Consider the following 136041-nt stretch of genomic DNA (forward strand, 5'->3'; position numbering starts at 1 on the left):
CGCGGAGAATTTAGGCACGAGGAATCCCCTTGGGGGCTTGTAATGAATAATATGAGAGCAGAAAGGTATGGAGAGCATGTCGTCCAACCTTTTGCTGATGGAGCCAATGGGTGGCTCGTTTGGGAGGTTTCTCCCAGCTTGTCGTACCGCTAGGTACGATTGAACGTTCTGCACCATAGGGGTGACCATAGGGTCACGGTGCGGGAGAACGTTATGCACTGTAGGGGTGACCATAGGGTTAGGGTGCGCTCCCCAGGTTGTGGCTACTGGCGGCCTTGGCCTCCCAGGCTCCTGTGGGCCTAGTCTCGCGCACATTGGGTCTGACAACTGGGGTTTTTTATCGCGTTGTCTTTTTGCTGAGAAATGAGTAGAGTCTGAGCTTTCCTCATGGGGAGCTCGGTGCATGGGCGTGTGTGGCTCATGTGACCTAACGTTGCATGTTTCAGGGATTGCTCCTACTGCCCCAGGGTATATTGACTCTGGGTCAGGCCTTGAGTTTGCTACCTGGCCTCTTGAATGCTGATGACGGGGAGGTCCCGTCGATGAAGCTTGTATGCGCAACACAATATTTTCTTCTCTTAATCTTACCGTCTCCTGGAGGAGAGCTTGCAGTTGTTGCTCGCTTGCCAACTGTCTTCTTTCGATGGCTCGACGCCATTCAGAATTATCTTCCTCTTCCCTAGCAAACGAGCGGCTTCTAGAAGGTGTGGTCATCTTTGCCGGTGACTGAATCAGTGAAACTTCCCACAGACGACGCCAATGTTGAGGCCTCGCGTCCCTGGTGATCCACGTAGTTGCCAAATGGATGGACGCACGATCTCAACCAATATAGATTCCTGGTTCAGTCATCACCTGCAAAAGATGCCCGGACGAGGGTCCGGACACACCCTCCGATAGTTTTGTCAGCCATGGATGGAGAGATTAATCAGTTGGCCTTTTACTAGATATAGCAAGCTTACCTTCTTCCTTGTGTGAAGGTCTCCTTTATATAGTGTCAGAAGCTCGTCCTCCCTATTTAATGATGGGAGGACTTTTTGGCTCATCATGATGACTCCAAGGTGGTGGCAGGGTCATCATCACCCTGTAGGCGGCTGACAGAGATCGTGGGAGGTGACTTGCTATCATTCCTGTCCTTTCGCTCTACAGGCGGTGGATCGTGGGAGGTGACCTGCCACCAACCCTGTCCTTTCGCTCTGCAGGCGGCGGATAGTGGGCTGTGGTAGGATGTCGGAATGATGTAGTAAGACTTGCTTACTTTTAGTCAACGATCTGGACAAACATATTCGGATAGGATATGTCGGTCGTCCAGATGTGATGTTTGCTAGTGTCGTGTGCCTCTCCCTGAGGAAGTCCGGATAGGGGAAGCGCGCCACGTGTCCTCTTGGGGGAAATCCGGATGGAGCTAATCCTGATAGAAATGTGTGCCACGTGTCACTAGGGGGAGAAGTCCCTACAGACCAGACTGAGGTTTCGCATCTGTTTGAGTCACTGGAGGTGAAGAAGCTTTGGGATATGATTGCAGGAGGAGATTCTGAGGATGATCACGAGGGTCCAAGGACTGTGGATGATTTAACTTCATAGAGGATAGTGGTGTTGACCCTACTGACCAATTTGGAAGTGACCGTGAAGCACGTTCCCTTGGTGATGCTCCTCAGGCGGAGGAGGATAATGAGAATGCAATTGAATATATAGATGATGAGGATGTCAGTTGGAAAGTTCGAAGAGCAGCAGTTAAATGTTTAACAGCTTTGACTGTTCTTGACCTGAAATGCCCTCGAAGTTGTATGAGGAAGCTTATCCACAAGGTCCTTGATATGACCCGTAAGGTTGCTGATGAGAATTCCTACCAGTTTCTTCAGTGAGAATGATGATACAAATGAAACAAACTATTGGAGGTGGTTCCAATCTCCTCATCTAATTCTTGTAATTGATAGGATCCAGGACCCAGATAGCCTGGGTGCATTGCTTTGATCAGCTATGGCCTTTAGATGGGGTGGTGCTTTTCTGCTAAGTGGAGGTTGTGATCCATTCAATGAGAAGTCCCTTCGAGCTAGCTGGAGAGCCTCTTTTCAGCTCCCTATAGTTTCTGGTAGTTGGATTCATCTAGAAACCCTCAAAAATGAATTCCAAATGAAGATGATAGTTGGCCATCCTGACAGTAACTAGAAAAGGAAGCCAATGTCTCCTCTTTCTCAAGGGCTGGTAGTTTCTTTAGTAGATGTACCATTGTGTTTGGTTCTAGGCAGCGAAGGGAGTGGCCTTTCAGAGAAATCCTCGCAGTCATATGAGCTTAGAACAGGAAGGAAGCACAGTTTACTCCGTCTTGGCAGGAAGCTAGAGGGGATCGATGAAAATGTGAAAAGACATAATGATGGAAGCGATAAAGAGGAATGACACCAGTTGACATCAGTACAGTGGTTGCCAGACATCAGAACAAATTCTGCTTCTAGGGCTTCTGGTTAAAAGAAGGCAGTGCACAATCAATCAATAAATCTGTTGGCCTTGATGGAAATGTTGAAAATCAGAACGAAATATTGTCAGGTCTTTCATGGATCGGTTGAGTCATAAAATTGAAGCTGGAAGGAATATGTCGTCTCAGAGACAAATGAAACTCCTTGAAATGGCCCGAAACCCAAGGCTCTGCAAGTGAAGATCTAGTGACAGCACCCACACACCAGTAATGCAGTCTCTATCATACCTACAAGCCCCACTCCTACATGGTCACTTCCCCTCATTATGGCACATTTCCCATTTCTTTGTGATTTTCCGTTCTAAATTGGTTTCCTAAAATCTGTTTTCCCTCAAAGCTATCAGAATTTTTTTTAACTTCATTCTTAGAGTTTCTAGGTTCCAAAATCCCATTCTCCGTGAAACAAATTGCCATTTTCTCTTCGGCAATTCTTTTCCACATCTTCCTTATTTTTTAAATGTTTTAAAAATAAGCAAGAATCAAATTTTATAATTCTGAATAATGGAATTTACGGAATTGATTCATGTAAAAGTAAAACGGGCTTTGGTGGGGGCCTCACATACATGATTTTGATGATTGATTGATTGATTTGATTATCATACGTGATTGATTTATTCTGCTTTATGACATGCATGAGATTATTCCTTAATTGTGTATTAACCCTCTCTCTTGATAGCGCATGGTGGCTCCTTGCCCAAGTACGTACCCACTTTCACTCTAATAAGTGTCTATGCATTTTTTGATTCTCACGTGTGCATGATTTATTCTAGGTATTCATTGATTCACTCATCCATTGTCATGATTACTTCATCTCATTAGTAGAGACCCGTTTCTAGGGACTTAGAGGGGTGCTACGGTATTTACCGCACCTTCCTGATAAGTAACCTGACCCCCGAACCCAATCCGGTTTTTTACAGACCACCTTTTCCAAATAAGGAGTCACACTTAGGGTTTTCTTTCTTATTTTGTTTACCCTTTAAAAATAAAACAAAAATAAGTGGCAATTTCAAGTCCTTTTCTAATAAATAAAACCATTTTCAAAATAAAAATCGAGTTCACCATCGAGTGGAAAACGCATGAGCCGAAATACGGGGTCCACAAAAATATTTTCTATTTCATTAAGATGCCTTATAAAATCCAAAATGTTAAATACATCATTTTAAGATACCATATCCCATTTAAAATAATATCTTAAAATATATATACTTTACATAGGAAGTTGTATTTTTATTAGCCATAATATTTATATTATTTTTAGAAAATGGGTTAATAAAGTAACTATCTTTTCTATAAATAGCTATAATAATTGAATTATTTAAGCCCTTCACCAAACCCAATTCAATTTTAACCCAATGCCTTGCCCAATCCCATTGTGTTATTTATTTATTTTTAAAATTATTTGGTGTATAAAATAAAAGTTTCTTGATAAAAACACAAAATTATTTCAATTCTAATGTGTAGAAAAAAAAATTGATATTATAAAGGAATTATAATTATTCTATGTACACTAGGAATATTATTTACTTTAGAGTAAGAGTTCGTTTAATAGTGATTTTAAGAAACGTTTTTAGTTTAAAAAATATTTTTAAAAAAAATTAAGTGTTTTATAAAATTTAGAAAACACTTTTAAAAATAAAAAATCACTTGTAGAGTTAAAAAATCACTTGTAGTGTTTTATAAAGAAACATGTAATTATTCTAAAAATATTTTTAGAGAAAACACTTTTATTAAAAAACACTTTAAGTAAAAAAATTGTCAAACATACTATAAATATAATTAAATATTATATATATATATATATATATATATATATATATATATTATTTTGAACAATTTTTTAGACTATGTAATATGATTTGATATTTGAATTTTAAGGTTGTTCAATAAACATTTAAAAATTCAAAAGATGGGTCCTAGATAGCATCACTAATTTAAAAAATAAAGTGTTCTTTCCATTTTTATTTTTAAATAAATAAATAAATTCAACTGCCACAACAAACCTAATATATATAAAACAAAAAATAATTTTTGGTTGTCAAACATATTTTTTTATTTTAAAGAAGAGAAATTTTTTCTCGAAAATAACTACCAAACAAGCCCTTAGATTTCTTTTTAATTTTTTCTCATTTTTTCTTAGTATTTTTTGTTAACGAAAAAAACACAAAGCTTAAACATTCTACTCAATGATTTATGGAATATAAATACGCTATAACATGGTTGATTTATTTCTTGTTTCATATCTAAATATATATTTTTTTAAGGATAAAATTAGCTAATAAAATGAGCCAAAGAAGAGGGCCCACTGCTTCCCACCAAATGGGCCCAAAACTGAGGGATAAATGAGACTGTCTAGTCGTCATGGGGCTATACTGCTATACGTGATATGGGCCTAGCCCAACATAAAAGACCCCCTTCCTATGAATCTCATACATATTTGGGCCAAAAGGATAATTTTTTTATTAATTATAATTTTATTTATTTATTTTTATATTTTTCACAAAAAACCAAACATGAAAATATAATTTTTCATAATATATTTTTGTCTTTCCTTAATACTTGTTGAAACATATCCTAAATGTAAATTTTAAACGCATTCCATTTGACCAAAATACCCTCCATCTATTTTTTTTTCCTTCTAATATTCACTTCTTTCCTCTATTTTTTATTCTCTCTTTTATTTTTCTTCTTAACTCCTGCCTTTGAGAAAGGGGATCATTGACCGGCCGTCTTTCTGGTCCGGTTCATTGAGTTGGACCGCTAATGGGTTGGACCGGTCATAAACCGTTTGAATGGATGGTTGGACTGTCAACTTGGACGAACCGTCCGATTTTTAAGGAACAGGTCAAGGTAAAAGGCTAAGGGCTCCAGACCTCTTTCCAACTTGGGCCACCACAATTGGACGTCAAGCCCATTAATAAGCTTGTCTATGTGACTTTCGATGTGGGTTTGAAATTTATTCAACCAAGATGATATGTATCAATTTCTATATTATTTTTGTACAATAATATATATAAAACAATAATAATAATAATAATAATAATAATAATAATATTGATGGTTTTTTTTCTTCAAATTTTATTATATAAATCATTAAAAAGATATAAATATTTATATTCACGTTTATCTTTATTATAATTATATAATGATAATTATGAAAATAATATAAATTAATTAATATAATCATTTTTAAAATTTTAAAATAATAAAATAAGTAGACATAGAGATAAAATTAAATACTATAAATTTTATCTTAAATATATATATTAAAACTTAAATATTATACATCTTCTATTTAATAAAATTTAAAATATGAATATATTTACATTTATCTTTTATAATTTAATTAAAATATTATTAAAAAATTTAATTTTATATATATATATATATATATATATATATATATATATATATATATAATATAAATTATATATTTATTACGTTGTTGGTTTGACCGTAATTCAATTATTGGTTCGATCATTAAATCGTGATATGATAATTTTTTGAATTTAATGATCAATTTGATTATAAAAACATTAGTTAAGATATCTAATAAATTTATTGGATGAATATCAGAAGTGAAGACTAAGGACATGGTAGGCTTCTAGATCAAATTCATAGCTCCACCATTAGTGGATGCATGACTTTTCCCATAAATCCCAACAAATCACATACCTTTTTTCATTAAGCCTATCATCAAGACTTAAAGTTTGAATTTGCTTAAGGTTTGTGGTTTTGGTGGGAAATATTGGGCAGTGGGGCCCAACAATGGCTGCAATTCAGTAATGTAAAAAACCAAATTGGAAAACATCTCTAAGTAACATAAAAAACAAAAGGAAAAAGAAAAGAAAACCCAAAAAGAGATCCATGAGAAAGCACTGAGAGGCATAATCATCATTTTGCAAATGGGACATTGAAAAGTGAGAAGTCACATAAGATGTGATGTGTATAAATTATATATATGTATAGATTTGGTATTCAAAAACATGGGGATGAGGGGATGTTTGTGGGTGGTGGGAGGGCCCATAGATAATTGAAGGGAAGTTCATGGTGCTTCTTTGAATTCTAGGGATGGTGCCCTACAAATAGTGGTATCATCACATATACAAAGTTAATGGGTTTAGGTGGGTTATTGAAGCATGGATCATACCACATGTTCCCACTATAAATTGTTCCCATACTAATTGTGCATGCCTGCATGCATGAGCCTTGCAGCAGTAGAGGTTGTTATAGGACCATTTTTTATTATTGGGCTACCTTTGATCATAAAAAAAGTACGAAGAAAAAAAAAAAAAAAAAAGAAAAGTAGTAGGTAATTTAGGACCGATTTGATAATTGGTTTTGAAAATAATTTTTTATTCTCTAAACAAAAAAATGCATTTGACTATTAAAAAATAAAAAAATGATTTTTTATTCTTAAAAACGGAAAATATGATGTTTTTAGAGAACATCATTTAATTGTTTTTAATTATTTTCACTTATTGTTTGAGAGCTATTTAAAAAAATAATTATATAAATATGAAAAATGATTAAAACTCAAGCATTATATATAAAAATTATTTTTAAAACATATTTAGAAGATATAAAAAACAAGTTAAAAACATTTCATATTCTTAATCAGACATTTATTCTAAAAAATATTAAAGAATAACTTTTAAAACTGTTTTAAAAACAGTTGCCAAACATTTGTCAAAGAGGGTCTTTAAGATTTGTTAAAAATCATTTTTAAAAACAGGTTTTAAGAATAAAATTTTATTTGAGAACTCAAATATGAAAAACAGTTTTCTCAATTTATTCTCAATGAAAAAATGACTAATTTATATTTAATACAAAAGTTATCCAACTACTACCCATATTTTCAATTATTTCTTAAAATACCCTAATAAAAAAACCTAAAAATGTTTTAGATTTATTTTAAAATATAGTATATTTTGAGTTTTAATTTGTTTAAAAAATCAACCTTGAATTGGTTTTCGATAAGTCAATTTTATAATGTTAAACAAGTTATGTGACTGTATTAATAAAATAACAGTATGACTTAAATTAATTCAAGCCCCTATAGTAAGGTCCAAATAGTGTGGAAGAAAACAAAGATAACCCATGTTTAAAAAAGAATGGACAGTAACCTTCCAAAAGAATATGCCATCCTGGCTTTCTCATTTTTAATACATTGTCATCAAAAAGTTGAAAAATTATATACCCTAATTGATTATCATATTAAAAAAAAAATGTGGGCACATGGATTCAATAAGTGTGAACTATTGACTTGGAAAGTGCTAAGAAAGAAGAAGAAAAAAAAATTTAAGAAAAATGGTTTTCGTGAAATGAATTTGAAAAAATATATAAAAAATAATTTATTGGCTGTGAATTGATTTTTTATTTTTTTATTTTCTTTTTCTCATATTTTTCTTCAAAATTTTCCTAAAACCAAATATAGCCATAGTGTTTACACATGGGTTTGATTTTTTAACTTTGGTTTTTTCGATTTTCAGGGAAAAAAAATCTTCTAATCATGCATGGATTTTCATTAATTCATTGTATATGCCAATAATTGATCTTTGCATTATTGAGTTTATTGTGATTTGACTTAGATTGGTTAAATTATTAGAATTTTAATAATAGTATTGGTAATTAATTAGTGTTTTTTTTTTAAATTTGATATATTTAATCATTTGGAAGGAGGATGTTACACATGGTCTACACTAGCTATAATGTAGATGAAAATAATTAATTTACTCATAATTGTTAAGTAGGATTAAAATATCTTGAATTGCCTAAAAAAATCATCAAAATAAAAAAGCTGCAAAAAAATTTGACTACTTAATTAACCTATAGTATGATTCATATATTAACTCTATGTCACTCTAAATAAGAAATTCACAATAAAGAAAATGTGACATAGCTCTAAAAATGACAACAACGTTACAAAATTGATGAAAATTACTACTAAGAAAAGCGTGCTTCCAATGATCAGGAAATGACATAGTAGTATGAACTCAATTAATAGATTAATAATAGAAAGTCGTATGTACATAATATTAATGCATGATAATTACTATTAATATAAAGAATTAATGGACTTGCCTTTGATGTCATCTTGCTAAAAACATTTAAAAATATATTATAAGACAGAGAATAAAAAGGAGACGTGCCGTGGTGCCATCTATTGTTAATGTCATACCAGTGCCATGTATTCTTATTGTCATACTTTTGATATCGTCATTTCTTTTTAATAATACGTTGGCTAGTTTATTATTCAAATATTTCTTGTACATACTCACCATAGTTGACCTTATACAAGTTCTTGGCCCTACATGATAAACATCTTCCATGTGAGGGGTGATTCTAAGAAATTTGTTCATGTGATGGATGAGCCTGCACCCTTCACTAGAAAACAAACTTCACTCAATCCAACCTGTGAAACATATATTGTATTGTGGTATATGATAGAAGGAAGCTAGGTGTCTATATGATGTGCTTTTAGGTATATCAAAGTGATTTTCATCTCAAAATCTTTGAAGTAGTTTATCAATTTTTAAAATATACTAACAAAAATAATTTTTTTTTAATGTGGGTTTTCGGGTGGACTGCGCTAAACGCGGTTAAGCAACGAAACGCACCGTATTATTAAATAACTCGAAAAATTAGTAAATTGATTAATGACGGATTACTTTCATGAGGTTGGTGGCTTTTCAAAAGGCCACAAGATAAGATATTGTCTTGAGCTGTCAATAGAATAAGGTCTACCTAGTGCAAGTATATATATAGGGAGTGTTGTCTTTTTGAGTGTCTTCTGTGATTGTTTTTTTCTTCATGGTGTTCACATTCCATCCTGTGACAGTACAAGCAATTAGTACAAGTAGCCATGTACATATAATGAACATATATAGTGGATCATTTGTTGTTCTTTTTACCTTTGCAAATTAAGTAATCAATGGTACATTGATTGATGATATATGTTGCATTATAAACAAATATTAATTCAATAGTATAAAGATAAAACAATCGATACAAAAGTGTATAAGGTTTTAACGTAGTGTGGTCAGTCATGCTTATATCTATGGATAAAAGAGAATCTTTTTATTATATCATAAAAAATATTATAAAGAATAGAATTAGATATAATTATTGGGTTCTCGAAACATTTTATGATTCCTTACTTTTATCCATACCTTGAATCACGAGCCTCTCATTTTATTCGACGTCTCTCATTCTTTCTTATATCTCTATCTAACTTATATAATCTTTACAAACTCATCTTCATTTCATAACATTTTCCTCCCATCACCTAGAAATAGAGATATTTTTAATAATTTAATTTTCTTATTTTATAAAGAAATCTAAAATTACAAAAATATATCAATTTAGAAAATATTCTATACAAAAAGGAATTTTTATTAATTACAAATTTGGAATACTTTCCAACAAGATATTATAGAAAAGTTTGGTTAATCTCTCCAAAATTGTAAGAAAAATTTAAAAGATGAAACCTGTGAATTTGAATTCATTTTTCTCAAGATAGTCATATGAACACTAGCTTGAATTTAAATTATTTTGAATGAAAATCGCTCATTGTTATATTATTTTTATCACTGACTGAAGTGACATGTCGTGATTTATGGTAAAAATAATGATTAAAATACAATCATCATCTATCAACTAGGCCTTATATTAAAAATGCAGTACCATTAACATTTTGAGTCTATAGTGTCAAAACACTAAAGAAAGTATGGAATAATATTTTTTTTCTATTTTGTTTGTTGTCGAAATGAATTAATAGTAAGAATAAATAAATAATAAATATTTTTAAAATTAGAAATATTTAATCACTCTTATATAAAATATAAATTTTTTAAAAGGTTTTCATTGAAAAAATAACTATTTAAAAACATAGTTATCAATTTTTTTTTTTAAATATAAGATGAAATACTAGCAGTGTCATGGATTCTTTTTCAAATATAATATAACATTATTGTAACTTTACCTTGATTCAAGGAGAGAATTCTGGCATTCAAAATTGTCCATTCCACAAGGAATTTGACTGAATTTATCTCAAAATCTTCTTTCTTTTTATAAAAGTATTACACTTTGCCCTATGTTTAATATTAAAAAGGCAAGATGATTCTTGATGTTTGCATTAAGGAGCATTTGAAGAGATACTATTTCACTTTATGATGGGTTAAGCATTTTTTTATAAATGCAATCTTGGAGTTTCTCATGGGAATGTGTTGAATGAATACTTAAGAAGATTTGTTTGAAGGCAAATTGCTAGGTTTTGTTTTACATGGAAAAATAAGGATCAAAGCCTACGGGTAGTAAAGTAGTCCTCGTGAAGCTTTCAAGAAATCCTTTCATTTAATTCCATTAAAATATTACTTTTAATGAAATTTAAAAATCATTTAAGCAAGAACCACTATAAAATTAAAGTAATTGAGAAAATACAACTAGAATTTTTTTTAAAAAAAATCAATAAGAAATTTAATTAAAATAATTTTATTATCTAAAAGGGTTATTAAATTAAAAAAAAAATTCTTATTTTTGACAATTTCACTACCAAACCACATAAGTTTTTTTTGTTTTTTTGTTTGTTTTTTTATTTTGAATATTAAGTCACTCAAAATTGGAAAGATTTTTTATTATCATTCTTGGGAAATAAAGGTAAAAGAAAGGTTGACATCCCATTTTTATTTCATCTTTCTAAGTTAGTCTAACTTTTATAAATGTTATTTGAAGGGTTGTTATGAAAATTGACATCAGTTCCAAGTAATTTATATGGATAACTAAATATTTGAATGAGAATGAAGCTTGTTAGAAATTTCAAATTCCTAAATTTAACTAAATAGTAGAATAAAAATCTCACATCAATTACATTTTAGGATTTTATTTTTGAAAACATGGAGTTCGCTTTAGAAGTTTTTTTCTCAAAACATTTTTATGTTTAAACCATTTTCCATATTAGAAAATAAGTTTGATAAAAAAATATTTTTTAAAAAGCTTATTTTAAGAATAAAATATTTTATGAAAATGTATTTGAATTATTTTCAGTTATTTTCTCTTAATTTTTTAGGATTATTTTAAAAAATAATTATACAAATAAAAAAAATCATTAAAAATAAAGCAATAAAAATTATTTTAAAACATAAAAATCAGATTAAAAACATTCCAATTTCTCAAAAAAATTCTTGAGTTTAAATATCAATAAATCAAACACACCTTAACAAGTTGTGTAAATTCAAACTGATGCATCCTTCAATGAATATGCTATGTTTCCTCCACCTCTTTTAAACACCACATTCTACTTTCTATAGTTTTGGTTGCTTCATTATTTGATCTTTTTTTGACTTGTGGAATACACAAAGTTGATAAAATGTTTGGAGAATTGGTGAACATCAAGTCCTAGTTAGGTATATGAGATTAGACACTAGTTTTTCAATCTATATCTATTTTGCCTAAATTCCACATGCCTTGCCTAGATTTTTTGAAGTGAACTAAAATAGTCAAATTTATACTACAATTAAACACATCACTTGTAAGGGAAATGCAATAGAAGTCATACCTCATTTCTAGTCCACAACCATCTACATCATCAGGATAGACTCTTATTAACTATGTCTGATAAGAGTTTCTCTCAATTCATACATAGCATGTTATCATCCATATAAACCTACTTTTTGGTATATAAATGCACATATGTTAGGTTAGTAGAATCGTGGAATTCTGTAATATGTATGATCTCATCCTTTTGGATGTATCCATCATCTAGCTCTCATTTAGTTGTTTGGTCAAATAATCAACTAAATTCAACTCAAGCCTTGTAGACCAAGGGATGTAATTCGAGTATGATATAGTTACATTATTATCTTAGATTTAATACGTATATGCTTGTTTTACACCTTATATGTTGGACTTCTATATCAAGTTTTGATTGTTTCATTATCATATTACATGAGCATAGACATAACTAATCTCTTCTAAAAAGAAAAATGTTTACTAAAAGATTTTAAAGACATTCAATCTCAGTGTCTACATTTTCCCACTCATCCATAATAAATGGTGTCTCCTAGATACTTTAGTACTCAATAAATAATAGTCTTTTTAAAACACATTACCTTAATATCGGTTTTCTCTTGCCCATAATTAATAATATATCCTAGATGCATAAGAATTTTGTAAATAAAAATTCAATTGTCCATATTGAAATACAATATTTGATTAGCCTTTTAATAGGATAAACATTGTTCGATCACATGCAATTCATTAAGTACATTAGGTTATCAATCATTTAAGCATAATTTGTTTGAGAAATCCTATATAAATATCATTTGTTGTCTGAGTGTCCAAATTTTATCAATATTATCTAAAAAATGTTCTTATGATAATAACCAGACACCAAAATATTCTAGTAATTTTTATTTCAAGAATTATATCTATTGCACATTCAATTTTTTATATATCAAAATCAGTTATCAAAAACCTTTTGGTTATTTCCACTTTCTTTTGCTAAAGTTTCATAGCTATATGCTTGATTTGGAACAGCCTTGGCTAGAGCCCTCCATTTTTCTATTCAAGACCAAAAAAAGTCAACAAAGGAACAGAACATACCTGCTCAAAGACTTCAATTCATACCCAATGTGGAAACTAAATTCATGCAATGCAAGGATGATACCTAGCAACACTAACATCATGTGGACAGCCCTTTCTTCTTTTGATGTTGATTCCTTGCTTTCTCCTTTCTTTAAAAAAACCATAGGTGAAGGATTATAATAAAATCAATGATTTTCGAAGAAATAAGTTTTTCGTATGCTTTTTTCGTTGGTTAAACGTGTACTTCAAATAACGCCGGCCAAGTTTTTCAACTTGAACACTAAAAACAAAACAAAATCATCTTCCTCACATTGTCTCTTAGCAATAATATTTTACTTTCTTTCTTATTATATTGTATTGTCACATCATCATTATTTGTCTCTCTACGTCTATGATGCTTCCTTGTCACACTCTTTTTCATATTTATTCTCCTTCATTCTTTTCTTAATATCATTAATTTAAAACGTAAGAATCTATATATCTTTTGTCACTTTTTGTTTTCTCTCACTTAGTCCTCTATCGTCCGTTTTTCATCCTATTTTCTCTTCTAAAGTCTTTGCCTATTTATTCTTTCTTTTCCTAGTTTTTTTTCTCTTCCTCCCAACATGGTCCCCTCCATACCTAAATATCTTAATGAATTTGTAAGACATATTGTTTAAGTCCGACAACTATTTTTCATGCCAAAAAGAAAAAAAGAATTGTTTTTTATTACAACACCCAAACAGGCCCTTGTACTCTTACGTATACATAGAAAGTCTCTAAGGAGAAAGTAGAAAAAGCCTTCCAATACATTTAATCCCAAGCATTAATATTAAAGGGGACATGGACCATTCCACCTTACTATAAAAATTGCTCATTTCAATAGAGATCACCTTAACTCATCAATAAAGTGAAATATGAAATTTATGAATCAACAAAAGCAACCTGCATGAACCAAAAAAAGCTGAAAAATCATAGATGAATGCATAAAGTGTGTAGTGGTGATTCACTCAATTTTTTCTTATCAAAATAAAAAAAAAATATTTATTTTATATCTTTATTGAGAAAAGTGATCCAAAAAAATCGAAATTATAAATGCTTTCAATTTAAAAAAAAAAAAAAATATGATTAACAACTTTTTATTCGATACAAGAAGAAAAGTAATAACCATTCAAAAAAAAAAATCATATGGTAAAAATAACCTCATTTACTTGTATCTCTTAGATTCTATTTATTTGTAACCAAACCCATTTACTCGAGTCAAATTTTTTTATATTTTGGTGTTATTTTCTTTATATATTTATTTAACAATTTAAATTAAACTACATATATCAATGGATTGGATTGGATTTGAAAGTTTTTATAGAATGTATTCAACACCTTAGTATTTCGATACTCTAATATATTTCTTTTAAACAATTGGATCATATAAACGGCACGCAAATATATTTTTTTAATAAATAAAAATATAAATATTCTTAATTTTATGGAAAAAAAAAAATCATACATTAAGTTTCCGTGAAAGAAATCCGGAAGAATGTATTTAGATAAAAAAAAAATGATTGTTTAAAACTAGGAAGGATCCTGAAAATCTTGGGAAACCTTGAGGAAGAAGCCATGGAAAATGCAGGAGTTGGGGGGCCACATGCGTGCATGGGACCATCCTTAAGATATTCTGATAAAAGCAGCAAGTTCAGAGCTCTCTCTCTCCGAGTCTCTCTACTTTGGACTAGGCTTCGTCTTCTTCCTTGGCACATGCCCCAATAACATGGAAACTACTGCCTTTCAATGTCTCGACCATTTTATTAATTCTCTCCTGTCTCCACATTATTTTCTCCATTATTTATAGGAGCGTGTTAGGTAACTTTTTGAAGTATAATTAATTCATGCGCCGAACTAGGTCGTTCTTCTTAATTGACGGTCAAGCAAACCTCTTTTGATCATATGGGTCGGTCCCTCAACCTTACATTAATTAGATGTCATCTGAAGAAGTTTCAGACGAGTTACTTCCATCTCAACCCCACGTCCATGATAGAAATGTTTGATTTCTATTTGAAAGTTGAAGCGGGATTGAATGCATGGAATCATATTCTCATGCTCACCAACCTTTTCTTGACTTTAAAATTTTCAAATATAACAAATAAATATAATTTATAAATAAGTTAATTAAGTTTTTATAACTTTGATGTTATAACAAATTAAGGGTATGTTTGAAAACTATTTTTTAGAACAGTTTTTTTTATTTTTTAAAACAAAAAATATAGAAAACATATTTGAGAATCGAAAATTATTTTTTATTTTTTATTCTTAAAAATAGAAAATATGGAGATTTCAGAAAACATCTTTTAACTGTTTTTTGAGGACAGTTTTAAGAAATAATTATATCAATATGTAGAATGATTAAAAATAAAATACTAAATATAAAAATTATTTTTAAAACATATTTAAAAATATTAAAAATGAGTTAAAAATATTTTAAATTTCCAAACAGACTTTTGTTCTACAAAATGAGAGAACAATTTTCAAAAACTGTACTTAAAAATTATTTTTCATAATTATCTTTGAAAATAACTACCAAATTGGTAGTGATTTTTGGAAACAGTTTTTGACAACTCTTCTATGATGTTTTGTATAACAAAAATTTTAAATATTTTTAATATTTTAAAATATATTTTAACATTAATTTTTATGTTTAATGCTTTATTTTTAATTATTCTACATGTTTATATAATTATTTTTTAAAACAACCTTTAGAAAGGAAGTAAACGATGTTTTATTTTATAAAAATATCATATTTTGTGTTCTTAAGAACAGAAATGTGAAAACAATTTTATAATTGTTAAACACATTTTTTTTTTTAAGAATATAAAACTGTTTTAAAAAACAATTATCAAACAGATTCAAAACTCTTATTTTATTTTTTATTTGTTGAAATGTTGAAATTTTTTAAAATATAATACTTTTACAATCATCATTTTCCATATATTTCATACCACTTTTCTCTTTCAAACATGAGGCACTTAAAAAAAATTTCTTTCAATTCTTTCATTAGATATGACAACTTTAGCCACACGATGTATAGATAAAAAGATCTAGAAACATTTATTATTTTTGAATATAAAAAATGTAACAAAAAAATTAACTAATATTTCCAATGGAAAATTGTTGTAATATGTGGCTCATATTGAGTGAAAATCATATGGAAAAAACGGGCAAATGTTGGAGTAGAGCGGAGTGGAACGAGGGGAGTGACGACATTTGTCATTCAAGCTTATATTTTTATTGTTAAGGGCGAACAATAGGTTGGTTACCCCTGGTATGGTTAAGGAGTATTTTTGGAAATACTCTTTTATGTAACCCTAATTAGAGATATAGTGAAAGTTTTCTTCCTTGTTCGTGGACGTATACAATCTATCGAACCACATTAAATTTATATCTTTTCTTTTCATTTTTCTCTAATTTTTCACCAGAAATTGTTGCAAGAAAATCAGCAAAAATGATGGGGAGTACTAATGATTTAACAAATACTATTATTGTAAATGAAGTCAAATAAAATAAATTTAAAAAATGGAAAATTCATATAGTTGGTTTATAAATTGAAATTGAAATTATTTTATGTTGAATATTTAGAAAATGGTTGGTGATATATGAACACTTAAACAATACTTAACAATACAAAGTATAGCAAGAAATCGTCAAAATAATACTTTTTTCAATTTTTAATTTTCTTTTTCTCTTTCAAAAAATTAATTATCGCTATGTTTGATTCCTAGAAGGTATGAAGAAAAAAAAATTGTTAAGAAAAATAGAGTTTGTTTGGCATTGTGATTTAAGCATATTTATCTATTTTTAAAAATAGATTGTTGTCTAAAAATAATTTTTAAAATTAAAATGAAATAGAAAATAATTTTTAGAGAATAAGTAGAAGTTGTTTTCATCGATTTTTAAAAACAAAAGAAAAACATGAACCCGTTTGACTATGTTTTTTAAAACTGTTTTTAAGTTAATGAATAAAAATATTTTTTAAAAATAAGTTTAAAAAGACAAGGCCAAATGGGTCCAAGTTTTCTCATATTTGGTTTCATTATGGAAAATATGAAATAAAATCAAATATAATTAAAAATTTATGTATTTTAAAATTATTTAATCTTTATATAATATAAGAAAATAAGTGAAACGAGTTTGAAAAAGTATTTAAAAATAATTTATTGATTTTGAATCTATTTTTTATTTTCATTCTACTTTTCCTCTTCATTTTCTTTTCCTCCTCGATCAAATTTTATGGTAATCAAACATAACCTAAAAGCATAACATCAAATATCATGTTAAAATATTTAAAATTGGTTACTAGTCAAATTTCATTGAATTTTTTGGACATTAGTCCACTTTCTTTATTGAATTTTATTGGTAGAAGAAAATTTCAATAGTAGTTAGTAGAAGGCAAAAAAAAAAAAAAAATTCAACATTTCTAATCCATTTGACATTTGTGTAAATTTTGATTTCAATCAAATCCACATTTTTTTATTATTAGTATTTATTTATTCATCTATTTTTGGTACCACTGGAGTTGAAAAGGACATATGACAAGCAGTGACAATTTCTCAGGGTCATGAGTGAAACTAAAAGGGAATTGATTGAATATTTCATGTTATTTTTATACAATTTACACAATGCATATAACATAATTTAAAACAAAATTTAAAATTAGAAACTAGAAATTTTAAAAAACTTGAAAAGGAAAAGTATATATATATATATATATAAATGAAATAAAAGATATTAGGGTATGCTTAATTGCATTTTTTTTTATAAATTTTTTGAAGTTAGTAATTTTGGTAAAAAAAAAAAAGAATAGAAATTTTGGTAACATATTTTCACTTTTTGTTGTTAAAATTTGTAGCACAAATTAAAAAATAAAAATAAAAATATAAAAAGATTTATTTCCAAAATTTTAAAATAGTTTTGAATAAGAACTTAAGGTTATGTTAGGTAATTATTTTTTAACATAATTTTTTTTTTCGAAAAGATAAAAATATGTTTGTCAACCAAAAAATAAAAAACAAGTTTTTATTCTTAAAAAACAAAAATTATGGTGTTCATATAACATCTTTTTCTAGAGTTATTTTTAAAAAATAATTATATAAATATGGATAATAATTAAGAATAAAGTATGACATATAACTGTTACTTTTAAAATATATTTGAATATATATAAAACAAGTTAAAAATATTTTGAACTTTATAAGTTCCTAAAAAGACTTTTATTTTGTTTTATCAAATATCGGAAAATAATTTTTTTTTTCCTTTTTTAATTTCCTATAATATGATTCTCAAATATTTTTTTTCCTTTCATTTTTAAAATAAGAAACAAAATTAGAAATATACAACTTGTTTCAGCTTTACTTTTATATGTTTAAAAACAATAAAAAATAATCTTGGAAAATAAAATTATTTAGTCAATTCAAGCCATATTTAACTAAAAAGACATGCACAAATCTTACAAAAGACTCACATCAAGAACATTTTATTTTGTCTTACCCCACACCCAAAAAAAAAAAAAAATCTAGTCACAACAAGTTGGACTTGGTCATGGGGCATGATCCTACAACCAAACATTTTTATACAAATAAAAAATAAATAATATTATAAAGTCAATTACTAAGCAAAATATACCATATCTATCATGCTTACTCTAAAAAATTATACATTTGGTTGAATTATTGTTCCATGACTTCATCTTGTGGTATATATAATAAGCCTTGGTTGATGACATGCAATAGAAATTGTACAATTTTAACTCCAAACTATACACCATGACTCTAGACATTGAAGGATTAAAAAATAAATAAATAAATAAAAGAAAAAAAATTGTAATGGGAATTAATCAAAGCTTGTTGGGTTTTCCATGATAGGGATTGGAAGCTACTTTCCAAATTAATAATTAGAATTTCATTGGAAGGAGAGAAGCCCAAATTATAACCTCGAGGAGTGGGTGAATAGTGAGTATTGATTTGAATTAGAGTTGAAAATGCCAAAATGAAGTTTAATGACATGTTTAAATGCATTAAATATAATTTTGTTTTTGAAAAATTGAGTTCCAAAAGTGAAAAAGGGACGTTTAAAGCATGTTTGATAGTGATTTTAGAAAACGTTTTTAACTTAAAACGTGTTTTTGAAAAAAAAAAAAAAAAATCTTGGGCAAATTTAATTACTTATATTGTTTTCTAAAAACACATTTAATAGATGATTTTTTAAAAAATACTTGCAGATAAAACATTTTTATAGGGTGCAAGTTTTTTTTTTTTTTTTTTTTTTTTTTTTTAACTTCTCCAACTAGTTGTAAAAATAAACAATCTTAAAAAATTAGTAGTTGTGAAAATGATGATAAATCTAAAATAAAAAAAATTAAAATATCATTAAAACTAAATATATATAAAAATAAAATATTAATTCCCATCACCAAACAAATTAGATATAAAAAGAATTAGATAGTTAGATATAGAAAAAAAATATACAATATGAAATTAATAAAACAGAAAGAGATTAATTAGAAATGGAAATTAAGATTTTATTTTTATATATTTAGCTTTTAAGTTTTATGATAGAAACTAATAAATTTTTTATTCATTTTTAATGAAAATCAATAAGAAAAAGAAATGTTGGATTAATATAGTAAAAGGTGACAAGTTATTATTAATCATTTAGGTCATGTTTAATTGATAAGATATAATATGAGATATGATAAATATATTTTTTAAATAGGATATATTAATATAAGTTGAGATATAGGATACACATATTTGATGTACCAAATTTTTTTTTTTTATATTACTTATTTTGAAAAATAAAAGTTTTTAACTAAAAAAATTAAATTTGTAGTTAAAAATAAAAAGTAAAAAAAATAGTTACGAAATAGATTGTAAAATATATAAAACCTTTTTATAGTATTATTCAATGTAGAAATATTTTTTCTATATTGAATAATATGTTTTTATTTATAAATTTTAAATATTTTAATCATGAATATTAATAATAAATAAATAATTATTTACTTAATTTTAAATCATTGAACAATTTCTAAATATCATTAAACTTAAAAGAGATTTCATATATATATATATTTTAATAACATGGAATGTAAAGTAATTTTTATTTTAAATAAATATAAAAAATTTGAAAAATAATATTTCATTTTTATATTATTTTACAAATTAAATGTAAGCATCACATAAAATGTCTTATTAGATATATAAATATAATAGGGAAACATAACGGAAAATAATTTGTTTTGAGTGAATATCATCGTCATAGAAGACATTAAATGGAAAGCATTTCTTTTTTATCTTCACACATTTTCGAGGCATGCTTGGCGGATGGGAAAATTTGAGGTGGTTTTCCATGTTCAAAACGTTGAGAAACTCTAGGAAGACCAAACTATATAAAAGGCAAAAGGTTAGAAAATGGATTGAAATTCGATTCGGAAAAAACTCAAGGGGGATTTTTCTAGTTTTCCTTGTGATAGGCCCTCCAATCAAGGAAAATTTGTCTAGATTAAGGAGAATTCATGGAAGATGAGAAAATTATGGTGTTTGGCTATACGATTAGCCCACAACTTAGCCTATGTTTGTTTCTTAAAATACTTGAAAGAAATTATAAAATAAAAATAAAAATAGATTTAAAATTAATAAAATTATTTTTATTTTAAACTCATTTTACTTTTATATATATATATATATATATATATATATATATATATATATATATATATATATATATTTTCATAATAAACCAAATATATATATATATATATATAAAATCATATTTTGAACAATTTTTTTATTTAAAAAATGATAAAAAAGAAAATAGAAGTGTTTAGTATTTTTACTTAAAATAAATTTATTTTATTTTTACATTCATGTATTATAACTTATCACATTTTTTAAAATATATTTTATTTATAAAAAAAATGCATTTGTCAACAAAAAAAAAAAACAATAAAAATTAATGATGCATTACAACTAACTACTCCAAAAAAAAAAAAAAAAAAAAAAAAAGGAATAAGTAAAGAATAAAAAGTTCAAGCTTGGTTCCATCCATGCTTTCGTGCATGCACCGCTCTTTAAACAAGGCGCCACCGTTAATTCATACCTAATTTTTTAATCCAAAAAAAAAATAAAAATAAATAAATAAATAAATAAAGAAGGTCAACATGTTCATTATTTATTCTATTTATAATAGTTAGAGAGAGAGATGGCCAATTGCATTAGTGTTTCTGGGGCGGAGGACCACGCCTCTATTATTGAACAAAAACAATCACTTGTTTAGGCTGTCGAGGTAAGAAGACTTTACTTATTTATTTATTTAATTTTTCATTATTGGTGGGTCCCACCTAAAATTTAAAGTCAATCCATTTTTTCTAATAAAAAATGTTTTATTAATTAATTATAAAGAGTGGCATGTGGTATTGGTTCTATTTTAGGTACCCCACCCCTTCCACAGGTCATCTGCCCCTTTCTTTCTCTCAGTAGTCTCTTATCCTATTCTTTCCTTCTTTTTTTTTTCTTCAAAAATATTAAATTATTATATCCTGATTGCCGTTAGTCTCGTTTATTATCTTATTATTATTATTATTTAAACTTTCCTTTTCTTGAAAAATATCTTTTTATATATTCAAATTTTAAAAAAAATATTTATAAAAACTATTCTCGAAAAAAGATTTTTTAAAATAGTTTCAAAAATTTGTTTGAAAATCTAAAATATGTTTTTTTAAATATTTTTTTGTCTTTAAATATTTATTAAAATAATTTTTATTCTTCGAATTTGTTTTCATATTTTTTTGTTTTAAAAAAATTATTTAGAAAAAGAAAAGTTCCCAAATTTTATAAAAAAGATTTTTTGAAGTAAGTTTTTAATACTTAAAAACACTTTCTTTTAATAAAAATTAGAAATGACAAAATTTTAAAAAACCCTCTATATATATATATATATATATATATTTTTTTATATCATATTTTAATAAAAATATCTTTATTCTTTTTACAATAAAACTAATAATTTCTTTTAAATCATAAATATAAATATTTGAAATAATTAAGATATTTATGTCAAAAATAAATTATTTTTCAAGGAAAAATATGAAAAAATTTAAATTCATAATTACGAGGATTATTTCGTCTTTTTAAGTATACGTGGAAAGTTCATTGTCACGTGACATAAACATTATCATTTATCATATAATTGTAAAACAAAACCTCATCTTCAGGCGTTAAACTTGACGTCCATGGCAAGCCGTTATATTTTGCAACGGTCCAAGACGCGACACGTTTGGGACGGCGTGAAGGTAACAGCACACACAAATTAAAATTTCCTTTCACATTGACGTGCCGTACCCATTATTTCTTGAATTTTCACATAATTAATTTTCACCGTCTAATTTAGTAATTTCCTTTTTATTTTCTTTTCATTTTCTAAAAAAAAAAATCATTAATATATAAAAACTTTTATGCAATAATCCGCTATCTTCACTCGAATTTAAAGTTTAGTATATAATAATATTAAATTATAAAATTTTCAAAAGCTCATTAATTGTTAAATTTATGATTAAAAGTGGGTATTAATTTTACAAAACACTTTTAATCTAAAAAATTATTTTTGAAAAAAGTCAAATGTTTGATAAATTTTAGGAACGCTTTTCAAACAAATATTTATGATTTTACAATTTTTCTAAAAATACTAGAAAAAATAACATTTTTACTAAAAACATTAATGGGCGCAGTCTAATAAATATTATGACACCTACACTAACTTTTTTAAAATTTGTTATTAATTTATGGTATTCAAAGAAAAATTGATAAGTTGGTGTGGAAATAGTGATTTCCTAAAATGAATGATGAAGGGGTGGAGATTATAACTGGAGTGAAGAACATCCGGCGGAATATGGAGCCCACAGGGGAGGGCGGGATTGGAACGGTATAAATGAAGGCATTGAGGGAGAGGGAGAGACGCCTTCCTCATTGTCGACCTTGATTTTCTTGGGAGACTCAATACTCATACATTGAATGAGTGTCTCCACTATTCTCTGATTCTTTTCTGGTTCTTCTTTCATCTCTTCATCTCCTTCATTGTTGTACTGCGTCCCTCTGCTGCCAGATATGGGAGGCGACAAATCCATCAGTCTCGAAGAAATTAAGAATGAAACTGTTGATCTGGTAACTCCCCTTTCGTTTTCGCTGATATTTTCTCTGGAAAATTATGTTTCTAAGGATCTGATTTGTTTCAGTTTTAAAAGAACAGAGTGTTTTCTCTGCTTTGGTGTTCTTCTTCCATGTGGACTGTTTAGCTTCTGTTACTTCAATTTTTTCTTGCTCATTTTGTCCGATTTTGATTTTGTTTCTAATGGAAAACTGGAAAATCATTTCAACTTTCTAAAGATTTTCTTTGGAAAGCCAAAGGCGAAGGTGTTGTTTGGAGAGGAGAGTGTTTTAGGAAGGTAGCTTTTTGTCTCTCATTTTTGCCTTAATGGAATTTTCCGTACTTTCTCAATTTGTGGTACCATGAAATTCAGTGTGTCTTTGGTCGCCTTTGAGAATATTTGTTTCTTTCTTTGTGTGCTTTCATTTAATTCATTGCTTTGACAATATGGGTTTCACATCCTCCAATTACCCAAACAACAAACTCTCAAAAAATTTAATTTAGGGCATTTAAGTGTTTAGTTTAAATATATGGTGATATTTGAAAACTTTGATTCGAATCATATTATAGGATATAGCGATTGATCATATTTTCTCAATTCAAATCATTGATATTAGAAATAAAACAAGTTAAAAAAATTTTGATTGATGATACTTTTTGATTCGAATCATATAAATTATATTTTTTTTAGTGTTTTTTTTTTTCGGCCTTACCCCTCACCCAAAAGGTGAGTTAATTATGATGACGAATTTTAACCTGTAGTTTTTGTCATTTCCTTTAGAATCTAGTATGCAGGGTGGTGACCAAAGCTAATAACAAAATCTCTAAAAATCCCCCCTCTTCAGGATGCCCGTGAACAAAATTGGCCACATGGGCCATAGCAAATGGCACATATATAACCTGTAATTCATTTTATTTTTTAAAAATGATTTGAATCATTTATTGCTGAGAGCTTATAGGGAATAGGAAAGTGGTATGCCAAACATGACTTTATTGTGGCACATGGATGTCACGCTATCATATGGTTGGGCTGCCCCTAACTCACCCTATTTTTTCTCGCCTTTGTCTGCGCCCTTTCCTAAAACCTTGTGCCGCTTCACTAACTAACAATAACCAACTTTCACTGCATTCATTCATTTAATTTTAATCCCATTCATTATTTTATACTTATGATGATCTTATTTATTTGTATTTTTATTCAAGAGCTCAAACTTCATTATAAATTGAAAGTTTGATATGATATGATAAAAACTTTTTTTTTTTTAATTCATCAATCCCCAAAAAATATTATAATAATTGTTAATAATTTTTATTTTTAATGATTTATTCACTAATTTAAACAACAATTAAGTTGTAATTTGTATGAGTATTTATTATTATTATTATTAATATTATTACATACAAAATATTTTTAATTTTACACAAAATAATAAAAAATAATAATAATAATATATAATTATTATTTATAATAACAATACTTCTCTTACTTATCAATTTTTTTTTTTGTATGTATAGAAATTAAAGTTGATTCAAGGGAATATAGTGTTAATCAAATTGGTTTAGTTTTAAAGAACATTAAAATTGTTCATTTTGCTATCACTTTTATTGGAAAAATGTTGTATGTTAAAATTTAATTTTTGTTTTCAGGAGAAAATTCCCATTGAGGAAGTGTTTGAGCAACTGAAATGCACCAAAGAAGGGTTAACCTCCCAGGAGGGAGAGGCCAGGCTGCAGATCTTTGGACCCAACAAACTAGAAGAGAAAAAGGTGCTTTTTCCTTTGTGATCAATGCGCATTTCATTGAATTTGATTCCATATAACCAGAGTTGTCTGATTGTGTGTTTGGTGGGAAATGAACAGGAAAGCAAATTTCTCAAGTTTCTGGGGTTTATGTGGAACCCCTTGTCATGGGTCATGGAAGCTGCAGCTCTAATGGCAATTGTCCTCGCAAATGGAGATGGGCAGCCCCCGGATTGGCAGGACTTTGTTGGTATCGTCTGCCTGCTGGTGATCAACTCAACTATCAGTTTCATTGAAGAAAACAATGCTGGCAATGCAGCTGCTGCCCTCATGGCTGGTCTTGCTCCCAAAACCAAGGTAGAAATTCTATGTGATTGTATGCATACAGAGGCTAAAACTAGGGAGCTGCAGTTTCTTATGGTTTTTTTTTTTTTGGGATAATAGGTGCTTAGGGATGGGCGATGGAGCGAGCAGGATGCTGCAATTCTGGTCCCTGGAGACATTATTAGCATCAAGTTGGGTGACATCATCCCTGCTGATGCTCGTCTTCTTGAGGGTGATCCTCTGAAAGTTGATCAGTCTGCACTCACAGGGGAGTCCCTTCCAGTGACAAAGCATCCTTCTGATGAAGTTTTCTCGGGTTCTACTTGCAAGCAAGGTGAGATTGAAGCTGTGGTCATTGCTACTGGTGTCCATACCTTCTTTGGAAAGGCTGCACATCTTGTGGACAGCACCAACCAAGTTGGGCACTTCCAGAAAGTGCTTACTGCTATTGGTAACTTCTGTATATGCTCCATTGCGGTTGGAATGTTGGTTGAAATTATTGTCATGTACCCGATTCAGCACAGGAAGTACAGGGATGGAATTGACAATCTGTTGGTTCTATTGATTGGAGGCATTCCTATTGCCATGCCCACTGTTTTGTCAGTGACAATGGCTATTGGATCACACAGACTGTCTCAGCAGGGTGCCATCACCAAGAGGATGACTGCTATTGAAGAGATGGCTGGTATGGATGTTCTCTGCAGTGACAAGACTGGGACCCTTACTCTTAACAAGCTGAGCGTGGACAGAAACTTGGTTGAGGTTTTTGCAAAGGGTGTTGATAAGGAACATGTGCTCCTGCTTGCTGCAAGAGCTTCCAGGACTGAAAATCAAGATGCCATTGATGCTGCCATTGTTGGGATGCTTGCTGACCCGAAAGAGGTATGCCATTGCTCTTCTTTCACCAATACTGATTGCAAAGAATGAATTTCTTATGATGGAGTTTTTCAGGCCCGAGCTGGTATCAGAGAAGTGCATTTTCTTCCTTTCAATCCAGTGGACAAGAGGACTGCTTTGACCTACATTGATGCTGATGGCAAGTGGCACCGAGCAAGCAAAGGTGCTCCTGAACAGGTAAAGTTGTCGCTTCAATTGTAACTTGCCAGGGCATTGAATGAAACTTCCACAAGAGGTCTAGTCACTCACTTGTTTCGGTTAACTCATTTCTGGAACAGATCTTAGATCTCTGCAAATGCAAGGAAGACGTCAAGAAAAAGGCCCATTCGATCATTGACAAGTTTGCTGAACGCGGGCTTCGCTCCTTGGCTGTTGGAAGACAGGTTTGTAGTACTATTTGATGCATTTTGGCTATCTTGCCACTTCCTCTTCCTTAATAGTCATTACTTTTGTGCAATGTTTGCAGGAAGTTCCAGAGAAAAGCAAAGAAAGTCTGGGCAGTCCATGGCAGTTTGTTGGTCTGTTGCCCCTGTTTGATCCTCCAAGGCATGACAGTGCAGAAACCATCCGCAGAGCCCTCAATCTTGGAGTCAATGTCAAGATGATTACTGGTAATTCAACTCATTTATTCAGTCACTTGCAAAGCATTCATCATTTTCTTGCTTGTCACTTACCTGAACTCCATTCCAATGTCTAGGTGACCAACTTGCCATTGCCAAGGAGACGGGCCGCAGGCTTGGAATGGGAACAAACATGTACCCTTCTGCTTCTTTGCTTGGTCAGGACAAGGATGCCTCCATAGCCGCACTCCCAGTGGAAGAGTTGATTGAGAAGGCTGATGGATTTGCCGGTGTATTTCCAGGTATATCAGACAAGCATTTTTCCTGAACCCTCTAGAAGTCGTATTGTCTAACTCTGGTTTCTGTGTATAGAACACAAGTATGAAATTGTGAAGAAGTTGCAAGAGAGGAAGCACATCTGTGGAATGACTGGAGATGGTGTCAATGATGCCCCTGCTCTGAAGAAGGCAGATATTGGAATTGCTGTTGCTGATGCTACTGATGCTGCAAGAGGTGCATCTGATATTGTGCTCACAGAGCCTGGGCTTAGTGTCATCATCAGTGCAGTGCTGACCAGCAGAGCCATCTTCCAGAGGATGAAGAATTACACTGTTAGTTACTTGATTTCTTTCGACCACACTCAAACTTTCTAGCTTGATGTGTAGTTAGTTAATGCCTTACTAATGTTTATTTCCTTGCAGATTTATGCAGTCTCCATCACAATTCGTATTGTGGTAAGTAGATGCTGGTGCTTTTAGACCGTACTAATTGTTTTATGGTTGCGTTCATTGATTGATATGCTTTCTTTGCTCCTAGTTCGGGTTCCTGTTCATTGCTCTGATATGGAAATTCGACTTCTCCCCCTTCATGGTTTTGATCATTGCCATTCTAAACGATGGTGAAGTTTCTAGGCTTAAACCTTTCAAGCTTATACCTTACAGCTTGACATGGATTTGATGATTGAGGATTGAAATCGAGTTTTAATCTATCTATAGGAACAATCATGACCATCTCAAAGGATCGTGTGAAGCCATCTCCATTGCCTGATAGCTGGAAACTGAGAGAGATTTTTGCTACTGGGGTTGTGCTTGGAGGATACTTGGCTCTGATGACTGTCATATTCTTCTGGGTGATGAAGGATACTGACTTTTTCCCTGTATGGAGTTTGCTTACCTTCTATTCAACCTAATTCCTTTGAAGGGTTCTTCTGTATTATAGTTTTGATCAGTTCATTTTTTATAATGCAGGACAAGTTTGGCGTGAAATCTATCAGAGATAGTCCTCATGAAATGATGGCTGCTTTATACCTTCAAGTGAGTGTTGTCAGTCAGGCACTGATTTTCGTCACCCGTTCTCGCAGCTGGTCTTTTGTTGAGCGCCCAGGACTGCTGTTAGTCACCGCTTTCATAATTGCGCAACTAGTAAGAATCATTCTGGAAACAAAATTATGTTCAATTTTTCAAGTATAGGCCTATGCTTTACATAGAACTTGAAAAATCAGTTGCTGAACATGTTTGATGCCTTGTTCATCAGGTGGCAACTCTGATTGCTGTGTATGCAAACTGGGGCTTTGCAAGGATCAAAGGAATGGGCTGGGGATGGGCCGGTGTTGTCTGGATTTACAGCGTTGTCTTCTATGTCCCGCTTGACTTCATAAAGTTCTTCATTCGCTACATCCTAAGTGGCAAGGCTTGGCTGAATTTGCTTGAGAACAAGGTATAGTTCATGGTTGCTCTTTCCCTCATGTATCTTTCTGATGTTTGAGCTCTTGCCTCATACTTTTTTCACGAAACAGACTGCATTCACAACAAAGAAAGATTATGGAAAAGAGGAAAGAGAAGCTCAATGGGCTCTTGCTCAGAGGACTCTCCATGGCCTTCAACCACCAGAAACCTCTAATCTCTTCAATGACAAGAACAGCTACAGAGAACTATCTGAAATAGCTGAGCAGGCCAAGAGGCGCGCTGAGGTTGCAAGGTAGGCCACCATTATTCTCCTAGGCTTCCCTTTTCAAATACTAAAAGTTCTGCAAAATAACTAGACTTGCAAACTGATACAATCATCATTGATGTTAGGCTCCGGGAGCTGCATACGCTCAAGGGCCATGTTGAGTCAGTGGTCAAGCTGAAGGGTCTGGACATTGACACAATCCAACAGCATTACACAGTATGAGAACCAGATTAAAGGGGCTGCTGCTATTGAACAAGAAAAACCCGAACCAAGAAGGGAAAGAAAGGCCTAACTAGTTAAGAACTTTGCTAGATGGGGGAAGGAATTTCTGTGCTATAAGTTTCCCTCATTTACTTACCTTTTCATTTTCTATGTATTTCTACTGAGAAGAAGGGGTTGTGTTTAGCTTCTTCTTGCTTTGATGTAAGAGCAAACTATGGTAAAATCACTAGTATACAGTTTTCCTTGTTTCCTCTCCTGTATGTAATCTGAATTCTCTGAGATACCTCACACCTTTGAATGGTGATGATCTAATGATCTCAAACAGAGTATTGGGATGTTTTCATCTGAGAATTTATGAGTTCATGCAATCTTCTGTTGCCTTGGTTCTGATCTTGTAAATGGCTTACCAATCCTGAGGCCCAGGATAGTTGAAAATGGACGTATTCATTTATGTCATATTAGGGTCACAACTTGATTAGGTTGGCTCGATCCAATAACATCGGAGTGGATTGGGCTTAGGTTGAATTTTTTCAATCTAGAACTCGACTAAGGTTGAGCTTCGGACAAATGTAATCCTCTTCACCAGGCCCAAATTTTCTCTCCTCCCAACCTTTTTATTTTTTTTATTTCCCTCTAAATAAAAATCCCCATGTTTGTTCACATTTTTCTTTTTCAAAATTACCCCCTTTTTCAATGTTTTGTATCTGATAATTAATATTATATTTTTTACAATCCAACTACAAGTATTAAGTAAAAATCAGTTTCTAATAGTTAATATTCTATTTAATCTATAATAATTTATATTATATCTATAAAAATTGGGAAAAATAAAAATAAAAATCTAGTTTAAATTCAATAAATTTTTGTTATGAATATAATGGAAAACAAAAATAAGACCCTATTTCATAATTATTTTTTAGAACAGTATTTTGTTTTTCAAAATGAAAAAAAAAACACATTTAATAATTAGAAAATTATTTTTTATTTTATATTCTTAAAAATATGAAATAGAATGTTTTCAAATTTTTTAATTGTTTTCACTTGTTTTTAGAAAGGTGTTTTAAAAAATAATTATACAAACATGAAAAATGATTAAAAATAAAATACTAGATATAAAAATTATTTATAAAACATATTTAAAAATATTGAAAACTCGATAAAAACGTTTCAGATTCCCTAATAGATTTTTGTTTTATAAAACATTAGATATCAATTGAAAACTGATTTTTAAAACTATTTTAAAAAATGGTCACCACACGGGGTTGAAGTATTCTCAAGCTTCTTAAGGACTACGAAGTGCTACAATTCTCAAGCTTTCTATATATTATAAAGGCCTTTTTTTTTCACCAACTCTCTTGGGATTGGATGTCCAAGCTTGAAGGTCTTGGAAATGGCCATCTCTTCCAGCAGATTAATTTCATATACATTGTCATTAATTTTCTTCAAAACTTGAAATAGCTCATACCTTTTAGGCTTTAGCTTGTTATAAGTCCAATCAAGAAATCTTTCCATGCTTAAAAACACCATCACGATAATCTGTACTTTAAACACCTTGTGTCTATGATGCTTGTCTGTTGTTGCTTTATATTTGGCATTTGTTTCTTTGACCCTTTGCTTATCCTCTTTTTGCATTGCTCAAATCTACACAACTATGTGCACTATTGCAATACTTAGACTAGGAGCCTTAAGTAACCATATCATATTTAATGCATGTTTTTGCGGGCTCATATATATATATATATATATATATATACTATCGCAAAAGGAGACTTTCCTATTGCCCTACCAAAAAAATTGTTGTATGCAAACTCAACTTGAGTAAGTGCAAAGTGCCATTATTTTTAGGGTTATCCCGATAAATGCCATGAATCAGATTTCCTAATGTCCTATTTACAGTTTTAGATTGACCATCTTTGTAGATGTATATTATTGTGTATATGGAAACTCTGATACCATTTGTTGTGCCAACAGAAGCTCTAATACCACTTGTTAGTCATTGGAAACTCCACGGATCCAAACATATTAATAAAATAACACAAAAAATAAAGTAATTAAATCACATATAAAGGTATATGAGGTTTCAACATGGTTCGATTAACCATTCTTACTTCTATGGATGAGAAATAACATTTCATTATATGATAAAAATTTAGAAGATAGAAATAAATATAATTATTGGGTTTGAAATATTACACATTTCCTTATTCTTTGTATCTTCATCCTAAACCTTGAGTCATACCTTACTGATGCCATTCACTCTTCCTCAATTTTATGCCTTGAATTGTGAGTCCTCTTACTTCACCAAATGTCTCTCACTCTTTCTCGCATTTTTATCTACCATATATGGTCTTCACAAGAGCATATCTCTCTTATAACTTTTTTTCTCTCATGACTTAGTATATGTATAGAGATATTCCTACCAGCTTTCCTTATTCATATGAACTTGGAAAATATTCTATATAATATTCTTTTTACAAAAAGAAATGTATATCAATTAAGAATTTAAAACACTTTCCAACAATCTCTTATTGGGATTAATTTTCGAAAAGCAAGATGTGATGTCACAAAGTCATGCTCGATTGTCTCCTTACTATCCCTTTTATGCATTGACATTGATTTGGACATTCAATTCATATCTTTTATAATGTACACATGACTTGAGTGCATTAAGAATTGTATAAAATATTCAAATCATGGATTCCTTGTAAGTAAATAAGTTGTCCATAATCAGTTTATGAATTTGAGCACTACCTCCTAATTTGAAGTATAACTTGTCATGACTATTAAGATAAGTTTCCCATGATGAATACACCAATGCATGTGATGTATATTGGATAGAACTTATGGTGAATCATGACATAAAACTATTGATTGTCATGATTCACCAAGTTACTATGCTACATGAACTCTCAACTTTGAGAGGAGGTAGTGCACTATAATCTCTAATGGGTTATGTAGGCTCACGAGCTAGCTTGAATATATCATCTACTTGTAAGGTCCTCATGACTTAAATCTTCCGTACAACTCCTAATACACCAAATTCATGTATAATGCAACCAATTCATGTACAATATAAGTGAAACAGTTAAAACGCTCATAAAGTACAATACATGAAATGAAGATAGATAAAAGTGAAATTGAAACTATATTAAAAAGTAATAAACTCCAATATTTGTTACATTATATCATGTTTTCAAGTGTTTTATCATAACAAGTCGAAAACTTTTTCATATAGAGGTCGCCTACTTGGGCATGGTAGAATAATTTTTCACAAACATTTTTTCCATGAATAGGTTGACCAAATAAGATCATCTAAGGCAACTCCTCTATGGCATAATTCCGATTGTGAATATATTGTTAATCAACATTTAGATTATGTTAGACAAGAAGCTTACAAATCTCATTCAATTACTGTCCTGATATATCAATTATTATTTCGATAAGATCCACCCCACAATCCCATCATTACAGAGAAAGTCTTCAACTACATTGTTAGCTAGCAAGCCAAGCAAATTCTAGCTCTGATACTAATTGATTCTACAAAAAACAAGAATAGGGAAAGAACACGTCAAACCCGGGAAAAAAAAAGAAAGAATAATGGTCCACCAAGAATAATAATAATAATAATAATAAAAGACTTCTATATTATTGAAGTTTTCCAAAATGAAAATGACAAGGAAAAAGCTTCATTCCCTATGCTCTTCACTTCAATTTACCTTCATTGTCCTATTAGTCTCTAGCAACTTCCACCGTTCAGAAAAAACTAAAAACTTACCGAAGTATTTTCAATCATCCAAGGTACTATTAAAGTATCCTAGGTACTAGGATTCTCAAGCTTTCTTGGTACCATAAAGTTAATATTATTTTTTGCACCCCTCGATAACTTGATCACTCACTGGGACTGAATGTCCCTTGTGAGTTACATACATGTCTAAATTTATTTATTTATTATCCTTTATATTATATAAGCAATAAGAAATTTGAAAATATATAATTTGTTGTAATAAATTTCATAATTGTTAAAAAAAAATTACCTTCCTTGATAAAGTAAAGAAAAAAATGAATCTTTCGTCAATTCTTTTAACTTTTTTTAATATTTTCTATAATTTTTATAGAGTTTTATGATCATTTGATTATGTTTTTTGAAATTTATTTTTAAAAAATATTTTTTATTTTTTAATTTAAATACAGTTTTTTTTTAAAAAAAATTTTAAAAACATGGTCAAACAATCATATATATATATATATTTTAAACTGATGAAAATAATTCCTACTTATTTTTAAAAAATTGTTTTTTATTTTATTTTGTTTTTAAAAATTGTTTTTAGAGAATAACAACCAAACTGTATTAGAAAATTTTAAAAATAGTATTTTGTTTTTTAAAAACAAAAAACCATTTTAAATCACACAGTAAAAAAACTCTTATTCTTTATTTAAATTACAAAAAGTATTAATCAAAGTAAAATACAAGTGAAAAAAAATATCCAACAATCTTTTACTTATAAATTATCATGTAAAGTCCCATATTGTTGTCTTTTCAGATTTTTAATTAGTTTGATCTATTTTTCTCCTTCCTTCTACTTCTCTCCCTCATTTTCTTTTCTTGGAACTTTCCCACAAACTTTGAAAGATGGATAAACGTCTTACATTTTTGGAGGCAGCCAAGAAACCGTTAAAAGAGAGAGAGAGAGAGAGAGAGTGAGAGAGAGAGAGGAGAGAAAAAGGAAAAAAAAACATGAACCAAAATAAAGATATGGTTTGATTTTAAGGGACAACAAAAGGGGACCTCACTCACGTGGTCACCCCTTGTCCTATATCAATTTTTGGACACATACAATATAATACACAAGTGCCATGGGGTGCAAGCTTGGGTTGAAACATACTCCATTCAAAATTAAAAAGCCAGCTAAATGTGATATGATATGATATGATATGTTACAACCCACTACTATCACTCCTAGTGACCACCATGATAGGTTTTGATTGCTTCAAGGAGGGCTATTTTGGTTCACAAGCCCTGGTGTCCTACATACACATCTTGGCTCCAATTTTTTCGGTGGAAAAGTTGTATGCTTTTGTCCTTAATCACTCGCTTTCAGATAGTTTTGAATTTTGAAAAAGTCAAACTACTTTTCTAAAATGGATTTTTTATAAGATTTTTTATTTGAAGTAATCAAATTATAGTAGAAACATTTACGTCATATTTGAAAAGTAATTTGATTACATTGAATGAGAAAGCAATTTAGTTTAGGTAGTCAACAATATGATCATTCTAGACCCCACGATTAAGATTTGGTTTTGGCTTCATTTGGTTGAGTGAAAAGAATGAAAGCATTGTGCTTCCATGGTAGTTGTATAACTTTTAAAAATATATGTTGAGAGGATATAATGATGAAATATTTGATTAAAAGGAATTAAATAATCTTCAAATTATTAATCTAACTCTTCTTATATTTTTTTCTTGAAAAGTAATTTTCTTTTTTTACATAAATGTCTTTTACTATTTTGAGTATTTACAAGTAGATTTTAAAAGAAAGAGTTGTTTTTATAAGAAAATAACGAGGACATTCTTATCCAAATAAGGTTGAGAAGGATAGGAGGTTAAGTTTCAAAAATTGAGTTTTCAAAAACCCTTTTAATAAAATAACCCTATAATGATATGATACATAAATGCTTAGTGTTAGGAGCGTTTATTTGAAAATCTTAAAATGGATACGTTAATTGATCCATAGCAAGATAGAAAATAATGTATTTTTATTAGATGTTTTTTGAGGGTAGAAAAAGCAAAAGAAGAAGAAGAAGAAAATAATAATGTTTCAATAAATAAAAATTGATTTTTTTTTTCAATAAGACTATGGGTATGTTTGATAATTGTTTTCAAAAATAGTTTTTTGTTTTCTAGCAAAAAAAATTAAGAAAAGACATTTGATAACTAAAAACCGTTTTTTATTTTTTATTTTTGAAAACATAAAACATGGTGTTTTCAGATAACATATTTTAATTGATTTATGTTGTTTTTACTTATTTCTATTTTAAAAAATAATTACACAAATATGTAGAATGAATAAGAATAAAATACTATATATAAAAATTATTTTTAAAATATATTTAAAATATTAAAAATAGATTAAAACATTTTAAATTTTTAAACAGAGTTAATTTCAAAAACTTTTTTAAATATTATTTTTGAAAACAGTTACCAAACAAGCCTTACATTTTACTTTAAAAGTAATAAGAGTACTTATTGCCCATACATGATTTTATCTCTTTTACTAAATTAGAAATTAAAGGTAGAAGCATATCAGGATTCATTTAACATTTTGAATTTTTATTTTAAAAATAATTTTTATTAAAAATAAAAATAATTTTGAGGAAAACAAAACTTAAAGTCACTTTTTATATTGTAAAGAAGATATAAATGGCTTATAAGTATTTAAGACAATTCATTAAATTGAGAAAAGTTAAAATAAATGGAATTTAGCAAGAAGTTTAGCTATTGGTACTTTAGCTCTCTTCTTTTCATTTTTTAACAACTCTTCTTATTTTTTTAGGACTTTATTTGGATTATGGAGAATAAAAAAAATGAAAGAAAATAAAAAAATATATATCTTAATTTTAATTTGTAATGTCCTCATAGATGAAATAAGTTTAACTTTTCTTCCAAATTTTTAAGTAATTTAATTCGAGATAAATAATATGAAAAAAAAAAAGAGTTTTTGAATAATAGTATTTGGTGGAAAATGTTTTAGAAGTACTAGACATATTCGAATCAAAATTAGTACATGTGACTTTAAATGTTAAATTCCTCTTCTTCCTTTTCCCTCAGTTTTTTTTCCATAACAATTAGTTACAACAAATCTTTTATAATTGCAAATTACTCAAGAATTGAAGAGTGAAAGTCATTCCTGATCTCATCCCATTAATTCTTAGTATTGAGCTCGAAAATATGGTTATTAGCAATTAATGAAGATAAAAATAGAGTATCGTCCATTACTAATTTTTTTTATGGGATGTGACCTTGATTTCTACAAATAAAACACTATTTTATCAAAATACGACCATGATCATCAAACTAAATTTATCACAGTGTCGTAAAATTGTGCTTAGATTTATATGTAAGAGAGTAATTTTTATCATTATTTGAACAAATTTAATCCTGTCCTAAGTTCTTTTGTATTCACATGATTTTATGCTATAAATTATAATATATAGTTGTAATCCATATTCTTTGACATTCATTCAACTTTATATTTTTGGTGAAGGAGATAGTGACAATGGTGGTGGTTATATGGCCACCGTGATCGTGGCGGTGATAGGACCTAGTGCACTGCAAAGAAGAGACAAATAACGTAAAATTGAAGATTTTGTATTTATTAATATTAGTATAAACTGATTTGATTTCTATGGCACATTAATGGTGATTTGGTGGCAGCCATTGTGGGGGTGATGGAACATGTGAATCATGCTAAAGAGACAACTAATTAAACAGATATAATTAGATTTATTTTTGTTATTAATAATATTCAAAGTCTTATTAACAGGAAAAAAGTCGATGAATCAAGTAATGTCACGTGTGTAATTACCTTAATTCTATTTATCTGTAATATGATGTCGAATTTTTACACTTTTATTTATCGGTTCAAATTCAAAGTTCTATGGATACCGATGGTATATTTTAGTGAATTTTTTAATATTTACTCTCACGTTCTATTAGAAATTTAAAGTTACTAATAGAAATATAAGTAGAATGAGACACATTTTCCCAGGATTCCATCATTTCAACCACCAGGGAAGCATGAAAGGTTAGTGGAAGAGTCTAAATGGTCTTTAGTTAAAGAATGGGGAGAGAGATGAAAGTGGTCTATGGTTAATAGAGGGGAAAAGAGAGGAAGGGAGAGAAAAAGCAAAGAGAGGGGAGAGGGAGAGTATGAGAAATGAGATGGTCTATAGGTAGAAAAGAGAGATGAAACGGTCTATAGTTAGGGGGGAGAGAGAGAGAGAGAGAGGGAGGATGTGAGAGCATGAGAGGCATGAGCTGGATGATTTGAAATGAGGGAAAAAGTAGGGAGAGAGAAGCAGAGGAGGAGAGAGAGATATGGAAAAAGAGTTAGTACTAATGTGAAGTCATGTGAGGGCATTTATAGTGGGGTTCTCTTGTCTTGTTTCCTAGCGGTTGCACATGGGAGAGACTCCCTCTTTTGGGTGTTGTGTAAAGCAAATATGCATGTGATGCCATGTGCCTCTCCCAACACACCAACCCCAACTCCCTCCCAAGGTTTATTGCCTCTTCTCTCCGTAATCTCCTCTCCTCTCTCTCCCTCTCTTTCACTCAAACACACGAGAACAATTATTGACTTTCCTTATCACTCCAATTATTTCCCATATCTCATGCCCTCTCTGGTGACCATGAAAAAACTTTGAGCTGTGATGAGATCCACAATTCCTTTGTTTAAAACCCCCCAGGTGCAACCCCAGGTGATTCCATATACAAAAACCTCTTCAACTACTTCTCTTCCATCTCTCAGCTCTCACTAGCTTCTTCAAGGTCCTCCCATGCCCAAACCCCCATCTCTCTCCTGTCCATTATTTAATTCTCACCTTTCTGTCCTCCTCCATTTGTTTTTTCAAATCCTTTGTCCTCTCCATAATCTTCTTGTTCTCGTTGTTTATTAATTTAAGTACTCTTCTTTCTCGCAGAATTGACCTTCATTTGCTTGGATGGATCAGCACAGGATTACTAAAAGGAGGCGTGTTTATTCCCTCCAGCCAAACACATTGCCACGTACGGTATTTGCAAAGAAGTATGTGAATCATTTAGTGCCAGCTCTGATGGATATCGGAAACAAGCCTGATTCAGACCAGATGGAGGATCATGAGTTGGAGAAGCTCGTCCGCTATGAGGTTGATAAGGCATTGGTATCGTCCGCTGAAGGCTTTGCATGGAGCCGTGCCTTAAACGTTAAGCTTCAACGCGGCGGCCTCAATGTAGGTAGACTTCAAAATTCTTCCATTACTCCACAAACTCAAAAGGCATCGCTTCCGACCAAATTCTCTCCAAACCCTAATCCTAAACCTAGTCAGAAGGACTCGAAAAGGTCTAAAAGATTACAGTGTCTACCGAAACCAAAGAGAGGAGCGGGGACGGAAGGCGAAGAGGTGCAATTTAGGCAGCAGTTGACAAACCTAAGAACCCTTATGCCGGGTGGAAATGAGATGGGTGTAAATGAATTGCTGACAGAAGTGGGAAGCTACTTGGTGGCTTTGGAGCTGCAGGTGAATGTCCTAAGATGCCTTGTGGACACACAATGATTCTTTTTTTTTGGTTTCTACCCTAAGTTGATTAATTTCCACTGAGACATATTCTTTGTGGAAAGCAATATTATTGCACAGCATATTATAATCCGATCTTTTTCCATTGTTGTGATATGTAAATATAGCTGGACCTTCTCCTTTTGTGGAGAAAAAAAAAAGGGAAAAAAGGAAAATTTGCTTTTAGTTCAGTATTCATCATTCAGTGATGTGAGAAACCCATGGCTAACAGTTCAGAAAATCATGTAATTCGCCCTAGTGTGAGGCTGCTTTTCGCCTTTGTTGTACCTCAGATAGTATGATATTGTATTAAGATATCAATCTGTTACTCGGCTTCTCCAATGTTCAAAAGACGAAGGTAAATCTTACTCTAGATGCCGCCTCATTACATGTGCTCAAAGGGATATATATATATATATATGCACTCACCCGTTGAAATGATACATGTACATATATGTGGATCAAACACAATATGATATGTATATTGAACTCAAATTTTATAAGATTAAGTTTTTAGAGGGAGGTCGTGAATTTGAGTCCCATTTCCGTAATTTGCATTTTCCCTATTTATTTGTTGGATATGAATCAAATTAAACTCTATCCCTGTCTTTGCCTGTTGGATATGAATTTAAATCCTGCAAATTAAGGTTTTAGGAAAATTGGTAGTTAAACATGGAGTATTGAAAGAAGAAAGGATAGAAGATAATATGGGCAAAGTTTCATGATAGTAAAAGGCTAGCTCTTAAAATTGATGAATGACAACCTTGGATGAGGGAGTATGATCCAAAAGTATTTTTCATAAGTTGGACAGTTTTAAGTATATATGTATATGTTTCATCCAGTTCTGCTTTAAGTTTGGCAGTGCTGTGGTGTACTTAGAATCCAATGAGTTAGAGAGCCCCCTTTTTTTGTGCTTGACAGAAGGTGTGTGGCAAAGAAGGAAGAGTTTTCTGGGGCTCAAAACAGTTGGGTAACTGTGGGAGTGGGCACCAAATAATCAGGTCACCATGAATGGAAAGATTCATCCATTTATGGTCCTTTCAATTATCATTTGAAATTACGTGAAGATTTATTTTCTTTTTGTTTTTTTGGAGGTACTTTTAAGATTGACCTTGTCATATATTAGTAGTAAATTTGGTTAGGTTGGGAAAGTAACATGGTTTAAAGTGCATGGCTTGACTCGCGTCCAGGCCAGTGGCCTAGGGCTCCTCCATAATCCTAAACAACTTGCACAACGGATCCAAGTCTAGCTCCCCACCCTGGATAGGGTAGAACCCCCATGCGTCAAACCTAGTCCTATGCCCTAGACTAAGGTCATATATTAGTGGTAATTGGTTAGGTTGGGAAAGTAACATGAGGTGCATGACTTGGCCAGCATCGACTAGGCCAGTGACCTAGGGCTCCTCCCTAATCCTAAACAACTTGCACAACGGATCTAAGTCTAGCTCCCCACCATGGATAGGGTAGAATCCCCATGCGTCAAACCTAGTCCTAAGCCTTAGAGTAGCCTCTTTGGCTTAGTTAGCTCATCCCAGGAAATGTTGGAATGATCGATTGTGAAGGGTGGCCTTAAGTCTATTAAAGATGGAAAGTGGTTTGAGGTCCTAATTAACCACAATTGTATGATTAATCATGATTACAACCAACCACGATTGATTCATCCAATCTCATCAAATCAACTTGGTTCGAGCAATCACCACTCAATCAAGGCTCTGCCCTTAAACCTTGGTTTCTACCACTCAATCATGGTTGATTGACCAAGGTTTGTGCACTAAGGTGTAAACAATGTTAAAAATATTAGTATCTATGAAAATATCAATTATCTAATTTTGCAAAAATATGGGCAAAACTTTTGATACATATTAGTGGAAATTTATGTAAAATTGGAAAAATGATGGAAATTGATAAATAAAAAAAATTATATATAAATTTTGAATGGATATTTGAATATATATAATTAATTATTATATATATAATAATAATTATTAATTAATTAATGTGAAGATAAAAATTATATTTTATTGTATTTCAATACTTGAAGATACATTAAATTATGTCTAATAACAAAATAATAATCCATACAGTTTGACATTAGAAGAACGATGTCACTTATTTATTCTTTAAAAATAAAACTCATTTTTTACATCATTACTCTTTTTATTTCCTTAAAAAATGACTTTTTCTTCTCATTCCTATATCATTTCCTTCCCATTTCTATAACCCCATCTATAAAGATTAGCCATAATATTCTCATCTTTCTTCCTTCTTCAAGATCCTTCATCTTTTTCTTTAATTTTGAATAGGGTTTTTATAGTTGTTTCTTGTTAGGGTTTTTTTATTATCGTTTTCTATTGCAATCTTTTACAATTGTTTATTGTTTGGGTGCTTTTTAAAAAAAAAATTATTTAAGCTTCAACATTAATGTTTATTGTTAGGGGGTCTTTTATGGTTGTTCTTAGTTGAGGTTTTGTGCAATTGTTTTTTGTTGGGATTTTGATGAAATTTTTTGCGATGGGATTTTGGTTAGGGTTCTTTACCATTATTTTCAGTTGGGTTTTATTTTTCTTTTTTTTTTTTTCTTTTGTGCAGTTGTTTCTTATTAGGATTATTCACAAATGTTTTCTATTAGGATATTGGTTAAGGTTTTTTACAATGGGATTTTAGTTGGTGGTTTTTTGAAGTGGGATTTTGTTTGTGTTTTTTTTCAATTGTTCTTATAGCTTTTTTCTGTTGGGATTTTTTCGGAGTTTCATTTAAACTTCTACAATGTGAAGATGATCTTAGAACTCCACAATCTAACATTTAAGTCCAAATAAAAACTTTAATTTAAAACGTAATTTTAATCACCTTTTTTTTAGATAAAATGGAAACTTAAAGGAAGGCACATAACTCTTTAACAAAAGCTTTATTGTCACATCATTTTAGCTTCCTTTTATATATGGTTTTTGTTCTTGCTAATTTTAGACTTGTAAAAAAATTAAATTTTAAAAGTAAATATTTTATACTATGATTTATCTTTATTGAAATTTGGTTAAATTCCATCAAGCTCTTAGTTTTTTATATCCTTTATATTGTAATAAAGTTCAAGTGAAGCATAAACTTACAAATAAAACTATAAATATACCTAAAAACTTATAAGTTTTGAACCAATTTTATATATATAAATTTTGAGCTAATTTAAAAAAGGGAACCACTATGACTAATCAACATATTTGAAACCCTTTTAAAATGATTTGTAAAATATTTTGAGCTTGGGTTTTGCTTCAAAATTAAAGTCATCCATTTTCTAAGGATTATTGTTAATTTAAAAATGATATGAATGAGTAGGAAATATGTTTAAGTGTAAGTACATAAAATATGACCCCTAGTGTACCAATTTTAATATTATATAAGTTCCCAAGGAGTCTTCAATTGCATCAAAGTCTTGATTGATTTGAATTTATCCATGCTTAGTACTTGAGTTGATTATATTTTTTAGAAATTAAAACCTTAAACTCAAATGAAACCATTAGTTTCTTAACCTTTGTAAAACTATGGTTTGGTTAATCTTGGTTTTGATGATAACAAAACAAGGTTTGGAACTAATGATTATATTTCAAACGTGATTAGGCAAGAAGATTTTTGAAATGACAATTACAAAGACAAAATCAAACCAAAGAGATATCAATAAGAAGAAAAAGACCTCAAAGAGAAGTGTTTTTTTCAAGACCTAAGTTTCATAGGATTTCTTTATAAGGTTGTTGGTGCACTAGGTTTTTCATGCATTACATTATTAATTTATGCATCAAAATCATCCAAAAGTAATTTTGTTTTAAAATCCTTTACAATTGGATGATTTCATGTTTTCAACAAAAACCTTATGTCAAATGTTTTCCAAACTTATTTAAAAGGTTTTAAGTTAAAAATGATGGTTGTTGAGCCAAAAAGGGTTCAACCGATTGAACTGGATGAGGAACCGGTCGACCTATTCAGTTCAACTGATCAAAAGGTGCAAAAATGTTATGCTTATTGTTAACCTGTTGTCGTTAGGGGTTCGATCGGTTGAGCTAAACAAGTCAACCAACTCCTCATCCAGTTCAATCGGTTGAGCCGTTTTTGGCTCAACAACCATTATTTTCAACTTAAAATCTTCTAAACAAGTTTGGAAAACATTTGACACAAGATTTTAGTTGAAAACATGAAATCATCTAATTTTAAAGTATTTTAAAACAAAAGTACTTTTAAATGATTTTGGTGCATAAATTAATACTGAATGCATTAAAAACTCAGTGCACCAGCAACCTTACAAAAAGATCCTATGAAGCTTAGGTCTTGAAAAAAACACTTCTATTTGAGGTCTTTTTCTTCTTATTGATTTCTCTTTGGTTTGATTTTGTCTTTATGATTCCACTTTTCAATTGCACATAAAGTAAGAGAGTAGGGAATAGAGAATGCAAACATAAGATTTTTATAGTGGTTTGGTACAACCCGACCTACGTCCACTCTCATCTAGCTTTAATCCCAAGTTTGAAGTTCCACTAATTCAAGGCTTCCAACCCAAGCCTTCAAGCAATACAATTGGATTATGGTTTTTATCAACCTTTTTGGACTTTTAGTTCCAAACACCCTTTACAATCTCTAAGAGATACCTCACTCTTGAACAACCCCTCAAGTGATACCCCACACATGAGACTCCTTAAGTGATACCTCGCACTTAGATTTTTCTTCTCAAAGATTTACAAATGAAAATAGAAAATATTCTCACAAAATCCTAATACAAAACTTTAGTCTCAAATGTACAAGAAAAACTATGATTAAAAGATGCACTAATGATATGCAAATTTGAGAACAATTGTGCACTCAAAAATGTTCTCCTAAGGCTTAAATATATTCAAAAAAATGTTTAAGAAGGTTAAGCTCTTAAAACAATGAAGATTGGAGCCTTTTTATAAAGGAAAAATGTCAAATTAGTCATTGGGGGTTCAATAAATTGACTAGTCATTAACATTTAGTGTTTGGCAGGTGACTATTGGATATCGATTGCCCTTTGACCAAACCTTAAACAATTGAGGTTCAACATTGACCAGTTGAGGTTTAACCTTGACCAATTAAACAAGCGTTCTAGAAGAGAGAGAAAGTTTTTGCATTCTTCGATTGATTGAGTTGAACATGTTGACCGGTTCCTCATTTGGTTCAACCGGTTGAGCAGTTTTTGGCTCAATAACTACTATTTGGAGGAAAAATACCAAACTAGCCATTGGGGATTCGATCGGTCAAGTTGGGAGTCGACTGGTTGACTAGTCATAGTATTTAATGCTTGGTAGGTAACTGTTGGACCTCGACCGTCCCTTGATTGGACCTTGAGAGGTTGAGGTTCAACCTTGACCAATAAGTGTTTTGGAAGAAAAAAAAGGTTTTTGCACCATTCGATCGGTTGAGCTAAATAAGTCGACCAGTTCCTTATCCAGTTCAATTGATTGAGCCGTTTTTGGCTCAACCTTGATCAGTCAAGGTTGAACCTCAACCCGTAAAGGTTCAATCAAGAGGCGGTTGAGGTCCAACGATCATCTGTCAAGCACTAAATGTTAATGACTATTCAACCAATCGAATCTCAACTCAACTAGTCAAAACCCTAATGACTAGTTTGACATTTTTCCTCTATAAAAAAGGCTTCAATCTTCATTGTTTCAAGAGCTTAACCTTCCTAAACATTTCATAAATATATTTGAACCTTAAAAGAATGTTTTTTAGTGCACCATTGTTCTAAAACTTGCATATCATTAGTGCACCTTTCAATCCTAGTTTTTCTTGTATATTTGAGTTTAAAGTTTTGTACTAAGATTTTGTGAGAATATTTCCTATCTTTTTTTGTAAATCTTTGAGAAGAAAAGTCTAAGTGTAAGGTATCAAAAAAACAGTCTCAAGTGTGGGGTATCACTTGAGAGGTTGTTCAAGAGTGATGTATCTCTTAGAGATGGTAAAGGGAGCTTGGAGCTAAAAGTCGAAGAAGGTTTATTAAAACCATAATCCAATTGTATTGCTTGAAGGCTTGGGTTGGAAGTCTTGAATTAGTGGAACCTCAAACTTGGGATTGAAGTTAGGGAAGAGTAGACGTAGGCCAGGTTGCGCCAAACCACTATAAAAATCTTATGTTTGCATTCTCTCTTCTTTACTCTTTTCCCTACTATATTACTTTATATGCAATTGTATTTATGTTGTTTTATTATATATTTGCATATAATTGTCTCGTGCATTCACATAATTTTAATTTAGAAAAAAAGACCATCACTCTATTCACCACACCCCTCCCTCTCCCCCAAGGTGATTACCTTAGGTTGGATTAGTCTAATTTTTCTAACAACCTTGTTTTATCATTGTCATAACACCATTTGGGGAAATCTTGGGTTAATAATAGGTTTTATACTGACCATGGTCGTGTTAAAGGCTCTACAAATGAGGCTTAAGTAAGTAGACTTTGAGTGTAAATGTTAACAAAGTAATCACATAATAAAATACATATTTTAGTCATAATTAAGCTTGAAAAGTGAGCAATAGGAACTTAATGGCATATAATGTAATTAGATGGACAATTGCGCAAAATTAGAGAAAAATAACATTGGATGCTTGAACATCCAACAAAGGATTCTCAAGCATGTCCTAGGGTGCTCAAGCACTACCTTTGAGAATACTCACTAAGTACGATGTTGTACTTAACCACCACTTTCATATAGCCTACATTAAAAGCCTCTTGAGCCTGAGCCTCTACTTTATCAATATATTGATGTTTCAATTCATCTAGTTGTTTCACTTATTCTCCTTCAACCAATAGAAGTTTTTCCTCCATAAACTTGAATTTTGAATGGGTCATCTTTAACTCTCATTCATAATCTCACTTCTCAGCCAACAAAGTCTTCTCTGTTTTTTTCTCATTCTCTCTATAGGGATACCCTAAATTTCTCTGTTCTCTATCTTAGGCTCAAGTTAGGTGCACAAAACTAATTCTAGGGCTTCTAGATTCTAACAACAAAAGCAAATATATGATTTTTAACAATCAAGGACTAGAAAAACAATGTTATAGATGTTTTTACTTAGATCTAGATGTTCCCAAGTCAATTTCTTATGGTGAATAACATGTTTGAATACTTTAGATGCCTCGTACACCCAAGGTCTTCTATCCAATGACCTTGACACTCAAAATAATGGGTTTTTCAGAGGAATGATGCATTGGTTCTTTCTTTTTAAAGGTGGAAGAATACCAAAGTATCTTAGAAATCCTAACCCCTAAGGGGGTATTCATAGGGTTCCCCTATTAGGCTTTAGTAACTCAAGCCAACATGGGCTTGGGTCACTTAATCTAGCCCAAACTAGGTTCTAATTGATTAATTAACTATACAAGGTCATTTAATTAATAAATTAACTCAATTTAAAAACCTTATTCATTGTCCCTTATGCAATATTGTGTAATTACCTAAATTTCCTTATGCACAAGAGTAAACCTAAAGTCAATCCAACTCTTATAAATAGTGTCATCATGATATATGAACTTAGAGCGAGGACCACTAGGATGCATAAGAGTATTAGCTCCTTTAGAATCCAATTCTGAAGTTGATTCAATATTTTACTAATATGAATCAACTACACTTTAGTACTCTATGTAAATGAGAACGAGACAAAGCTCAGGTTCATGATTTACTATCTACTGCATGAAGATTTCCCATAAACTAATATTCATAATATAATAAAGTAGTACTATCACCTATCGAGATTACATTTCCAATCCTTGAGTTATAGATCTCATTTATTATGTGATCAATTGATATATTGTAGCTCCAAGGAGCATATGTCAAATTTCCACTAAAGGAAATGTTATGGTCATAATCTTCTATATCACATGTCCTTTAGATCACTTAAGAGAACACACTATCACTAGGGATGACAATTTTCTGGGCTAATCGGGTAACCCGCCTCCCCCCTATTGGGACGGGTATAAAATATAATAAACAGGTATAGGTTGGGTATGAGAATATTTTAAAAACCCGAATTGGGTTTGGGATGGGTATGGGTTTTGTTCCAACCCGCCTTGCCTCGCCCCGAATATACATTTACAAAATTACCCTTCAACAACTACTAAAATGTCAAAAAACCCTCCATATATATATATATATATATACTTCATTCTTCCCCATTTGCCCTCATTCTTGCCCTAATTCTGACGGCCGCTCCTTCTTCTTCTTCTTCCTCTGATACAATGGTCTTTCATTCTTCCCAGCCCTGATTCCAACAATCACTTCTTCTTCTTCTTCTCGACATCTATTTCTTCTTTTTCTTCCTCTGATGCACTGCTTGAAACCCTACTCCAGGATCAATACTATTTTTTCTTCCTCCCTTACACCAACTAAAATACTCTAAAATCAAGTCCATCTTGTTCTTAGTTTAGCCTCAGAGCCCAAAACCCCTCTTTCACGACATGAAACTAGTCATAGACTTCCATCTCCTTGCCCTAAATATGTGCAACACAATCATCTAGAGCATTTTGAAATCTTTGTCCGAGAGCACACACACAAAAGGAACGCGAAAGCCTTTGAAGTAATGGATTTGATGAAGTCTTGGTTCAAAGATTGGCTTGAAGAAGGAATCACATCCATGGTTGATATTGATCCATTTTCTCATTTGGTTCAATTTTCATTTTGTTCTCTTGAAAATGGTTCAGATGGTTTTTTTTTTTTTTTTTTTGTGTTTTGCATTAATTTTGAATCATTTAAGCTAACTATGGGCTTAAAATTATTGATTGTTGTGGTGTTAATTTCAATTTTGATATTATTTTTTCATATTTGGTATATTATCATAATCAGTGAAAGGAAAGTGTATTTTAGGTATGAGATTTGCCAGTTAGGGTTAGGGCTAATGGACATTCGGGACGGGATGGGAATGGAGTTATTAATTCTTCTGTTAACGGGAATGGGAACCAATCAACCTGCCCTGACACGGGATTGTGTCGGGGATGGGAAATAACCGTATAATCGGGTGTGGGAATGGGATGGAAATGACCCGTCCCAAACCCGCCCCGTTGCCATTCCTAACTATCACAATCCATGAGATATCATCGTACCTCTATAAAGAATACATATTGTCACAAGCCTCTATCTATAGTGACCTAATTCATATGGATATGTGACCACTTTAAGGTCTCTCACTCATAAATTAAAATCTCATGCTGATTGTAGCATAAGCTCAATATTCTCTCAATGTTGAAAGTCCATGCAATATAGTAGTTTGGTGAATTATGACAACTGATAGTATGTGCATCACATATATTAGTGCACTCACCATGGGAAAACTATCTCGATGATCAAGATAATTCATCTCTCAAATTATGAGGTTAATTTCTATTGGATTACCCAAATCCATGAACCAATTGTAGACTACTTATCACTCTGCAAGAAACTTATGAGTTGGATCTTCCGTACAACTCTTAATGCACCTAAGTCATATACAATGCAAGTGATGTAGGCGTGTAAGCTCAAATAACCAATTAATGTAAATAAGATAATTAAAGGAAACTAAGAAACATAAATAAATAAATTTATAAATGAATCTCAATCTGTTACATGATGTCATACTTTCTTAGCCTTAATCCCAATACTCTCAACCTTTTCTAGGACCGATTTTAAACTATACTAAGATTTTTGCAATATTTTCCCAATGTTAGGAACCTATGCCAAAGTATCAACACATTAGGCACATATTTTTAGAGCCAAATCCCAAAGTGCCTCATAATTCTTCAGTTTGTCTTACATAAAATGATAACAACGATTGAGATCTGTTGAGGCTAACTAGATTTACAACAGATCACCATATTAAGAAATGAACATCAAGAACAAAAAACAACTAATATGTGAAGTGACTTATAATGAAGAAAAGATTGTTAGTAGATAAACAAGCCAATGACTCTATGACATGAGCGTTTCATTCGTCTATCACGTCCTAAATAAGCGTCCATACAACACAGTTAAGGGCATGAGATGACAAAGACAATGCACTTCTTAGTAAAGAGATGAGATTAGAGATTACGAAAGGCGAAATACCTTCCTCCTAAAAATAGTGAAGGTCCAAAGCATAGCCTCCAATGAGCACTCTTGACTCACTTTGTTTGCGAAATATGAGATAAATATTGATTTTAAAAGATTTTTAGAACTTGATAAAAGGCGAGTAATTCCATGGCTCCCTTCCTATGATACTATAGAGCTTGAAGAAAGGAAACGAGTTGGATGCTTGGTCGAAGGACCTTCATCGCCACAAATACTTGGAGGACATTTATTTTTAAGATGAAAAACTAGTCTAGAAATAATATTAAGAATGCCTTAATCTAAAGAGCTCATGTATGGGGCACTTATTAAAGTCTCAATCTAGATTGATCATGGGAATGTTAACACAAGGCAGAGATGAGACCATGAAATCAACAACTTGATTTCTCCAAGCCGTATCTATAACCAAAATCTTCTACTATCTAGTTTGACAAAGAACTCCTTCAACTCGTTTCCTCTCTCCCTTTCTACATGCTCTTCTTCTCGAGCTAGAGACTAAGATTTCTTCACCCCTAAGTATCCCAATAAATCATCGATCACTTTGTGAACATAAAGGTCATATCTCCTCATGGATGACTAAATACGAGGGATCTTTTAAACACAAAAAAGAGCCATCTTGGCCAATATTGATTACAAATTATTAGGAGTTAGCAAAGAATGAAAAAATCTTTTATCATTGCTAAGGTGAAACACCCAATTAACCTTGTTGAAACTATTGAGAGGAAGTCACTATACCAATCTACCTCTTTAACTCATACTGAACCATAAAAAACCATAAGTTAGATTTAATAAATCAAAATAATGCAAACAAATAATAAAGACCAGATGCAAACCTAGATTTCAGAGAGAATAGTTTGGAGAGTACTCTTGAGGAGTATTGAATGTACACCAAAAGTTAAGTTCACATCTTTCGAGCATGGTCATTTTGCAACTCATCTCATCACTACCTAAATCAGGTGAACTTACCTCTAAATTGGAATATATAACCTAACCCTTAATATGCTCTATTGACTCTCATTCAAGCTAAGCAGATCCAAATGATTATGATGAATTTGACAAAGGCATTTAAGAGAGGAGTACCACCTATAATGAACCTATACAAAGAAAGTGATTTGGCACCCTAAAGCCATTAGTATTAAGGAAAGATTCATAGTACATGAACCTATGCACTAAGAACAATTGAGATAAAAAAAAAAAACAAAGGAATAGTTAAAAACAACTAAAAAAAACCCATATGCAATGAGGGTAGAACCTCAACTAAAGAAATGCAATACATCATGAAAAGCACATAACTTCTAAATGAAAGCCATGAACTTCAAAAAGAAAATCATAAAATAGAGAAAATGACAAAACGAAAGACTCACCAAATCTACAGAGCATGTATTTCTAATAGTAGAACCACATATAGACAAGGAGATAAGAAACTTATTTTCTCCAAATTCTTGAGTAGCAAAAAATAAGCACAATAACTAAAAACTAAGAGTCGTAAGGAAACTCAAAAGACAATGTTGGCCCATGCCCATTGGCAAAAACATAAGAGATGGTTCCTTTATCTTCTTTCAAAAAACATTAAATAATCCTAATACAATGAAAGCTACTCCCACCATGTGTCAGCAAAGGCAACACACAACATCCAGTACAAAAGTTAAAGCTTGTGTACTTTTTTGCTCAAAAAAATAGAAGAAAACAAAACATCTTTTCTAAGCACAAAATGGGGCAAGTGAAGTGGACGAGCTAAGGTACATGTAGATCTAGAGATCATCACGAACCTCCCACATTCATATATGAAGTGGACTAGCTAAGGTACGTGTTGTGTAAAGGCAAAGATCCCGAACTCTTACAATCATAACTCTTAGTCCACAAAAGACAAAAATAAAATAAAATAAAATAAAAAATTGTTGAAAGATTCTTTCAGTTATTATTTTGGCTAATAAAAAAATGACACATGTGAAGAGGATGGAATAAATAGAACAAGAGGAAAATGAGAGAGGGGGGTGAAAATTCAATGACACCAAAAGTTGCATTGAAAATTCTACAAAGAGGGCTCAAGTAAGTAGACTTTTGAGTTTGAATATATAACAAAGTAATCACATAATAAAATACATGTTTTAGTCATAATTCAACTTGGACGGCGAGCAATGGGCACTTGAAAGCACATGAGGTGATTGAACAAACAATCGCACAAAATTAGAGAAAAATAACATTGGATGCTTGAACATCCAATAAGGGATTCTCAAGCATGTCCTATGGTGCTCAAGCGCTATCTTGGGGAGTACTCAAGCACCCCACAATTTTTATCCCAACTTTTTAAAAAAGAATCATGAATTTTTTTATTTTTTATTTCTAAAAAAAGAGTTTTCCTAGACTAAAAGACTAAAAATATAGGGTCTAATATAGTTTTTTTTTTCACACGAAGAAAAAAAAACCTACTATTAAGAGAGCCTTGAAAAATTTAACAAACATCATTATTTTGTCCTACTTCCTAAACTCTCAAATCAAGATTTACCCAAAAAAAAATTAAAAATCCTCTCGAAAAGGAAAGATAGAGGTTAAGAATTCAAATTACTAAGCCTCAATGGTTCTAAGTTGGTCCATTTCGAAGCACAAAGGTGCCTTATGTCACAAACGTGAAAAATAAGTGTCAGTGTTAGTTGATACAAGTCTAAAAAATTAATAGCTTCTAAACTATGTAAAATTGTTTACTTTTTTTTTTTTCTCTTAAATGGATTTTGCATCTACAAGATTTAGGTAATCTTTATTAGTAATTTACATACGTAAAAAGTAATAAAAACTATAAACAATAAATTGATTAAACCAAATTTATATAAAATTATGATTTTAAATAATTGAATATAGGGTGGACCAATTCCTTTAAGCATAATTCCAAGCCCAATTCAATTGGATTTTTTTTATTAACTCTTAGAACTTGGCCTTGTACGTTTAAAGATTGTCCAAAGCTGTTCTATTAAGAGTAGAGGTGGATTGTAAGCATAATAATTTGCCCACCCAAAGACCGGGTCGGGTCAACATGTGCAACGGTTGAGGACTGATTAGTTATTGCTATAACTGAAAAGAGGATAAGAAAACAGAGATTGGCAGATTTGGAAGCCACTTCTGTTGGCTTCAAATGGGTTTTCATTGCCTTTGATCAGCAGAAAGGACAGAAAAAACTAGGGTTTTCATTGCCTTTGATCAGTAGAAAGGACAGAAAAAACAATGGGCTTCACAGCATTCACACCATCCACAGCAGCCAACAACGTCAACTCATCTTTCCCTTCTTCATTATGGATCCCTTCTTCCCATTTATCCATCTCCAAGGTTCTCTCTTCAACCCCATGTTCAATTTTTTTTCCCCTTTTAGGATGAATTTGGACCAATGAAATGGTATATTCTCTATCTTTTTCTTCAGAAGCCCATCTCGGATTGCAGTGCTTTTTCTTCAAGGGACAACTCTTTTATGAGGGGTCAGTTTCAGAGCAGGCACTTGCTTGGGTGCTGTTCCAGACGAGTGCAGAGTAGAAGAGCAGGTGAGTGACGAGAAAATTTTGGTTTTTTTAGTTGATCAGAGGGAACCCCAGATGATTTTAGAACTGCAAATGTGTGCGATGATGATAGATTTCTATTTGTTTGTGGTGCTTCCTTATTGCGGTGCGTTTGGGTGTCAAGAATTGGAGGGAAATTTGAAACCTGGTGTATCAGAGTAAATCCCAGATGATTTTATAGTTTAAAAACCGTAATATGATAATAAAATTGTATATCTTATCATGCTATTATAGCTTGATAAGATATACAATTTTATTATCATATTACGGTTTTTAAACTATAATTTGCTGGGTTTAGGGTTAAATTTGGCCCATCAGAGGGAACCCCAGATAAATTTGGGCTATCACAATTAATCCCAGATGATTTTAGCTGAATTAGAAACCACAATTTCGTGCCATGATGGGTAAATTTTCTTTTTCCTGTACATTTTTCTTATGCTGCATTTGGATGTCAAGAAAATGGAGGAAAAGTTAAATTTTGCCCATTGATGCAAACCCAGATGATTTAAGATGATTTAGAAACTATGAATTCATGCCATGATGATAATCGCTCTATTTTCTCTGCATTTTTATTTTCTCTGCATTTTTCATTGCTTCTTTTGGATGACAAGAAAATAGAGGAAAAGTTAAATTTGGTCCATTAAAGTAAACCCCAGATCATGTAGACTGATTTTGAAACTGCAAATTCATGCAATGATGGTAGTGTTTCTATTCTTCTGTGCATTCTTCTTGTTTCTGGGGGCCAAGAAGGACAAGTGAAATTTGGATTTTAGAGCTATCAGAGATTGGAAATCTGAAATATTTCTTTTCATACTTCTGTCAGACTTTTTGGCAATCCAAGAAGACTTTGATAGTATCTAATGAAGAAAAAAATTATTAGTGATATTATTGAATTTCAAGAACAGGGCCAGACTGATACAAGATCTATTCGAGAGGCTATCACTCTCCCACCAAACTCACAGAACAGCTAGCTATCCTAACTAATTCCATATTTTCCGATTTAAGCTATTCCAGCCCGTACCAAGACTGTTACACAGCCTGTATAAGGACTGTTACAACTAACTGCCAGTTTCTAGTACACTTCTCTTCCCTTTTCTGGAATACACATTAACGTATGGGAGGCCTATCAGAATTATCCTTTTGTTTCTGAGACAATGTATTAAATTAAATTTTGAGTGTTCAGAGCCTTCATTTTTGGTACTGATAAACTGAGAACCTTTTCTCGACTGACCTAAGACATCCACTTGGCTTATTTAGGCAAGTTTTTCATTTTTTTTACAAACCTTAGGTTTAGTATAAGATTCAATATTTAATTTTATTTCATTTTTATTTTTGTTCAGTTTTCTCATTGACCAAACAGATGTCAATGCAACCTGAATAAATGAGAAAGTTTTGACAGGGCTGTGATGTTGGTGTGATTTCTAATTTTGAAGGAATTTTGGTTTTGCCGAGCTGTGTCCTTCCATTAACTGAAGAAAATGTTGAGAAGGTCTTGGACGAGGTGCGACCTGGGTTAATGGCTGATGGAGGAAATGTGGCTCTACATGAGATTGATGGCCTTGTTGTGGTACTAAAGCTACAAGGAGCATGTGGCTCTTGTCCAAGCTCAACAATGACACTAAAGATGGGAATTGAAACTAGGCTTCGTGACAAGATCCCAGAAATTGAGGCAGTGGAACAAATCCTCGACACAGAGACTGGCCTGGAGTTAAATGAGGAAAATGTTGAGAAGGTTAGTCAATTGAATCTCTCTAATGCATGCTCCTTTTGTTTGTTGCACAAAGACAATGTAATAAACTCTGGAATAGATTTTCGAATGAAATTACAAACCCCTTGAAAAAGATGAATTTCATATGCATGAAACTTTTAACATTGGAAGATTCGGTAATCTCACAACTAGTAGAAATGAGTGAGTTAATTTCTGTTTTATAGACTCTTTCCTACTAATATTTTTTTTCGACTGTCTTGGGGACAATTGTCTGGAAACTAAGAAACTAAAAGTTCTTGAGGAACCATACTAAATTTTCAATCCAAAGTGAATAAGAAGCAGATTTCATATAAGTATCATATTACCTAGTTGTTTGGAGATGAAGGAACTTAACTGTAGCCTCAGAGGATAGCACTTTCTTAGACCACGAATGGTTGTTTGTGATTTAATTTGATCATTTTCTTACCAATGTTTTCACCTTGTTTCCATAAGTCTCCATTTGGGATGGAAAGGAAAATCCTGTCTGGTTTGTGGTGAGACATAGCAAGAAAATACTAAATATAAGAGAGAAAAAGAAAGATTTTTATGCATTTATAAACTCCTCTTTTCTGTTTAAAAGGGTTAAGATAATTGAGGTAAATGTGGAGAAGAAATTTATTAAGATCAAATTTGAATTTCACTCTTTCTTATTTCCTTTTATTTTCTCTTTGCTTGCAAAGTTTTCTAGTCTGAATATAATTAAATATTTTTTTTCTCGTGATACTCCAGCTGAATTTTTGTAATTATGATAGCTCATACTGTGATCATGGTTAATAAGAAATGTAATTGTGATAACAATGGCTGAGGTTGGTTTGTCTTTCAGGTTCTTGCTGAGATTAGACCATACCTTGCTGGCACAGGTGGTGGGGTGCTCGAGCTTGTTCAGATCAATGATTATGTCATCAAAGTTCGGCTCAGTGGACCTGCAGCTGGGGTTATGACTGTTCGGGTGGCTCTAACACAAAAATTGAGGGAAAAGATACCTGCCATTGCAGCTGTCCAGTTGATAGATGGATAAAATACTATGAAAAAACAGTTGTAAGTGTAAAGCGAGAATCTAGAAATGTAGTCTACCATCTCTTTTCATGAGAACAGCCACTTGTTTGGAAAAAAATAAAAAAGCATTATTTCAGGTACATATTTCAGATGAATCTGACTCAGTTCACATTCAATATGTAAGAAAAAGAGCAATGTATTGAGGTAATTCTTTCAATCTTCAAGAGGTGAGATAATTCATGGTGTTTCTTCTTTTAACTGTTAGCAATTCAGGATTCTAATCCCATTTCAGCATCCATGTAGGGTCCATGCTATTTCGATGTGGTCTAGAAGAAACACAATGGAATTCCTGTTTGAACTATGTTTATCAATTTGGTTGTACTTGGAGCTCATGATAGCAGAGGCCAGGTACCATGTATGCATACAGAAACACATAGTTCCAGTATTCTTCTCTTCTGGGTTGATCATTTTGTTTCTTCTTTTATACACCACAAAAGAATATGATTAGTATGTGCTGCGATACTTATTTGTACTTCTCCAATCTGATGAATGACATTTCCACCTTGACCTTGTGATCTATTAGTATTAAGCAGCTAGCCAATAGGGTTGAAATACGAAACTGCACTTGGCCTAATGGCCCATTTTGTACAAATCTAGGAAAAGCACTAGCTATACAAGACCATGCCTGGAATTTTCCATATGGATTGGTTAGGTCAGGTTGACTTAACAACATCAAAGTGACTTAAGCTGTCTAAGCATTGTGCGGTTGTTTGGAAATCTCCTAATTCTGTGATACTAAACTGTCAAGCAACAACTTTAGACACTAAAACCTGAGTTTGGCATTGATCAATCCAATCCATAGAATCAAATTTCTTAAAAGATTACAGAAGGATGACAAACCCTCTTATTGATTGTTCTTACAAAACTTGAAAAACCCAAATGCAAATTAGTTAGAAACCAAAAGAAAAACCCTACAATCTTCCTAAAATGAGTCATGGGCTTCCTTCTAGTTCACGCTGGTGCAGTCATGCCTAATCTCGCCTTGGTTTCCAGTCTTCACCCCCACTCTTCCAAGCTTAGTGATAGCACTCACAAAAGCCCTCCCAAAAGCTGCATTGCTTGCTGCAAATTGATTCACAGTAGGCCTTGATCTTGTGTCTGTAAACAGTGCCTGATCAGAGGTGAACAAACCCATACCCTTTTGAAGATTTTGGAAGTAGGCATTGTCAAAGGTCTGAGGCGTGGTCGGGTCCATGTTAATGGCAACTCTTGGGTCCACCCTTGTTGGGCACATCTGCCTCAGCTGCAGAGCATAGGTTGCATTGAGTGTTGGGTCAATTCTGTTTTGATTGCTGAACCTGTAGATTCTCTTGAAGAAGCGGCTGCAATGAGAGAACCCAATTGTGTGTGCACCTAATTTCAAAGGAGACAATGTTTTAGAAATGAGTGATGCCAGATTGACACTGATCTTCACTCTTATGTAACATGTCATTGTGTTAGGAAATATTCCAAAAAAAAATTATCATTTACCTGCATAGGACCCGTTTAAATTTTAGAAAGTTTTTGAGGGTTAGTATGAAGGAAAAGAAAACAAAAAGAAGAATGGAAGAAATGTCAATAAAAAATAAAATGAAATAATGAATAGTTTACCTGATAGTGCAATCATATCTTTCTGGGTGAGACCATGAGAGGAAAACATGGTGTTAAGCTGGTCTAAGCTAAAATCAGGGTGAGGCAGCTTATGCTGAACACTTGCTTTTGTAGATATTCTTCCATCTCTTCTCCCCAGTTCCACTTTATAAGATGGCCCCCCTGCCTGCATTCCAATTTATGATTCCACCTACTATTATTAATTTCTCAGGCAAAAAAAAGAAGTTGCCTTCTCAAAATTCTTCACTAAAATCTCGAAACAATTCATTAAGTAGCATGAGATGTAATTTTGTGTAAAAAAATTGAAGCTTTTAGGCTGTGTATCTGTTTCTTTATTAGGTTTATTAAGCTACCAACTTTCCTAACTTAGGCAGTAGGCTCTAAAACCATATTAAGCTACCAATTTTCCTACAAACTTAAACTACTAAAATTTGGGCTTACAACATATACCAAGCTAACAAGGTTATACTATTGATCCTTAACAGGGAAATGCTTCACTTCCCATCTTTTCTTAGCACCTTAGTAAGTGGTTGGAGGCAATTGTATAGAAGAAAAAATTATAAATTTCATAATTTCATTTTTTCTTTTTATCCAATGGCACTAAAATTTCTTAAGATAGCATTAATATTAAGGTTTTTCCTCTCCTAAAGCTAACTATTATATAAACATTTTATGACTACTTCAAAGAAGAGCCTAAAGTGAAGTGCACAAGGATGAGTTTATAAAAATAGTAGTCATTCACAAATGGAGAAGATAGGATAATGGTAGTGGTTACCATGTTATGTGCTTTTAGCATTATTAAGCTTTCTATGCCTAAATTAATATTCAAAAAATAATAGTATAAAATAGGTAGAATGTTGAGTCAAAATCTTCTAGTATTTGTTAGCTTATATAAAAGAGAGAGACTTATAAAAGAAAGAAGGTGGTGTACCAATGCTACAACATCTCTAGTAGCCAAGGCAAGAATGTCTGCACATGAGACTTTGTTGGTGCATTTAGGATCACTGTCAACTGCTGCCTTGGCCTTAATCACTGTGTCGAATCCATCTCCGGCCAGGGATATATCGTCCCCATGATCCTTCTCTGCACGACCATTTGGTGATGCTAGCATCACTGATGCATCACAACCCTAATAACAAGAAGGCAAAAACAAAGACTAAGACAGTTTGGATAATAGTAATGTATGGATGTCATTAGTTAAGTAATTAATAGACTTGAAAACTTAAGCTAGATAGAGAGGTTAAACAGATAGAACCTGGACTCTGATTCTATGTTTAAACCATTAGGTATTGAACCAACAATATATATATCAAATAGAGATTCAACGTTGAGAGTTGAATAACTTTAACATATATTGATTGTTGTTGGGATAGCCTATGATACTGAACCAACAATATATATCAAGCTGAATGACATTAACAGAAGTATCATTTTAATACAAACCCGAACAAAGCAATCATGGAAGAAAAGGCGGAGGGTGGCAGGGGCGGTCACAAAGGTTTGCAGGAATTTCTTCTGGACAGCAGACCGAACTAGAGACTCAACATTAGGGCATGTGTCCTTGTAGAAATCCTGCCGGAGTTGAGCAGAAGCAGAGGAGAGGAGGAGGCAGAAAAGGAAGGATGAGAGGAGAATGAGGCTTGGGTTTGCCATGGCCTTGAAACTTTGTTGCAGTTTACGAGGGGATGAAGGTGTATTTATACTGAGGTTTTGGAGAATTTGAATAGGAATGTGGAATGGAAATGGTGGTGGAAACAAAACAACAGTCTGGCAATTGGTGACTGGATATTCTTTGAGATTGAGATTGAAATGAGGTGGGTATTTGTATATTTTATCATCATGTTCTTGGAACTAAAGAATAGGTTGTGTGATACATAGGATAAGAAGTATGGAAATGACTTGGCTTGGGAAAGAGTGCATATATAGACATGTCTGTTTCTGAGTTGGTAGGATCACATGCTGATAATAATTGTAAAAGTTAGGGAACTTAAGCTAGCTTATCTTGATATATATATATATAGTATTAAGTTCAAATCAATTTGATTGGTTGACTTTTGCCACTTGGATAATTAGAATTGTTTTTTTGTCTTAACGTTTAAATGAAAAATAAAGGATGATTATTTGTAAAAATAGGAAGGACAACCACAATTGAGAGCATCAAGTCAATTTTTTAGGTTTTTTTAGGACTTTTGATGCTGAAAATTTCCCTCGAGAAGAAGTTTTTGACACTCAAAAATTATTGTAGAAGTAGAAGTTTGGTATTTTTTTTTTTTTTGTTGTATTGATTTTATAGTTGGTAAATTATATTTAAAAAACATCTTTATTAAAATAAAGAAAATTTTAGATTTCTAAAATATTAATTAAATAAAAATTTATCTATGATATTGCATTTGATGGAATGTAAGATTCTTCTTACTTTTTCAAAACATAGATATATCATATTAGAAAATATGAAACCAATAGAGGAGAATTATCCAAATATTCTTAAAAGTTACATTTAAGTTTTAAATACGACATTTTGGCATTCAAAAAGCTTTTTCAAACAAAACCGATAAATAAATGTGTTTTAAAACCCCAAAATACTATTAGATTCATAAAAGAAAGTATTTACATAAGGGTTTGCATGAAGAAGTATTTTTAAGAAATTAGCTTGATTAGTGTTACCTTTGTATATATATATAACACTAAATCAAATACAAAAATATTTCATGAATGGGCATGGTCTTTGTTTGATGCTTATGCCAACCCCTAAAATGCCTTGAAGATAAAGGTGCAATGGAAATGGCCAAGGGTTTGTTGACCTAAACTTTAAACAAAGGGAAGAGCCATTGCAAGCTCACATGGTTGAGAACAATTTTTTAAGTAGTTTCTTTGTTGTTGCCCCATGTTTCTATTTGTTCTTTATTTTTTGTTTTTATTTGTTTGAATTTAATCAAAACCCTAGTAGCCATCATGTGAAACCAATAGCATAAATCGTTGTTTATAAATGGATTAAAATGTAGGTTTAGGATTAAGTATATTCAAAGCATTATTCTGCACCGACACATCAATAAGATATTGGCATTGATGAAGTATGATGAGAAAATATGTTCATTTTTTTAATTAAGATTTCGTTTTATTTTTTCATCAAGTAAAGGTTATAAGTCTCTTAATTTATCGATCAATTGGATCAAATTACAAAGAAATTTATTAAAACGTAAGATTAGCGATAGGGTGATGGACTACTATTATGATAATTATTTATAGAAATAAAAATATCTATTAATATCTATTTCAATCATTGACCCATGATTCATTCAAAAACACGAAAGGTATGACCTTTCACCATATAAATTTATCAATTAAAAGGACAAGGACAACTCATATTCATGCATGACTATTACAACCATACAATAATCCTTGCTTGAAATTTTAGATAGTAGTATGATATAATTATTTAAAACATATAAATAAGAAAATTTATTTAATAATTAGACATTTTCAAATTCTTAATATTATAATGAATAGAGAATAAATTTAGAGAAATTATAAATAATAATAATGACTTTATTTTTCTTCTAAGTACAAGGGGTGAAAAAAAAAAGTGAAAGTTGTTCTTACAACAATCTTGTTATCTGTCCCCCATGTTTGTTTCCATTATTTCCAATACAACCTATAGAAAACATTTTTTTTTAAAATGAACATTGAACCAAACAAGGTATTTTTTAGAATTAAGTACTTAGAAAACTATTTATAGTAACAAATTTATCAAGAACAATTTTTTGAGTAGCAAAGCTATGTAGAAATTTTTAAAAGCAGTTGTCATACATACTCCCATTTTGGTGAAATCATACATTGTTTTCCTTTTTAAAAGACTCTCTCAATAATTTAATATTTTTTTTCTTAACTTTTCTGATGGATAACCAAACATGAAAAATAATATTAAAAATTTTCCGAAACAAACATATCCTAAAAATCGACAAAAAGAAAGAAGTGCACAACCCAGCAGATGAATGCTAAACCAGAACACAATATTACATCATCTGTAAATTCGATATGGAGTTTGATGACCAATTTCACAATTTATAACATCAAATCATTTTAATCTGAACTTCATAGAGAACTCAAATACAGTTACCAAACAAGGCATTGAAGAATTTGGACAACAAAGTCGATGCCAAATCCTGCTGAGTTCATCATTTTTCATCTGTTTTGATGGAGAAGATTCTGATCAGAAAGTACAGAAAATATAGAAAGCAGAATGAGGATACAAGAGAGGGGTGTGGGATAATATATAAGTTTCCAATCAAGCATAAGAATTTAGTAATTGTTGAACAATTCTATTTATGCTTGTTGTGCCTTCCACTTCAAGATATATGATGATACCCACCAACAACCATTCATTAAAAGCAACATTATTTTCACAAGGACTCTAATATGATCCAATCCTCCTTAGCACCCAAGATAAAGGAAATTAAAAAAAAAAACAAAAAAACAAAAAACAAAACAAAAACAAAAAGGATAAAAAAAAGGAAGAAAAAAAATCCTGGCCAGACTTCGCCGTGCGTTCCAACCATATTTTGCAACAACGCACCTGCAGAATTAAACATTTGTTACCAGTGAATTATAAAGTAGTTAGGAAAAGAAAAACAAAATGCTCTCAAGGGTACTGAGAAGAAACAAAAAAAAATGCTAGCTGATTGTTAGCTATGTTAATGTTGGACATTAGGCGAAAAGAAATCAGTATTTGATTCAGGAATTATGGCAAAGCTGATTGAATGGAAACTAAACTCCATGTACCAAAGCTACTATGAAATGGGTAGACCAAGAAGACAAACAGGGAAACTGAGGAAGAACCTGCACAGGGTATTTAAATAGTCAAGAGGTTCTAGGCTTCTAGCTGGACATTGATGCAGTACCATGGTTAGTACTAACTACCTACAGTTCAGATGTTGCATACACGAAGAATATATGCCAACGACATTAGAACTAGACAATTTTTATATTTGATTTGTCAGGAATTCCATATCATGAATTTAACAGTTGAAATGTTTACTGTGGAAAAGAGCACAATGGATGGTCATGGGTTGTAAGTGAAATAAAAGCACCAAGCTATTTGCTTTCAGTTTCAACAATGCATCTCACGTCTTAAGCTATTTGGTTTCAATTCCAACACTTAATCCAATAAGCATGGACACCAAAAATTAAAGTTTCCATTAACTCCTACTCTCTCTTTCAAGAACTCTAATTTTTCTACCTCATGCTTCTTAACAAGCAATAATAATTTTGATGGTTTTATGAAGATAGAAAATGCTTTTTATTGTTAGGCAATGCCTAAGGCATGCCAATAACTTGAAGCCCAATTACCAAAATATGTTTGAACTTACTGAACCCTACCAACCTGAATCCAGCAGTAAAATATAGATTAGGCATAAAGGAAAAAAACCAAGACGCTAGAAAATATCAAGATCTTCGAGCAGTAAAATTTGTTTTCTACTGTACAAGATCTAGCAGTTGCAGCTATACCCCTTATAGAATGATTGGGTTTAGATCACATTGATGGAAATTTGGTTAAAGAATCTCATCATTGACAACCTTTTAATGTGGACTATCAAAAGAAAAAGGAAAGAAAATTTACCAGCAAATATACTATTCACAGAATTTGTGTGATTGTGTGTGTGATTGAGAGAGAAAGAGAGAGAGCATTCTGATAAATGGATCAGAAAACATTAAAAGACACCAAGATTTAACTCTAAATAACGATCTACTACGATGAAAAAAAATGGGGAAACCTCATAAAATATAATCTCTACGTACACAAACTCTCATATGGAAAACCAATGTTGAAATGTGAGAATTAGAGTAGTCACTTAAGCAAGTTACCTGTACAGGATGTAAAATAGAATGATAGATATCATTCAGCTGCACTGTAGAACTTTCTGAGGATCGAGCTGCCCGCTACAATAACTGGAAGGAACAGCAGAGAGTTCCTGCCTTCCTCTCCACTCCTCACCAGGTTTCAGTGTAATGGGCTTTTCAACAGCAGCAGCCTCCACACAGAGCATATGCTTGTACTCATCATCTCCAAAATCAGCCATAGCTTTTGCCTTTTTGTCCCAGGGATTCCACACCACTAAAGAAGAAAATGTAGAACTCTAAAATCAAATGATTAACTCAGAAAACGACAAGACTAGGCAGGAACATAGCCATCTCATGCTAAAGAAAATATAAGGTAATCAACGATTAAATAATAAGTGTCAAGAATAGTTTCCTTCCTATCACATATATTTGGAGACTAATGTCATGGACTAAGGTCTTTCCTAAACTCACATGCGGCACTTAAGCAACTTAAGCCACTTGATGTTGCTAAGTCAGCCTTACCCCGCTCTTAGCTTAGCTTGCTATGCTAAGCAATACGCACAACTTGGAAGCTAGGAACAACGAAAGAAGCAAAACTTGAGAAATGGAATCTTTGTATTGCACTAACATGCTTTGCAATGCTTGAAAGCTCTCAAATGCTTAGTGCCTTAGCCAAATGAGACTACCTCCTATTTGCAGGCACCTTTGAAACTCTCTGGAACCCACAAAGGTTCCTTACTACTCTAGAATTCTCTAAAAAAGTCTACATAAAGCCTATGTACAACATATGTACAAGAGTCCACTAAAACTCACAAAAGTCCACTGAAACTCACAAGAGTCCACTGAAACTCTCTACAATACTACACACACTTCCCTTGTCTTCCATCTATGTGTAGAGATGTGTGGACATCTTTAGGTTTCTCTAGAATCTTCCACTCTTCCACTAGTGTAGATGACTCCAAGGGGTTCCAGAAGCTTCCTGCTCGCCTTTAAAAACTCAAGGGAGGGTCACTTGAGCAGGTTTTGACACTAAGCTATTGATGGTAGAGAGAAATGTAGCTACTGTACTAAAATTCTCACAAGAAACATCTTAAAATCCCTTCAAACAACAAAGCATTGAATTATCATCAGTATCTGAATGAAAATTAAACCGAATCCGCAAGTAAAAACTTCGATCCATTAAACCTAATCTTTTAGTAAAAACAATCATTCTGGAAAGCATAATAACATTGCCAACCGTACAAGCATTTTTTTAATGAATGTAATCCACTTTAGTAGGGAAACTAAGAAGGGATAAATCTCACCAGCATCTGGAAGTCCATCTTTGCGTATGACAAATGTTCTCTTTTTTTCATGATCCAGAATTGCAATTTTTGTAGGGGTACTAACATATATCTTGTCCACCTATTTAACCAATGAAAGATAAAACAATTGAACCACAATTCAAAAATCAAACAAAAAAACGTTAACCTCAAACTCACTTCTGATTCAAATGTAATTGCATCCCCCTGTTCAGTAAACCGCTCCTTATTCTGCAAGTTGTCAAGATAATCCAATGTCTCCAATCCTTCCACTCGAACTTCACTGAACACAAGCAAGTAAACTAATTCAAAGACAACACAAAACTACAGATTGTAGAACTCTATCATATGTTACCTAACATAATGATGAGCTTAAAGAAAAGGTTGTATAAATTAGTAATAACTAATGTAGGAGATGCTTCAATAGAAAGCTAGATGGCCATGAAGAAGACATACAAAAATTGTCCAATGAAGATAATATTCTATGCTGATAATACTACACGTAGAATCTCAAACTTGACCATAAGACACTGAAAACCAGCAATTCTAAGCCATTTTTCTTCTTTTGCCCTTTGATAGTCAGTGTAGCAGAAAATATCCACATTTTGCCTTCCCATCTGGATGAGAAGTATTAGCACCATTGCTAGAAAGTGGCAAATTTAAAATCCAATGTTGATTAAGAAATTTAAATATATATATTAAAAAAAAAAAAAAAAAAAAACCTGTTGTTTCTGAATTCTTGCATCATTTTCTAGAACTTCAGTCAGAATTAATTTTCAAATTAGCATTAGTTTAATCTAATTTTCATATTCTTAGCACACTAAATTTCCTATACAGTTTATTTTAGTATTAGTAAAACAAAAAAATTAGCCAAATAAAATTTTCTTAACCAGCTGCTGAATTTTTATAAGTTAACAGAACCTTTTACTCAGATTTTCCCAATTTGTTTGACCAAACATTACAGAATTTGAAACATTCAAGCATAAAATAACTGTAACTAGACCCTGCTAGTGATCCAAACAGGTTTGACTGGAAACAGAAACTAATCTAGCACAGTTCCACATAATGGGTCTTTGTCGACTAAAAAAATTCCTGGACTGACTCCTAAAATTATGATATAATGGTTTCAGAAAAAGAAATGAGGAACAAATATATTACTAAGTACACTAACATATTAAGACTTCAACCAATGTGAGAAGAATTGGAGAACACTGTTACAAAATGCATATTATGGTGCAAAGGCCACCTATAACTTTAGAGGTATATGTAGCTACATAGAAAGCAAAATCCCAAATAAAGATTCATTTAACCAACCAAAGAACGGGCTTTGTTGAGTAAGGCAATTGAATCAGTTATTCCACCCATCCCACCACACATGAAGCACACTAAAAATAAAAATTAAGAGAGTAAAAAAAAAAAAACAAAAATGAACAAAGAAAAGAAGCAACAGAGAAAAAAGTTAACGAAAACTACAAACAAGATGAAGTCAATGTGTTTATTTATATCAAGTATTGATTAAAATTTCATTGGATGCTATTGTTAGATTTCTTTCCATGCTCTTATCTTTCAATTGACCAATCCAACCAAATAAAATCAAACCACAACTTCACAAAGTGACAGCCAATACAATTTTTATGACATTGAAAATGATTACATTTACAACATACAAAGCCAACCCTCCCATGGATAACATGATGGACAGTGCACAACACAATATCGCACCTATTTCCAGAACTTAATGTGTCCAGACATCTCCTTCAGAAAATTCTTTGAAAATAAAAATCAAAATCAAAAGAGTAAAATAAAAATAAAATAAACAAAGAAAAGAAGCAACAGGGAAAAAAAGGGGGACGAAAAAATGAGATGAAGTCAACATGTTTATTTATGTCAAGTCTTGAAAAAATTTTCACTGGATGCTATTGGCGGAATTTTTTTCCACAACTTTGTCTTTCAATTGACCAATCCTACCAAATGAAAGTAAAATAACCACAAGTTCACAACGTGACAGCCAATATAGTTTACAACATTGAAAATGATAATGTTTACAACATACAGTGCCAGCCCCCACATGGATAACATGATCGACAGTGCACAACACAATATTGCACCTATTGCTAGAACTTAAGCGTCTAGATGTCTTCAGAAGATTCTTTGAAAATTATAGAAAACGGGAGCAGTAGAATTTAGGATAGAAATATGATTGGCTCAAACAAGAAAATTCCTAATCCTCAACCTGCAGAAATCTGAAGGACCAAACTGTCAAAGAATTATCATATTGGTAAGTTTTTCTAATCCCTTTTCACTGTTGAAGACTTGTAATAAGAATCATCCAAGGAGCCATTCTATTTAAGTTTCTTACTTGTGCAGTTTCATTAAGATACTGAGTTTTACCATGTCAGATTTTGCCAAGGCAGTAACAAGAGAAAATTTAACAATAAAAAGCATTTGAAATCTCAATGAAACCCAATAGATGAAGAATGCAAAAAATCTCAAGGCCTTATTTCCCCTTCTTCAAGCCTTCCCGTCATAGTTTACATATTCATGTGATCCTCTTTAATAAGCATAAAAAAATGTAGTACAGTTGAAGATCCACCAGCCCTTTTTTTAAATACGCTTGGAAAAGGTGCACCAAAGTACACATGGAGTACACAATTAGCGCCGGAAGGCAAGACAAAGGAGTGAAGATCCACCAACCATAACTACTACTTCAAAATATTTAATTTAATATTTATTTATTTGTTTTATAAATACATTTCAGGAGAAGATTTTCTTTTATAACATAATGCCAAGGCACTAGCGGATCCCATGTTGGCCTCTTACTTGCCCTCTCCTCTACTAAGTTCCTTATACAAGCGAAAGTTATTAGGTTATCTCCCTGTGTAAGTCAAATGTCTTTTAACTCTTTATTCTGTATATGACTATCTTTATCCCACTTCTATCTAGATCCATAATATATCAAGGATGCCTACAAAGATTATTCACAGATGCTATGCCTAGGACAATATTTTCATGTTTGACCCACATCTTACCAGCATATATGGATATATATTTGTTTTTAATATACTTGAGTTTGGAAGTTATGGTCTAAGCAAATTAAAACCTTTATTCAAAACTGTTAATGGAGGATACTTTGTTGAGGATGTTACCAGTTTTGACAAAGAGATTTCCAAGCCTGAAGAGTGAGTGGAATGAACTCACAGGCAAAAAAGGGTTGGGAAGCTAAGGAAAGCAGAAAGTTTACCCAAGAGGTGTTCAGAGTGGAGGTATCTCACGAGTCCTTAAAAAATCCCTAAGAGTGGGCTTGAAATTTGATAACCTTGAAAGGGAATAGAGACCCAAAGACGATGATGAGCTCCACTTGGGCCATTGCAAGAAGTAGGCTTTCTGAGACTAGCAGGCCCACAAAGGGGAATCAGCTAGGGTGTCAAGGTAAATCATCCCTACATCATGTAATACACCGTTAGCAATGAGTATCTCACAGACGTCGTAGAATCAAACTTCCCTATGGATCCATATTCAACAACCTGAACAAGCATCTGGTCTCCACCAGCCTCACAGAGTCTCTTAAGTCTAGCCATTAAAACAAGGGCCTCAAATAATATACATGGTGGAGGAAAGCCACTAATTGGCAGCAAACTCATCTTGTGCTGCCTGAGCCCCTACTCTTGACTCAAGGAGGTGTTGAGCACTTTGGGATCATGCATATAGGTCATGTTCGACATGAGGGTGGGAGAAAGGCAGGTCCTCTAACACCATTAAAGATAAATTGGGGAAGCATGGAGGGGAAAGAGAAGATCCATAGGGAAGGCCTCATGTTAAGAGGAAAAGGCAAGCGCGCACCACGTCTTTCTGCCCCAACCTCAAACCTGCACTAAACCTCCCCCCTTCAACTCCCAAGAAAGTGAGCCCATGAGTCATAGGGTTCACATATCCAATTCCATGCTGACATATGCATAGCTATGTGCAAGCACCTTACCAAGCATCTTAATCTAGCCCATGTGTCATTGACGCCTGCCTCACCATGCTAACACATATGTACCGACCCAATTCTAAACATGCAAATTAATAAACTACTCTTGACGAAACAAAAGTAAAATGAAAATCTATGCAACTAAGAAACTAAGTTTAGGACTGTAGTACACAAACTTGAATGACAGATTGAGAAGCAGAAGATGCATTAAAAGAAAAGATGAAAAAGTTAAACTCATGAGCATTTCATGAAACCAAGTGAGACAGCTAATTAAAAACTAAATACTTCTACTAAAACTAGAAACTTTGAATTAATAATTAGAAGTTACAGATGCTTTCAAACAAATTATATATCAAAAGTTATACATAGTACCACAGCCGCAAGACAATCATCTAGGTTAAAAATGATAGAAGCACAAAAATTTGGAGGGACAGTTTGGTGGGGGAGATCAATCTGAAAGAAGCTTTTCCTCTGTTGTTTAGTTTAGCTTTTCATAAGAATGCCACAATTGCAAACCTATGGGAAGGGCGAGGCAATGGAGATCAGTAGTTGGTGCAGTTTAGAGAACTCTTCCAAGATTGGGAGATGGATCCCAATTTATGAAGCTTATTTATACAACCAAAGTGCAAGACATAGGAGAACATATCTTGGTTTGTAAAGAGGGTAGGAAAGGTTTTTTCCATGTAAAGTTGTACTACAATTCTTTGTATGCAAAAACTAGAATGGAATTCCCAACTAAGGAAATATGGTGTTCTCATGCTCTGAGATCTCATTCTTTCACCCAGGAGGCAGTCTTGGGAAAGATTATAACTATTGACATGTTAATGAAGAGGTGATGATCAATGGTTAATAGATGTAGTCTTTGCAAAGAGAGAAAAGTTTTTGCTAACCATGTATTGATTCACTGTGAGTGGACAAAGGGGTTATGGATGGTTAATAGATGGCATCTCTTCTTTGGTCTGAAATGTGTTTGCTTCTTGAGTGGAAGTTTAAGGGATTGGATAAGAAGATATGCCAAGTTTAGCATATGGCTCCCCTGTGTTTGTTTTGGTCCATTTCGAAAGAGTGTAACCATTGAATCTTTAATGGTGAAGAGCTCTCGGATTAGAGGTTAAAGAAGAACCTCATTAAAGACCCTTTGAATGGACAAACGCTTCGCTAGATTTGGGAATTTTTTCAATTCTAGACTTCTTAGATTGTCTTAGTTGCGGGTGGCTGTTGGTGGCTATTTTTTGTTGTTGCCTATTGGCTTTTTGTATATACTTCCTATATGCATAGGGTGTGCCCCCTTTTCTTAGGGCTCTGCTAATAGATTTGCTTTGTTTGCTTATCAAAAAGAAAAAAAAAAGGATGATAGTGATCCTATATGAAATCTCACACCCTAGAGAATTTTAGCTTTAGACAATGATCCTATATGAGAAGCTCAAACAAGTCACAATACGTTTGGTGGTAAAGTGTGTTCATCCCACAAGGGGCACCAATCCCATATTGAATACCTTAAGAACTAATCTTCACTCAAACAAGCATAATAGTATTAAAACATTATGGATGACACACTCAAAGGGGACATAAGAGATCAGTAGAGCAACTTGTCAGAGTAACATTGTCCCTTGCCTTAGAGATGGAATAGAGTAGAATTATATGGTGCCACCACCACCTAAAGGTGAACACAAAGAACTCAGTTAACATCCGTATTGGATGTGTATCCATATCCAGTGGATATCTAAAGTCCTTGACCATCCATCTGTTGGTGGATGACTATTCCCTAAGATTCTAATATTTCATCATTGGAGAAAGTATTAATATGGTTTTGTGGTGTCTCGGTGCTGTACTATGTTACCCTTCAACATAACTGTAACGTATAAAACATGTTGTCAGTATATTGTCAATATTCTATCAACTTTATTTGAAAAAAGTAACATTATTGAGTTATGCTGACATGTTGTTAGTATATCATCACTGTTTCATCAATATCCATCAAGTTCATGTTGACATGTTGGCAGTATATTGTCACTATTTCATCAATATCCCTCGAATTCATGATATCTTCAAAAAACTTCCAACTTTCAAAAAACATAAATAAATAACATTTTTTTAATGGATAAAATGAGAGAATATGATAAAGAGTAATGCCAAAATAGCATCCCAAAGTACATAGGAAGTATACAAAAGACGCCTAAAAGCACCACCAAAAAATAAAGAGGGAAAACAAAAAATGGCACCCCCTCAACAAGAGCCCAACAATCCAAAGAATCTATAATAGAAGAAGGGACAAGAGCTATAAACAATGTGGACCATACCCAAAGACTATAAAGAAATAAACTTTAATTCCTTATATAGAATGCTACTCATTATCAAATGTTTTACTGTTTCTCTCCTTCTAAATTGTCCAAACAAGGCATAGAGGAGCAGCCCACCACACCTTTTTCCTTTTTTTACCCACAAAAGAGTTGTGCCAACTTAAAAGTGTCTCTCACTGATGAGGGAAGCACCCATGACACACCAAACAAAGAAAACAGAAGATACCATAAAACCCTTGTCTTGTCACAGTATATGAGGATGTGATCAACAGAATCTTCTACATCACAAAGGAAACATCTAGTCACCAAAGACCACTCTCTCCTCTAAATATGATCCAAAGTGAAAACCTTATTCCAAGTAGCCTCCAAAGCAAAGAAGCCCACTGTTGGCAGCACCCAAAAATTCCAAATAACATCTGCTAGGAAAGCAGCTTGACTTCCCAACTCCAACACCTTATAAAGGGCTTCAACAGAAAATTTCTCATCCTTTGACTCTATCCAAATCAATTTATCATCCTCATCCCTACGCAACTTCCTCCCTTACAATCTAAAAAGGAAACACTCCACAATATCCACCTCCCAATTATTGAGCCGCAGAGAGAAGCAAGGTTCCCAACAACCACCATCAGCTGATAGATTCCAGACATCCCTTACCCAAGCCTCCTTGGAAGTAGCTAAAGCAAATAAAGAGGCGAAAGAAATGCACAGCAATTCATCACTACATCGCTTGTCCTTTCAAAATTTCACCCCCCCTCCCATTACCCACCAAAAAAGCAACTCTACTACTCAAAATATCTCAATCCTTCCTAATGGTTTTCCAGAACCTTACCCCATACCCTTCTCTCACTTTGTGAAAACACCACCCTCCTTCCCTGTATTTACCACCAATAACTTGCTGCCAAAAGGCCTCCTTCTCCTAGAAAAACACCAACTCCATTTGCAAGGTAAGGCTCTATTGAGCGATGAAAGATTCCTAACCCCAAACCACCCTTTCTTTTGTCTAAGCAGACGATAGCCCACCTAACTAAATGTTATAGTCAACATATTAAAATTGATATTGTTGAAAATGCTGGTACCTTCAAAGGAAAAAAGTGGACCATATGCATCAATGACATTGATTCTACAATTGTGTTAGAGCTTTAACATAAGGTGTTTAGGCAAGCTGGGAGAAACTGGGTCACTTTCAAGACATGCAGATCATTGCTAAGTTTTGAGCAACAGTATGGAGACAAAGTACTATGGCAAGTGGCTTGCCTTACCTTGATTTGGGCCATCTAGCTTGGAGGAACAACCAAAAGTTTTTTAGGATGGATGAAGGAGTCCAGATTGCTTTGTGGGGTACAGTACATTTCCTATCCTCCTTTTGGACATCAGTTACAAATGTCTTTTCAGGTATCTTGCAGAGTTTGGTCTTGGTAGATTGAAGCCTCCCTTCTATGAGCTGAGTGGAGGCCTTCTCTAGCAAGTGTCTTCAAGTTAAATTTTAAAATTTTGTTCTTTAGATGGAACCAGGGCAATCAGGGAGTGGGAACATGAAAAGAGATCATTGAAGAAATACTTTGAGCTTTCTTTAAATGTATCAGATTGGGATTAGGTATCAGAGACTCAAGCCCTTCTGGAAGAACCGTTATTGGCTGAACTTTGGCAGTTTCTAATTTCATGGTGGATTGAGATTCTGCTGCAGTCATTTCTGAGGCGTCAGAGGAGTGAGGCCTGTGGAATCATGACGTGTGCTTACATTAAAGCATCAATATCGCAAAAGTTTTGGGGTTGAGGAATTCCTCACTCAGCAAACCTGGTCAATAAATGCACCGTCATACCTTGATAATACTGTGCTTATATGATCAGTCATTTTGATAATGACAATAGATATTCAATTGTGCTGTTATGTCAGCAATTATTTTGATAGTACCAATAGATATTTAATCATGTGACATAGACTGAAATAGAAGTCAATACTCAGATACCAGATTTATCAATAATATCAGAATGTCAGACTTCTAGTTTCATGCTATACCCAAAATTTCCACATTTCGCCCTTGTGGTTCAAAAGTTATAGCACCTTCTTCTCCACACCAAAATCAACTTTCATCAAAACGCATTAATCAGAAGAGAACTTATAACCTCCATAACCTAAACAGTGATGATGGCAAAACAGTGTGCAACTTCCATATTTGAGAAAATAGGCATATCCATGATGAGTAACATGATAAAGTAGCAAGCGATGTCAATTTAAACAATTTTGTTTTTTATCAGATGTCAATTTAAACACTGGAGACACCAAAATTATCACTTTATCACTTCTCAGCATCATTTAAATCAGAACCAGCACAAACTAAGTTTGTAAATACCTGATATCCGAAACAGAAAAATAGGTGTGATACGCAAACGTAAATGTAAGCGGCTTTCCTTCTGTGCTGGTATTTCTGATGCGAGATGTCAACATCAGATCTCCTCCAGGACCCAAAGCTACCCTCAGACGAAACTCATAACTACAAATGGACACAATGATAGATAAATAAAATTCCGACAAGCAAAAGCAATGAGTTTGACCATCATTATTACCACTTAAACATGTATTAAAAAAAGAGCACCACCTGTGAGGCCATATCTTCATGTCTTCTTCAGAGGGCTTAAGGATCAAATCAATAAAAGCCCTACTGGAGGTATTTGTTGGAAACGGAGGTGGATCAACATCAATGCTCCAAACCCTGTTTCTTGCAAATCCATGCTGCTCAAGAGAGCCATGATTCCCAAACTGCATACATGGAGCAAGTTTCCTTGACCGAGATGTATGCAATCAAATCAAAGCAAGAATGGAAATTGCAGAGAAGCACATACTTGAGGAAAACATATTGGAATTCCTCCACGAATTGCCTTTGGAGGCTTGAATATAGCCTGCACAAGACAAAATATATTAATTTTGGGTGCTATATTCAATTTTGATGGATATAAGTAGATGCATAAACCTGATGTACAAAGTAAAGTAGACTTAGGGTGTAAATATATGCATAAACCTGTTCTTCATACCAACAAAGGGTCAGGAGCCCAGTCATGTTGACTCACAAAATTATAGATCTACTTAGGGTTTTAGGATGATCTTTCACCTAAATTCCTAGATTAGCTAACCAGGTAGCTAACTTGCTAATTAAGCTAGAGCCTCTTCATTTGAGTACCTTGCCTGAGATTTTGTACCCCTCTGAGTTTGGATTCTATGCAGATCTCTTTTGTTGCACCTCCCTTTCTCTTGTTTTTACTTAATTCATTTTACTCTAGCCAGAAGGGTAACTAATCTTGCTTCTTTATTAATGAAATTTCTGTTTCTAATCAAAAATAAGAAAAAAATAACTGAAAGAATAGAATAACCCGGGATTGCAAAGAAAGCACAAGAAAAGGAATTTTGTAGTTCTGCATTTTCCTCCATCCTAAATAAATAAATAAAGGTGTTACATTTTCCTGTGTAGTATCAAAGCAAAAAATGAACTCAACTCGAACTAACAACACATGATATAGAATTATTATTTCATTTCTTTTCACAGTTGAAACAACAGAAAAAAAAAAAAAAGGACCTTGGTTTTTCTTCAATTTTCTCAGCAGCCAAACAAAGTATAAGAACACAGAGAGAAAATCACTTTAAATCGAACCCAAGTGTAGAAATCTTAATATTGATTAAATAGACATAACAAAAACCCCTACCAAGTAAACAGATTAATTCAATTATTGACAGTATGCTTCAGAGGAGAAGTAAAGAACACAGAATGTCACCAAATGTAGCCCACAAGACAATCATGATCAGTCACCAAGGGGGTTTCCATAACCTTCACGCATAAGCTCTGTTATTGACCATGTTATTTTATTAACCAAGTAATTAAACTTTGCATGACTGGTGTACTGGATAGATTTTTTATAAAAGGAGTAGAACTTTCTTCAGAAATGACAGCTTGGAAGGACTTGAGGAAAAGACAATTAAGCACATATGACCACAAAATCCAAAGCAGAAATATGAAACTGAAAGGATTTAAGCTTTATTTCATCCTAAACAATGTTCAACAGGAGAATAGAAGCATTCCATGGAAATGTGAAGCATGGGGAACAATAAGGAAAATCATAGTGCTTCCCTTTATATAGAAAAACAAGGGAGCAACAAATCTTTGCATCTAATAAAAGAAAAGGCCCAGTGTCTGTTATAGCAATCCTAGGTTCTCTATATGAATAGGTGCCTATTGGAAAAGGAAAAAGCTTCCACCTAACGATGCAGCCTCACACCTTAAAAGTTCAAAACAGGAATACAATATTGTTACATGAAAATAGAATATATGGTAAAAGGAAATTGAGTGGAAGGATGAAAACCCAAGCAAATCTCAGGAATAAACAATCATTGCCCCTACCCCCCCACTCCCTTTCCCACAAGAGACACACACTCAAAAGGAGAGCAGGGAAAAAAATAGTAGAAGAAAACAAAAAACTAAAACACAAACACCTGCTACCTGGTTAGTGACCCATACTACCATAGATGAATCCCCCTCCACCTAATGGGCTTTTTTTTTTTTTAACATATGAGTAAAAGGGGGGATTTATCAACAATGCCTAAAAGAAGGCACGTCAAAGTACAAAGGATGTATACAAGAAACACCATTAGGCAAGCAAATAGAGAAGTGAAAACAAAAAACAACCTCCCTCTACCTACTTTGAACTCAACCAATCCATAAAGTCTATCATGGTCATGGAATAGTCACCAATGTACACTCTAACCCAATCCAAAAAAAAATACACATAAACCCGTCCATGGCATCCAGAATATACACAAAGGAGTGGCCCTCCAAGCTTTCTGCTTCTTGCACACAAAAGAACTGTGTCAACCCAGAAGGGTCCCTCTTATTGAAGAGTGCATCACCCAAGTCACTCCAAAAGAAAAAAGACTAGCTGCCACAGAATTCTTGCTTTGGAGGAGGGCAAAAGAAAATAATCAGATGTCTCCTCTTCCCCTTTGCACATGTACCACCTGTTCGATCCCCTCCTAAGTTGGTCATGCATTAAAAACCCTTTCCCATATAGCTTCCCAAGCAAAGAAACTCATATTTGCAAGAACCAATGGACTTCACACTATGCTCGAAGGGAAAACTTCATTTCTTCTCTGTGATAATGAATAGTAGTAAGATTTAACAAAGAATTTGTCACACTTTGTTTCCTTCCAATCCAATCTATCCTCTTCATCCCTTCTAATTGAGGTCAATTGCAATCCTCTAAAAAAGGCCTTCACTCCATCTAATTCTAAATCATGTAGTTGTCTATGAAACTGAGATTCCACCGACCCCCTTCTCTAAGCTGCTCCCAATTTCTTCTATCCAAACGTCTTTTTCAACATTAACATAGAAAAGCATCAGAAAATAATCTTCCAAAGAACTTTCTCCACACCATTTTTCCAAAATTTTATCCTCATTTCATTATCCACTATGGAATGAGATCTACATTTAAAGATCTCCCACCTATTTCTACTAGCCTTCCACAGCCCCACCTGTAGTTGTCCCTCATAGCTCTAGAACATCACCCTCCCTTCATTAGTCCCAAACTTTCCAACTATGACATGTCTCCAAAGAGTTTCTCTCTCTAAAGCAAATCTCCAGCTCCATTTACCAAGGAAAGCTTTGTTTAGAGTGCAAAAACTTCTAATGTCAAGACCCCCATTCTTTTTGTCCAATTGAACCACGGCCAACTAAACAAGTGAGACTTTTTCACTAGCATCCCTCTTTCCGAAAGGAAGTCTATGAATTTGTTCCAGCCTAAGGCTCAATGATGCAGCACACAATCATCACTAGTTTCTATTTTAAGTTCATCCTTAGTTTTTTACATCATTAGTTTCTATTTTAAGTTCATCATTACTTTCTATTTTAAATCCATCATTAGTTTCTATTTTAAGTTCATCATTAGTTTCCTATTTTAAGTTTCCTATTTCAGTTATTTCCTTTATTTTTGCATTACAAACATCCTTTAAAGGCTTATTACAATTGTTAGAAGGAGTTCAATATAATTTTTCAGAATTATTCCCTAACTTTCAAATCCTATTGTGATCTTTGTGTTTGTTCTTGAGTGTTTTTCCATTTCATTTCGAAACAAACGTTCTGTTGCACCACTCATCCTCCTTGGTATGACAAAAAGGAACATAAAATAAATGGGAAGACTTGACTATGTGCTCTTAATCAAAGCAAATCCCCCTTCTTTTGAAGGTATTATCTCTTTCACAAAGCAAGCCTCTCTAAATTTTCTCCTCCACCAGATCTTAAACCTTGCTGATTTGTTAGGGGCTCTCGAGTAAAGGCCCAAGTAACTAGTGGAAAGATTCCAACCTTGCATCCTAACGCTAAAGAAATATCCTCTAAATGTGCAACTTGTCCTACTATTATTAGTTCACTTCTCTCTATATTTATTTTTAAGTCTACAACCACATGAATGTCCAATTTAGATATTCCAATTGCTCTTGGCTCTAGCATCACAAAAAATTGGGTGTCATCAACAAATAACAAATTGGACATCCATTCTCTCCCTACCTTTTCCAATTCCACCTACACTAAAGCCTAAGATGAAGGCACTTTCCTTTGCCCTTCTTCACATCCTACTTAAAGCCTCCATTGCCCAAATGAAAAGGTAATGAGAAAGAGGATCACCTTGCCTCAAACCCCTAGAACTCTAAAAGAAACTGGACGGGATCCTATTGACTAGAATAGAGAATTATGTCATAGAAATGCATCATTTAATCCATCTCACCCTCTTTTGACCAAAACTCATTTTATCTAAAATCACAAGCGAGAAATCTCAATTTACATTATCATACACCTAGAGAGACATAAGATAACAAATATTACCCAAATGTAAAAAAATAGGTCACCACCTATCCTTGAAGATCCTAAGGTTCCTTGCAATCCAAATCATCCAAATAGTGGTTAGCATGTCCCAATTAATCGTTGACTTCTTGTCAATTGATTCTGAGAAGCTTTATCAAGATCAAAAGTGACTTGTGCAAAGACTTCTAAGGTAGATTAGAAATTAGTATGATAAAATATAATAAAGTCATCAAAATGAAGTAATATGTTCAATTAAAAAAAAAAAAAAAAAGATTTTTCCTCTTCCCTTTCAGTATACACTCCCCCTGGGATTTCTCTTAAGGCCCTAAACATTATAACAATCCAGTGGGGACCCAAGATTCGCCAATAGCAACAACCTTTGTCGCAACTCCAAGCTAGCAAGATAATAAAGGAACATATGGCCAATAGTCTTCCCATTCTCAAAACACAAGACACCTCAATCGAGATTATGGCTTTAAAAGCCTAATTTATAGCAACTTGTTGGTGATAACCTTCTTATTAGCCATTAACCAACAAACACTTTTGACTTTTAAAGGAGGTTTAGGCTTCCAAATAAATTTGACTAGGGAAAAATAGTTGGATTCTCAATCTTAGAAAGGAGACTAACGAACTACCATGCAGAAAGATAGTTGGATTCTCACTCTTATAAAGGGGATAAAATAATTAGTAGCTTGAGAAAGGGCTTGATGGTTCTATAATGCAACACCTCTCATCTAGAATGGATGAAGAGAGACAAAGTGTGATATAAAAGAAGCATGAGAGAGGGGCAACCACATATAAACAGAGGCTAGAGCAGATTCAAAGGGATTTCCTTTGGGAAGGTGGAAATTTGGAGCGGAAACCACATTTAGTAAGACGGGAGATTGTGTGCTTAGATAAGAAGAAAGGGGGTTTGGGGGTCAAGTGTCTTTCCACTCTCAATAAGGTTCTCCTTTGAAAATGGAATTGACGGTTTGCAAATAAGAGAGGGGCATTGTGGAATCAAGTGATTAGAGGGAATTATGGGAAAGAAAATGGGGAGTGTTGCTCTTGAGAGGTGAGAAAGGTGTATGGTGTTGGGTTATTCAAATGGATAAGGAAGGATTGGGATTATTGTGAGTACTAGGATCTCTTTCTCAATGGGTAATGAGCGGAGGGTGAGATTTTGGAAGGATAAGTGGTGTGGAGATTCTCCTTTATGCATGCCTTTCCCGTCCTTGTTTGCTTTAGTTGATTCTAAGGAGGTGTGGGTAGTGGACATTTGGGACTCCTCAACTCAGAGGGGGAGGGGGGATGGAATCCTTGCTTTTCTAGACCCTTTAATGATTGGGAGGTGGACATGCTAGAAAGTTTCTTAGTGCAGTTGCATGGGAAGAGAGTATGTGGAGATGTGGAGGACACAGTGCTTTGAACCGAAACAAAGAGTGGCAAGTTTTCAGTCAAATCTCTCTACAATGCCTTGAGTCGAGTGACTCTTTTGCCTTCCCCTTAAGAAGCATTTGGAACACACAGGTGCAACCAAAGATTACCTTCTTTGCTTGGGAAGCAATATGGGGTAAAACTTTAACTTTGGATTTAATTCAAAAAAAAGGGTGGGTCTTAGCAAATAGATATTTTATGTGCCACAAGAGTGAAGAGACTATAGACCACCTTCTTATTCATTGCGCTAAAACAAGGGTCTTGTGGGAGTTGTTATTTTCTTTGGTCAGGGTGTCCCGAGTGCTTCCTTCATCGGTCAGAGAGACTCTTCTTAGTTGGCATGGTTCGTTTGTGGTCAAAAAATGTAAGAAGATTTGAAGAGCAACTCTTTTACACATCTTTTAGACGGTTTGGAAAGTGAGGAGAATAGAATGGCTTTTGATGATGAATTGCTTTTGATCCAAAGACTAAAATTTTTTTTTTTTTTATAGACCAAGAGAAGAATTCAAATTAAAACAGGCCAAAACAGGGGGCGCTCCCTATGTACACTAGCGGTATACAAAGAAAACCTCACCCAAGGCAACAAAGGAGAACCAAAAACCTAGAAATGCCAAAGATATCCAACAAATCAAACACCCAACATATTCATAAAAGAGAGATAGTCCACGTCCATGAACTGTTGAGACCATTCAAGAAGAGACCGAATGAAGAAATTCTTTAAGCTCGTATCTGACTTTTCTTCTTCTTGGAACATTCTTCTATTTCGCTCTCCCCAAATACACCAAAACAAACAAATAGGCGCTATCTTCCTCATAAAGAGAACCAATCCTTTCTAAACTATCCCAATAGTCTAACTTCTCCAAGGCTGCATCCTTCCTAACTGTCACATTGCCAAGGGCCTCTTTATTCCACCTCTTCAAGTCATATTTCAAAGCCTGAAGCTTCTTCGCAAGTACAAAGCTAGGTTCCCCCCTAAAATTGTAGGACTGCCACCATTCTTTAAACTTATCCATGAAACCTTCCACCCTTAGCCACATATTTTCAAACCTAAACGGGTTTTTACCTGTTCTCATCCCACCACAGTCGAACATGATCGGCCAATGGTCAGAAACAGGCCTTGGAAGAAGAAATTGCATTGCCCCCGACACCCGTTCCTCCCAATCTCCTGAAAACAGAAAGCGGTCTAACCGAGCATTTAGGGATCCTCTTTCCCCTCCACTCCAAGTGAAGGTTCCACCTCCTAGAGGAGGATCAACAAATTCAAACTCCTCTATAAAGCCTAAAAATTCCCTCATCGTGGTTGACATCTGTCTGCCATTACTCGTTTCAACTGGGAACCGCACTACGTTGAAATCCCCTACTATACACCAAGGATCACTCCAAAGCCCCTTAACAGCAGCTAGCTCCTCCCACAACTCCCTCCTCTCCTTACCATTGATCGGGCCATATAACCTAGAGAAGACCCAAACAAAACCCTCCTCGCAATTTCTAAAACGGCAAGAAATAGAAAAAGAGCCCACTTCAGCCTCCAACCCTTCCAAAACTCTCTTATCCCACATCACTAGCACCCCACCTGCCGAGCCCCTTGCATCTAAGGAAACCCAACCCAAATTCCTACCAATCCCCAAACTTCTTACAATCCTATCAGACATTTCCTTCATTTTTGTCTCCTGAAAACAAACCAAATCTGGCTTGTGTTTTCTCACCATCGACTTAATAACCATTCTTTTATCAGGGTCATGCAGCCCTCTAATGTTCCAGGACATTAATTTAAGCTTCATAAGGGACCATAGTAATTTGCCTTCCCAACTCCCCTTCCTCTGCCTCTCTTCCAACTAGCTCATCATAGTTAATAGTACTAACAAGCTTCTTCAGCTCTCTATCCTTCCTTGAAGCCGACAATGTTCCTCTCTTGCTCTCATTAGGCTTCCTAATGACACCTCTCCTATTCTGAATCTCCTTAAGGATTCTCAAGATGTCCTCTTCAAAGCCTTCAATCAAGACCCCCATCGACTTACAAAATCCCAGGAATTTCTTATTTACCTAAGGGGATTTGACCTTTTCCCCTTCTCCTGCTACAGTTATGTGAAGAGGTAGCGTCTGAACCTCATTACCTCGAGACCTAGGGGTTACCCCCTCTGGGAGGGTGAAGGAACGTCCATCCTTGAGGATCATACGCAGCGGCACCTCAGCCTCCAAAGGGTCTTCACACGTCTCCTCAGACTGCCATGCAAGCGGATACTCCACAGAAACCCCCATTCCTGAAATAGAAGGAGAAGAAAGGCCATAAGATTCCTCGGGCACCCCCCCAAAGGCAATCGATCTAGGGAACATACCTGGCGAATGGCTTTCCAGAGGCGATTACCTGCGGCCTTGGTCCAGCGGGGACGCCTCCTTCTCTGAGCTCTCCCCAGCAAAACAAGGCTTCTGAAACTCCATCTTGAGCTCCCCCGACTTAGAAGCAAGGAGCCCTAGGATTGAGGCATGGGCTAGCCCCTTTTTAAGCCCTTTAAAATTATTAGGCCTAACAATCACAAGCCCATTTCCCCTTCTTTTTGGATAAGCCCAAGCCCGCTCTTTTAAAAGGAAGTTTGGTCCGATGGCGACTGGGCTTCTCATGCCAGAAGGCCCTCCCAGCTCGGCCCACTTGGACATTTGCCCGCCCAATCCATCCACAAGTTTCCTTCCACCGCCAAAAATCAGCTTTCCATCCCTCCTGACCACTTCAGCCGACCCATTCCCTGTCATGTCAAGCGTCTCTTTCACCAGCCCGGCTTCCTCTTGCAAAGAACCAAGGCCTTCACAGCCTATTCTGCTAGCCTTTTCCTCGGGAATCCAGAGCCCCCATCCAGAGACTCTATCACCTACGACTGCCTCAGAGTTTCCTTCTCCATAGCGAATCCCTTTCACGCGCACCACCTTGCGTGACTCACACCCCCCTTCCTCTTGTTGGATGGATGTCCTGCTCTCTGGTTCACCTTCCCTTTGAATCTTTAACCTATTCGCCACCTGAAGGGCCAAGAACCACACTAAGTCCTCCCACCACAACGGGATAGAGAACGAGGCAAACCCCACTATTACCTCTAAACTTCCAGGCACCTCCTTTCCATTGTTCTTAACAAGGATTCTAGCCCCCTTCCTATAACTAGACTTTTTGGTCTCCTCATCCACATCTACAAAGCCCCCACAAGCATCCCCCACCATTTTAAAGAACTCCATACTCCAGAACTGTAACGGCAACCTTGGAATTCTCACTCAAGATACATCCCTCTGGAACTCCCTCCTAGAGCACCCCACAGTTGGAGCCCACCAATCTAGTGATAATCGGACACCATTGAGGCAGCGGCTCCCCTCCTCCAACACTTTTTGAGCATCTCCCACTTTAGAGAATTCAAAGAGAAACAAGGAGTCACTTAAGGAGGATACACTCACTTGACCACTGAAACTCCAATGGGTATTTGCCCAAATCTCCACCACCCTTAAGTCATGAGCTGCCTCATTCTCGATATTCCATCTTCCCACCAAACAGTGTCTGAGATCTTTCAATGTGGAAGTGTAAGCCTCATTCCCTACTTCAACCCAAACTTCCTCACTTCTTCCTTTAGCCTTCCTCTTGATTGCATCTACATAGATTAAGTCGGGTCTAACAAGAGAAGTTTCATTCCCTCCACCATAGGTGCCAGAGTCCTCTGCTTCATACTTAGAGCCATCACCAATTCTAGCTAACTCCTTCAACTTGCTTCTGAATAGGTCCCAACCCAAGAGGTCAAAACCCTCTGGGATAATAATGAAATATCTCCTATCATCTTCTGAAAGGACCGAGAACAAGAGGTAACATCCAGCATCATTTTGACGCATTTCTATTCTAAACCTCCTACCTCAATCATTCACGTCTTCCTTGAATAATTTCTTCCCTCTCCATTTGCAGCATGCTTCAATTGACTTCAAAAACCACACCACTACCCCTCTACTTGCTTTGATCCATCTTCGGAAGCCTTTACCTTTCTCCACTATCTGCACCTCACCTCTACCCTTTGACCAAACAATCCTCACCTCAAAGGATTTGGAATCAATGCGGAAGAAGCAAGACTCCATTGAGAAGAGGATAAGACTAAATATTCTTTTGTTTATTCCCTTTGGTCAAAGACAAAGTTGTTTATAAATGATCATCCTCTAACTTTAGTTAGTTTTGTTGATTGGTTAGGCTCTTGTTAAGGATGTTTTAGTCACGTTTGTTCGGATGTTTTCTTTTCCTCATTTGGCCGTTTTGGCAGTGGGTGTATAGGTATTGTATACCTTGAGTTGCTCATTTGGCACCTCTCTTTCAATAGATATTCTTCTTTACCTATCAAAAAAAAAAGAAACGAAGAAGAAGAAGCAAGAGAAAAGAAAAATCATCAATTTCATGATCTGTCACATCACCTAGAAAGTTTGGGCTCCAAAATGGGGTGTTTTCAAAGGAGCTATACATGAGAGATATGGGAGACTACAGTCTTGGGAAAGATATAAAAATGGGATTAAAATAAACAAAAGATAGGTCATCTTGCCACACATCTTCCAAACCTTCTTTTGCAATCAAACCAATAATGAATTGAACAAGTTGAAAAAATCATAGAACCCTTGGGGAATGGCTTTCCACGGACAATGGTGTAATTGCCTAACCGCAAAGTTGGCAACCCACCCATATACAAAATACCATGTTAGAGAACCCACCAAATATGAAAGGGCTATCAAACTACCAAGAAAACCATCCTATTGCCTTTTTCTACCACTTATCTCTGAACCATGTACTCTATCAGTCAGTATTTAGGACAGTATTTAGAGACACCCCAAATATTAAAGGACTATAAATCATGTTTTCGCTTGCTTGATTTATTCAAGAAATTAGCAAAAAAATGCTATTTCTGTAATGTGCATTTGCTTCCATACTGTCATCCATGGACAAAATATAGCAAAATTAAACCTTAGTATGTTGAAAATGGTGAAATTCAACATTATAGGATTATATATCTGTTGATCTTTGTTGCATCGAGGCAAATAGATAAATAAGCTGATCCACTAAAAAATCAAGTAGTATAGACATTGCACAACACCTTGCTACTGACAAAGAGCAACTCCTCCCCATGATCATTCTTCCAAGATGTCACTTGTCCCCCATACAAATACACCTGCCAAAGCAAAGGACAAGATTATAATAAATAGCAGCAAGAATACTCTTGCAACCTGCAACTTTAAACAACTCTAAAAAAAAAAAAAATTAATGCCACAATAACCAGCATTTTAGTACTGCTACAACAACAAGGCAGTAGAGCAGCATCTTTTTTCCCTTTTTTTATTGATAGGCAATAAAAGGAAATATAAGGCAGACGAGCAGCATCTTAAGAACAATGACCACACAAGTACGTAGCCTATATGTAGTTCATGGTGTTAAATCAACAAAGAGGACCAAGTTCTTTCCTTTTTTTTTTTCTCCTTTTTTAATCAGAAACAAAAATCAATTAAACATGGAGAAGATATACACAAGGACAAGAAATCCCTCCCTAAAATACAACTAACTGATCAAAAAAGTATGAATGAAACCTCCAATATGCTAAGTAGACCTATGCATCAGTATAGTATCACATGAGAAAATACAAAAATTGCTCCAATATTAGATAAACTTCTTCTTCCAAAAGAAACCTAATCTAGGCTCCTCTCCTTGCTAACCAAACCCTTTCAATCTGCACAACGAATACTAGTCAATCTAAACCACATTGAGAGGAATGCCCTTAAATGTTGTGGTGCATGAAGCCCAAAAGGAGGAATAGAAATGTATGAGATCCCATAGAATCTCTGAAGTTCTCATCTTGTCTTAAAAAATCCTAGCATTTCTTTCCCTCCAAACAACCCAAATCAATGTGAAACAAGCAATTTTCCAAAGAACCTAGCCTCTACTAGAGCTCACCAATCCCTAACCTCATAATCAGATGATCAACCATCAATTCATCATGCCATGCATGTACTCAAAATATGGAATAGGAATATGATAATCAATAGTCTTGACTGTTGCTCCATCAATGGCTTTGCTGTCAATGGACATCCTCCATCTCTCATCCATTAGAGGTGCAGGTAGAGCAAGCATGACGAATTCTCCAAGCCATCTGATGGCACTTGTTTGAATGAGATATATATTTGCTCGTGTTGGAGTTTCTAAGACACATTAAATCTTGGTATCTAAACATCAAGTATGATAATTTGTTGCTTATAAGCTCAACCTATTTGCAAGCCTACATGTGCTAGGCACTTATGTAGCAAACTTGTGTCCATGACAAATGCTATAGTGTTACTCCAATGACATAAGAGAAACCTAGACTGGTCATAAAACCAGGTGCAACTCAATTATGCAGGATGTGTACATAGAGTGCCAAAGGCAAAGAAGATCTTAGCTCCTACCAAAGAGAATCTACAAAATCAAGCATGGTGTTGAAGTTGCGTCTACAAACCCAATTAGACCAAGAATATGAAGAACTAATAAAGGAGTTTCTCATCACCCACTCCAAACTCTTCAGAACCTCAAAACATCTTATATTCCATTCTTTCCATAATGACCACATAAAGCAAAAGGGAGCTAACCACCAAAATTTTATGTGTCTCTTCGCCACAAATCTACCATGCCAACCTAAGAATAACTCCTTGACTGCCCTAGGAAGCACCCACAAAACACTAAACAACAAAAATATGGAATGCCACAAATTGCAAGCCATCACACAATGATTTAAAATATGATTTGCTGACTCATCATCTCCCTTACAAAGGAAATCAGAGTGAGTATTCTCAGACAGTTCTGTGTTTCTCCCCAACCTCTCAAAAAAGAAAACAGGAAAAAACCCATGTTTTTTTGGAAACAAGAATCCACCAATAGTATTCATCGTTATTCGTCTTGAAAAGGAAGGTTATAAAGAAAAATGAATAGATGAAATTTTATGAATAGCTTGACTAAAAAAAAAGTTTAATTGCTCAAAAGAAATTTGAAGAAATGTAAGCGAAAAATTGTGGAGGAACAAAATTATTTCTAGCCTTTGGACACTACTCTTAATAAGGTTATAGAGGCAAATAAGAAAAATAATTAAAAAGCAACCAACAAAAGAGGGCACTAAGTATACAATGAGTGCCAGCTAACAATCTTAAAAATAAAACAAATAAAAAGTAAACATTTAATTAATATATGATTAATAATTTAAGTAATTAAGAATTAAAATTGGCTTTTCTAAGCCCAATGGCATAAGAAATAAACAACATTGTAAAACCAAAATTCCATTCCTCCTTTCATAGGTGGTAAGTAGTGAGCTTTTCTATGTAAGCTAACTTTCAACCAGATTCAACATGCACTTTACAGTCTAAATATGATAACTATAAGCTTTTATGCTCCATTTTATCCAGCACATAACCTTAAGGCCAAGGTCGCACTCATCTCAAATCCTATTGTTTAAAGAGGTCCTTGAACTCTAATGTTTTTTCAATGTTAGAATGCATGCATAGAAGCTGAAAATAATAAGAATAATAAAAATTCTATGCTGAGGCACTTGACATATATAGATTATCAACATTGCTTCCCAAAACCCACCACTCCCAATTTAAAAAGGGTTACTAATCTCAAACAAACAAAAACCAGCTGATACGACGTTAGCACCACATGCCACAAGTAATTCACAGAAGTGGATCTCCAGGCAAAAAAAGCCAACTAGTTTCTTTTTTTCATTTCATTTTTTTGTTTTTCACCTTGTTGTTTCTTTTTTTTCCAGAAGAAATATTTAGACATTTAACTTGCATTTTCAGTAAACAATTACACGGACCCCGCCCTAATTTGAAGCAGTAAGCTTCAAGAAACAAAATTAAGGGGAAAAAAATGGTGCTCAGTTCCAAATCCATTGCACTGTATAACCTACCAAGCTGCAGATTTTGAATTAGGGCATCCAATTCCAATGCCACACGAGCCAAAAATAGTAGCAAATCTCACCATGGATCATGAACACCCCAGAAAAAATAAATAAGTCAAAATATTAAAACCAATAACAGAGTATTCAAAACACCATTTAAAGCATAGATCAACATTTCCCCAGACCCAGAACCAAAAACCACCCAAAACCCAGATTCAATCTCTCCAACAACAATTAACAAAAAAAAAAAAAAAGGAAAATCATAAATTAAAATTAGCAACCAGAATTGAGGGCCAGAACACCCAACAAAACCCATAGAAACCAAACCAGATGACAGATCCAAACAAGCAAGGAACCAATTCAATTGAAAAACCCACGTCACACTCGAATCAAAATCATGAGGGATAGATGGGGTTGGTAACACCACATCGTTTCAGCAAAAGTACCACATCGTTTTAGTAATACGACGTCGTTTTCATCCAATTACCTCAGCGGAGCTGCCGCGGACCTCACGGAGAACCACCTTTTCGAGGCCATTGATGCCCTTACAGAGCTCTACCGGAACCCTCTCGCTTGACATCTCTTCCTCTTCTCTCTCTCTCCTTTCTCTTCCAATTCTCCCTTTCTTTCTATTCCATCGCCCTCCCTCCGTCTCTCTCTCAGAATCTCAATCTCTCTCCCTTGGATTATTATTCTATTATTATTATTATTATTATTATTATTATTATTATTATTCAACTCAAAAAAATCGTTCGGTACATTTTTATTGAAAATAATTTTTTAAAAACAAATTTGGGTTGTTTTTAAATGTTTTTATAAAGTAATAATAATTGAAAATATGAAAAATATTTTTTTTTAAATTTCAAAAAAAAAAAATTGTCATTTATATTTAAATTCTTAAAACAAATTATTTATAAAAAAAATAATTACTTCAATCATTTTAACTTTCAAGAATGTTACAAAAATTTATTTGGCTCTTGCATCTCAAAATTATAAGTGAGGAAATATCTTAGGTTTATTGTAGCATCTCAATGATTAACTTTAAGAAAATATTCTAAATATAATAATTACATGATTCATTATCTATCCTATAATAAAAGGTTATATTTTGGAATATTTTATATAAATTTTCTTTAGGATCAATTATAATTTTTTTTAAAATTTTATTAAAAAACGACAAAGTCCATATAATTAAACCCCAAGAAAGGGTTCTAAACATAACAATTATAGATTTTATATTGTGCATAAAATTATTCGGAGGTAGAACATAAAATTAAAGTCTATTTCATTCATTCAAACTTAATCTAAACTTAAAAATATATATTGAATTTGGTTTCAATTAAGTACAGTTTAAATTGGATTAAGTTGAATTAGATGTTTCTTAATTTGTGTTTGCTCAAAATAGTTAGAACTTGCTCAAGTTACAACTCTAATCGAAAAATAACTTAATCACATTTAGAACTAACTTATTCCGATCAATATAAATTCAATGGCTAAGATTTAATTAAAAAAAATAAAGCATCATAAAAAACCATAATTCCTAATTTGTGTCATGGTCTACAACTATAATGTTTGATGTTGATTTAGTATATTTTATAGGGTTATTTGATTAAAAGAGTTTTTAAAAACCCAATTTTTAAAATTTGACCTTCCACCTATTTTTGTCTCATTTGGACAAAAATATTCATATTATTTTCTTATAAAAATAACTCTCTCTTTTACAATTTATGTGTAAATACTTGAAATGATAAAAGAGTATTTGTATAAAAAAAATTAGTTACTTTTCAAATATATATATATATATATATATATATAAAGAGTTATATTTTGTCTCTTTTAATCAAATATTTCAAAAAAAAAATTATATATATATATATATATATAAAGGGTTAGATTTTGTCTCTTTTAATCAAATATTTATATTTTACTTTATATTAATCTTTCTTAAAAATTGTGTTTCAGCGTCATAAGAAACCATAATACCTAATTTGTATCGTGGTTTACAACTATAATGTATGGTGTTGATTTAGTATATTTTATAGGGTTATTTGATTAAAAGGGTTTTTAAAAACCCAATTTTTAAAATTTTACCTTCCATCTATTTTTGTCTCATTTGGACAAAAACACTCATATTATTTTCTTATAAAAATAACTCTCTCTTTTAAAATTTATGTGTAAATACTTGAAACGATAAAAGAGTATTTGTATAAAAAAAATTAGTTACTTTTCAAATATATATATATACATATATATATATATATATATAAAGAGTTATATTTTGTCTCTTTTAATCAAATATTTATATTTTACTTTATATTAATCTTTCTTAAAAATTGTGTTTCAGGATCAAATGTTGCTTTTAATGAATCATAAAAATGACTTTTAAAAAAATAAAAACCCATAAATTTCTTTTAAAATCCACTTTTATTACTGGATCCAAACAAGTCCGAAAAGCCCAGGAATAAATACTCAATATCTCCTCCTTCCTACAAAGTTACTAATAGAAGAAATTTACCGCTGGGAATTTGGGGCTCAATGCCGTGTTTGAAACGTTGGAATAAAAAATAAAAATGAAAAATCAATTCCATTTTCCATTTATTTTTATGCTTGCATTTAAAAAATAGGAATAACAATAAAAATAAAAATAACAATATTAATTCTTATGAAAACCAACTAACTGTTTTCGAAAACAATTTTCTTCTATTTTGTATAACAAAAATTAGTTTTCAACATGTTTTTAATATTTTTAAATATGCTTTAAAAATAATTTTTATATCAAATGCTTTATTTTTAATTATTCTACATATTCATATAATTATTTTTTAAAACAACCCTCACAAAAGCAAGTAAAAACATCTAAAGGATGTTATGCCCTAACATTACCAAACATTTGTTTTAGAGAACATAAAACTGTTCTTAAAAACAAATACCCAACAAACCCCATAACTCAACTTATCAGAATTTTGATTTGTCCCTTACGTATAGATGCCTACAAAAGGATTTCTTGTTGACTTTTGGATACCCTCCAATCCTCAAAATTCTCTCTCATTTTCTAGATCACCAAACATGGTGTTGGAGGAAACAACTCTCAACTATTGAGTAGCTGACTAGGTTTGATCCAAGAAGGAAGCAAGAGAGACAAAGAATTCACTTGAGGAAGAGTAGATAGGTGGTAATAACACAACCAAAACCTTGAGTTTTATCTACGTTACAATAATATGAATGATGCTTAAAATTACAAACAGAGGAAGAATCCATCATAATAATGTGATGTAACTTAAAATAATCAAGACAAGAGATTGAAATTTGACTATAAATCCATGACTGACATCCACATGGAAGATTACCTGTTCAAGATATAGCAGAATTCACAGATTTCAGGCAGAGGGAGGCTGGAAAGGGAAGGGTTGGAAGGAGGGGGAAACTGAAAAATTAAGTTAAAAAAAATCACACTTTATTGTCAAAACAAATAAGGAGTGAACCGGTTTATACACTCTGCTGTACACACATTTTGGCATCCTGGATCATACAATAATACAACCTAAGAATTTTTGCAAGCCCTCTAATAGCTCTGTCGAAATCAATTGTTGAATCAAAATGAAGATTTAGAAGGGAAAAAATGAACAAAAATGCAAGCTCACAACAAACCTGTGACCAAAAAGAATAACAAGCAGCTAAAGAGAAGCAAAACTAGACATCCAAACCAGCAGATGGGCAAAGGAAACCAAAAAAGTAAAAATAAAAATTCTCTGGGTTTCTCCATCAACCATGAAAACAAGCTTCTTGGGAGCAGAAGCAGCTAAAAAAGCACTGATGCTGTCCCTAACACACCCTGATAACTTGAGTCCCCCCCCCACTGCAGAGACAAATCAAGAAAATGATTAGAGTGAGTTGGTAATGAAGACATTGATGGAAGGATATGTTATGGTGAGACGAAGATCATACAAATTTGCAAGCATGCTTTTGTTCCACCTGCAGCCTATGCTGCAAGGCGGATGAAAAAGGAGTATCCGAAAAAGAGAGTCAGAACAACTGAAGGGCCATTTTCAGCTTGTTTTGTTTCCATTTGGGCAGCTTATAGAAGGCGTCTTTTGTCATTCCAAATTTCTGTCGGAACTCCTCTGAAGACAGGTAAGTCTGCAGTATACAATTGAAAAAAAATCTCAGTGATAGCACATAATACTTGAGATGGAGAAAATGTGTTTTAGATTTTTACCTCTCGCTTGGTCACATCAATTTCGGCAACAGGTTCTATGGATGTTGTTTTAAGACGCTCATATGGGTATATTGGAAGACCCTCTTCATCTTCAGCTTCACCCTCTTTTACATCTTCCTCTATTGTGAGGGCTTCTATCCTGCTGCTCATAGCTTTCTCTTTCGAGTTTGTTTCTGGTTTTGGTTTTGGTTTTGGTGCCTCTTCAGTCACTTCATGATGACAAAGTAAAAACTCAGATTTTGGTTAGGAAGATAGATACATAATGACCTTCAAGGAACTCAATAAAAGCATACCTTTAGGAGTTTTGGGTACAACAGGCTCCCGTGCCGGTTGTTCAAAACTAGCAGAAAGTGCTGCTATTGCTGCAGATCTGGAATCCAGTTTAGATGAATCTGGGGTCACAGATTTGGGATAGAGCTTTCTAACCATTGGAGGTGGAGTCGAAAGGTTCCTGGAATTTGGGTTCTCAAAGTTAGCTGCTAGAGCATTGAAGGCTGGAGACCTGCCCCTCACCCGAACTCGGTCAGGGCTGAAAGACATGCTTCTTGACCGTTGTGATTTTTCTGGCAAACTACTAGATCTCCCTCCATATGATACTGGTGTTCTTCTCTTGGGTTTCTAATCATGGGTCAGACATTCAATCAGAGAATTCATACTAACCGAGGAAATACATGAAATGAGCAGTGTATTAATTATAGTGTTGCACTCCTCAACAATGATCCATCATATCGAGGTTTAACATGAAACTAATAATAAACCTAAATGTTTGGTTGACATAGTTGTCTGCAAAATATATAGAGAAAACATTATTTTTCCATAAGAAAGAAAATTATAAGCTCTATAGACCAAAGGTTTTTTATTTATTTATTTATTTTTTTTATCAGAACCAAAATTTGTATCTTCCTCTTTCTCAATGAAAAAGTATCCTGTTTGCTCTTCAGAAGGCACCCTTTTGACTTCAGCTATAAACCCAGCTATATTCTCCACTTTCCTCATTGAAAACATATTCAGTTAACTCCTCTGAATCTCCCCTTTTCACTTATTTTTATTTCCTCTAACTCCACAGAACGTTTGATCCTCTCTCAATTTTGTAGTAGCATACAATGCATAACGATCAATTGAAGCTTGGGTTTAAGCTTCTAAATCCAACACTTTAAGCTGAAAGTTTTTAACCTGATAATTTGATCTAAATGATTTTCAGAGATTCAGTTAAATCAATGTAAATGTGGCCTAAAATTACATGTTTTGTCATGCATTTAGTCATAACTCGCATCTGTGCCAAACCCTCCCCCCCCCCCCCGGCCCCTGTTTTTAGTTATATATAAGCCCTTGTGAAGACCCGATCTGCATTTTATTAATATGATTATTCCAAATACTTTATTTTTTATAAATATTTATATCTATTTTTACTTTAGTAAATTATTTAAGATGTAATTTTCAGTGATCAATGTATACTAATTTGGTACAGAGACAAGATGGCAACCTGATTACATATTCTGGTTAACTGTATCTATAACCAAAGCAAAAGCTTGAAGCTGTATTCTCAATGGATCATTCACCAACTAAAAAAAGATGCTTATAAACCCTTTATTAAAGACTAAAGATCCTAATCATTGCTCTTGAACCAAATGAAACCTAACCATCAATCAAAACCTGACCAAAAAGAACAGAAATTCACCGTTATAATAGCATGAGAAGTACACTGGAAGAATCTGAACAGCAACATGCCACAGTAGGGCGAACAATACTACTATGATACTTGAGTTTTTTTTTTCTTACTCTTAGTATAAAGACAATTAACAATTATTCATCATACTCATAGAACAAAAAATAAAGTGACAAACATAACCTAAAAAAAACAAGTGAGGATGACCTTTATCCAGACCAAAAGGACTCCTTAATTGGTCTGGGCCCACAAGCCTAGGTTCAAGAGGTATTTTCTCCCACCAACCTATGGGATCCATATTAATTAAATAGCATTTTGCAACTGACAAAAAAAATTAAGAATTTTGGATCCAGAAAAGGCAAAATTTGAAAGTTCTTTGATATTAAATAAAAGGCAGCATAGACACAAAGAATTATTCTTGGGCTCAAACTACTGTTGCTTTTATATAATATTTTTACAACATAGATTGGACTTTGGATAAAGCCTAATAACTTAGGATACATTTGGATATTCCATCAAGAAAAATACCTTCTAATGGTCCTTAGAATAGTTTCTAGTTGCATATTTGGGGAATTTATATTATTTTATTTTCTTTGCAATTCTTGCAATCACCAACTTTAATCTCCCTACAAAATAGATACAGTAACCTTTTTCAAACACGCAAATATAGCAATCCTGATTTATAAGAATATGGAATGTCTAAAGCACTTGAAAAATCTTTTTAAGCTCTAGACAAAAGAAGATGGTGCCTGCTTTTTGAGGGAACTACTTCAACATTAATGTCTAAGAAAATTGAATGGTGAATAATCTAATGATCACCAAGCAAACTGAAAACTGAAATCTAGTGAGCCGTAAAAGACATCTTTCCATCCACACATGCCCCATACCATTACCGAACCAAAATTCCAACTATTGACACAGTTATGCTTTTTTTTTTTTTATTCTTTTTTTTGGGTAAACACACTTATGCTTATAATGAAAGATAAAACTTTTCAAAACCCCGTGGTCAATAATTTCCCTACCTCATGAGCAATTTCTTCTGAAGCAAAGCATAAAGGTGAGCCATTTTACCTCTGGCAAGTTGAGGCATAGTCCTCAGGGCATAAAAGATAAGTCTTCTGATTTTTTATTTTTTACATTCAAAAGATATATAAATAAACAATAATGAAAAAGGAAGAAAAACAACAAATAAATTAATTGTCAATCCTTTTCTTTTCTTCCTCTCCCTTAGACAACTATTTCATTTCTTAATTGGTTGGTTTTTCAAATCAACTTTCATTTAGAAGTATACAGACCAACACAGAAATAATACTTATGATAGTGGTTCCTCAGGCATAAGCTGCCTGTGCTAGGTATAAAAAGGAGTAACCTCAACTTGTGAGGTGTGAGCCTCTCTGAACTCCCACTAGGCTTTCAGTTGAGAGCTAAAAGGTGTAAAAATAAATAAATAAAGAAAGAAAGAAAGAAAAGCTTAAGAGGTGTAGCCCTCACATGCATGGGAGTTGTGGTTGTGGTGTGTGTTTAGGGGTGGGAGGAATGAGAAAGCACAAGCTGCATGGTAGGAACATCATAGAACTCACTCTAGGGAATATAAGAAATGAAGGATTCTCCATCCTACATATATATAAAATGCAGAAATTGTTAAAGCTTACAAGGAATCTTCTACCCTACACTTGACCACTGGGGAAAAAAACTAAATTCAATCCCATACGAGAAAAGGTATTTTTAATGTTTAACCCTGTAAAAGTGATTATACAATCTATGAAATTAATTTTATGAATGGTGAAAATCATCAGGGTGAAGCATAAGTTGGATGGTAGGAAAATCGTAGAACTCTTAGGAGGAAATATAAGAAATGAAGTATACTCCATGCTACAAATATATTAAATGATGAAATAGTGATACAACTTGCATAGGATAATCTACTGTGCAACACTTCCAAGCTAAGAGCACAAGAAAAGGAAAAGCATAAGTCACATTGCAGCCAGGATGACTGAAACCATACAATACACATTTACATCGAAATTATCCAAGCAGTATAGGTAAACATCATCTATAAGTTTCATTTGATAATATCGAATTTGCATCAATTAAAGTTTCACATTTCCACACTGCTGACCTTATTTCTGGAAATTGAAGATATGCAACCTAGTAGTAAGGTTCATGGCCTGTATATATGGCATGGCTAATCACTTTAACTGGTTGGCATTTCCAATTTGACAAGAATTTAATCAAGTTGTTCAGGGGGAACACATGATAAAAGGATCCTTAAAAACTATATTAGTCTGTCTGCATTAAATTACATCTAGAACACCTAAATATAATTTGTCAATAATTCTAGAGAGTGAACACTTATGTTAAGTAGGTCAATTCTACATGCTGAACTAAACATGCTACCAAGTGATAATGCCTAAGTGTCACAACATTCTATCCTAAACAGACAAAAAACGATGGGAAGAAATATGCATAGATGCAATCAATTAATAGTACCAGACAACACAAGGTGCATATTATAATGCACAATGTTGCAAATATCAAGATGAAGAAAAAAAATCTTAAACCAAAATTAGCAGGGAGAGGGGAAAAAACTTACTTCCGGAGTAGGGGAAATCCCATTTTTCACTATTGCAAGTTTCCTTTGAAATGAGTTTCCCTGCATCTGTATCAAAACAGAAATATTAAGAACATAAAAAAAATTCTTGACTGCTGGAAATAATTTCTGAAGTTCAAATTAATATGAAGTCACTTACTGCAGATTTTCCAGAGTCCCATGTGAAGAAACGTGTGAAGAAAGGTGGCTCACTCCCTTCCATGATAATATAAATTGGAGCAGTATGAGATAATTTTTCTAGGAGAAAATCACGTTCAAGAAATTTCTGTAGAAAAGGAGGGCAAGTTCAGAACATGGCGAAGAACAATACCAGGCACAAGAAATTTAATGTTTAAAACATGCTACAAAGCATCGTCTGAGCAAGACAGCTGTATTCCACCAAGGTTAGATAGTACTTGAGAAGACTTAGATTCTTTGGTATCCAAGTTGCATAAATTACCCAAGGGATTCAGAGGTCCTTTGGGACTCTATAGTTTTCCTTGCTTCCCTTTGGGCTTTCTGTTCCAAGGCATTTAAGGGGATCCCCCTCAATGTGATTCAACTGGATTGGATAGCGGTGTGTACTCCTTAGGGATTGGTCCTTAGTGGGTGTTCGTTTGTTTTATGTGTATTTCCCTGTAATTTAGTTGTCTTTGGTTGGAGGATTTCTCATCCTTCTTCTTGTACTTCCTTTTTATATTAATATATATTTGTGTCGTTTCCAATAAAAAATAAATAAATAAATTACCCAAGGGACTCTGGATGGGTTCTAGTGATCCTGGAAAAACCATTTTGGTTAAGTATGAAAGTCTCTATCATCCGAAGACTGCCTTGAACATTAAAAGGTTATGAAGATTCCCTAAAAAAAATGTCTATTTTGATCTTTTGTGATGAAAAGCACACTTCTCTTAGTTCTACAAACTTTCCTAAAGGAAAACTTCCAACTGCTAAACTATTGGTCCCCACAATGATTCCTTAACATGGAAATTTGGTTTTTCTAGAAATTTGAGTTTCGAGTACAAAAAATATGTCATTTTAGATAACTTTGGGTTGATCTAGGACAAGTATAATGCTAGAATTTATAATGAAAAGTAAGCACTTAATACCAAGTAGTGTGCTAGATTGGTGTCTTGGGCCTCAACTTGAGCATTTGTGACTAAAGAACAGGTGGGAGCTTCTTGATGTTACTGTGGCTAGTTAGGACACAAACATGAGGTTAGACTTGAGATGGCTACCATCTCTATTTTTTTTTTTTTGATAAGTAAGCACAGAATTCATAGAAAAGAGGCAAAAAGCCACAGAGTATACAGGGGGCTACCATCTCTATTAGGAAGATTAAAGCTCAATTTGGATGGCTTCTCTTTGGGCAAAACAGGGCAAATAGATGGGAAAGATTACCAAATATCATGTACCTAAACCAAGCAGTATCACCTGGACAATTAAGGCAGAAATCTGTGTGCTGTTAAAAGGCTAAAGAGAAGCCTCAGCTAAAGGTAAAGATATGTGCACTTATCAAGGGATAGAGACTTTACTGATCATTTCATGTGTTGCATCAGGGAATAGGAACCTTGGCAACATTTTCATCTTATGGGGTTATATTTTAAATGTGTAGGAGCCTTTGGGCAATCAATGTTTATCTAGGTATTCCAACAAGGAAGCTGATTTTGGCCAAAAGAAGGGTGCAAAACTTTGACCTTTTCATAGGAGATTGCTTACCCCTTAGTATTTTGGTTTATGTATGTTTTATCTTCTTTCCAGCTTCATTATCCTAGCTCCTTTCTCGCTTTGAAGGACCTTTTGTCCTTTCTTTTCTCTTTCCTGATTAAATAAAATTTGCTTTTGATATGAAGGAAATGTATAAGTTACTGATCGGCCAAAAAATATCAAAGCGGAAATACTTTGAAGACTAGTAGATTAAAACCTCCAAAATCAAAGTATAAATCTTGCTCCCAGGTAAAACCTAACCAATCATACCTCTCCGATGGTTAAAGCATGCATTCTATTCTTGGAATCAACTTGTTGCCCAACCCAGACAAAGATCTCCGAGTGACAATCCAGGATGAATATATCTTCAGTCATCAAATCATCCTGAGTGAAATTGAATATCTCCGTCACCTGCAATAAAAACTTCAATTAAAAGCCATGGCAGGAGGCTATAACACTTTGCATTTCATATTTTACACCCTAAGATGATTTGTAAGGTTGAGGATAAAATTATCCTCACATTGTGTTTTGGCAATATGTACTTATGACATGAAAAAACTCAATACAATTCTGAGCATCTAGTTGGATATATTGTATGCTAATGCAAAACTATGAAATACATGAAATATGAGGATATGACAAGCATTTTCAAATTGATTGCATTTGAAAACAAGCATAACTAAAAGTGATTAAAAATAATAATCACAAGTCTATGGGGGTTAGAAAAAATGAACTCAAGGAAAATACAGACCTTCAAATTTCCTGCAGATCAGAGTGCATTGCAGCAGCATACACAATGGGAGAAAAAAAACGGATCAAATATTATAGATTAATTAAATGGACAAAGAATTGGAAATAAATGAAAGAAAATATTATACAACAGAAAAAATTATTTATACCTTTTGAGAAAGTGCATGAGAATAGGTGAGGATCATTTTCAGCATCTCGTGCAATCTTCTGACTGGGGTATTCAGATTTGCCTCCCAAAAATTCCCAAAATTGTTCAGATTCCGAGCCTTCTTTTTGTGGTTTGGATTGTACATTTGGCTGCAGAGAATTCACAAGTACAATACAAGTAAATAATAACCTGAACATGTAACATACAGCAGAAATTCTTCAAACATTCGCCTTATAAATGGAACAGATGCACTGACATATATCAAACTAAGGACCCTCCTTGAAAAAACACTGGGAGTGTTGATTGAGAACTTAAGATGCATTGATCAGAACCTTTGATTTTCAAAATGACATATAAGCCAGTGGGTCAGTGTTCAAAACAAATGCATATAGTCACAATAATGTGTGGAATTAGTCTCTCTTGCTGTTTCATCCAATATAAATATTTTATCAAACAACTTACAAGAAAATCTACATATGCTGAACGAACTCCTTCAGTAAAAAAATAAACTCTAGAGCAAATATTACACCTTTATCACATCCAGTTGCCTCTCAACAAGCTCCTGATCTTCTGGGGTCGTAAGGTTTCCAGACCAATTAAAAACAGAGGAGCCACTGTTTAATATGTAACAGTACGAGGAATTCAAAGATGATGCAACCTGATTGAAGGGAATAAAATAAGTTCCATGCAAAAACAGAACAATTATTCAAAAACGAAACATGTAAATGAAAAAAAAATAAAAAAATAAAAAAATTGTCAGATCCACAAATCCAGGGATGGATCATGTCGGAAAATGCAAGAAGCACCAAAATCCTAACTTAATCACAATGATATATTATTTATTCAATAATCAAGCTATACATTCAGACACTTGCATCTTAACAATTTATATAAGAAACTATGTTATTCAGGAATGAGTCAACTAAGAAGGTACTCTCTTAGTCTGGATGGTAGGAAAATTGGGAAATCATGGGAACTTTAAATCTCCATTTGAATCTTGGAAAGTGCAAGAAAAAAGAAAATAAAAAAGAATCTCAGTTTCTCTTGTTTGGTTGTGAAGAAAATCTTAGGTTATATCTGGTTCCTAGAAAATGTAAAGGAAAACATGAGACAAAGAAAATAGAAAGGAAAAGTAAAAGGAAAGAAAAAGCGAAGGAAAATATAAAATAGATTTAAAGGTAATAATTATTCTTATATACTACTTAAAACACATTTAACTCATTTTAACTCGATTCGATAATTTAAAAATGCATAAATTTCTAACTAATTTTAATTCTATTTTATTTTCTTTGATATTTTTCAGAGTACAACCAAACATGAGAAAATCATTTTCATTCACGTTTTTTTTTTCCTTAATACTTTCCAGGAAGCAAACATAACCTCAAGGAAAATGAAAGATAATAAAAACTATTTGAAAATTCATAAAATTTCAAACTTCTTGCCCTCTATTCAACTAAGTAAATAAATTTGGAGAGAGTTGAAAATTAATTATTGAGTTCAAACTTGTTTTTGTTCTCCTCATCTCCTTATCTGTCACCCCACAGTATCTAGGATCAAAACAGAGCACAAAATTATTTTTCTTGTGGATTTGAATAAATAAAACTAGTACAAAATAACCACTTTGTTATTAGCAGTACTGCTTGTAAGAATGATCTTGGTAGGGAGAAAAGATGAGCTATCCAGACCAATGGAGTGGCAATACCAAGAACAAGGCATGATGTGGAAATTTTTTTGTTTTTTTGATAGGTAGCACAATGTGCAAATATTGTAGCAATCAAATTAAGAGTGTTGACTGATGCCTAGAGTTGCAGTTCACAAAGAAAAATCTATAAACAATGTCCAAATTTGTACACCATAACCACCTTGATAGAAAGAAGAGACTAGGAGTTTTTTCTTTTCTTTTTTTGATAACCGAGGAATCTTTCATGGCCAAGCCCTTCAGACTCTCCATGGGAACTCAAACCTCAGGGCACTGACAGCACTTGCCACAACCAACACCAGGTAACCACTAGTGATAGGAATCGAACCCTGGACCATACACCTCTACCACACATCCCAGTATTCACCCTAACCAACTAGATACCTTGACGGGCAAGAAAAGGCTAGGATATATTTGCAGAGAAAGAGCCCTTTTTTTTTTTTTTGATAGGTAAAGATAGGTATGCATAAATTAATAATAGGAAAAAATACACCAAAGTACAGGAGAAAAAGAGATGTTAGACACAGAAGGAGATCAAAGCAGAATGAAGGGGTGATCTACTTCAAACTGTTGACGAAATATGAAAATGTGTGCAAATTTGCACACAGGGCTCTCTAACTCAGGAAGCCCACATAAAGCAGAAAATGCCAAGGAAACTGGCATCAGAAATCAATTTTCTAGCATCAAGAATAAGAAAAATTGCATCCTTAAAATTAGGACAATTAGTTTAATGATTAACAGTGCAAAGTCAGAGCATTGTCTAGCCATGGTAAACAAGTTTAGAAGAATATATAGTAAAAACAAAAGGGAGATGAAAGCAGGACATACTGGTTCAACTTGAATTGCTTGCATGTTATCAGGCCCAGAACCCTGAACTCGAAATAATGCGACTCTGTCTTCTGTATATGTGTCATCTGGAACTTCCTTCTCAGCAATATATTTCTTGTAACCATCACTTACACCACCCTGATGAATTCAAGATAAATACATACTGATATGACTTAATAAACTAAAGCTACTGTATGAATATTAAATAATAAGCATTAACCTTAAGAATATCCTTCTATGGGATCCGAAATTGTCACAGACCTTAAAAACAATAAAGCTCTGAAATATTGAAAAGAACTGGATCGGTTCATTTCCTTCATAGATGCGAGCCTATAAACCCATAGCAAAAAAAAAAAAAAAAAAAAAAAAAGGATCGATCAAACAAAGGTTAAGACAGTAAATCCATCAATACAACAACACCAACTTAACCCAAGGGAAAGGTAAACTACCTGAGCAGGAAGAAACTTCAATGACTCCACCATCTTGGTTGCCAGTGAGATAGCTGAAGTTCTTTCTTCCTACGCTTAATGATAAATGCATGATAAGTAAATAATCTATAGATGCCATGTGGATATGTTTATATGGTATGAACGAGGCTGTGTGTGTGAGCACTAGTGTATGTGAGAGAGAGAGAGAGAGTGAGAGTCTTAAGAGTTTACAATAAAAGTAATCTTTTCTGGAAAAAAAATGCTAAATCTTGATCCCTTTTGAAAATATTCACCACGCTAGTGCTTCCATACCACATCAACGTCCATACATAAATATATATATAATGCCGAAACCACAACTAGTGACTGGTTTTAACACCAAAAATAAAAAGTAACAAGTGGATGTCGAAGTTCCAGGAAGCACTAATTTGGTTAATGTTTGTGATGCAAATTTAGAATTAATTTAAAAAAAAAATTACTTGTGGCAAACTTAAGTCTTAATAGGTTAACTGTAACAATAATTTAAACAATAAAAATGGATGGGTTGATCCAAAGCAGAAGGGCTCCTAAGATAGAAAGCAAAAAAAGGTTTTGCAGTAAGCTAGCAATCCAACAGGAAAAGATGAAAATGCAATGCAACTTGTTTCTACAGTACAGCAGAAACACAATGCTCTGTTTAGATGTAAACTCGATTAATCAGAATTAGATTGTAGTAAAACACACAGAGTCATATTTTTTAGAAGAAAAGAAGGAAATATGCTTGAAGTTGGTTTTTCGTGTAACCCAATCAGCTTTCCGCTTTCAAGAGAAGCCTGTTCAACAAAAATAGTGACTAGGGAGTGATTTAATTGTCAGGTGTGTTTCTGTCAATTTTACATGTTATTTTAATTACCAAGAGTCCTGAAATAAATTCATGCATGTATGTATGTTCAATTCACACATTCATAGGAGGAGTTTTAGGTTACTTTGCCTAGCAGCAAAGGAATGTGTGAGCCAAGACCACATGGTTACAAAATGCCAAACCGGTGACAACATGTCAAAGAACAGCGAGCCTAGCCAAAGATGCGAGAGGAAGGCCTAGCTAAAGTTAAAAGAGCAATGGGTAGAACATATGACCAAATGACCTTAAACGCCACAAGAATATAAAGAGACAAGGCTATATGATCATGGACCAACATCTTGACCATCTTTTATCACAAATAGTGAGTTAAACTACAAAAATTATAAGTTCAATTTCAATTTACATTGTTCAATAAGAACTAAGAATTTATTAAATAAAAGAGCTATACAAAGAAGATGATAATATCTCTGATAAATAAATTAAAAAAAAAAAAAAAAGATGATAATGTCTCACAAAAGCACAAATGAAAATGGAAAAAAGAGAATAACAATAAAAACAGCCACTCTACGCCTCAAAACAGTTAAGGTAGGCCTTTCCAATAAAAACCTTAAAGATCTAGCACCTCTCTTAATCAAATAGCTAAACACCTGGCCAGGCAGGTCTGAAAGTAAATGAAGTGACAAGGTTTCTAATAAGAGCATAAATCCTCCTCACCAAATGAACAATCGGCCAAGGATCACAGCAGGACTTGTGGTAATATTAACTGAACAATCTGACCTTCATTGCACACAAACCAGAGATGTTTAAACCTTCCACAGAGCTAAAAATTCAGCATCAACAGCCATCCCAGTACCTTCAGGTTTGGAAAACCTGGCAACATCTTCCCTCAGAGGACCCTAAAGCACAATAATCAAAATTCAACTTCCAAAGAGAATAGGAAGCAGGACAAAGAGCAAACATTTTCCTTTCTCCTTTAGCCGCTTAAGCAGATGGCTTTCTGATTCAAAGATCAGAGACTCAACAAAATCTTAGGAGATCCTTAGACGTTGGTACAAAATCTTACAGTGATATCTAAAGGGGTTTTTTTTGAAAAAAAAATCTTAACAATGCGAATATTGATTAGTTATCCTCTCTCCTCCATCCTCTGGAAATGTTCTATTTGACTCCCACTCCTCACGGGCATTGTCAGAATTTGGATAGAAGAGCCTTCTCTTCTCACTCACTCTTTCAGTTCCTTTCTGAAGGTGACAACACAACCAATTTTCATCCCGCTAAAACTTACAAGTAAGCCGAAGCCACTCCAGAGGTCAAGGCTTCAGCATAGACAGTGGAAACAAAAAGGCCAATACCAATGATCTGCTTCAAAATCCGAATGCCTTCTAAAGCCATTCAGCCTAATATATTTGCCATGTGAACAACATAGAGAGAAAATGTTGACCATTTGTCTCTTCACTTCCCTTTTGCTTATGAGCTGCTTAATAACTTTTGCCACCGTAGACTTTTTTTTTTCAGGCTCCACCAGATACTTGCACCTTTCTGATATATTTTTTTTTAAAGAAAAAAAAAAAGGAAATAGACTTTATCCCACAACTCTTCCAAGGAATCAATCCTATCATAGAAAAACCTTTGCAGTTTGCTCCAATTATAACATCCAATCCTAGCAAAGATCTCCCACCCTAAAAAGCAATGTTTTAAAAACCAGACCGGACCGGTCCGGTCCGTTCATTTGGACCGGATGGGGATCGAACCGGGGTCGGACCGGTCGAACCGGCAGTCCAACCGGTGAACCGGACGAACCGGCCGATTCCAAGGGAACCGGCCGGTTCAATTGATTTTAATTTTTTTTTTTAAAACAACATCAAAACGACGTCGTTTTGATGCTTCTGGCATCAAAATGACGCCGTTTTGGAGTCCTATTTAAGCAAAGGAGATCTCCAGGCTGCGCCGCTACAAGGAATCCCACTCCAGATCCAGCTCCAGCCCTTCCTCCTTCGCCCGTCGTCGACGTCCCATCCGCGACACCAAGGGATCCCGCCGACAGCCTTTGGAATCGTGGGATGATAGAAAGTGGTGTCTACCTTTTCCTGCCTCAAACCGTGGCGACTGTGGCTGGCGCCAGCCACGGACTATAACAGTCCCAACATCACTACTAACTATATAGCCTTTTCCATATTCAATTTCGTAAGTGAATCAAGGGAACGTACCATTCCGAAACCTAGACGTGTTGGCTGAGGATGTATTCTGATGTGATTTTTTTTCATCATTTTATTTGGTCGGAGAAAGATGGAAGTTTCTTCAACAATGTCGGCTAAAGGCTTTCCAACTGTTTCAACCATGAAATGGCCATTTGGGACTCCATAATTACAAATCTTTTTCTCCTTCGAGGCACATGCACGCCACAAGAAATGAAATCATTCAATTATTTTGGGATTCGACTGATGAAATTTGTAAAATAATACGTACGTGGGTCTTACTTGCCCTTGAAAGCACTTTTCCAATTCCATCAAAATCAAATACCCGTGTAATAATATAATGTATAACATCTTATATTGTGTTATAGATATCATATATGATAATTGATGACTTCTATAGGTAAAAAAATTTGTGACAAAACTCAACAAACAAAGTAGATGCTGTCAAAATTTACATAGAATTTATTAATTTTTTAATTTTTTATAATATATAAAATAATAAAATATATATTTATGACGTCACCGATTCGATAACGGTTCGATAGCGGTTCGACCGCCGGTCCGACCGGTGAACCGTGAACCGGTAACTTTTCCGGTTCAATGACCGGTCCGGTTCTGAAAACATTGCTAAAAAGAACTCTAATCCTCACCCTCCTGCCAAAACCTTCTGTAGATAGACTCAGTACTCAATTTCACAGATACATGGATTTACGATTACATGCTACATGACCATCTTAACACACAAGATCACTGGCATGTAGAAGATATGATCATTTCACTACTAGCACCCACTCCTATAATAGTGTCATGTTCCTACAAGCAATACTAGTGTTGACAAGTATCGTTACTCCACTACTACCCTTTCAAGATACTAGTGTTGACAAATATCTTTTTTTTTTTTTTTTTTTTGATAGGTAAAAAAGATTTCATATATAAAAGAGATGCCAAAGAGCCGACTCAAAGTATACAATACCTATACACCCATCTCCAAAAAGGCCTAAAGAACAACATAGATGACCCAAAAAACAACCCTACTTAGAGCCCAATCAATCAATAAAATTAGCTATAGTTAGAGGGCAATCAACTATGAACAACTTAGTCTCAAACCAAAAAGAAAGAATAAAAGAGTATTTCAATCTTTGTATTGACAACATGTCATCCTTGAAAACCAATCTATTTCTCGCCTTCCAAACCGTCCAAAAAATGTGAAGAGGAGCAACTCTCCACACCTTCTTGCGTTTTTTGCTCACAAAAGAACCTTGCCAGCTTAGAAGAGTCTCTCTAACTGAAGAAGGCAACACCCAGGACACCCCAAATAAAGTAAATATTAAATCCCATAAAACCCTTGTTTTTGAACAATGTAGGAGGAGATGGTCTATGGTCTCCTCTTTCTCAAGACACATAAAACATCTATTTGCCAATGCCCATCCCCTTTTCTGGACCATATCCAAGGTTAAGGTTTTGCCCCACGTAGCCTCCCATGCAAAGAAACTAATCTTGGGCTGCACATTCACATTCCAAATATAGCTAGAAGGAAACAGAGACGAGCAGCCCGCTTCAAGAGCAAAGTAGAGAGACTTGAACGAGAATTTTCCACTCTTTGTTTCAAACCAGGACACCATATCCTCCACATCCTCAAGTACTCTCTTACCATGAAGCCGCTCCAAAAAACTTTCCGCCTCCTCTACCTCCCAGTCATTGAAAGCTCTTGAAAAACAAGGATTCCAACCCCCCTCAGCCAAGAGGTCCCAAATATCTGCCACCCGCGCTTCTTTATCAATAGTCAAAGCAAATAAAGAAGGAAAAGACACACACAAAGGGAAATCCCCGCACCATCTATCCCTCCAAAATCTCACCCCCCTCCCGTTGCCAACAATGAAAACCATCTTATCGCCCACCAGCTCCCAATCCATCCTTATTCCTTTCCACAGCCCCATACCATGTGCCTCTCTCACTCCCATCTTACTAGTGTTGAGTCGTTGACAAATATCGATACTCCACTACTACCCTTTCAAGACTGCCACTACTCTTACCATACTGATAGTGCAAAGAGAACAATTGTCATTTTCAACCCATCTTAGGATGAGAGCATTCACATAGCATGAATGAAGTAAGGGCCCCACCTTCATTTGTTGCTTCAGTAGCCTCTTCCCACTCCATCAACAGGATAGCTCCAAAAACTGTCATTAAAACCTCTGAGAGGAGGGTCCGATCCAGAGATCTCTAACATTTTCACCCAAGATACCTAGTGGCATAGAACCTAGATGCTTAAAGCCTACCAGAGTTAGGAGCAAGGTTCAAGGAGCCTAACTGGGTTTAGCAGACCATGATTGTGGGGTTGACCTACCCTACCATCAAGTATATTATATGGTCAAGGGTTTTGTTTTAGTGCCTAAAGTTGAAGACTCACCAAAGCACGATTGTTTCACTGAGATGGAGTGGGAACCACTTAATGGGACAAATAGCTCTCATCACATGCTTCCCCAAAAGGTCAACTAGGTGTATATACAACACATCTTATCAGTCCTTTTACGAATGACACCATCCTATTGGTCCATGCTATGTCATTTAGCTGTTCTTTATCAATAAAATCCTTGAAGATATGCTTAATGGGTCAACAATTGAATAAATGAAAATCTCTAAAAATTAATTTTACCAATGTCAGAAAACTACCCCTAAATTCTCCATTTTGATACCCATGAAATGGTTACTGTCATTTTTTTCAACCCCCTCCCCCCTCTAACTTCCCCTAACAAGAGGAACAGTAAGAACTTGGTCGTTGACCATATTAACTACTGAAAATACAAAAGCATCAATACATTGATGACACACATCCAGTAACCATGTAGACAAAATTTCATAAAGAAAAAGTCCTAAAATTCTCACTAAGAGATCCAAGAGAAAACAACTGAATGCAGAACACCCTGGGGTAGGGGCTTCAAAATTTTATATTCAAATGATAAATTTGACCTTACAATTTTCAATTCTGATAATACAGCAGCTTGGAAGTTCTCAATACTATAATTTATGGCTAAACTTCAAAGCAAAATTTTCAATGTTATCAAATACTACCTTAGTCTATCTATTAGTGTTCACTTCCATAATGCATTCTACAAGCAAGGTACAGTTGATATCTAGAGGCCAACTTGATGGGGCAAGTCCTGAGGGGTATCCCTGTCATATTATCCTGTATTGTTAAATTAGATTTCCAGAAATCCAATATATATGCCTGCGGATTCATGCGAAATAGAGAAACTAGGTTCATATTCTAAGGTTTGGGGAATTTAATGATGCAAGAAATCAATTTAAACACTGAAAAATAAATAAATAAAAAGAAAAGAAAACCAAAAGTTGTGGTCCAGAAGAGCAATCCTGCCACTGGCAAATACATGTACAGGGGAAATCAGAAATGGGAAAAATTCTGCTCTAGTAACTTGTTTATTTTTTTGATAAGTAAGAGAAGTATTGTATTACGGAGAGGCACTAAAATAGCGACTCAAAATGTACAGAAAAGAAAAGTAAATACCCACCCCCTAACAAGAGAAACAAAAAACTGTCCACAAAGATATACAAAAAACAGCCCCTCCCTTAATGGGAACCCACCCCATCTAAAAACTCCAAAAAGGTCGAAGGACCATCTTTTATAAACAGTTTTGTTTCCGACCAAAGTGAGTTAAGAAAAGAAGTTTTCAGCCTTTGGATGGACAACACCTCATCATCAAAGGCAATTCTATTAGTTGTCTTCCAAACTGTCCAAAAAATGCAAAGGGGACTCACTCTCCAAACTATCTTGCGCCTTTTTCCCACAAAGAGTCCGCTCCAACCCAATAGGGCTTCCCTAACCGAAGACGGAAACACCCAAGACACTCCAAAAAGAGTGAAAAGCAACTCCCACACTGCCCTTGTCTTCTCACAATGAAGAAGGAGATGGTCAATGGATTCCTCTTCCGCTTGACAAAAATAACATCTATTTGCTAAAGCTCTAATAACTTGTTAGTTAGAGCTTTATTTCCTTAATATATGATGATTGTACCCAAAAATTTTCTGTTTTGTATATACTTTCATAAGTTCATGCATAAGACTATTAATTATCAGGATAGGAAAAATTTTTGAATAGAAAGTAAATAACAGAAAATCTATCCAACCCTAAATTAAATGATATGTTTAAAATCCTATCATGCATTCCATTTACAATGGGGGGCGACAAGTAGGATGCACCACGTAAAATGATTATAATGGCAAAATGAAGAATACATTCTTGAAATTTTTTAAAGTTGTTAGATGCTGCACAACATACAGAACGTATTAAAAGCAGTAATATGAAATGCTGGAAGTATTTATCACCTCGACACTCTGCTTCCCAAACCATGTGCCAATAAGGTGTTCCTCTTTATCTTCTCCAGGATATGAATACTGAAAGATGTAGCAATCGCCACTGTAAAATTTTGACTGGTCAGAAGCTGAAAGTAGTGTCTTCTCTTGGCCATTTACACGCCAAACCTGCACAACCAGGATGAAACATCCATCAATGATAACACCAAGAAAGTGAAATATACAGATTTGCAGGAGGATTATAGAACTTTATCCCGACAGAGTCAGAAGGCATAGCTACCAGGAAAACCAGTCCTAGATGGGAGACATTTCCGTGTGTTCATGAGAGGTACTTGGGAAACTCCTATGAAGGAGTTTCAGAAAAACAAATGAGGGACTTACGATTTTTAACTGGAAACATTTATGAAATTCATAGACACAAATTTCCCATGCATTATATAATGATGACCAGATTCATTAGTTATTCCACTAAAGTTCTGATTTTGGTTTCTGATATATTTTCTCTTAGGGATTCCTATTCATTCTGCCAAACTTTCCATCAGATTTTCCTTTCAATCTCCAATTGTTTCTAAATCACTTCCATTTTAATGTTTTCCATGTAATCTTTTGGAACACACTTCCTGCCCATTTTTCACATCTGCTTATTTATTCTGTGATTCTGGGAGAAAGAGAGAGAATGGCAGGAGGGTAGTGGATTTTTAAAGAAGGGGTATGTCAATTACAACTGTTGTGATAAATCATTGTATTAAGAAATAAAGAGGATTATTTGATCACAGGAGTTTTCAGATGCCTATTCCAAAAGAATGAAATTATATGGGGAGATTCTAAATTAAACAGAGAAATATGATGTTTCAGAAGTTAATCTTGTCTTCAATGCACCACCACTTTTCAATAATAAAATACACACATTTTCAAATTAACAAGTCACCTGCAGATTTCCGGTACAATCAATGTATGGTTGAGGTTCTTCTTTTACAGGAGCAGCTTTCAAAAGACCCTTAACATTAACCCCTTGGCGTTTTAGAAGTGCTACAATAGAAGAAAAGTAGTAGGAATTTTACAACAATTTCAAGAATAGGTAAAGCGTATCACAAATATGTTTCTGATGGACAGCACTAAAAAATTTTACTGACCAGCCACCTTGCCTCTACCATCCTCAGATACAGTTACAGCAGTTGTCTCAGGCCACATATCAAACTTTGACCGGAACATTACTGTTTCAAATCCTTCGATTACACGGATTATGTGAGATTTTGGCCGATCAAGGCTACGGAGTAATTCCTGTTTAGTAAGACCAACAATGATGCATGTGCAATAGAGATTGACATCAAAATTAAGCACATAAATTTGACAAGAAAGAACTGGGACTTACTTCTGCTGCTGAACTAGCACTTTTTCTTTCATCAAGAGAGGTATTTCTCCCCATCCACACAAAAACTTCCACCCCACAATCTAGAATATAACACTTATTTGTATCTAGCAACTCTCTTGTCAAAGAATCAGCCTGGACGGGTTCTGCCTGTCCCTTCAAAATGCTTGAATAACAAAAATGCACCCCTTCAGATATGAGAAAAATCATGGATCCTAAGTTCAGAATCCCTACGAAAACTTTATTTGTTTCTTCCATAACTTCCATTTTTTGGCTGGGAAAAAAAATTATAATTTCCGAATTTTATTTTTTCTCCATGTATGAGATGCATTTATGGTAGAGAACCAAGTAAATATCATGGCAAACTTAAAGTCACAACCCTAGACAACATATTACCAAAACAGCTTAGCAGGAAGAGAATCCACGGCTTTGTCATCTTCATTGGCTGTTTTCCTTGGAAGTGGAGCAAAACCACCAAAAAAACCCCAGAATTCTCCAGTTTCAGCATCAGCCATCAGCTTTCCATCCTCTACATGGGAGGGACAAACAAATTTACTCAAATATATAGATGAATATCTGTAAACTTTCAATTAATTAGCCCACTTACCAATGGAAGCAACTTCACATTTTCCATCATGATAAGTATCTTTAATGTATTGAACAACTTCTAGTGCTTTAGCCCTCTCTTGAATGGATGAGTTAGACCCATTAAATTGAAATATTTTAGACTTCGTATCTAGAATAAAAATATCATCATGATTGAGTGATGATCGTGCAAAAGAAACCTGCACTCAAAACAAACAGAAAGTTAGCAAAGGTAACAATATTCATAACAATAATATCAAAAGCAACAACACAACAGCAACAGATAGAATGATCAATGTCATTGATTCATCATCAGGAGATAAGTAAATGGACTTGCCTCTTTTACATGAACTACATGTTTTCCCTTGCAGACATACAAACGTGTCTTGTGCTCTTCAGCCTCAGCATGCTTAAACCCAGATGCAACTCCACCAGGTTGAGGTATGATACATGGTTTAAAATAAGAAAGGAACTTCTCCGTTTCATGGCCCTGTACTTCACGATACTGAACTGCTCGTCCTCCAAGAGCCGCATCCAATTCAACTGTCTTGACAGCTGCGGTACCAGCCTCATCCTAGTGAAACAGGGTTGAGCTCATCAAGTCACAAAAAATGTACCACAACAGATTTTGGTACAAACCAATGTAAAATTATAGACTTGCCTGAGTGGTATCTTTACCCAGCCAATAATGGATATCATGCCGTAAGGCCCCATTTTTTAAAGCAGTTGTCTGCAAAATTGAAGGTAACCAATACATATCTATTACCAAAATTAATAAAATTGTGTGGCTACAAATGCACAGAGTAGAAAAGAAAGGGGAATATTTTAAGGAAATCATTTCCCAAATAAAAATTGACATCAAAATTAACAACATGATCCTACTAACCAAATAGGACAGTCTATTCTCTAAACAGATTCAAACTGATAAGAGAGTAGGAACCAAATATCAATGCCTCACTGGATTCATATCATTGGCAGAATGAGAGACTGGCCCTAGATTAATAAAGAAAGTGCCCTTATTACAGTTGCTAAAGCAGCTTCCCCATTAAACTACCATTTTCTCTTATAGTTGGCTACCAATCAAAGAACATGATTTGAAACATTAGACCAATGTCACCAAAACTTTAAGATTTTACTATCTTGTACTGCAGGCATAATGTTCAAGCATCCAAAAATAATTTATCCACGAAATGTTATTTGCATTTTCTAATCCGAATCTAATTTCACAAATAAGTGCCAGGAAAATGCTGACAAAGGAACCAGACTGATCCTGTCTTTTTAAGTAGAGGAGCTGACTAATAGGATGTTGAGTGCTTATCCAAGAGATACACGTATCAGTCCAAATGATAATCAACAGTTGAGAGGAGAACCTTTGGAGCAACAAGAATACAATGAAAACTCATTCTCAACTAAGGCATAAGGAACTTCATAATTTTGAAAATAAATCAACAGAAACACTGGTTACAAGGTCATTAAAATGTCAATAGTTATCTCCAATTTTATGGTATAGAAGTTATTTGTTTCCTGTTTATTAGGCCACATTTAATTTTCAGTAAGCCCTACAACAGGGAGAGGTCTCAACTACAGGCTGTAACTACATTATCTTTCAAGCTATTCTTAAATGAATTCCACGGCATCTATATATACATATAATGTAAGTAGGTGAGAAGGATCAATAAAACACATTAGAGAAGGTCTTAACCATGCACAAATGGAGAATACAAAAAGAATTAAACAGAAAGTGACAGCAGCCAACCACCTAACAGTGTAAATACTATTGTATCTTCTAAAACTTGATCCATGTAATTGCAAGTCATAAGAAAAAATTTTAATCAACTAGAGAGTAAAAATAATGTGGTAGCCAGACTTAGCACATACACAACATACCAAAAAAGAGGCTCACAACTTGCATCCGAGCTGATAAAGGATGCAATTTTTTTTTTTAAAATTCGTTGAGAAACAACAATATAATATAAGTAATAAAAGGTACAATAGAAGAATTAGGAATCTTCCAAAAAATTACACAAAAAGTATGTAGGGGCCTCTGAAATACTAAGTAAATCAATATTCTATACAACTGTGAGGTTTTCCAACCCATGTGGGAATGTACAAATATCTATAGTCCTTGCTAGCCCACACATTCGAATATACAAATAATAAAGGATGTAAAATTCATTGTTGATAACCAAGCAGCTATTCCTATGGCCAATAGTTTACACATCTAAAGAGAATTAAGCACATTGAAATGATATTGCTTCATTCTGGAAGTGGTCAATAATAAGAAGATACTTATATAGAGAAGTTTCCAGAAAGTGTTCCCAAATCAGTATGGAAAACATATAGACATTAGCTTATACACTTACCACATATGGAGATTATTGTCATCATATAAAGTTAAATGAATCAATTTTTATAAAACTCAAATTGGCAATTACAAAAGAAAGGAGCCTCTAAACACCAGCTTCAGAGAGAACTTCAATTTCTTTTATTATATTCTATGGAAGTATTTGACTGATCCAACCCAATCAGGGATATGGCCCTCACTTTTTATATAGTGACTTTTTTTTCTCTTAAAAAAAAAAACACTATTTTAATCACTTGAAAGGAAAGAGAACAACTAAAGATCTGGTTTGATGCAACTGTTTGCTTTAATATGAACCATAAACCCGGGTTACATTGACTTCTGCAAGCCATAGATTCAGGTAAACAGGTGCTTTTCTAGTGTAAGATTCATATAATGGGCATATTTTATGGAATGAGGACTCAGGCTTATGTGCAAGGACACATGATTCCTTAAAACACAACATTACAGTTTTGACGGAAGGAAGTGAACCATATAGGCAATTTAACCAGCCAACGAAAATTTATGAATCAAAGCAATGATAAAATTAGGGTGTCATGGTAGGAAAGTCCATATGTAGAAGTGTTCTAATGATATGCAGAGAATCACTTATAAAATAAATAAAAAATAGTTTTAAACCTTTAAATGAGCATTGTGCACATGAAGATCAAAGAACATATAAAAACAAGAATCCAACTAAAATAAGTGGACACAAACTTGAAATGATAGTAATCAAACTCACATTCGATATGGTTAGTACTTATATCAAGTCTCGTCATGAAACAGGGCCAGGTTGTCCTAGCCAAGGGTCTAAATCCTATAACACGGAACACAAAGAAAGCCTATAGCTATTCCAATACTTGGAACAAAGATGAGACCAACTGTCAATGAATTATCAAGCCCCTTTCTTGTGGAGCCAAGAATATGCATAGATATGAAACAAAGATTAAATTAGTTATAAAAGAAAACAATGACTGCTAGAATCAGATCACTTACCTTCAAAATTACATAGGAGTCCCCTGTGAAAAATTTTCCATAGGAGGACTTTGGGACAGGCATAGGACGAAAGTTCTCAATTCGCCAAATTTCAATTCCACTATTTGTTGTCAAGGAGATTACAATGGGGAAACCCCAAAAGGACGCAATCAAATTCAAAACCAAGCAAAATGACAATGAAAAGAGTAGCAAAAGCAGCATTATTGGTAGTACGAGTAATAGTTGCCAATATTATAATTCCAATAATAATGATCTCTGTCCTCCCCTTATCCCACCACAAAGTTATTGAAAAGTTGAAAATTTTTCAATGCATGATATAAATAGATTTCCAAAACTGTCATTTGTAATCTGCAGAATGACTCAAAATATTCCAACATTCTAATTAATGTAACATTGACTTCTGTGCTCATCATGCTGAAGAATTCATAAGATAAAGGATACGCTTTTTGCCCAGCTCCCTGGAAAGCTGGATCCAAATCTCTCATGGAAACAGCCATACTGGGTTTCAGCTTTAACTAGTTGGTTTTCTGCAATTTTGGCTTGAAGATGGAAGCAAAAGTAACCTGAAATAATAGCCACCATGAGATTAAGTAGGAAAGGGAGAAACAATAGTAATCGATTACTATAGCAAGCAGAAGTAATCAAACATTAGCAACTAGACCATCAAAGCCAGGATGCTGGCTCAGAGACTTGTAAATAACCATATAACAGGTGGAGGTGAAGACCACATTCAGTGAGTCAACAAGAAAAATGAACAAAAAAACAGAGGCGAACATCAACCACAAAATGATAAATTCAACACAGATTAGAAAGGAACCAGGTAGCATATTGATGAATCCTGTTGTCAATATTTAGATCCAGCATGATCTCAATTTTGATCAAGAAACTTTGAATTTGACGCAACTTCCTACCAAATTGGATACGATGTTCAATTCCTATACAACTAATGGATGGCTAAATTGTTACCTCCCTGTAATCACTCAACAATTTCCCATTAGAAATGGATTTTTTTTTAACATTCTGGAGAAGGATTTCCAATTGATTTTATGACATTTAGGTAAAATTCCTCTCCATTAGGTTGTTCATAAGCTTTCTTAATGTTTGATATCTATTTCTTCTTCTCAGGTTTTTCATTAGGTCATCCAACCATCTCAAAACTCTTTTTCCCATTGAAATTTCCCATATTTCCCAGGCCTGCATGCCAGCCTCATAGTTTTCAATTCCCGCATACCAAACGAGTAACTATTATGTAATTTCATCAAATTTTATCCAACACATATACCTCCATTTGTAAAATTACTCCAAGAACCTTTAAACTGTTTGTTTTGCCTTTCACTTTGCATCAGTTAGCTTCTGCTTCCAACATCTTTGGTTTTACAATTTACTAAAACCTTCACTGCTAGCAGGACATCCATCCAATTTGACAACCTACTCTCAAATCCTAGAAATCTAGAATCCTACTTCAAATTATAATGCATTTCAGACAGTTGAGAAAATTAATAAAATGAATAAATGCCAACACCACTTGACCTACAAACAGATGTTGATTAACTCTATTCTTCATCTACCTTTGCAGCCAACAGTATTTGAGCTACCCACTTATCTGCGCACCTTAATGAAAAACTGTACCAGCTTCAATCCATTGTAAATGTATAATACGGTCCATTGATCGGTATTTATAAAAAATGAAAAACAATTATAAAAAGATAAAATAAATAAGAAGTATACCACAAAGAAACATGAAGATTCAGGATAGGATAGAACAGAGTTAAAATGGAAATAATCTGAATACCCGATTGAATCACCCGATTCCAAATTCAAGGAGATTCTCGAGCAGTGGAAAGGAAACCAAAAAAAGAAAAAGAAAAAGGTACAGAACAGAAACAGGGCATTTTGATCAAAAGGGAAACAAGAATATACTAACAATAATTCGAACTGATATTGAAAATCTAGCATTCCATTTCCACATTACGCTATCACAGTTGTCAAAGCATCCATATTTGATTTTGATAACATTTCAACAAAAAGCACTGAAATTTTGTTCAAAGAACGCAAACAAGCTAAGCTCTAGTTTCAATAGATCAACAAAATTCACCTGCAACAGATCAATCCCCAGATCAGATCAAACCCTAACCAAGAAATGTTCTCAAAGAAAAAAACCCGATTTCCCAAATTCCCAAAAAACTCATTTCCACGCAACCACACCTCCCAGGACCACCAAACATTCAAAAAACAATCCATCTATCACGCATTCAAGTACCAACATTTTCAAAGAAACAAAAAACAATTCCCCGAATTCCAAGAAGAATCGTTTCTACAAATCCACCTAACTCAACCACCAAACACTGAAAAAAAAACATGTATATTTCTTAAACGTAATTGCCAAAAAAATCCAAAAAATAAAAAAAAATCCCAAATTCCCAGAAGAATCCGTTTCGATAAATCCACGCCTCCTCGTGCCTCCAAACACTCAGGAGAAAATGATTCATTTTCCCCATATTAAATTACCCCAAAAAAATGCTAAAAATTCAGGAAAAAAAATCTGGAACAGAGAGTACAGTACCTGATGTAAAAGAGATCAATCAGATCCCATAAACCCAAGAAACGAAGAGGAAATCAAAATGGAGAGAGGAGGAGAAACGGAGAAAAGGGAGAAGAGAGGGAGAAAGAGAGAGAAAAAGTGGAGAAAAGGGGGTGTTGGAGGGAATGATGAATGCCAGGCGGGCTTATCACTAACGGCAGCAAAAAGCCACCCCCACATGACAAAGAAATGAACTGTAATTCAATATATTTATATTTTTATAATAATAATAATATTATTATTATTATTATTATTAAAATCCACAAAAATTCAATACAGAGAAAAACCAAAACCCATTCTAAAGAATTAGACCATCATACACCCCAACAACAAAAACAAAAACACATCTCAAATCCCAAGCACCTACCAGATTAACTTGGAAATTTTTTTTTTTTTTTGGGAAGTTTGAAAATTTTATTTCATTTTTTCTATTTTTATTTTTTTTGGTTATTTTTGGGAGAGAAATGGGTTAATGGTGGGCGATGGTGCTGACTTCCGCTTTGTGAGGATTGGGAAAAGAGAGAAACTGGGGAGGTCGGTCACCGGCCATCATTCATGCATTACCATAAAGGCATCCTAAAGACAGGTGGGGTTGGGTGGTGGGGGCTGTATGGCCCTTTGCCCCCACCCTTTTTCTTCTTCACTACCCCCCATTTTCATCTTTCATTATTCTGTAAGTTTTATTCAAAAGTTTGAACAAATCATGGCACCAATTTCTCCTAATTGCTTTGTGTTTCATGCATCATCACTTTTAATGTGCTTTATCGATGTAGCTTGAGTCTACATATTATGAAATCACAATTTTCTGCTTGGTTTTTATTATAGTTTTTATTGAATTATCGATATTTGGATTCAATATACATATCTTTTTTTTTTAACACCTTCCTTCACATGCCATAATAGATTTTGACAAAAAAATTTGAATCCATATCCAATAAAATAGATAGAGATAGCAGAATTTAGATTCGTTTTGAACAAATAAATGGGAAATAAATATGCAAATTGCAGAGACCTTTCGCTAAATCAAGTTTTAATACCATGTTGAACTACTAATTTTCCTAAAAATTTAAAGTTTGTAGGATTTGGATTTAATATACATATCACGCTTCTTAACAATTTTATAAAGTGGTTTCGGTTTACAAAAAATATAATTTTAATCTTGTTGTTATTAAATAGCTTTTATTAATTTTGAACAAAAAGTTAAAATTACTTATGGTATGTTCATTGGGATGGTAAGTGTGTTTAACATCCATGAGGAAAAAACGATGTAAATTGAAATGATTGGAACGAAATTGTGAGGCATCGAAAAATTATAAATGGAATTTAAGGCAATTTGATTGTAAAATTAGAGATCAATCCCCATGGTGAATAGGTCATCAAAAACCATTCTTCGAGTTTAAGTTAAAGACCTTAAATTTTATCTAAACTACTATTTGATTTAAGTCGGGATCATTTTAAATTTTAAATTAGGGATCCTAATTGTGTCTATCAATCATCAAAATTAATCATCCAATTCATGGCTTTAGCGACTATGAGATGTAATAAAATAAAAATGGTAATATATGTTAGATATGAAAAAAATGTACCAAAAATGTATTTGTTGCATAAGAAAATCATAGTATAATTATCATTTTTATTAAAAATATATATATGAATAATAAATATACTTGTTTGATATGAGGTAATTCATATGACAATTAGTTCAATTATATTTATATTTTTTACTTGCTTATTTCCAACAGAGAGGGTCATTTATGTGGCAAAATAAAAATTATGCAAAATATTTTAATAATATTAATTTATTTCAAAAGTTTTAGGTCCTCCTATTTTTATTTTTATTATGGGATTTTAAAATAGCACAAAAAAAAAACATAAATCAATGTCATATCAGAAAATGACAAGTAATCAAAAGAGGTCATGTGGCTACAATTTTTTTTTTCAATGGTCCATATATAATCGTACACAGTAAAATCTTGACTCCATATTGCAGGGGCCCTTTTGTTATAGTTAAAAAAATAAATTTACAGTAACTGTTTTTTAAAACGGTTTTTAAAAATTGTTTTTTGATTTTTATAGAATAAAAAATTATTTTAAAATCTTAAATAATTTTAAAATATTTTTAATATTTTAAAATATTTTTAAAAATTATTTTTATATCTAATATTTTATTTTTAATCATTTATCATATTTATATAATTATTTTTTAAAATAGTCCTAAACAAATAATAGAAAACCATTAAAATATATTATCTTAAAATACCATATTTTTTATTCTTATAATATAAAATGAAAAATAGTTTTTTATTGTCAAATATATTTTTTATTCTAAAAACTGTTCTAAAAAATAATTTTCAAACAAATCATTAGAGTTAGTTTCACAACGATTTTAGAAAGTGTTGTTAACTTAAAAAAAGTTTTTGAAAAAAATAGTAGGTGTTTGACAAAATTTTAAAAATATTTTAGAATTTTTGAAAAATCACTTATAGTATTTTCTGAAAAAACATTTCATGTGGGATTTTCCTAAATACATTTATTAAGAAAACATTCCCAATAAAAACATTTGCAAACACTTCCAAACTCACTTTTAATTTTTTTTATTCATTTCAATAACTCATAAATTCTAAAGATTACTAACTTTTTAAAGTAAAATAAAATTAAAATTGCATTAAAGAATTGAAGAGTGGGTACAAAATTCCAAAATGGGGTCCAAATTTGACTAGCAGCCAAAGAAAGGGAAGTAATAGAACCAAATAAATAATAATGCCAAATAAAAATAAGCTAAGACACTTATTTTGGACAGTCCAATCACATTCAACCACAAAACAAAGCAAAACCCTCTTAGCCATAACATTACAACATGTTCCTAAATTTTGGAGGAGTCATATCAAAACCTTGTTTTTTTATCATTAATTTTGAAATTATAATATTTGCCAATATATATAAAAAATAATGATAATAATAAATTTTTTTATGATATTGATGTTTATGAGAAATAATTTATAAGAAAGAAGTAACGTTCAATTGGGGTGGCATGTTATGTTGTCATTTTGTCGTTGCCATTAGGTGTATCCAGCAGTTATGACCCTACTCGATAAAATAAATTATTTTTCGATTTATATTGTTGTTAAAAAAAATAATTGTGATTAAAAAATCATGGTAAGGTTTATATATATTTTTAAATATCAAAATAGTAGTTGAAATTTTATTTTAAATTTTTGTGGTTTTGGTCACATCACATCCAAACCCAAAGTTATCTACATGACTTGATATCAAATTTTATAATTATAAAAGTTAACTTCGTTGAAAATTTGTATTTTTTTTTATTAGAAACTTGATTGACGTTGAATCGTCTCTTTGAAGGAACATTTTAAGCATATTAATGAATTAAGTACATCTAATAAGATCTATAAAATGTAATGTCATTTCACATCAAGGTTAACTCCTAAGAAGACGATATTTTTCATTCCAAGCAATGAAAATACCTTATTTTTTTCTAACTTTAAGTAACTTTTTGAAAGTTACTTTTTTTTTATTGGACAACCCTTTGAATTATTTGAAATTAATTTTTTTTTTTTTACGGGTGAATTTGAACGTGGCATGTCTTGGATTTTAGTATATATACTTTTGTCCCATGTCCCACATATTTATCATCCCAATAAGAATCACTTTAGGAATATTCTTAAGAATTATAAATAGATATTTTAGTGAAATAACACAAATTATTTTTTTAGATAAAATAGCCTTATATTAATTTTAAAAATAAATTTACTTGTGTTGCTCTACTTAACAATGAAAATGGAAATCAATTTAGGAAAAGTGATTTTGTGTATTTAGCAATGATGACGGCTGAGATTTTGTCACCCTTTAGCTACCAAAAGGCAAATAGCGGCTAAAAGGACAAGAAGGAAAAACAACTTCCTCTCCCCCCTTTTTTTTGGTTTAATTTTATTTTTATTTATTTATTTTTGCCTCTCTCTCTCTCTCTCTTTGTTAGAGATAGAGTTGAAAAAAAAAAAGACAAGGTATATTTATTTATTTATTTATTTTTTTCTTCCTATTTTTTCTTATCTTCTTATATCTCTTATAAGAATTGTGACCACAATTCCTAAAAGTGAATTTAAAATGTTTTGAAAAAAATAATTATGATTAAAAGAATGCATAAATTTGATATTTTTGTCTTTCTCTTTTATCATTTTTTTTTTCAAAATACTTTCAACCGCCAATCATATTTAAGTCTTAGAAAAAAAAAAGATTGTTTCCAAAAGAGTTATAAATCCCCAAAAGATTTTTTTCCTTTTTTTTTCTTTTCCCTATTTCCACATAAATTATGATCAAAAGGAAAACAAACCCATATTTTTGTTTTTTTTTTCTTTCTTTCCTTTTTAATTTTCTAATATAAATCATGGTAAAAAATCTTTCTATTAATAATCAAAATAGTCTTAAAAGCGAATTTTAGAGGATCTTAAAAAAAAAAGCTTTTTTTTTTTTATTCATTTTGTCATAAAAATTATGATTAAAAGGAAAAACACAGTGTATATTTTTATTTTTGTGTTTTGTTTTGTTCATGTATGATTATTTTCTATTTTCTTTTCTTTTTTTTCTTTTAGCGTATGTTTGGTTTTTTAAAAATATTAAGAAAAAAAATATATATGTTAAAAGACATTATTTTTTCATGTTAATTGTCCTATAAAAAATATAAAATAAAATATAATATAATTAAATCTATTAAAAAACTTGTGCATTTTCAAATTATTTAGGGTTTGCTTGGGGTTTTTTTCGAAAATAATTCTAAAAAATAGTTTTTGAGAACCATGTTTGAAAAATATTTTCTAATTTTTGTTGAACAAAAGTTTATTTGAAAACCTAATATGCTTTTAATATATTTTTAATAGTTTTAAATATATTTTAAAAATAATTTTAATATCTAGTATTTTATTTTTAATTATAAACAAGTGAAAATAATAAAAAATAACTAAAAACAATTTATATGAAAATAACATAGTTTATGTTCTTAAAAACATAAAATAAAAAATAGTTTTTAATTGTCAAAAGTGTTTTTTATATTTTTTGTTTTAGATAACAAAAATTTATTATAAAAAATAATTCTCAAATAAACTCTTAATCTTTTTATTATTGAGCTAAAATAAATGAAATGGATTTCAAATAATTTATTAATTTTAAATCTATTTTTCATTTTGTTTCATTTTTTCTTTTCTTCTATTTTTTTTTTTTTTACCTTACATTTTCCTTCAAATTTTCCGATAACCATAGTCTTACAATTATTACAAAAAAATCTTTCAATCTTTCAATTTGAAATCATAATAGTCCAAAATGTGAATATTGCAAAATCCCTTGAATCTAAAAGAAAAGTTTGCAAAACTAACATGGGTAGCATGGGACCACAAACCAAAAAATTTAAACAAAATAAAATAATTGAAGGACAAAACACATGAAGTCCATGGTTTCCTATATTTCACCACAACTACAATACACCCTAGGTAAAAAGACAAAACAAAAGGACAAGGACTTGAATTTTATAATAATATAAACCCCACCAATGCCCCCACATATTGGGAAGTAAAATATCTACTAGAAAGCCCAATCGCTGACCAAACATGCCCATATCAAATAAGGTAGGATTGATTGGTAATATTTTTTAAAGCAATTTTTAAAATGGTTATTAATTGCTTTTTAAAAATAAAACTTTGTTTAGTAAAATCATTTTCTCGGTTTTTTTAAAAGTATTTTTCAATAACTCAAATATAAAAACTAATTTTCTCGACAAAAAAATAGTTTTCAGAAATACTATCATTTCATCTTTTAAGTTCCTATTTTGTGGTTTATATATATATATATATATATATGAAAACACACTTTTCCCATTTTAATTTCACGAGAGCTCTAGAGAACCTGCTTAAATTATCATACATAATTTCATTGTCAAGAGGAGGCACTTACTATGCGAAGTTTTGCTAGGCAAAAAATTATGTTTTTTGTTTCCATTCTCTGAATGCAGTTCATTTTTACCAGGAAAGAGAACAGTGACTGTAGCACTGGCAGTTACAAGATGGTCTCTTTGAAGTAATTACATTACATGATATTTCTAGGCTTGCAAGATCCCACAATGGCATTACCATATACAATATTGTAGCACCTTCATCAACTTGATATAATCCTATACAAAAAGCTTGTTTTTTATCTCAATAGTAGTCGTCGTCCTCGTCTTTTGATCCAGCAAATCTCCTTATAACTGCGGCAACAGCACCAAGGAACATAAATAGAACTAGAACTTCGAATCCACCTCCAACGCCAATGGCAACACTAGGACCTGGGGCAAAAAATGAAAATGGAGACCAACCCCACCCGCCATAGAACGGTACACCATAGCCAAATCCATAACCACCAACTAGAGGTGGTGCCACTGGTGGATTTATATAAATGTTGGTCCTGACAAAACAAAGATTTTGAATCAATCAAGGAACAAGTTTTACAGAGCAAGGTGTTGAGGTACTAATCCAAAATGGGGTTATTTGCTGAAAAAAAAAAGAAAAAAAAGAATTGTAAGCAAAATGACATGAAAGAAAATGTAAGTTAAGTTGTATCTCATAATCCTTAGAAAGATCCTCCATGTAAATATATAACCATTTAAAGTTGACTTTTTGATACCTACACTGTTAGAGATCATGACATACATTGGCAGGTATTAGAGAGCATCATATATATTATGGGCCGAAATCCAAATAACTGTAGCTTTTAGGACAATAGGTTATTCAACATGGTATCTAAGTATTGTTAAGCGGGATGTACTGAGTTTTTAAACTCATGTTTATTGTCTTCAAAAGACACTATTCATGGTTTGTTTGCCTGCATGTGTGAATGGTTTCTGAACTACTACTAGTATTTGTTTCTTCGTATGCAGTTTTTCTCATTTTCAAATCCTAGAGCGGAAAGCATCCAAACTAGGGATTTGTTGGGTTTAGCTCTTGGTTTGGGCATTCATTAGCCTTTTGTTTCTGTCATAGTTTCATTTAATGGATGGCTTCTGATTCTTCTTATTACTCCTTGTTCTAATAAATTTTCGTTATCTATGGGAAAATTTGCAAGCATGAAGTAAAATCATATCATTTATCCAGTCATTGTCAATCAATGACAAGTTCAGATTTCCCAGCTTCAACATGGGAAATCCAGGCCATGTCAAAACCAGGGTAATAAACTCAATAATAAAATAAAAAGGCTAGGAGAAACAAACTGATTGCATAAATTTTTTACATGAGCAAATCACAGGTCAAAATGCAGCAGTGAGGAGCTGGTCAGTAAGTTATATGGAAATACAATAATTTTTCCTCCCTCCAGAGTGACGAATTTGGCAGCAGGGTCGGGTGATGGCTGTTAAGAGTCAGTCCTATCAATTTGGATGTTTGAGATGTAAAGCAATTTGCACCATCTCTGGTCTTGTGGGTTTGATGTCTATGGCATAGCACCCAACAGCTAAGGTGGCTTGACTTATAGTTTGATTGAACTTGGAGAATTGCAAGGCAAACCAAAATGCAATGTTGGAAGGCAGAATAAATGCTCATGTACAAAAATGGAACAGAGTATTTCTCCAATGAACAGTTAAGTTATATGAGACAATATGAAATATAAATCTATTTTAGTTGTCCGAGCACCATAGTAGAAAGGTATGGTTTAAAGGAAGAATCAACATCTTGCACTGGGTATACTTCATCCTAAAAATGTTGTTAGTCGAATTTGCTCAAACTTACGAGCACGACTCACATAGCCAATAGGCAACAAAAGCAAACCTTGATTTTTTCATTCCTTCTAAGTTGTGGGATATCAAACCCACGATGAGTCACTTTTGAACTTTCAGATGTCTTTATAACGTTCTCATGCATAATAAATTGCAAAACAAGTTTGATAAGATGATAATAACCATGAAAGGAATAAAGCTTCATCTTGGTGGACATTTCAACAGTTCATACTACTAGAAACAAAATATTTTGAGGATAATCTGTAAGAGAAAACTGAAGAGGAAATTCAATAAAATAAATTACAACCAAGTCCAGAACAAGAGAAGGGAAAAACATCATTTTAATTCACAATAATGAATCAGAATCCAGTTAGCTGAGGACAGTAGATAAATCTACAAGATTGTGGCAGACAAGACATTCAGCCAAGTTAGCATAAAGAAGTAAGATTACAACCTAGAGAGTTGACCACATAATGGAAGGCCAGCCTAAGCCAGTGGCCGACACAGGATTTAAAGTTTGGGGGGGGGGGGGGGGGGGGGGTGTGCAGTGGCTATAAAAAAAAATGTAATATTATTTTTTTAGCCAAATAAAAACCATAATCTAATTTTATTTTTTTATATTTTTATTTCTAAAGTTGGTGTTGGGGGGGGAGGGGGGGTGTGGCCAGTGGTCCCCCCTTGGCCCCCCTTCTGTCCGCCCCTGGCCTAAGGTGTCTCATCTGACCTTTGTCCTAGATGAAGAAGACATTACAAGAGAACAGATAAAGTTCGAAGGGGCATTTCAAATGCACAGTGGTGAAAAGCAATGAAAAAGAGATGCAAACAATAATGAGAAACAAGCAAGTAGGAAAAATGTCCATAAAGGGGCTAGCCAATGCATAGCTCACAAAATTTCAGCAGCAACTCTGTGACTGTTGATGCTTACAATGTTCCTGAAGGGCTTGTCTCCCCTTCTGAGGCTCTGGGCTTTACAGAACTAAATTAAAAATAAAATCAGTGTTAAGGGGGAATCTTAAGAGAATATAGTTAGATGCAGGATCCACTACCTTCTCGAAGATCCTTTGTCCTCCTGCACTGCCAGTGATGGCAAACTTCAGTGCCCCAAAGGCAGAAATAAGCCCAGTACCTCCTGTAAGTTGCCAATTCCTACCCCTTCATTGCCTTCGATTTGGAGCCCCCACCCCCTTTTCCTCATTGAAGAAGAAACCCAAAAATTGCAAAAGCATTTACAGTACCACCCTTCAATGGCTCATATAAAGGAAAACCTTGGTTCTCATTCAATTGTTCCCACATCCTTTTTCCCCCATATGAATGTGGGTTTTACTGAAAGAAAGGCTACAATTCTTAGGTTCTATGTGGGTATTTCTCAATTAGTATTTGTTTGGGGCTGTTCATTTAGGTGATTTTGGCTTACAATGCACCTTTTTTGGTTAGGTTGTGGTACTTGGCTAGAGGCGGAACTTATGCTCATTTATTTTATGTTTTGGCATTGAACTTCTGCTATTTTTTCTACAATTTGGCCATACAAAAATAATAGCATTCTAATACTGAATTGTAAAATAAAGAGCAGCTAAAAAGCAACTAACAAGTGGACTTCATTCACAAGAATAAAATTACACTTCAACCAACTTAATGGATCACTATAACCAAATAATTAGCAATACACCTACAGCCAAATACAATTAGGAAAATCCTCTACACTGTAACCTGCTCCTTCATCGTCAACACATCTCGTATAATAAAAAATTGATGGTACCCTGGTTCCTTTTGTTGAGCTGTAAATAGAATAAGAGAATTATTTTCCTATTATATTAGTTTCCTATTTCTGTAAATAGATAGTTTTATGATTTAGGAATTAGTTAGTTTCTTATTATATCTCTTGTTTCCTATTTCTTCTCTTGTAATCTCCTATATAAACTGTGTGTATGGTCAATTTAATAGACAAAAAAAAAAAAAAAAAAAAACTTATTATTTTTCATCCCATATTTAGTGTCACCTTTATATAGCTATTAAGATGGTGCTATAACTGCCTTTGTAGTTTTCAGATTTTTCCAACAGATACTCCAAAGAGGGGGCTGCATCAATGAGAAGAGCTGGAAATGCCTTTGGAAGTTTGAAGCTTTCCAACTACCAGAATTGATAAAAATGTGGAAGAAGGAAGGAGGCCTTGTTCATCTGCTCACAAAGATTTCTGCAGGACAGTGTTGCACTCTCATGCTTCGTTGTCATATTGCATATTTTTATATTGGACCAGCTGATGACACTTGGACACAAAAGCACACCCGGGACTGTGTCAAAGAGCTTAGTGTCATACAGGCCGCTCAAGGTCTGTTGAATCATGGGTTAGTCGTCTCACTTTTCTATTCTTACTTGAGATCTGTTCTAGAAGGTCTTGTCATCATGGTGGACAACATCAAATACAAAGGAAGTCGGCATTTATTTAGTCACTAAGGGCAGCAAGATGTGAAAGAGAAGGACTTGGAGAATAATGCCCTAGAAAAGGACAAATCTGAATCAAGCTTCTCAAAAAGTACCTGTGCATGCACAAGGCCTCCTTTTTATGTCCAACATAAACAGAATGATATGAGAAATGGGTTGCCAAAAGCCCCCAAATTAGACCATCATGGGCAGTAGTGTATCCGGTTACTTTTAAATGCCCATATGAGAACACATTTACTTGGAAAATCAGATCTTACTTTTAAGTTGGTGAAAATGGAATTAAGCAAAAATCCAACTTGCAAGGCACAAGTTTAGTGAGCTCTCCCATTAAAAATATGATGATTCTTCGACGGTGTTTACAATGATTAGGAGATAGGTGAAGGTTCCCAAGTTAACCTATCCAGATTACTGAGATTGCTAATGAATTTGTTCTGCATCTCGAATGCATCAACTTGCCAATTGCTCAGAACAAGAGCATAGGTGGGTGAGCCCGACTAATTCTCTACATTACAAAACATCACATCGACCTAAAATTTTACCCGATTATGTTGTTTACACATTAGTCACCATTATTTTCAACTACAAGTGACTTCATGGAAGAAAAATCTTTCATGGAAGATATAACAGGCTATGAAAACACAGACTGATATTTCACATCATATGGTAAACTTATCCACTCTCAATAACAATATTATTTGATTTATTACTGGAAAATTTCTATGACAAGATGCAGTACAAGAGGCTTCAAAAGAATATGATCATTTCAGTACTAACTAATGAAACAACAACCATTTCAAAGGAGCAAGTTCATTTGCTGAATTTAGCATTTTCCTAAACTCAATCAGATTCAATTTGCAGAAGTGGAATCCTAACTGACTTTTTTGAATTGTTTAGTGCATTAATATTCAATAAATGTGAAAAAATCCTTTTAGCACTATTCAACCTGTACTTTCCACAACACACATCAAGTCATCCAAGATAATGGCCTTCATTGGGGAAGGAACTCTATTTATACATAATAGCAGTAATGGGCGCTCAAGCAATTGGAATCTAAAACAGTTCAGTTCAGAGTTCAATGATATTACCTCGAATTATTGATTCTAGGGGAGGATGCACGAGGAGGAGCTGACCGGAAAGCCTGACCCCCGATTCTGCCACCAGTCTTGGCTGCAGAGGCCTCATGAACTGACCCCAGTGTCAACACTCCAGCTGCCAATGTTACCATTGCCAGTTTTGCCAATTGATTCTCCCTCTTCCTGCACACCGAACACCCAAAGCACAATTTTATCAGAAAAATTAAGTAAAAAAACCCCAAAAGAGACCCTAACTTTGTTTGGTTGCCCAGAAAACTCAGCCAAAGAAATGGAAGTGAAATCACACGTTTGAAAGTTCCCCACTTGCCTAGCCGTACAATCGAGCTGATTAATACAATTTTCTTTCCTTTTTAGCAATGAATCAACCAAAAAAAAAAAATCAACAACAAAAATTCTAATGAGGTTCGGATCTTGGTTTGCTTTTTTGCAAGGTTTCCGAGTAGCCAAACAAGATATTACATAAATTGAGCTGATTAATACGGTTATCTTTTCTTTTTAGCATTAAATCAACCCCCCTCCCAAAAAAAAAATCTTATAAATTTTGGCTTTTCCTTTACTTTTTTCTGAGGTTTCTGAGCAACCAAACAAGAAATAACACAAAATTGAGGAAATTAACACTCTTAAATTTTCTTTTAGTATTAAACCAACAAACAACAACAACAAAAATACTGACAAAGTTGGGATTTTTCTTTACTTTTTCCTGAGGTTTCCGGGCAACCAAACTAGGAAACAACATACCTGGGGGAATCTCCATCACAATCATCAGATGGGGATCTGCATGAGATAGTGGAGGTTACAGAAGTGAAGATATTCCTTTTGGGGAAGTGGGTTGATGACAGAGCATTGAAGAAGAAGCTCTGCTGAGATAAAGCTATGGACATGTTTGAGTTTGACGTTGGAAGTGAGCAGTGGATTTCTCTGATACTATTTTCTCTCTTCTCTCCCTTATTTCAATGGAGGCTCATCCTTTCCATGATTCTGAAATAGCCACGTGGCAGCATGGTGATGTCGAGAATCCAAAGTCCACCACGCTAGAATTCTCCTTTCAAAAATCTTAGGACATACCACTTAGCCCACAAAAATGTGTTCGTTTCCTTACATAAGGAAAAATAAAAATAAAAATAAATTTTTTAATAGTACTTTTGAAATTTTTTTTTATACCACAATCTAATTTAAAATTCCAATTTTAAGTTTTATTGAAAATATCGTTTAAATATACGGTAAAATTTAATTATTAAATAATAAAAATGTAAAGATATGAAAAAATAAGATCATAATATAAAGTAAGAATGTTGAGATAATAAAATTATTTATTAGATATAAAATAATAATAACGGGATCAAATGGAAAGGGTATTACTCCAAAACTTTTTATCATAGCAAGGTTTATAATAATGGCTTATGGTATTAATCTTGAGATTTTATCATTCCTAAACTTATATATTCATGGAGCCACCATTCATTGAAAAATAACATATTTGTCACATTTTTATTCTCCATGAAGTTGGAATATATGAGCATGGTCCTCTACATCTTATGATATATTACATTCACAATTTATTTCCTTGGAACATGAAATATCACATTCTTGATACTAGTACGTGGGGTTCACTTTAAATAGTGATATCAGTAGTTCAAATCAGACAATATCCATCTCACTTATTGCGACAGAATCAATTTTTAGGGAAAATACACTTATGGAGCTTAACCACCTCATGAATCTATGGGTCATGATCAGGACTTGGTGCTTTTATGAATGGGCAAATATGATGTCCCACATCTCATGAGTACTAGAGGGAAAATATCCACATGGGATATGACAGCAACTTATCATTTTGGCAAGTTTGGATGGTTTCTAATTAGTTTCAAGTCCTTTGGTACACACCCATGTATGAACACAACAGTCAAAAAGGGTTTTGGGTGCCTATTAGGCTGGAAGATTCTGTCAATCGAATTTCGGAATCCCAAATCATCTCTCCCCTATTAGCTCATCAACTGCAGAAGTACTTAGTTTTAGAATTAGGGTAAGTGCACAGAATCTAAACTAGTACACAAATGATGTAGACATGTGCTGTAGATGATGCATTTACAACCAAATATGCCCAGCAATGGTGTCTTAATCGTGGGGTTAATAAAATGGAGCACAACAATTCTCGATCATGAATGTTAATGCATGAAAAAACCTGTGGGATCAATTTAAATATGATTGTCAAAGTTGGGTTCTGTTCAGGCTTAGGCCTTGGAAAAGCCAAAGTGGCTGCTTCCTATAATCTTCTGTTGTTGCGCTGGAGCTGCTGGCCGCGTTGGCAAGGTCACTGCATTCGTCTCCCCTATCAGACTTGAACGAGGAGGATGACCCAAGATCGGGGATTTCGTTGTTTGTTAATTCAGAACAGGCTAATTCCAGGCTGCGGTTAGGCTGGTGGTTTTCGGGTTTCTTCTTTCTGCTGGTAGGAGTTCCAATGCTGAGCGTGAGCTCTACTTCACTCTCTTCTACCAAGCTCATCTTGTTGTCTTCTGGGTGCTGGTGGGCTTCATCAATGGCATTGAATGCTGTTGAGACGCCTTCTTGGTTAGCCCTTTTGAGATCAAGTCCCCTGGCCATTCTCAGGGTGTCTCCTGAGCAGCTGCTGCTCAGCTCTCTTGAGCTTGGATCGTCTTGAACCCAAAAACTATCCCCACAAGGCAGATGGTGCTGGCTAATCAGGCCAGCTCTGGGGCTCCAAAGCCTTGTCTGCTTTTTCTCACCTTTTAGTTCTTTCATCAGCATCTTTTGGACACTGTACAGCCTGTGAAGCTCCTGCACCTGCAACATTTTCTTCTTTTCTGAGCTTCTAACTAGCTTTAGATCCAAATTCACAGCCTTTATCTTTACTAATATTCGGGTGATTATAAAAAATATCATTGTTTTATTACAGTATTTGAAAGGGTCTAGGATACTAATGCAAGTTCCATTTGTTTCAATTGTGAAAACATCAGATGAATAGATCCCAAGGACCAGCCTATTTCTTGGCCTAAACCGATACTAATTAGATTTCTTGGAAGGAGGCAGAGGAAAGGAGTAAGAATTAACCAGAATTTCACCTCACCTGATGCTTAAATACATCTTCGTGCATCAGCATCGTCTTCTTGATCGTTTCTACATTATTCTGTTCAAGTATTCGATCCATGGAGTTGTGAAGTTTGTCAATACAGTTCCTTTTGAAGTCCACCTTCAACTCTTTGTTCTTGAAATAGTCCCAATCGTCCATAGGCTTCTCAGTTAATCTGCTGCTATTTGGTGATGTAGCCAAAACATTAATCATATATTGGAACTTGGTTCCCATGCCTGAAATACTAGGACTCAGTCAGATGGATGAAAACTTCAGCATTCTTACCACATCAGTAATGCAAAAAGTTTGGAAAATTTTTGGTTTTCGGGTGCGGCCATGGCCACATCTGATGAGCACCAAAGGCTAATGGAAAGAACAGATCATGTTGACTCATATCCAACCATCAACAAAGTCAAAGATGAAGGTGAGAAAAAAATTAAGCCACAAACACACATCCAGAAAAGAGGAAGTCATTCCTCAAATCCCCTAAAACTTAATTGTAAGCAGTATTTCTCAAATGGGACAGCTTGGGAACCATGATCAAACAGTGGCTTTTCCATGAATATGGGCAAAAATGAAACAAAAAATGGGATGTGGGATTCCTCTCTCTCTCATTTTTCACCATAAGATAGATCAGACACAGTGAAAAAAATCAGATAAAAACCGACAATTGAGCCATCTCTCTTCCTGGAAAAAAGGACTGAAATTTGCAATTGGATGATCATGAATTCAAACTTCAACACAGAATGCATGGAAAAGAAGAATGATAAACAAGAAAATCATTCAAAACCATCTTCAAAAACTCAATTCTAAGCCTAAAACTTTCCCTCTACAAAGGCAAAAACATGAGCTAAAGACTTCTCACCTGCAATACAGGAGGCTCATTGACCATCTTCCTCCTGCATACCACTACTTCCACCCATAAGCTAGAACGAGTAATAAGCCGAACCGAAGCAGGCGACTGGTCAATGCATTGGAGAACAAAGATAGGTGGTAGGAGAGCTAGCCCAGGTGGACGGAGCAATCTAAGCAGAATTCCAATGGAGAATAGGGTGGGCAGCAGGCTTGACAGGCCAAACCCAGTTCCCAAACCTCCCTTAGAGAAACAACAAAGGAAGCACAGACTAAAAAAATAAGATCAGTGTTAATAATTCAAGCTTGACAGGCTGTGAATGAGGAAAGAGGCTGGGAAAAAGCTGGAGAAGTGTGTGTGTGTTTGTGTGGGGGAGGGAGAGGTGGTTTAGGCATATATTGTAATGCATTTGTCTAGTATATTTGTGTTGTGCTGTACTGGGGAGCAAGATCAAGAGCTGGGGCCACCATGAGGGGGCAGAATATGATAATGGATCACTCCCAAACGTGAGAATGTAGGCCTCTTCAGTATACTTTCCACACAAGAACTTCTTTTCAAAACCCGAGTATCTCGATACCACGTTTGGAGATATTTATGAAAACAGTTCTCAAAATAATATTTAAAAACAGTTCTAAGACGGTTTTATATATATATATATATATAATTTATTTTTTACTGAAGCATAAGATTATTTGATAAATCAATTTAATAACTTAATTTACATCATTCTTAACTTTTTTTTAAAATAATTTATATTTAAGTAAGAATAAATTAATTATTTTGACTTAATACTTAAAATTATTTTTAACTTTAAATTATAATATTAAGTTATTTTAACAAATATGCTTAATTTATTTAATAATTTAAATTAAGTTATTAAGTCACTTTAAATTATTAAATTAATTTATTAAACACCCACTTTAAGTCATTATTGTTTATAAACTTAATTTTATGGAATCGATTTCTCGATCTTATCTTGTATGAAAGAATTATCTATTTACTCAAAATACAATATTTCTTGCTTATTCTCCATATTTTCAATTTTTTTTCATATAAACTTTACAAAAAACATCTTAAAAATGCTTCAATCTTGTTCTCAAAGGGAAGTCAAAAATAATTTTAAATTTAAATTTATCAAATCTGTTTTAAAATTGAAAAAATTTATATTTTCAATAGGTATTTGTCCATCCATTTTGATTCAAAATTTTAACAAAATAACTTATTTAATATTTGAGGGTAGTAGAAAATTGATATTACTTAAAAATTAAATTGCCACACTAGTAAAAATAAAATAAAAAATCAAAGAAACTAATGTTGAATGAGTTAATTGAGGATAAATTGTACAAAAATCAAATTACGGGTAGTGTGATAAGGGCATCATTCAATGTTAGCCATTAAACCCAAAAAGGTGAAAATAAAACAAATTTAGTAACCGGAATAAGAGTGCATTTGGAGCGTTTTTACTTGAAGTATTTTTAGAAAAATCACTTATAAAATGTTTTTCCAATAAATATTATAAATAATTTTCTAAATTTTGTCAAACACTTAAAATATGTTTTATAACTGTTTTCGAAAATAGTTTTTCTCTCGTTTAGAACAAAAAAACAAGAAAACCCGTTTGACAACTAGAAAGTGTTTTCAAAAAATATTTTTTAGTTGTTTTTTTTTTTATATTATTTTCACTTGTTTTTTAAAAACCATTTTAAAAAATAATCATAGAAACATATAAAATGATTAAAAATAAATTATTAGATATAAAAATTATTATTAAAATATATTTAAAAATATATTAAAAACATTTCAAGTTCGAAACATATTTTTATTTTATAAAACATTAGAGAACAATTTTTAAAAATTATTTTTTAGAATTGTTTTCAAGAACAATTGACAAACAAGATCTTAATGTTTTTTTAAATATATTTTTTAACCTAAAAATGCTTCCTAAAACACTATGAAACAGACTTTAAATCTCCAAAAGAAGAGAAAAAACAATTGAAATCTAGAGATTCAAAGAAAGAAAGAAAGAAAAAGAGAAAAAATAGTTGAAATCTTGAGATTCAAAGAAAGAAAGAAAGAAAAGGGGAAAATTTTAGCACACATCACTCTCCTCCAAAAGCAAAAGAGAGCCAAAAACATGGCAGAGCCTAAAGTGAAAAAAAAATCCAAAGCTTCAAAGACAAGACTTCCCAACAAGAAAACATGTTTGATAGAAAGTGTTTTCAAAAAATATTTTTTAGTTATTTTTTAATTATTTTTTAAAGATTATTTTTTAAAAAAATTATAGAAGCATATAAAATGATTAAAAGTAAATCATTAGATATAAAATTTATTTTTAAAATATATTAAAAATAAATTAAAAACATTTCAAGTTTTCAAACAGATCTTTATTCTATAAAACATCAGAGAATAATTTTTAAAAATTATATTTTAGAATTATTTTAAAAAACAATCGGTAAATAAGGTCTTAATGTTTTTAAAAAATAATTTTTAACTTGCTTCCTAAAATCACCGTGAAACAAACTTTAAATCTCCAAACAAAGAGAAAAAATAGTTGAAATCTAGAGATTCAAAGAAAGAAAGAAAAAGAGAAAAAATAGTTGAAATCTTGAGATTCAAAGAAAGAAAGAAAAGGGGAAAATTTTAGCACACATCACTCTCCTCCAAAAGCAAAAGAGAGCCAGAAACATGGCAGAGCCTAAAGTGAAAAAAAAAAAATCCAAAGCTTCAAAGACAAGACTTCCCAACAAAGAAAAAAAATAAAATTGAAATTCAGACCACATACACACCCAGTGACCCACGTGTTAAGAGCATTATTATATTTATCTCTGTTTCATTTTGTATGTGGCCACACTTTTTCTTGTCTCATTCCTCCTTTTGGGTACATGGGTTTTCATCATGTTTTTTCAGTCCAATGTTCTCATCATGGCTTTTGTCACAAATCCCATTTATAGTTTGGAACCATACTTTTTCAAAATTTGGAAACTTTCTTCCTTCTTTATAGCTTTTGAAGTACCTCATCTTATTATTATTATTTTTTAACCTTTTTTCAAAAGAAATATATATTAGGGTTTATTTAGGAATTTATTTGGAAAAGCAGCATCAAAAAAATAATTTTTAAAAATAATTGATTTATGTTTTGTAGAATAAAAGTATGTTTGAGAACTTTAAATATTTTCAACCTTTATTTTCTATATTTTTAATTATTTCTAAAAAAAAATTTATGTGTTGTGTTTTATTTTCAATCATTTTTCATATTTACATTATTTTTTAAAACAAGCAAAAAAAAAAAAAACAATTAAAATATATTCTCAAAAAATTATTTTTTTGTTAAAAAAAAAAAAGAAAATTATCAAACATGATTTGGAGTTTGAAGAACATTTTCTAAACAAACTATTAGATTTTGTGTAAATTTATATGAATAACCTATTAATACAATTGTCAACGAGGTTAACTTTTTTGAGAATTTAAATCTAGGAAATACTATTTTTTAAGTTTTAATTTTATTTTATTTTTCTAAATTTTAATTAATTTAATTATTCAATTTTTGACCACAATATGTTTATAAGATAGAAAATAAAGTTTAAATTTTTTATTTATTTAACATTTTATTTAATTTTTAGTTATGAAACATTTTTAATATTCATAATTTTTGGAATTAAAAAATTTAACTTTAATTATTTAATTTTTTAACAATATTATATTTATAATTTTTTATTTTTATAATTTTAAAAGTACAAAATCAACAGATTATTTTATTTTGATACAATAATATGTGATTTTCACAAAATAAATTTAATTTATAGTTCAAATTTTGCAAACATAAATATTAAAATACAATTGCTTATATGTGGAAAACATGTTTTCATAATTATAATAATTTAATTTAAGAAAAGCATTATGGGCACATTTTTAATAATTTATTCATAAGATTGTAAACCAAATTTTGAAATGTGGTGATATTGTTTCCAATTTATCTTTTAGGCTATGTTTGGTCCCGGAAAATATTAAGGAAAAAAAAACAATATTAAGGAAAATGATTTTATAATGTTTGGTTGTCCTATGAAAAATACAAAAAAAAAAATCAAATATAATTAAAACTAATTAGAAGTTTATGCATTTTAAAATTACTTAATCTTTATATCAATGAATTAAAATAAATAAAATGAGTTTGAAGTATCAAATAAAAATAATTTATTGAATTTCAATTAATTTTTTATTTTCTTCTACTTCTTTATATTTTCTCTTCCTTGCATTTTCCTAGAATCAAACATATAATAAACACTTTGAATAGAAACACCGTTAAATACTTTGAAAGTATTCACTGCAAGTAGAAACACTATCAATGCGTTTGATAATGTTTCTATTCGAAGTGCTTTAAGTGAAAGTGCTTTTAAAAAAATCACCTATAAAGTGTTTTTAAGTGACTTTTCAATATTATAAGTGATTTTTCAAAATTTTAAAAGTGTGTCCTAAATTTTATCAAACATCTATTTTTTTTTTTTTTTACAAAAAACACATTTTAAACTAAAAATAATTTCTAAAATTACTGCCAAACAGATTCTAGTCTCTACATGTCATAAATTAATTATTAAATAAATGAATGTGAATTATATTTATTAAAAAAATATAAAGATAGAGATAAAGATTAAAAAAAAAGATATAAAATTAATTAATAAAAGAGACTATATATAATACAGGGGCTTTGAATTGGCCATGTGAGCTATGCACATGGGAATAGAGAGTCTATTGACTTCTACCAATTTTTCTATAATTTTTGTCTAAAATATTTTAATACCTTCAATTAAAAAAAAATCTTTTCAAATTTAATATTTTTTACTTTAAAGTGCTTTAATCCATAATGGAATATGTTATTATAAAATACTATAATCCGTAATTAAATACATTTAATATTTTACTACAAAGTGCTTTCTAAGTAATTAAAAAAAAAAAAAAGCATCACATATTTTTCACATGGCTAATAATTTAATTTTTTTTTTAAAAATAAAATCATTTTAAATTTATTTATGTCTAATCAAATGATTCAATGAATTAGCATATTGCTCAATAATTTAACAACAATAAATAATAAATTGTTTTATTTTGAAAAAAAAATAACAATAATTAAGAGAGTAGAAATTGAAGGGTAGGGATTTTGACAATATTTTTAAAGGTAATTTTAATTTTTTTTATTTAAAAATTCAAATTTGAGACATAATTTTCTTAATTTACCCTTCATGAATGCATTATATACTTATATGTAATATAAAATTTCTCAAAAAATTGTGAGTTTATTTGATAACTGTTTTAAAAAATAACTGAAAAATAGTTTTTAAAAACTATTATATGATTTTTATACAACAAAAATCCGTTTGAAAATTTAAAATTTTTTTAACATATTATTTTAATATTTTTAAATATGTTTTATAAATAATTTTTATATCTAGTATTTTATTTTTAATTTTTTATATGTTTGTATAATTATTTTTTAAATCAGTTCTTAAAAAATAAGTGAAAATAATAAGATGTTATTTGAAAATATTTTATTTTTTATTCTTAAAAATAGAAAATGAAAAACAGTTTTAAAACTTTTCGGGTTTTTTGTATTTTTTTTATTTTACTTTTTAGAAATGAAAGGGAGGTTCCAATTGTTTAAAATAATATTAAATTCCATGAAAAGTGGAGGAGAAGACACATGCCTTGATAAATCAAAAAATAGAAAAAAATTAATACAAAAAATAAATAA

The 136041-nt window shown here is 33.0% G+C and overlaps 8 protein-coding genes and 1 long non-coding RNA gene across 21 annotated transcripts; 3 read left to right on the forward strand and 6 right to left on the reverse strand.

Annotated features, from left to right (window-relative positions):
- The first annotated feature begins 22920 nt into the window (after window positions 1–22920).
- LOC100242786 (plasma membrane ATPase 4) lies at window positions 22921–29265 on the forward strand. Its single transcript, XM_002267465.4, has 16 exons — window positions 22921–23238; window positions 24869–24988; window positions 25082–25318; window positions 25406–26167; window positions 26237–26359; window positions 26461–26565; window positions 26649–26793; window positions 26880–27044; window positions 27115–27353; window positions 27444–27476; window positions 27559–27640; window positions 27738–27898; window positions 27990–28163; window positions 28276–28458; window positions 28538–28719; window positions 28818–29265. The coding sequence occupies exons 1-16, from the start codon at window positions 23182–23184 to the stop codon at window positions 28912–28914; spliced, it is 2865 nt and encodes a 954-aa protein (XP_002267501.1). The 5' UTR covers window positions 22921–23181; the 3' UTR covers window positions 28915–29265.
- A 7634-nt stretch (window positions 29266–36899) lies between these two features.
- On the forward strand, window positions 36900–38558 carry LOC100265076 (transcription factor bHLH146). Of its 2 annotated transcripts, none has more exons than XM_010658563.3 (2): window positions 36900–37389; window positions 37612–38558. In XM_010658563.3, exon 2 carries the CDS (start codon window positions 37633–37635, stop codon window positions 38221–38223), a length of 591 nt encoding a protein of 196 aa, XP_010656865.1. In that variant the 5' UTR covers window positions 36900–37389; window positions 37612–37632; the 3' UTR covers window positions 38224–38558. The 2 variants fall into 2 exon arrangements, with proteins under 2 accessions (XP_010656865.1, XP_010656864.1); XM_010658562.3 differs by having other exon boundaries at window positions 37196–37459.
- Window positions 38559–51287: 12729 nt separating this feature from the next.
- Window positions 51288–55151, forward strand: LOC100266735 (nifU-like protein 3, chloroplastic). Of its 6 annotated transcripts, none has more exons than XR_009466932.1 (6): window positions 51290–51605; window positions 51697–51814; window positions 53263–53561; window positions 54400–54614; window positions 54710–54776; window positions 54865–55151. XR_009466932.1 is itself a non-coding variant. In XM_059740779.1 (5 exons), the coding sequence occupies exons 1-4, from the start codon at window positions 51504–51506 to the stop codon at window positions 54592–54594; spliced, it is 714 nt and encodes a 237-aa protein (XP_059596762.1). In that variant the 5' UTR covers window positions 51308–51503; the 3' UTR covers window positions 54595–54614; window positions 54710–55151. The 6 variants fall into 6 exon arrangements, 1 of the variants encoding a protein (XP_059596762.1); XR_009466934.1 differs by having other exon boundaries at window positions 51308–51605; window positions 54710–54799; window positions 54876–55151; XR_009466930.1 differs by having other exon boundaries at window positions 51308–51605; window positions 54876–55151.
- Window positions 55152–55407: 256 nt separating this feature from the next.
- LOC100261539 (peroxidase 16) lies at window positions 55408–58090 on the reverse strand. The gene is made up of 4 exons (XM_002268091.5): window positions 57666–58090; window positions 57154–57351; window positions 56223–56388; window positions 55408–55985 (listed from the first exon to the last, which is right to left on the reverse strand). The coding sequence occupies exons 1-4, from the start codon at window positions 57873–57875 to the stop codon at window positions 55579–55581; spliced, it is 981 nt and encodes a 326-aa protein (XP_002268127.1). The 5' UTR covers window positions 57876–58090; the 3' UTR covers window positions 55408–55578.
- A 2373-nt stretch (window positions 58091–60463) lies between these two features.
- LOC100259893 (putative glucose-6-phosphate 1-epimerase) lies at window positions 60464–86498 on the reverse strand. Of its 2 annotated transcripts, XM_002268140.4 has the most exons (9): window positions 86293–86498; window positions 82983–83057; window positions 72473–72529; window positions 72229–72389; window positions 71983–72123; window positions 63542–63644; window positions 63365–63464; window positions 62085–62334; window positions 60464–60795 (listed from the first exon to the last, which is right to left on the reverse strand). In XM_002268140.4, the coding sequence occupies exons 1-8, from the start codon at window positions 86383–86385 to the stop codon at window positions 62120–62122; spliced, it is 945 nt and encodes a 314-aa protein (XP_002268176.1). In that variant the 5' UTR covers window positions 86386–86498; the 3' UTR covers window positions 60464–60795; window positions 62085–62119. The 2 variants fall into 2 exon arrangements, with proteins under 2 accessions (XP_002268176.1, XP_019078691.1); XM_019223146.2 differs by having other exon boundaries at window positions 71983–72389; window positions 86293–86491.
- A 2739-nt stretch (window positions 86499–89237) lies between these two features.
- On the reverse strand, window positions 89238–115255 carry LOC100254775 (villin-4). Of its 6 annotated transcripts, none has more exons than XR_009466865.1 (24): window positions 115054–115255; window positions 112932–113053; window positions 112491–112590; window positions 109815–109883; window positions 109491–109727; window positions 109176–109353; window positions 108965–109097; window positions 108572–108734; window positions 108333–108480; window positions 108128–108228; window positions 107212–107367; window positions 99856–99924; window positions 99668–99736; window positions 99407–99544; window positions 97409–97537; window positions 96881–97028; window positions 96733–96743; window positions 96252–96392; window positions 94438–94563; window positions 94281–94346; window positions 90315–90639; window positions 90022–90221; window positions 89751–89942; window positions 89238–89661 (listed from the first exon to the last, which is right to left on the reverse strand). XR_009466865.1 is itself a non-coding variant. In XM_059740523.1 (23 exons), exons 2-23 carry the CDS (start codon window positions 112985–112987, stop codon window positions 89829–89831), a joined length of 2877 nt encoding a protein of 958 aa, XP_059596506.1. In that variant the 5' UTR covers window positions 112988–113053; window positions 115054–115255; the 3' UTR covers window positions 89238–89828. The 6 variants fall into 6 exon arrangements, 2 of the variants coding, with proteins under 2 accessions (XP_059596506.1, XP_059596505.1); XR_009466862.1 differs by having other exon boundaries at window positions 90022–90230; window positions 115054–115254; XR_009466863.1 differs by lacking the exon at window positions 115054–115255 and adding an exon at window positions 114586–114722 and having other exon boundaries at window positions 90022–90230.
- A 5783-nt stretch (window positions 115256–121038) lies between these two features.
- On the reverse strand, window positions 121039–127424 carry LOC100249657 (uncharacterized). Its single transcript, XM_002268684.4, has 3 exons — window positions 127093–127424; window positions 126346–126516; window positions 121039–121518 (listed from the first exon to the last, which is right to left on the reverse strand). The coding sequence occupies exons 1-3, from the start codon at window positions 127233–127235 to the stop codon at window positions 121272–121274; spliced, it is 561 nt and encodes a 186-aa protein (XP_002268720.1). The 5' UTR covers window positions 127236–127424; the 3' UTR covers window positions 121039–121271.
- LOC132254629 (uncharacterized) lies at window positions 123424–126339 on the reverse strand. Its single transcript, XR_009466877.1, has 2 exons — window positions 123868–126339; window positions 123424–123797 (listed from the first exon to the last, which is right to left on the reverse strand). It is a non-coding gene; the product is annotated as an uncharacterized LOC132254629 (long non-coding RNA).
- A 990-nt stretch (window positions 127425–128414) lies between the features above and the next one.
- LOC100852427 (uncharacterized) lies at window positions 128415–130730 on the reverse strand. The gene is made up of 3 exons (XM_003633167.4): window positions 130311–130730; window positions 129443–129681; window positions 128415–129159 (listed from the first exon to the last, which is right to left on the reverse strand). The coding sequence occupies exons 2-3, from the start codon at window positions 129677–129679 to the stop codon at window positions 128563–128565; spliced, it is 834 nt and encodes a 277-aa protein (XP_003633215.1). The 5' UTR covers window positions 129680–129681; window positions 130311–130730; the 3' UTR covers window positions 128415–128562.
- Window positions 130731–136041: the final 5311 nt, after the last annotated feature.

This window comes from Vitis vinifera, chromosome 11, assembly GCF_030704535.1.
Source record: "Vitis vinifera cultivar Pinot Noir 40024 chromosome 11, ASM3070453v1".
In the NCBI taxonomy this organism is placed as follows: domain Eukaryota; kingdom Viridiplantae; phylum Streptophyta; class Magnoliopsida; order Vitales; family Vitaceae; genus Vitis; species Vitis vinifera.

Coding starts and splice junctions, on each gene's coding strand:
- LOC100261539 (XM_002268091.5), bottom strand. CDS start 57,875: ATGGCAAACCCAAGCCTCATTCTCCTCTCATCCTTCCTTTTCTGCCTC. Junction 57,352..57,665: donor TCCATGATTGCTTTGTTCGG/GTTTGTATTAAA, acceptor TCTTGTTATTAG/GGTTGTGATGCATCAGTGAT. Junction 55,986..56,222: donor AGATATGATTGCACTATCAG/GTAAACTATTCA, acceptor CTTTGAAATTAG/GTGCACACACAATTGGGTTC.
- LOC100242786 (XM_002267465.4), top strand. CDS start 23,182: ATGGGAGGCGACAAATCCATCAGTCTCGAAGAAATTAAGAATGAAACT. Junction 23,239..24,868: donor AGAATGAAACTGTTGATCTG/GTAACTCCCCTT, acceptor TTTTGTTTTCAG/GAGAAAATTCCCATTGAGGA. Junction 28,720..28,817: donor AGGCGCGCTGAGGTTGCAAG/GTAGGCCACCAT, acceptor CATTGATGTTAG/GCTCCGGGAGCTGCATACGC.
- LOC100266735 (XM_059740779.1), top strand. CDS start 51,504: ATGGGCTTCACAGCATTCACACCATCCACAGCAGCCAACAACGTCAAC. Junction 51,815..53,262: donor AGTGCAGAGTAGAAGAGCAG/GTGAGTGACGAG, acceptor CTAATTTTGAAG/GAATTTTGGTTTTGCCGAGC. Junction 53,562..54,399: donor ATGAGGAAAATGTTGAGAAG/GTTAGTCAATTG, acceptor TTTGTCTTTCAG/GTTCTTGCTGAGATTAGACC.
- LOC100852427 (XM_003633167.4), bottom strand. CDS start 129,679: ATGGGAACCAAGTTCCAATATATGATTAATGTTTTGGCTACATCACCA. Junction 129,160..129,442: donor AAGATGTATTTAAGCATCAG/GTGAGGTGAAAT, acceptor AAAATGTTGCAG/GTGCAGGAGCTTCACAGGCT.
- LOC100254775 (XM_059740522.1), bottom strand. CDS start 112,987: ATGGCTGTTTCCATGAGAGATTTGGATCCAGCTTTCCAGGGAGCTGGG. Junction 108,229..108,332: donor TGGTAGAGGCAAGGTGGCTG/GTCAGTAAAATT, acceptor CTTCTATTGTAG/CACTTCTAAAACGCCAAGGG. Junction 94,564..96,251: donor ATGCTTTAACCATCGGAGAG/GTATGATTGGTT, acceptor CCTTTTCTACAG/AAATTTCTTGAACGTGATTT.
- LOC100259893 (XM_019223146.2), bottom strand. CDS start 86,385: ATGTCAAGCGAGAGGGTTCCGGTAGAGCTCTGTAAGGGCATCAATGGC. Junction 72,530..82,982: donor TGCTCTTTGTCAGTAGCAAG/GTGTTGTGCAAT, acceptor TGTCTTGTGCAG/GCTATATTCAAGCCTCCAAA. Junction 63,465..63,541: donor CAATTACATTTGAATCAGAA/GTGAGTTTGAGG, acceptor TTGGTTAAATAG/GTGGACAAGATATATGTTAG.
- LOC100265076 (XM_010658563.3), top strand. CDS start 37,633: ATGGATCAGCACAGGATTACTAAAAGGAGGCGTGTTTATTCCCTCCAG.
- LOC100249657 (XM_002268684.4), bottom strand. CDS start 127,235: ATGTCCATAGCTTTATCTCAGCAGAGCTTCTTCTTCAATGCTCTGTCA. Junction 126,517..127,092: donor TGTGATGGAGATTCCCCCAG/GTATGTTGTTTC, acceptor TTCGGTGTGCAG/GAAGAGGGAGAATCAATTGG. Junction 121,519..126,345: donor CCTAGAATCAATAATTCGAG/GTAATATCATTG, acceptor TTGTTTTGTCAG/GACCAACATTTATATAAATC.